At 38.3% G+C, this 136,567-nt stretch overlaps 5 protein-coding genes across 7 annotated transcripts; 2 read left to right on the plus strand and 3 right to left on the minus strand.

Moving 5' to 3' along the window:
- Positions 1 to 13,280: 13,280 nt before the first annotated feature.
- Positions 13,281 to 19,876, minus strand: drd1b (dopamine receptor D1b). 2 transcript variants are annotated; one of them, XM_079586927.1, is made up of 2 exons: positions 19,207 to 19,876; positions 13,281 to 19,092 (listed from the first exon to the last, which is right to left on the minus strand). In XM_079586927.1, exon 2 carries the CDS (start codon positions 18,886 to 18,888, stop codon positions 17,545 to 17,547), a length of 1,344 nt encoding a protein of 447 aa, XP_079443053.1. In that variant the 5' UTR covers positions 18,889 to 19,092; positions 19,207 to 19,876; the 3' UTR covers positions 13,281 to 17,544. The 2 variants fall into 2 exon arrangements, with proteins under 2 accessions (XP_079443053.1, XP_079443054.1); XM_079586928.1 differs by having other exon boundaries at positions 13,287 to 19,014; positions 19,207 to 19,257.
- Positions 19,877 to 49,601: 29,725 nt separating this feature from the next.
- LOC306984978 (uncharacterized protein) lies at positions 49,602 to 57,379 on the minus strand. Its single transcript, XM_079586795.1, has 5 exons — positions 56,775 to 57,379; positions 55,598 to 55,689; positions 54,304 to 54,351; positions 52,634 to 52,777; positions 49,602 to 50,580 (listed from the first exon to the last, which is right to left on the minus strand). Exons 1-5 carry the CDS (start codon positions 56,788 to 56,790, stop codon positions 50,440 to 50,442), a joined length of 441 nt encoding a protein of 146 aa, XP_079442921.1. The 5' UTR covers positions 56,791 to 57,379; the 3' UTR covers positions 49,602 to 50,439.
- rad50 (RAD50 homolog, double strand break repair protein) lies at positions 56,636 to 100,177 on the plus strand. Of its 2 annotated transcripts, none has more exons than XM_079586794.1 (26): positions 56,636 to 56,719; positions 57,820 to 57,974; positions 58,884 to 58,967; positions 59,144 to 59,295; positions 60,256 to 60,441; positions 62,564 to 62,768; positions 66,867 to 66,995; positions 70,169 to 70,334; positions 70,943 to 71,136; positions 72,477 to 72,683; positions 73,249 to 73,431; positions 76,129 to 76,286; positions 76,870 to 77,045; positions 78,173 to 78,410; positions 81,051 to 81,240; positions 82,414 to 82,540; positions 84,669 to 84,862; positions 88,169 to 88,279; positions 88,455 to 88,547; positions 88,652 to 88,765; positions 92,896 to 93,023; positions 93,286 to 93,510; positions 98,452 to 98,537; positions 99,118 to 99,260; positions 99,379 to 99,512; positions 99,631 to 100,177. In XM_079586794.1, exons 2-26 carry the CDS (start codon positions 57,846 to 57,848, stop codon positions 99,815 to 99,817), a joined length of 3,939 nt encoding a protein of 1,312 aa, XP_079442920.1. In that variant the 5' UTR covers positions 56,636 to 56,719; positions 57,820 to 57,845; the 3' UTR covers positions 99,818 to 100,177. The 2 variants fall into 2 exon arrangements, with proteins under 2 accessions (XP_079442920.1, XP_079442919.1); XM_079586793.1 differs by lacking the exon at positions 56,636 to 56,719 and adding an exon at positions 57,394 to 57,525.
- Positions 100,178 to 103,734: 3,557 nt separating this feature from the next.
- On the plus strand, positions 103,735 to 105,096 carry il13 (interleukin 13). The gene is made up of 4 exons (XM_079586798.1): positions 103,735 to 104,055; positions 104,158 to 104,208; positions 104,439 to 104,558; positions 104,648 to 105,096. The coding sequence occupies exons 1-4, from the start codon at positions 103,921 to 103,923 to the stop codon at positions 104,747 to 104,749; spliced, it is 408 nt and encodes a 135-aa protein (XP_079442924.1). The 5' UTR covers positions 103,735 to 103,920; the 3' UTR covers positions 104,750 to 105,096.
- A 10,204-nt stretch (positions 105,097 to 115,300) lies between these two features.
- pou4f3 (POU class 4 homeobox 3) lies at positions 115,301 to 117,730 on the minus strand. Its single transcript, XM_079586559.1, has 2 exons — positions 117,566 to 117,730; positions 115,301 to 117,294 (listed from the first exon to the last, which is right to left on the minus strand). The coding sequence occupies exons 1-2, from the start codon at positions 117,659 to 117,661 to the stop codon at positions 116,392 to 116,394; spliced, it is 999 nt and encodes a 332-aa protein (XP_079442685.1). The 5' UTR covers positions 117,662 to 117,730; the 3' UTR covers positions 115,301 to 116,391.
- Between the last annotated feature and the right edge of the window lie 18,837 nt (positions 117,731 to 136,567).

The following is a 136,567-nucleotide window of genomic DNA, read 5'->3' on the forward strand; positions in this document are numbered from 1 at the left end:
TGACTTTATATCATACAATTCTGACTTTATATCACACAATTCTGACTTTATATCACGCAATTCTGACTTTATATCACACAATTCTGACTTTATAACACGCAATTGCGATTTTATATCACGCAATTCTGACTTTATATCACGCAATTCTAACTTTATATCACGCAATTGCAACTTTATAACACGCAATTGTAACTTTATAACACGCAATTCTGATTATATCACGCAATTGCGACTTTATATCACGCAATTCTGACTTTATATCACACAATTCTGACTTTATATCACACAATTCTGACTTTATATCACGCAATTCTGACTTTATATCACACAATTCTGACTTTATAACACGCAATTGCGATTTTATATCACGCAATTCTGACTTTATATCACGTAATTCTAACTTTATATCACGCAATTACAACTTTATAACACGCAATTGTAACTTTATAACACGCAATTCTGATTATATCACGCAATTGCGACTTTATATCACGCAATTCTGACTTTATATCACGCAATTCTGACTTTATATCATGCAATTCTGACTTTATATCACGCAATTGCGACTTTATATCACGCAATTCTGACTTTATATCACACAATTCTGAATTTATATCACGCAATTCTGACTTTATATCACACAATTCTGACTTTATAACACGCAATTCTGACTTTATATCATGCAATTCTGACTTTATAACACAAAATTCTGACTTTATAACACGCAAATGCGATTTTATATCACGCAATTCTGACTTTATATCACACAATTCTGACTTTATATCACGCAATTCTGACTTTATATCACACAATTCTGACTTTATATCACGCAATTCTGACTTTATATCACACAATTCTGACTTTATAACACGCAATTGCGATTTTATATCACGCAATTCTGACTTTATATCACGCAATTCTAACTTTATATCACGCAATTGCAACTTTATAACACGCAATTGTAACTTTATAACACGCAATTCTGATTATATCACGCAATTGCGACTTTATAACACGCAATTCTGACTTTATATCATGCAATTCTGACTTTATATCACGCAATTGCGACTTTATATCACGCAATTCTGACTTTATATCACGCAATTCTGACTTTATATCACACAATTCTGACTTTATAACACGCAATTGCGATTTTATATCACGCAATTCTGACTTTATATCACGCAATTCTAACTTTATATCACGCAATTGCAACTTTATAACACGCAATTGTAACTTTATAACACGCAATTCTGATTATATCACGCAATTGCGACTTTATAACACGCAATTCTGACTTTATATCATGCAATTCTGACTTTATATCACGCAATTGCGACTTTATATCACGCAATTCTGACTTTATATCATGCAATTCTGACTTTATATCACGCAATTCTGACTTTATATCACACAATTCTGACTTTATATCACACAATTCTGACTTTATAACACGCAATTGCGATTTTATATCACGCAATTCTGACTTTATATCACACAATTCTAACTTTATATCACGCAATTCTGACTTTATATCACACAATTCTGACTTTATATCACGCAATTGCATTTTTATATCACGCAATTCTGACTTTATATCACACAATTCTGACTTTATATCACGCAATTCTGACTTTATATCACACAATTCTGACTTTATAACACGCAATTCTGACTTTATATCACGCAATTCTGACTTTATATCACGCAATTGCGATTTTATATCACGCAATTGCGATTTTATATCACGCAATTCTGACTTTATATCACACAATTCTGACTTCATATCACGCAATTCTGACTTTATATCACACAATTCTGACTTTATATCACACAATTCTGACTTTATATCACATAATTCTGATTTTTTATCACGCAATTCTGACTTTATATCACACAATTCTGACTTTATAACACGCAATTGCGATTTTATATCACGCAATTCTGACTTTATATCACGCAATTCTAACTTTATATCACGCAATTGCAACTTTATAACACGCAATTGTAACTTTATAACACGCAATTCTGATTATATCACGCAATTGCGACTTTATATCACGCAATTCTGACTTTATATCACACAATTCTGACTTTATATCACACAATTCTGACTTTATATCACGCAATTCTGACTTTATATCACACAATTCTGACTTTATAACACGCAATTGCGATTTTATATCACGCAATTCTGACTTTATATCACGCAATTGCAACTTTATAACACGCAATTGTAACTTTATAACACGCAATTCTGATTATATCACGCAATTGCGACTTTATATCACGCAATTCTGACTTTATATCACGCAATTCTGACTTTATATCATGCAATTCTGACTTTATATCACGCAATTCTGACTTTATATCACACAATTCTGACTTTATATCACACAATTCTGACTTTATATCACGCAATTCTAACTTTATATCACGCAATTGTAACTTTATAACACGCAATTGTAACTTTATAACACGCAATTCTGATTATATCACGCAATTGCGACTTTATATCACGCAATTCTGACTTTATATCACGCAATTCTGACTTTATATCATGCAATTCTGACTTTATATCACGCAATTGCGACTTTATATCACGCAATTCTGACTTTATATCATGCAATTCTGACTTTATATCATGCAATTCTGACTTTATATCACACAATTCTGACTTTTTATCACAAAATTCTGACTTTATATCACACAATTCTGACTTTATATCATGCAATTCTGACTTTATATCATGCAATTCTGACTTTATATCACGCAATTCTGACTTTATATCACGCAATTGCGACTTTATATCACGCAATTCTGACTTTATATCACGCAATTCTGACTTTATATCATGCAATTCTGACTTTATATCACGCAATCACACAATTCTGACTTTTTATCACACAATTCTGACTTTATATCACGCAATTCTGACTTTATATCATGCAATTCTGACTTTATATCATGCAATTCTGACTTTATATCATGCAATTCTGACTTTATATCACACAATTCTGACTTTATATCACACAATTCTGACTTTATATCACGCAATTCTGACTTTATATCATGCAATTCTGACTTTATAACACGCAATTCTGACTTTATATCACGCAATTCTGACTTTATATCACGCAATTGCGATTTTATATCAAGCAATTCTGACTTTATATCACACAATTCTGACTTTATATCACGCAATTCTGACTTTATATCACACAATTCTGACTTTATAACACGCAATTCTGACTTTATATCACGCAATTCTGACTTTATATCACGCAATTGCGATTTTATATCACGCAATTGCGATTTTATATCACGCAATTCTGACTTTATATCACACAATTCTGACTTTATATCACGCAATTCTGACTTTATATCACACAATTCTGACTTTATATCACACAATTCTGACTTTATATCACACAATTCTGACTTTATATCACGCAATTCTGACTTTATATCACACAATTCTGACTTTATAACACGCAATTGCGATTTTATATCACGCAATTCTGACTTTATATCACGCAATTCTAACTTTATATCACGCAATTGCAACTTTATAACACGCAATTGTAACTTTATAACACGCAATTCTGATTATATCACGCAATTGCGACTTTATATCACGCAATTCTGACTTTATATCACACAATTCTGACTTTATATCACACAATTCTGACTTTATATCACGCAATTCTGACTTTATATCACACAATTCTGACTTTATAACACGCAATTGCGATTTTATATCACGCAATTCTGACTTTATATCACGCAATTGCAACTTTATAACACGCAATTGTAACTTTATAACACGCAATTCTGATTATATCACGCAATTGCGACTTTATATCACGCAATTCTGACTTTATATCACGCAATTCTGACTTTATATCATGCAATTCTGACTTTATATCACACAATTCTGACTTTATATCACGCAATTCTAACTTTATATCACGCAATTGTAACTTTATAACACGCAATTGTAACTTTATAACACGCAATTCTGATTATATCACGCAATTGCGACTTTATATCACACAATTCTGACTTTATATCACGCAATTCTGACTTTATATCATGCAATTCTGACTTTATATCACGCAATTGCGACTTTATATCACGCAATTCTGACTTTATATCATGCAATTCTGACTTTATATCACGCAATTCTGACTTTATATCACACAATTCTGACTTTTTATCACACAATTCTGACTTTATATCATGCAATTCTGACTTTATATCATGCAATTCTGACTTTATATCATGCAATTCTGACTTTATATCACACAATTCTGACTTTTTATCACACAATTCTGACTTTATATCACACAATTCTGACTTTATATCATGCAATTCTGACTTTATATCATGCAATTCTGACTTTATATCACGCAATTCTGACTTTATATCACGCAATTGCGACTTTATATCACGCAATTCTGACTTTATATCACGCAATTCTGACTTTATATCACACAATTGACTTTATATCACACAATTCTGACTTTATATCATGCAATTCTGACTTTATATCACGCAATTCTGACTTTATATCATGCAATTCTGACTTTATATCATGCAATTCTGACTTTATATCACACAATTCTGACTTTATATCACACAATTCTGACTTTATATCATGCAATTCTGACTTTATATCATGCAATTCTGACTTTATATCACGCAATTCTGACTTTATATCACGCAATTGCGACTTTATATCACGCAATTCTGACTTTATATCACGCAATTCTGACTTTATATCACACAATTGACTTTATATCACACAATTCTGACTTAATATCATGCAATTCTGACTTTATATCACGCAATTCTGACTTTATATCATGCAATTCTGACTTTATATCATGCAATTCTGACTTTATATCATGCAATTCTGACTTTATATCATGCAATTCTGACTTTATATCATGCAATTCTGACTTTATATCATGCAATTCTGACTTTATATCATGCAATTCTGACTTTATATCACACAATTCTGACTTTATATCACGCAATTCTGACTTTATATCATGCAATTCTGACTTTATATCACGCAATTCTGACTTTATATCATGCAATTCTGACTTTATATCACACAATTCTGACTTTATATCACACAATTCTGACTTTATATCACGCAATTCTGACTTTATATCACGCAATTCTAACTTTATATCACGCAATTGCAACTTTATAACACGCAATTGTAACTTTATAACACGCAATTCTGATTATATCACGCAATTGCGACTTTATATCACGCAATTCTGACTTTATATCACACAATTCTGACTTTATATCACACAATTCTGACTTTATATCACGCAATTCTGACTTTATATCACACAATTCTGACTTTATAACACGCAATTGCGATTTTATATCACGCAATTCTGACTTTATATCACGCAATTGCAACTTTATAACACGCAATTGTAACTTTATAACACGCAATTCTGATTATATCACGCAATTGCGACTTTATATCACGCAATTCTGACTTTATATCACGCAATTCTGACTTTATATCATGCAATTCTGACTTTATATCACACAATTCTGACTTTATATCACGCAATTCTAACTTTATATCACGCAATTGTAACTTTATAACACGCAATTGTAACTTTATAACACGCAATTCTGATTATATCACGCAATTGCGACTTTATATCACGCAATTCTGACTTTATATCACGCAATTCTGACTTTATATCATGCAATTCTGACTTTATATCACGCAATTGCGACTTTATATCACGCAATTCTGACTTTATATCATGCAATTCTGACTTTATATCACGCAATTCTGACTTTATATCACACAATTCTGACTTTTTATCACACAATTCTGACTTTATATCATGCAATTCTGACTTTATATCATGCAATTCTGACTTTATATCATGCAATTCTGACTTTATATCACACAATTCTGACTTTTTATCACACAATTCTGACTTTATATCACACAATTCTGACTTTATATCATGCAATTCTGACTTTATATCATGCAATTCTGACTTTATATCACGCAATTCTGACTTTATATCACGCAATTGCGACTTTATATCACGCAATTCTGACTTTATATCACGCAATTCTGACTTTATATCACACAATTGACTTTATATCACACAATTCTGACTTTATATCATGCAATTCTGACTTTATATCACGCAATTCTGACTTTATATCATGCAATTCTGACTTTATATCATGCAATTCTGACTTTATATCACACAATTCTGACTTTATATCACACAATTCTGACTTTATATCATGCAATTCTGACTTTATATCATGCAATTCTGACTTTATATCACGCAATTCTGACTTTATATCACGCAATTGCGACTTTATATCACGCAATTCTGACTTTATATCACGCAATTCTGACTTTATATCACACAATTGACTTTATATCACACAATTCTGACTTTATATCATGCAATTCTGACTTTATATCACGCAATTCTGACTTTATATCATGCAATTCTGACTTTATATCATGCAATTCTGACTTTATATCATGCAATTCTGACTTTATATCATGCAATTCTGACTTTATATCATGCAATTCTGACTTTATATCACACAATTCTGACTTTATATCACGCAATTCTGACTTTATATCATGCAATTCTGACTTTATATCATGCAATTCTGACTTTATATCACGCAATTCTGACTTTATATCACGCAATTCTGACTTTATATCACACAATTCTGACTTTATATCACGCAATTCTGACTTTATATCACGCAATTCTGACTTTATATCATGCAATTCTGACTTTATATCACACAATTCTGACGTGACAGAAGTGGCGGGAAACAGAACAAAGGAAAACAGGGACCAATCAAAATACAAACTGAAAGTATAGACAAGAACAGAAACGTAACACACACTAGTATAGGTATATCGTGGCCATTAGGGTCACGCTATGTCGGAATGCTTCATATCCATCAATAGTACAATCGCAAAAACGTAGAGAAAAAAACAGGTTCGCGAAAATGCACAACTGTTTTACCACAACTCACGACATATTAACAACACCTCAGCAATCACACAGCAACACCTAGGTAACCACCCATAACCTCTTTATCATGCAGAGAGCTTTGCATGGGCAAGCTGCAAGCAATTTATTCAGAAAATGTAAACACCTTGTTGAGTTTTGCATAACAATGAACATTCTTAAAAGAATGAAGTAAACTGAACTGAAACTGAACCAACATTATTCTGATCACATGCTAGCAACAAGTTTTCACGACAACGTTCCCTCAGGGAAAACTGCTCAGGTCTGATAGGATGACAGCAAAGTCGACACAGAGAAAACAAAGACAGAGACAAGCCATCAGCTTTTCACCTCTCCTGACCCCTCATGCACAACATTATTATATATTCAAATTAACATAAATTCTACAATTGGAAATGCATTTAGAATTTATCCTACATAACATTTTTGCACACATTATTACATATTTAAATGTAATACATATGCAAATAAATGTGGTCACATGACAGAATTAGCATACAGTGTCCATGTTTGTGGCATTGCTCCTGTTAAAGCACCATTTCTCTAATATTCAAAGGTGCATTAAACCTTTGGCTATATATGTTTGGCTATATTAAATTGTTTTAATAATATTGGTAAGAATAAGACACGTTACAGTACCTCTAAAACATCATTCATCATTATTTTTGTAACTTTGTCTAATGTTTTCTTGATTACCCATCTTGATTTGATGTTTATTTTATTTTATAACAAGTTAAAATGTATTCATTTTGTTCTGAAGATGAAAAGTCCAATTGCATTATGCACGCAAAAAATGTTTTAAACTAAGTATTCATGCTGCCTTAAATTTTTTAGTTTAGTCAACTTTAAATGTGTTGTATTATGCGACAATTTAGATATTTGAGTTATCTTAAGTCAAATCTGGGAAAGTTATTCTGACACTAATTTTAAGTTGTGATAGCTAATTGCAACTATATATATATATATTGCTTGATGATCACGTATGATCAAAATAGAGTATTGATCTAAATAGTCTTTATAACGAAGTATAAAAAACATGACACTTGTTAATAAAAATAATTGTATATTTTGTTTCAACATGGATGAAAATCTCTGCAGCTCATCAAAAATAAAAAATAGGGCGTCTGTCAAACGAAGGAAGGCTGTTGTGGGTTTGTTTCCGATATTGACAAAAAGAAATTGTTACTTTTGTATCTGAGTAAATAAAATTTATGTCATAAAATCATGATTTCATGATCTGAAGCTGCCTGGCTACTTGACAAATAAAAATCACAAACATGACACTTAATAAAATAATTTATTATGTAATATACATTTTTCTCAAACAAATTAGGAAAATAAAGTGGGTTGAATCCAAATAGCTCTAAATGAATTTTTGAATTGTTAAAATGGTTTCAATTGTCTCATTACACTGAGAAAGATATGATATATTTTGCGATATACACAAAATGATGTATGGAAACTACTTTTTTAGCGATACAACAAAACTTGCTGTTTTTTTTATGCATATTCACTTTGTTGATAATAAAACTGTGCAAAAAGTGGATGAAACTTGGCTATTAAATCATTAATTCATTCCAACTTTTTTAAATAATAATTCATTCAGATTAATTACACATTTCAGATAGACTGCAGCAAAATAACATTTTGTCAGAACCTCTAGTAAATTACATGTCATTTTGTTCAGTTCAGAATCGAGGGAAACTTGTGATTCTCAATTTAAACAGAATCATGCAGCTCTACTATCCATACATCCATCCATCCATAGTTAGTATTTTTATATACTTTTTACCTACCATTTTTTCTATTAAAACTAACATTTATTTAGTTCGTTAAAATTAGTTAGTTGGTGATCTGCCCGAGCCAAAAACAATTAAATACTGTATGTATTGTTTAAAAATTATTATATCAATATTGTAGTGCAATTTACACCACAATAATTATGTTCATGATTTCCCACTGGTATTTTCAAAAGTTATTGCACTTATTTACGAAGGATACAGTGTCAGAAAAACGCATGCTTGATAGGAAAGGAAAGGAAAATCAAAGTAAATATCACTTGTGAATAAAATATTTCCATGCAGAAAAAAGGTCTGTATATAAAATACATAAAATGCTATGACTGATGCTAGACGAAGGACTGATAATTAGTCAAATTTCCACTTCCTAAAGTGATGTGAACGTGTGATTTGAATGCCTCCAGTGTGCCAGTGTTGCTAATAGATGTTTGCTATATTCCCGTTGTGCTGTCACCGAACCTAAGAACTGCATGGCCACAGGCTGCGCACTAACAATCAATCCAGCACTGTAATGTCATAATGCCTCGAGCTCTGAAAAAAGCAGGACAGGCACGCTAAGCTTTTACCGTCAGCTATTGGAGAGCAATATTTCCAAGCACCCACAACACGGTAGTCACAACATTTTAGCTAAAAAAGCAACAGCACAGGAAGTGTCCCAACTGTAAACAAATGAATATTTGAGTCAGCTTCAAATTGCCCCATTAATATTTCATCTGCCACAGCAGCAGAGACAACTATAATGTACTCTGTTTGCACTGAACGTGAAGCTTTGTTTACCTACTGTCTCTGATGCTAACGCTAGCCGCAGCAAGGAAAGGTGCCTCGTTCTTAGAGAGACCGTGAAGAGTCGCTTTCAGAGCGTTGCTTAGTCAAAGTCACATCACGCTGTTATCTATCTCAATGCCTTTCAGCAAGGGCAGCACAGCTTCATATCTGGCAAGAGCGGTGCTGTTCGAGTTTGCGTGCGCTGCTGACTCATATTGGAAATAATGGGAATGCTACAGCTGTCACATGCGTCCCGGGAAAATGAAATCGTGTTATTCCGCACCCGGTGAACAGCCAGGATTGAACTAACATCATCCACCTACCAATGCAAGCAAAGGGGATCTGGTGTCTTTGCATGCATACGTGATATTTTTAGCGAACACTATGCAAGCGGCGGTTTTAAAACAGTGTTCAGTGGTAAAATCGGGCCCGAGCGCCAGTTACATAAGAACATTACAACGGCTCATAGACATCCCTTTTCCACCACAATGAGCATTGCTCCAGGCCAGTCATTAACCTTGACTATGTGTTTTTCCAAACGGGGACCTTGTGAACTCTGGTGCATGTTGGTGGGTTTGTGTGTTGTGTCCGCTCAGAAATAAAGACTGGGTCACATATCTACAGTTGAGACCCCTCAGGGGTCTGTGCTGGGCCTGTGGCTATTATTACTCATCACATTCTCATACTGGCAGCGATGGAGAGCAAGGCATTTGACTATTCATGATACTGTATTTTACACTTGAATGGCCAGCACTGCAACGCCTTATGGAGGAAAACAAGAGCCAAACTAAAAACGCCTTAAAGGCAACCTCCGTGTGCACTGGCTTTGACTCATTCAGCTGTTGTGAGAAATGCATTGTTCTCTGTGTCAAATAAGCATTCAAAAAACATCATAACCTGTTAAGATTGCAATACAATGAAATGAGTATCAAAAAATTCACTCATTTATGATTTATTTGACCTGAATATTTTGTAAAATGTGCTTATATGCTGTTAATCCATCTAGTATCCAAAATCTACATGTTAAAATACAGAATATTCTTTGGTTACTGGTTGCTTTTACAGAACTAGTTACATTTTTTTAGCAATTAACTACAGCTACAAATATAAGGCAACTGCACAGACTTCATGGTGAACAGGAGCATGAAATGGCTGTGATGTAACATCATTGTGCTGTAGAATCTCAACGATTATCTGTGTCTGCACTCACCATCCCTTGTTCACACAAATAACTGTAGCACAGCTCACAGTGTTATTTTTATGCAGTTAATTTAAGTTTGTTTATCAGAAATGTATATTTTATGATTGTCACCCAGTATGCGGTATCTTGATCTCGATCTAAAATCCGCATATCAGAATGATTTCTGAAGGATCATGTGACACTGAAGACTGGAGTAATGATGCAAAAAAATTCAGCTTCGCATCACAGGAATAAATTATATTTTAAAGTATATTAAAATAGAAACCATTATTTTAAATTGTAATAATATTTCACAATATTACAAGTTTACTGTATATATATATATGCTCATCAAGCCTCCATATATTTGATCAAAAATACAGAAAAAACTGTAATATTGTGAAATATTATTACAATTTAAAATAATGATTTTCATTATTAATAAATAAAATAATAATTTTCTATTTTCACACACTTTAAAATATAATTTATTCCTGTGATGCGGGAAGTTTTCAGCATCATTACATTATATGTAATATATATATATATATATTAGTTAAACATCTTCCCGGAGCACTAACAAACAAATAAAACTAAATAAATAAATAAATACTTGCACGTACATTGCTGCTCTATTGTTCTACTAAATATGGTGTGGAAGAACTGCTTGTACTGTTTTGTCCCTATTGGATTAATTAGTTCTTGTAATCTTCTCATTTGTAAGGCCAAAAGCTTCTGCTAATTCAATAAATGAAAATAAATAAATGTGCAAATAAATAAACCCAAAGTGTTCCCCCAGCACTAAAAAAGCTGCTATAGTAACAGACAGATTGATTGACCTGACTAAACACACATGTACATTCTGTATTCATAACTTCACAAATCGTAAACAACATCTAAAAGGGATATGAAAGTAGCAGACATGTTATGAATTAGCTTTTTTTTAGGAACATTTTCAGCTGAATGGATACCGGAGAGAATGCATTCGACTCAAACATTAATAAAGGCATTCACTCAGAAACGGAAATTCTTCCATCAATTATTTCACATTTTTGTTTGGGAAACAAAAAATAAGACATTTATCAGAATGTGCTGCTGCTCTTAAAGTAAATGGTATTTCTGTTAAGCTATAGAAGAGAGGTTTAAAAGTACCATTAAAGGATAAGAATGACTTCAGAAGACTTGGATTATAATATTCAAATTATATGGAATCTTTTTTAACACCTTTTATCGTTTTTGGTGCTTGAACATATTAATCAGTCAATTTGTTTGCATGAAAAAGAGCCACTATAAATAAACTTCTAAGTGTGGAGGAAAAAATATCTAAGGATGAATACATTAATTTTCTTTTCTTTTTTTTCTTTCTTTTTTTCCTTTCTTTCTTTCTTTTTTTTTTTTTTTTTTTTGCTGAACCATCCCAAGATAACATTATTGTTATTATCTCGTTTCTAAAATGGTCCTATCTAGAGAGGACCAGTTTTCCCTAAGGAGGTCAGGTAAATTTGTGTTTGTTTTTTTTCCCAGACTCACTTTTATGATTTTAATCTCCTCTGAATTGAACACATCTGTGTTTTTCTCACACATTCTCAATATAAATTATGTAGCAAATTACCAACTGTTCTTTGGATAACTCGCGGCTCCCTCTGAGAAATCTAATCCCATCCGGATATAGGAATGTTTGTGATTGTGTTATAATAGTTGTTCATATCTTCTCCCCATTTATTTTGACCTTCAACAAATATCGGAACTAAAGCTGAATTACTGCATTCAGCATTTTCATTACGAGCTGAAACCTTTTCGCCCAACTTTCAAGGTAAAATAACACTTTACGAGGTTCAAATTCTGCTGGCATCCTGATTTAAAATGTGTATTAAATCAATAATAAGAGTCTGACCACAGACTGCTCAAAAAGGGCACGTCCAGACAGAGAGCGTTAAAGGGGTAGTTCAACCAAAAATATAAACTACGTCATTCAGGTTTGGGTGATTAAATAATGTTTTTTAATAATTTTGGGGTGAACTATGTCATTGATTCATAACCAGGGGAGTTGGAGCTAGTTCTTGCCTTTGAGTTACTGATACTAATATTCTGGTCTCCCCTATGACCATCCTGTTTTGCCCTCGGATAAAAACCCTTAACTCCAGTTCACTCCAGAGACCCGGTGACATGTCACATTACTCCTCATACCTGTCATCGCGCAAGCCTTCGGGCCACAGAATGACAATAAAGGTTAAAAAAAAAAGTGTGATCAATCAAAGGAGCTGAAGTTTCCTTCTCAATAAAAAATGTTATGTAAATTACCCGATTGAGGACACACTTCTAGCTGACAAAAGTGCGTCATTGATGGTGTAATCAATAAGGATTGATTTTCTGCAAAGAGCTGACCTTTAAATAAAGAATTGGCAGTGACATACCTCATAAAATATTCCGTGACACCTCGTATAGTGAAAATACACAGCAAACAAGATTACAAAAACAACATACACTTTTATTTAGCAAATAGAAAGGGACCGTTTTATACAAACTGTAAACTAGGTACTGTAATAAATTTGTTGGGTATACCTTGAAGAACTGCAGCACACATATGAACCTGTACAGAGACGGTCAGCGATTTTGCCAAGTAGGACATGTTCCCCCGATCGACATCCTTGATGGTCCTGGAACAACATTCATGTCAGCCTATCAAATGTTGAGGTTGGGTTTGAGGTTAGGCATAGGCTTAAGGGAATATACTGGGTTCAGTGCAAGCTCAGTCGTGATGTTGATTACAACAAAAATTACTTTCCGACCCTTATTTTCTTTAGGAAAAGCACAACTCTAGCGTCACAATGGAAATGAATTGGGGCCAATCCGTAAATAATGAAATACTCTGTTTAAAAAATATAGCCACAATATGCATGTTAGCATGATTTTAGTGTGAAAACCCTTTTCTGTGTAAATAAAATTATATCCTGTCTTACGGTGTCATTGCCACAAAAAAAATGATTTAAAGGAATTTACGATCTTAAATAGTGCATTAGTTTTAACAGAAGAATGCTTTTATAAAACTATCGGCTTCACATTTCTGCTCTCAATCCTTCAAAAATTGTCCAAATACACTTCAATTTAATGTGCCTTACTGTAACATAATTTTTTTTTTTTTTTAAAGAAAAACAAGAGTTAAGGTCCTTGCACACAGTCTAAAATACTCAGAAATTTTCCCACGTTAAAAAATAAATACAACCTCACGTTGTGTCAATCATGTTTACACACTGCCTCCGAAACTTTTGTTCGTCATAAAAAAAATTCGGTTTGAGTTAACTTTTCTGAATTTTTCGAATCCGTAGCCAGCATTATGAGAGGTGTTTTGACAATTCAGAGCCATCGTACAAGCGGACCCCAAATCCAGATCTGTTCAGGATCAACTGGTTCACAGAAATTGGTGGTCTTCTTTTTAATATGTGGCTCCAGTATCGCTAGCAAAGCATCAGTCTGAGCCACTGACATCCTAAAGTAAACTTTGAATCGCTCAGGATAATCCCGCTGCTCCTTGATCTACGTAATCTCAGGATTGGATGGACCCAATATTTCCTCTTTCTTTTTCTCTTTTGGAGATTTTTATAATAAAATCATCCTCACTGCCTTAAGACTCTATTTTGTATTATTTTGCGATTTTTTTTGCGATTAATACGCATCAGACTCAATGTGCAAGGTTTCAGTGCGTGACAAATTTTTAGGATGACGAATACGAAAAAAAAACGTATACGAACATTTCGGACTCAAGGCAAGGACCTTTAAACTTATTTCTTGGGAAATATGGTTTCTGTTGATTGAACTTGTGCTGAACCCGGAATATTCCTTCAAGGCTGAGGTTGGGGCTTCAAAAACATTACCAACCAATCCGGTTTCAGCGGTAGATCATGTCAATGTCAGGACAATGTTGTTCCAGAACAAACAAAACAAGTTAATCCAGGATCACATCCTACTTGATGGGATCACGGAAACCGGTACAGTGCTTTAACTGCATGACAAACCCACATGAAAACATCATGTACATTTGTTCCCTCTACTCACAATTAAGGACTTAAAGATAAAAAAAGCACTTGTGTTCACATCTCTATTTTAACATCTTACAACACAGTTTTTTCTCCCGTTTATGTTACAATGCGTATACTCGTTGACCATCTGAGGTTAAGGTGTCAAATAGTCCTTTTTGTATCACCTTGGAATGAATGTCCATAAACTGTGGTACAATGCAGCTGATAAAGTAATGTTTCAAGGGGGTTGTGCTGCCACCGTCACACAGTATTGTAAGTTCTTGCCATTGTCATTGCAGTTGTCATTTTCAGCCTTCTCCAAAAGAAACAGAAAATGACAGCTCTCAACCTAAAATCACTGGTGTGTGTAAGTATACAGAGCAACACCTGCAAAATCAAAAGATAAACCTGCAATCTTTGGTAAGAAAGAAAATGAGCAACTTGGCCCACTGTTGTGTTATTCACTTCTAATTAAAAGACTACCCGTGGTTCCCCAGCAATCCTGGGAATACCTTAGCGTTTGCAATAAAAGAAGCACCTGGGACTTCTCAGAATGTCACTAAGGTTCATTTTAAATGCTAATCGCTTCGTTGGAGAAAATAAGTCCAATGTTGCTTAACTGAATGCTGCCGAAACCAACCATCCTAAATATTCCAACATTAGCATTTGAGTTTGACACGTGAAGGTCATTAAGACAAACTTCCTGGAACTAAATAAAACATATAGCTGAATATTTCCATAGCAGCATTATGAAGAACGGGTCTTTGACAGGCGGGTGAGTAAACAGAGTCTTTTGGAAAATTCCCTGGAGCAAATGTCCAATTTTAGACAAATATGTGTACTGAAGTCTCTGTTTATCTAGTCTTTCTCTCAAATTTGTCCAAGTTGCACGTACATATTCACTTACTATGTTACCGAACGGTTGAAGTTGATTCTGTCAGGCTTTCAGACAGAAGGAGAATATTAGAGTAAGAGAGAAGGACACTGGCAAAGTCTGCTGATCATGATGTCCTCAGCATTTTGGCACAGAGTATTATTGAAGGCAAAATATTAGAGATTTCCTCTCAGTTACATGAGAGTCAGTGTGAACTAAATGGGTTTCTATGATCAGCTAAAAATGGGCAAACTGATCTGAAAGCTACCGTCATTGATTTAGAGTAAATATGTTGGTCTGGTTTGTATCTTGCTTGCATTTTTCCCCCCCTAATGCACTCAGAGAACAAGCTCATGCGCGTCAGTTCTTTCAAATCCTGAAGTTCATGGGAAGCGCTCGATGGATGGTAGGCCCTGGAATTAACTTAGATCAAGGGCAGTTACGTAACCAAACAAAACAGCTCAACAAATTATTAAAAGTGGGACAGCAGTTTATACGCCACAAATTCTGTTTGGGCAAGTGAGCTAAAGTGTTCCAAGGCAAATTGAGAGACAATGTACCTATGGATGTGACGTATGTTGGTAATCATACACCCTCCAATCTGACAGCTGACATAAGAGTCAGGGGCTGGATTCTGCACAATAAACTATATGCATGATGCAAGATGGTTTTCATCCTGGATATGCTTGGAAGCACTAGAAAGACCTACAGAGTGCTTCCTATGGTGTTTCCGGCAAGGTCACAACATCTTTCTGGGTGGCTGGGCAGATGTGTTGCATAAGATGCAGTAATTACATTTTTCCATTGTGCATTAGTGGTATTCCACACTGTCCTAGAGCAAAGTTCATCCACATCGAGTTGGCAAAAGAAACGGTTTAAAGGCAGCCGTGGTGCCTGCAACTACTTTTGTACGTTTAAAGTGGATGGATTTAAAGAGGAAAAGCAGAACTAGGATCCACATGAGACTTCTTCTAACATTTAAATACACCCTGTGATGGATACAAATATATATGTGAGCATAATGACGATTGAAATGTAGGTAACGGCCGGTGAGATTACTGCTGGGATCATATTTTCCCTGTGCTGTCCTGCACTGTGACATGTGTAGGGCTAACGGTGAGGAAGGGGGTTGGGTGAGTTCTTTGACATCTAAGCATTCAAAATTACATCCAAATTTCATGGCCACTTCCACAGCTGATAAATCACACAGCAGAAAAATCCACTGCCCCCTGACTTCTTTGACATCACACCAACGCACACACAGAAGACAAGGTAAGAATGGCTACTGCTCTCAAGTCACATTATGGGGTGGTTTGCACATACAATTTCACAACTAGCAGCGTATGGAGACGTTGACTCAGCCAACTCTGATAAATGGTGAAAAATATAAACAACACTATGTACATTTTATTGTCGACAGTAGACGCAACCAAGTTTCACTACTTGTGAGCCATTTACGTAAACTCACCTACAAGATATTTTACTAGTGACCTAACTCTTGTCCTTATACTAACAACAGTAGTTTAACCACAACCACATGGGCATGCACATGTATACACATTTCAAATTCATAACATGTATACATATGCATACACGGTTTATTCACATTACTTTCCATTGATGTCTTGCGACAACTGACCTGTTAAAGTCAATAATAAATGCTGAGAATATTTTGCAGATAGTTATCCAGCATAAAGTGCCTTCAATTGGAACATTCGTTTGTTTTCCGCAAGTTTCATTTAGTCCAAGAATTGTTATTAAGGTCCTCAGTGAAGCTTTTTTTTTGGATTCAGTACCGTATAGAAACAAGGATTTTTTGTTGGGGTCAAATCTCACCCAATACTCAGCAGGGAACGGATTTGTGCTGCCCGTTTTGTGTTATGGGGTTGATCTTTTCTAGCGAGATTTCCGCATCGCTATCCAAGTTATCCGACATGGAAGGTGACAGTTTCTCAAAGGTCTTTATCCCAGAGTCGTCCTCCTTCTTCTGGGTCTCCTCCTCCTGGCAGAGGATACTGTGAGGGATCACATAGTTGCTGTTATTGCCCTCTTTGGGGATGTGGCCCTTAGGCTGATACTGAGAAGTAGACGGAGGGCCACCGTTGTTGTTGATACTCACAATCTCTATAGAGTTGCTGCCCGGGCAGAGCCGATGACAGCCCAGCAGGATGGAGAACGCCTTGCGGAAGTCAGCATTGAAGGCATAGATTATGGGGTTGAGTGAGGAATTGGCCCAACCGAACCAGACGAAGACATCGAAGGTGGTGGAGCTGATGCACAAGAAGTCGCTCTCGCTCTCGTTCGGGTTGCAGAAAGGAACCATGCAGTTCAAGACGAAGAAGGGCAGCCAGCAGAACACGAAAACGCCCATGATGACCGAGAGGGTCTTGAGAACTTTGGTTTCACGCTTGAAGGACATCTTGAAGGAACTTTCGGACTCCATACTGCCATTGTTACCCATGCTACTGTGGCGGTTCTTGGCGCTTTCGGCCGCTCTTTCTAGCGCAGAGATCCGGCGTATCTGCTTCTGAGCGATGCGGTAGATGCGGGTGTAAGTGACCAGCATAATGGCCACAGGTATGTAAAAACTGATCAGGGAAGAGGAGATGGCATATGTCCGATTAAGGCTGGAGTCGCAGTTGTCTGGGGGAAGCTCGCCGTAGGTGCCGTTCAGATCCGTGTAACTGGTTGTCTGGGCTTTGTGCCAGTTTAGCTGCACAGGGATGAAGGAGATGAGGATGGACAACGTCCACGCCACGCTTATCATGATGAACGCCACCTTGGGCGTCATCTTGCGCTCGTAGCGGAACGGGCTAGAAATGGCCCAGTAGCGGTCCACGCTGATGACGCACAGATTCAAGATGGAGGCGGTGGAGCACATGATGTCAAAGGCCACCCAGACATCGCAGAAGGCGCCGAATGGCCAAAAACCTACAATCTCGGTGGCCGCTTTCCATGGCATTACCAAAATGGCCACCAGCAAGTCAGAAATAGCCAGCGATATAACAAAGAAGTTGGTGACTTTTGAGCGCAGGTGGCGAAACTTTGTGACGGCAGCGCAGACCAATGTGTTGCCCAGTAAGGTGGTCAGGATGAGGAGCGAGAGAAAACAACCGGTCAGAACTCGCTTCGACGAACCACGCTGCGACACACTGCTGTCCAGAATCGTGGAGTAGTTCACATCCATGGCTTTTTCACCGAGTTGAATGAGCAGTCACCCCATAATTCCAGACCAAACCAAGAGTGCTTACACAGGAATCGGAGCAACTAGTTGATCTGCTTTGTCCGTCGCTATGCTGACTGTAGCAGTCATCTTGCAAAACAAATATCATAATTTCAATGTTAAAATCTCTTGAGGAGCTCAAAAACGGATCCATGATCTCCCACAGACCTTCCCAATGAACATAATATGACCAAAAGAAGAAAAAAGACATACATTTAGTCTAGTAATTACTTAATCATGCTTATATAAATATTAGCATCAAATTAATTTCTGCTTTCATACCTTGTCAGTTTGTTCATGGTCCCACAGCATACTCTCCAAAACAGGTTAAGCAAACATAGGCAGGCGTGATGATTAGCCTTATATATGAGCTTATCGATAGTATTGATCAGATTGCTGCTGCGTTGGTCTGATTTGTCCCCGCTAATGACAGCGCGTCCGTGTCATGTTGTTCCCAAAGCAGACTCTGTTACAGAGAGGGAACGGGTGACAGTTCGTTTAAGAAACAACAAGAGATGCGCATTTCACATCGTTTCTGTCGAATAAAATTTCTCCGCTCCTTTTTTTTTCTTCAAGCTTTTTTGCCAACGGGCTTCACTTAACTGGCAACAAAGTCCTCTTTGCGGTGCGTTCCTGTATACATCCAGTATTGTGTTGCGTTCAGCGCATCTCAATTCGCGCGCACTTCTCACGTTTCAGGCGTCCGATTTGTCCCCGTTCCATCTTGTGCGTTAAGACAAACATATTCCTGCCTTTTAGGTATCCTTAAAAGTGGTTTTAAAGCGTTTGCATCCGTCCTATAAGGAAAGGCTGCTGTCGTCCCAAGCACATCATGTGGAATTACAGCTCATACTCACTCGTCTGGTCGCGCAGCATCACATGTGCATCAGCAGTGGCAGTGGAGCGTGCATATTCCTACAATGTCAACTTTACAATTCATTACTAAAAAACGACACTAAAGAGATTTTTTTTTTAAAACTATTGTTTTTAAAAGTATATGCACCGTTACAATTGCATGTCTGCCTGTCTCTGGAGATTGATGCAAACAGTCTTGAGCATCATCGGCTTTGTTTATGGCAGTGCAATAGTTTGCTCGAGTTTTTCAGAAGGCTTGCAGTCTGTGCTGGTCTCTCTCAGAGAAGCATGTCTGAGTTATGGCAAGTTATGTCAAGCCATTTTAACATGTATTTCTTCCAACTATAGCCTATGTCTTTTTTTTTTTTTTTTATAATAGTAGGCTAGGCAATCCAATTGAGACTATATTTTTAAATTACTTTGCACAGCACTTATTCCATAGTGACTAGTATAGTATATAAGTATAGTATATAATATTCATTCTTATTTATTTTGCAATTTGTCACCATCCCAATAAATGATAAGAAACTGTTCCACTGTTGCTAGTAACAAATTGCATTTATTTTTTGTCATATGGCTATCAGATATTAGATATTCACTCACTATTCCAATTGTTACAGGTACTTCAACCAGTTTTACTCATAACTACATTAAGTGGTAGTTTCACTTTCTTTAGTTAATTTTAACTAAACTATTCAACATTCTGACTATGTATGACTAGTAAAAAACACTAATGAGATCATAATACTATAGTTGTGATAGATATTTGTTTCATATATAGGTTCATTTATCCAGCAGTACCAAATGAATAAATACTAGTTGGACTATTTAATACATACGTAGCTGCAACTGAAATTGGAAGAAAGAAAAAGACATGCTGGTCACTTGTGGATTACTTACTATCAATTTAAAAATAAGGGCTAGTAACATAAAAATAGGTTGCATTTAGTCTGAAAGAATAAACATTAAAGAAGGCTTGCCATGTTGAAGTACCAACATCCAAAACCTTCACAAATCGATTATTGAAATATTCATTAACATTTCATTTTCTTAGCCACAAAATAAATACACATCCACCATGGTTCAATTTTATTGTCGCTTTACAGCCGAGTCATCAATAGATGTTATGCTCTTTCAGAACAAGCCCTTTAATTCTGATGAAATAAGCTTAAAAGTACAGCAGAACAGGTTCATTTATGAAAAGCAGGGCTTAAGCAAGCTTTTTGCATATGAAATGGCTCAATGAGGCCATCTGCTGGAACAGATTATTTAGAGATTATTATAACAGATTATTATTTATTAATAAATGTCAACCTGATGACTGCATAAATCCTGCAATCACCCTATATTTCTATGTGAAAATCTTTTCACATTGAGAAGTAAAATGGACACTGTAATATTGGTACGAGTCCAAAAAACATGATAGTAGGCTACTTTTGGTACATTTTGTCAATGAAAATAGATAACGGTCAAATAAACGTTTGAGTGCACTCAATTATACATGTTTAAATCGCTTATGTGTTTGATGGCCTCACATGTTCAATCCTAAAGCAAGTCAGATGTTCAGCTTCACCCAGCAGAACATTAGGTTAATGACAGGCAGCGTCCGCAAATACAGTGCCTGGGTTATTAACTCAAATCCCACGGCTTTACACAAACCCTCTCAATGGACTTGCTTGACTCGGAGTACATGGGGGTCAAGCTGTCCATTGGTTTCGAACGGAAGATTTGATAGCCATTCAGTTAGAAGGATTTCCAAGCTCATTTAGCCTTTGCACAAAAGTCAGCCAGAATCAAGTGACAGTTTCAGGCCACAGCACAAATGAGCCTTTTCTATCCTTGTCAGTGTTATCGGAGCGTTGATAGAGTTGTAATATACCTTCCAAAGGTGGAGTTCCTTGATTAGTTTAGGCTTGGCAAGGACAGCAAGGTCCAAACTTCAACTTTATCTAAAGCGTTTGCAAGTATAGAAAATCTCCTGAAACTTTTCGGCTGTGTCTGCTAAGGCCAACACAAGCTACCTTTGAAACATTATGATATGAAATTCAGCTGATAAGACTATATAGTTGGGGGAAAGATCTCCCTTTCTGCTTGATATCTCCACATGCTGTTCAGCTGAGTGTTTCAATTCAGTGAACTTACAAAGAGGTCCAGGAAGAGGACAGACAAACACAAAGCTATTGATGCATTCAGTCGATTCCTTGAGTATATCAGAGGCACCATTATTTTTGATGAGCAATCTTCACACAGAATGAGATTGCTAGACAGCTGGGATTGTTTCCTTGACTTAACCATGTCAAACAGAAACGGGTGTAGTTTACTTATTTTATATTTTTTCTTATGCCCTTTGAAATGGGGTCCATGAACACCTGGCGGTTTATGATGTTAGCATTATTGGTAAAAAAAAATATTTTACAGTGTCTTTGTTACACGTTACATGTACGCGCAACATGCAACTAAGAATGATTATTTAGTACTCAAATACTAGTACTTTGTTTAGTACTCAAACAAGACACCTAAAAAAAAGTATAACCACATAATTTATGTAATTAAAGCATGTTTTTGAATCTATGATAGGACAAAGTATTTGGTAAGACTTCACAATAAGGTTCCGTTTTAGTTAATTTACACTAATTTATAATGAATGCATTTATTAATTCATGTGAATTTCAGGTTTTACTAATACATTGTTAATATAAATGGATTTTTAATGTTGTTTAATGGATTTGAGCTATAGCATGAACTAACAATGATCTGTTGTTGTATATTTATTAACTAATGGTTAACAAAGATTAATAAATACAAAGAAAATTGCACAGCTTACTTTACATCCTGCCTTTAAGCTCATCTCAATTCGATTTATTCTGTAGCATGTAAAGCAAATATATAAGTAATTCCGAAGGTGGCAAAGAAAGTTAACTTACCTTTAGAAAGAAAAAAAGCTCCAAAAGGGCAAATAAGAACCATTTTTGGTTCCCTAAAGAACCTTTCTGTGAACAGTTCTTAAAAGAACCATTTTGTTTTTCTTGGTGTGAAGAACCTTTTAAAAATCTAAAGTAAATAATTGAGAGACTAGGTCAAAACTGGCATTGCATTATGTTTGTTTGTGTGTTTAAACAGATTCTTTGGCTATTTCCATGGCAACAACCATATTTGAGTTATACTAATTTCAAAGAGAAAATAAATATAATATATTTATTATAACAGTATAGAATGCGGTAACAATGTTTGTTCATGTTATTAATGGAAAATACTACCAGTATTACCAAAATTTAAAATGGATAGAAAAATTCCATAGACTTCTGAGCGCTATCTAGAGACCAGAGATGTTTTACTTTGGGCCGGTAGCAACCACCCCAAACTCTCTAGAAACTCCTCAAAACATTATAGCATTGTGGCAGTGGGCATTTCTTTCAACTGTAGAAGAAGAACCACTCACATATTCTTATTCTTTCTTCTTTACTGCTGTCTTAGTAGTCTATTAAATAAAAAAATAAACAGAACGCAAGATAAATGACAAGGGCAGATTAGAGGTCTATTCTCTGAAATAAGACTTTATTCACTCAATTATTCACTCAATTCACCAATGTAAAAATATGAAATATAATATATTTCAGTTCCATATGATTTAGTTTAGTTTTTGTTTTTGGAACATAAAAGTGACATTTCTGAAGAATATCATGGCCACTGTTTTCAATATAATGAAAGCTGAGGTGGTCAAGCTCTGATAACGTGCTATATTACAAGTTGCCCAGAGTCACACATTAAGAAGATGAGACCGAAATTTATTCATTGATAATCTCCTCCTCCACCACCTCTCAAATCACATGCATACACTTGAGAATGTGCATATTCAAATTTGGCAAGGCACAACATGAGAACCAATGACGTTTGCCATTATATACATCAAACCTGATATGGCATGGCAGAATATTTGGATTTATGTATATATATTTACATATACACAAAATGAAGGTTCTTGTGACAGGACCGGAGTAATGGATGATGACATTTCGGCTGAAATATTTTGAAATATTATTAAAATGTAAAATAACTTTTCTATTTCAATCTATTTTAAAATGTAATTTATTCATGTGATGGCAAAGCAGAATTTTCAGCAGCCATCACTCCAATCATTGGTGTTACATCTAGAAATCATGCGTAAAATCATGAAATCATCTCGATTTGCTGCTCAAGAAATGTTGAAAACAGTTGTCACAGCATTTATTTGAAATCGAAAAGTCATATATATCATAAACAATCTGGCACGTTGCATTTCTGCTATGGCAACGTCGCTGTCTACGTGCTCGCAACATTGTAACAACGTAGAATTGTAAGACGCGACAGGGCTGTAGCAACGTTGTTGCGCGACATTCAGCAACTGAGAGACGACGTTCTGACAATTTTTTTTATATGCTGCCAGATATGCCTACAGATATCCCCCATTTAGGATTTTGTTAGATAATTATATATTTTTTATCGTTTATTGTTTGTCATTATTATTTAATGGGGCTATCAGTAAATTAGCCTAATTATAATCAACACCTGCAAGTGTACACTTTGAAGAGTAAAAATGACAGAAGGTTTCGTTAATTCAACTTTATTCAAACTGCATATCAAATTGCACTTCCAAAAGTCATACATTTGTGGAAAAAAGAAGAAGAAATAAACGAATAGACAAATTTATTTTAAGTAGGCCTATAATAAATAAAACATAAAAGCAAAGGCAGATCAGAACATTTAATGAACAAAACCGGGTTCTGTATGGCAGACAGTAGTCGAAAGCCGGCCGATAACCGGGAAACATCCACAAATGCAGAGGAGCAAAGAAACGACTGAGACTAAATAGCAGACAAATCAAATGAAAAACAAAACAGTGCGAGCGAGGCTACATTCACATTAAAAATTAAAGTTGTAGGTTGTGTTTAATAGCTGAGGCTAAATTAAACGCAATACTCGCGTATCTGTTCGATGATGAATGAGAACACAATGAGTCCAACAGGTGGTTGGAATTTAAAAGGCTGATTTTCCCGCTTCAGGGCAGTGACGAGTGACGAGTACATATGTCATCCAGTGGTTGTCCAGACACCATAGGCACAACCTTAAGCAATGGCCCTGAACAGTGGTTTAATGTCAACATTGTGACAACGCTGTAACAACCTTCACCACACAACGTAGTTAAAGCAACCTTTTGGCCATGTTGTTAAAACGTTGTTAGAAGGTCGGGTACGTTGTGGCAACGTTCTGTGTTTGCTGGGAAGTCAAGTCAGTCACCTTCATTTATATAGCGCTGTTAACAATATAGATTGTTTCAAAGCATCTTTACAGTGATAATAGAAAATTAAAGTAATAGAGATTGTTATGGCTTTACAGCAGCTCTAGAATAAAGTTATTGTCCAGCTAAAGTTCGTTTTGATTGACTCCCTTCCGTTGCAAAGATCATTAGTTATTAACTTAGCTACATGACACCGTTCTAACAGAAAACCCTTAACGTGCTCCGGCCCGCTCATCCACACAAAACAGTGCCTAGCGGCTCGAGAACGCAAACCATGAAATAGATTCCAAGATACAAGCCTTGAATTAAAAAAAAAAAAAGGTTATCTCTGCGCAAACCCCAAAAACGCAAACCCGCGAAAACACTGACGAAGTACGCGTGTTCAGTCCACAGGTATGTGCCAAAGTAAACTCTGGTAAATAAAGAAGGTGTAACAGGGTGTGCGTAAAACAAACGCAGACATCAACATCAACCGACAAACACAGAGTGAAGGTGTGGAACTAAATAATGAACGGCTGTGGTTAAAATTTGTGTCCATGGATGAGTGGCGGCAAATTCAAACAAAGGATCACATGTGACTAATGAAAACAAACTAAAAGTCAATGAAAACGACACAAGGGACAAACACAACAGAATTGGCATAATATATCTGTCAGGTTTTTTTGTCTGTTGGCATTTGCTAGAATCCATGATATGATTTTTCTGAACAAGATGTCCAGGACCTCCAGCAAAAAAATAGGCCCAGAACTTTAAAGATCCAGCGGTATATTTAACTGTGGGTATGGGGTACTTTTTATCCCTGTTTGCACTAAACACATCTGATGAGTTTACTGCCAAAAAGCTTTTTTTTAGTTTCATCTGACCATAGAAGCCAGTCCCGTGTGAAGATTTAGTCGTGTCTAATAACTGAATTTGCTGGAGTTTGTTTGTGGAGGAGTGAGGAGGATTGTTCTTGAAACCTTCCCTAACAACATGTGGGGATGTAGGGGTTGTTGGATTTTTTTTTTTTTTTCATGCTTTCTGACCCCAAGACTCAACTAATCTCTGCAATTCTCCATCTGTGATCCTTTGGCCACTCAAACTCTCCTCCTCACCGTCCATTAGGACAATACAGACACACATGATTAAGGGAATTTGGCCTTTGTGTTTCCTCATATTTATGAAACAGGAAGTCATGGCTGAACAATTTCATGTTCCTGTTCACCCTGGTGTGCAAAAAAAAAAAAAAAATCTGAATGGGAATATACTTCAGAGATATTTTACTCATAAGAATTTCTAGGGGTGCCCTAGGAGTTTCCCTCCACCTTTAATTATTTTACTTCTTATGAAAGGTTTGATTTTTGCCAATTTTTTTGAATGAAAGATCAAAAGGATAACAATGCAAATTAATTTTTACTGCCATCTTTGATCATATTTACCAGTGGTGCCATTAATTCTGACCACAACTATATATATCGTCTGTCCAATGAAGATGGATGAAGATGGATCAAAGATGGATTACAGGAGATGAACAAATGAAATGATGTACGATGCACACAGACTATATATAAATTCTAATTCTAGTTAATTGAGAAATTAGATAAGCACTAGTGTAGCATTTTGTAATAACATTTGTTGTTCATTTTATTATTGGAAAACAGGGTTAAAATGTTTTTTTTTTTTGCATCTTAAATATATCTCAACAATGTTTAGATATTTGTATTGGGGAAAAAAGACAAAAATATTGAAAAAAAATTTTTTTATAAATATAATAATATTAAAATGCATATTTATGCAGTGTGGGGGGTATTGAGGTTTCCAGAGCTGACGCTTGCACAGCTGCAGGTTTATAGTCAATTGCTCTCATTGAGTTTAAGAGCAGTTACTGGCACACTGGGGCACAGATTTGTACCATTTTATTTCAACCTCTTCATTTGCACCCGTTGTACTGACAGACACTTACGTTTCCTCGAGGGAGAAATTGCTAATCATTTGGCTTGTCTAATGAAACTTTCAGCCGCCAAGAAGAGCAAAGATCTCATTTAAACAGGTTAGCATGTGCCACCCTGATGTTTCCTCTCGTCAAGATCTCTTCCAAGATGGCTAGAAGTCATGCAGGGGATTTTTGAGATACAAAGAGTCCAATTTCACATCACCACCCACTGCTAAGAGCAATGTCAAGCTTATGACTTGGAACATCAAGGACCACAAATCCTCTTTGACATGTCAGCACATATCTGACTCTGGGTCTCCGGCGGGTATTAGACGAGTGCCGAGATTCAACATCGAATTATAATCCTCCAATTGAGAGTTTCCGTGTTTCAACAGCCGAGCGGCTACGGTGGATTTCATGTAAAAATCTTTACGTCCATTATTAGTTATGATTGGTCTGTGACGCTTGGTTTGTATATGGTCTGTGGTATAGGCTATGGTCTTTTGAAGATTTTCCCTCAGGCTCAACAATAGACCTTTAATCGAAAAGGCAAGAAAATAGAAAACCCCACGAGGCACCAGATGCGCTTTTCTCTTGCGGTAATAATTCTCTTGAGTGTATCGTTTTAAAGAGGATAGATTCCCTGGAGAGGGCTATTCATGCTTCCCTCAGTGCCTGCTAACAGATTTTTGCTTTAACCTTGGGAAAGCACTGTGCTTTCCTGGCAACATGTTTTACAGATCATTTTGATCATCACCCAGCACTTTCATTAGAAAAAAACTACCTTGTTTTTTTCTGTATTTAAAAAAAGGCAAAATGATGCAGTATACGCAGGGGTGCACATACAGTAACTGGTGCGCATGCATGATAAAAGTAAACGATGCGCAGCAGAAAACGTGAGGGAAGCGCTTTAGAGTATCAACAGTTTTTCTATTTTTGGAGACAGGGACACGTTTACTTACTGGAGTAGGTTTTTTCTCCATATCTGGCAAGATAACAATCATGATGATAAGTGTGTTCATTAATTATTAGGGGTGCAACTGATCGCAGTTGATCCGTGATCCGTACGGACCAGGCCTCGCGGTGCGGCACGCATGTGATTCGCGGATTAACTGCAAAGTTTAACCATCATAGAGTGAAAGTTTATCATTTAGTCTTGCCATTTTACACATTTAAATGATTTTTAATGAGGAAGAGGGGGCTAAAATCGGGACTCGTGCACTGTTTGCACAGCTTCACACACCCCAATTGACCCTTCGCAGGGAGCTTGATTGACAGGTGATCTGACCAATCATACTTCGCCATCTGCCATTTTGTCCGACAAAGCAGTCAGGAAAGTTAGTAGATTAACATGGGAGGATTTGAACTTGAAAAACGGAGTGAACTGACGTCTTTCCGCGGTTAAAACAACATTCCTTCTGATGTTCATTCATGTTTATTTGATGCTATAAATGAACTAGAAGGAAGAGATGATCGGTTCACGAGCAGCTTTAACTGAGGCGACACAGCGATCTGTCAGACACATTAAAGAGCCACAAAACGCTATTTATTGTTTACATTTCTTTACAAAAATTACCAAATTTGAAAGTTGAGACTTTGTTTAATATCAAAAGTTATCCAAAAGTAACCTGGTCTGTCCTCTCTGTCAGTGTGTTGTCAGTGTCTCTCTGCTTCGCGGTGTGTTTTTCACTGCGTGAGAACATGGTGTGCGTGAAAGCGGCATAGCTTGTCGGACATAGCGACAGTAACTAAGGGGGGCGGGTCTTTCCGAACTGTCAATTGCGCACGCACACAGAGAGAGAGGCGCGCTTCAGACAGTGTCCGAACACCGAATTTATTCCTCTTTCGCGTTTACTTGCGCTTGAACGGACACATACACACAAAATTATGTCAACTATTCTCACGGTTATGTCATTAGTGAACATTTGAGAAAGAAACATGATGTGTGTCAGTATATTCGGTCCATGCATTCGACCTTAAAGTGACAGCAGCCTAATATTCCTGCTGTTGTCTATGTCATTAATGGTAAAGAAAAAACTTGTATGATAAGTATACCGCGTATAGTGTGAGTACCAAGCAGCATCTCCAGGTGCTCCCTTGAGAACCAGACGAAAAAGTTTTGTGCAGCCCCTGAGTATAAGCACAGTTCAGCTGCTTATTTATGAAAAATGGATTTGTTGGAAAGATAAACCTTCCAATATATTCAGTAACATATTTAAACAGTTTTTTTGTACTTAATAAAACATAATATTTCCATATGCTGCTTGCCAGCTACCAGTGGGTTGCAACACAAATATAAAACTTTGGTCCATCAATGTATTTATATTTTATACCCAACAATGTATAATTATGAAAGTGCATTTGAAGAATATGTATATACAGTATTTACATATGCTCACCAAAGACAGCATTTATTTGAATGGAAATACTGTAAAAACAGTAATATTGTGTAATAATATACAAATGTAATAAAATAAATAGCCTTTTTCTACTTGATATATTTTAAAATCTAATTTATTCTGAGGGCAAAGCTGAATTTTCAGCATCATTACTCCAGTCTTCAGTGTCACATGATTCTTTAGAAAAAAATGAATATGCTTATTTGCTGCTCAAGAGACTTTGCTTATTATCAAATGTTGAAAAGGTGCAGCTTAATATTTTAGTTGAGACCATGATTTATTGTTTTCAGGATTATTTGAGGAATAGAAATTTAAAAAGAACAGCATTTATTTTTATCAGGTTGCCACATATGGGAGGAAATAGATGAGACTGGTATGTGAGTGACGACATTCCTATTCACACATGCTATTAAACTAGAAATCACTCCATTTCTATTCCTTTGCTTTGTCTGAATATGATGCCCAAGTCAAATAATATAGTTGTGATGTGCTATTATGTATGTTATCTAAAAAAGATAGGTTTCTCAAGAGGGCCGCTCAGTGTCGCCTCAATACCTGGAAAGTGATGCTTCAGTTAACCTTGAGAAGCTCTTGTTAAGCACTTCTATCGATTATATTTTTGACATCATTTCGATCCTGGATCCTGGATGGATTTCAAGAGCACAGTGTCAGGAATAGTCTGCATCCTGTGTGTTCAGTGTGCCTCACACACCAGTAAATGGATCGGACAGGTGTGTTGATTGACTATTCACACACACAAAATGAAGTCATACGAAGTCCTTCTTCATCTTGCCTCTCCTGGATATTTGAAAATGATGGTCAAATCAGGTCATACATCAGCAATGTGTGTCTTTCTAAAGAATAGTGGGTTAATACGTCTCATTATCTTGGCAAAGTATGTTTCTTTGTTAAATTTTTTGTTATAGCAGTTCCATTTTTATATATTTAAAAAATATTCCAGTGACGACAAAGCTGAATTTTCAGCATCATTACTCCAGTCTTCAGTGTCACATCCCAGACAGCAACATAGGCCTCAATTACACCGCAGGTCTTGATGCCCAATTCTGATTTGTTGCCTATATTCAATTTTTTTGACTGTCCGTTTACACGTTATTTCAATTGTGACCCATATCCGATTCATGGGTCAATTGTGACCCATATCCGATTCATCCAAATATGCTTGATGCTAGCTTAGCGATATATGCGAAGGTTGCCAAACATCACCATGATTTTGAGGTGGGGGAGGACGAAAAAGGCCATCCTTGCAGAGATCTCAGGACTGGTGGGATTGGGAACATACTGTACAACACGATCGCATGAAAGTGCTATAGCACAAATGTTATTTCTCGTGCCATTTATACACCAAAAATAGTTTCTGCATGCATATGATATGCACTGTAATTACCCCTTGGGTAGGATTAGGGCTGTGGAATGCGTGCGTATTATACGCCATAAAGTGCGTATCATCATATGCACGCAAAAACAATTTTTGGCGTAAATGGCATGAGAAAAAAAAATTGTGCTAAAAATATATCCGAATGCATGCTTTTTTTTCTGTTTACACGGTCATAGAACACATCCGATCTGTGACACATATGAGCAAAAAATCGGAATTGGGTCACATTTCACTGACAGTGTAAACGAGGCCAGAGTGTCGGCCCAGATCCGGCCCACATTATATGTTGCTTTCTGGGATGATCCTTCAGAAATCATTCTAATATGCCGATTTGGTGCTCAATTATTAAGAATGGTTCTTTTAGCATTAGGTAAGTGCCTATTACTAACACAATCCAATCTGAGGTTAATTAACACATAGTTCGACCGGACATAACTGTTTTATATAAATATAGGTTATGTGTGTTTGTGCACGTGATATCAGGAAGCAACGTAATACGCACATGACGACAGGAGGTGACGGCGGTGTGTAAATCGAGTTACTCCTCCCACTTCTGCTAGTTTTACTGAGATATCGAATCCCGTGCGAATTGCCCATTAATATTACAGACGTCCTGTGGTAAAATTACATTACTCCATCTACCCTTGTAAAGTTAATCCCGTCTGAATAGGGCTTTAGACGAGTAAATGGAGTCTTTTATGGATCCTGGAGAAGCAACTGCTTGAGCACTCTTTAAATGCTCTAGGTATTTAATTAATATTTAATTAGACCTGAAGCTCCCCTGCGGTTTCCCTAGGGGTTGAGTTTGATGGTGAGAGTCTTTGGCAATAATATTATGGCGTTCTCATATGTGACCCTGGATCACAAAACCAGTCACATGTCGCACGGGTGTATTTGTGGCAAATAGCCAACAATACATTGTATGGGGAAAAATTATCCATTTTTCTTTTATGCCAAAAATCATTAGGATATTAAGTAAACATCAAGTTCCATGAAGATATTTAGTAAATTTATTACCGTAAATATGTAAAACATTTATTTTTGTGAGTGAATGCAGCACAATCGTGACCATAAATGGACAACTTTAAAGATGATTTCTAAATGTTTTGATTTTTTTGCACCCTCAGATTCCAGATTTTCAAATAGTTGTATCTCAGCCGAATATTGTCCTATAGGCTACTAATAAACCATACATCAATAGAAAGCTTATTTATTCAGCTTTTTTCAAAAAATGTACCTGTGTGATTGGTTTTGTGGTCCAGGGTCGCATATTTGCTTCCCTTCTGAAGAAGATAAGGGTTGCATTCTCCCCCTGGAAGTAGTGGTAATATCGAAGGTCATAGTTTATATTGCCCCTTTGGGAGGCTACTCCCTGAGGCCGGTGGCGAGGTGCTGACATATTTTCTAAGAGCTCTGCTCTTGGGGCCTTATAAGACTGACGGCTGTCCCGCAAGTAAGGGAGTAATGTTTTATTAAAGGCCTTCCCTTACTATAAAGCATAGGAGCTTGGGTGTCTTCTCCTACTATTGGAAAACTTTGGCTTAGGGAGTGGCGCCACTATAAAATATACAAGTCATTTTGGTGTGCCCTTGGGGTTGATACACTCTGATTCGTAATCCATGGAGTCAATTTATGATATGCCCATTATATTTATGCATATTCACAGCTTAGATTCCTTAGGCAGGCATTCCCTTAGCATTGCGTAGTGGGTCTTGTTGCAATGCCTAGGGCTTGACAGCACATCTCCTTCAGGCAAAAGTGTTGATGACGTGTATTTCGGCCACCCTTTACTGATGGGCGCATCAGTTGTGACGTCATGGACTGCAGTCCGCCACTGGTTTATTTGAATGTGTTTACATGTGCTACATATGTCGTCCCCATTGTGTCAACTCCATGACACAGCGTCTCGTTTCCCTTATCAGAGAGCCGGGATTACATACGTTATAAACGTAACCTAGACATTTTCACTGCTTTAAAGAAAATTTTCTCTTTTGAAATATATATATTTTTAACATTATAAAATGCCTTTACTTTCATATATACTTTCATTTTATACACTCACCGGCCACTTTATAAGGTAGGCCTACACCTGTTCAAATGGTTGTTAATTTAAATATCTAATTAGCCAATCACATGGCAGAAACTCAATGCATTTAGGAATGAAAGCAGATGGTCAAGACAATCTGCTGAAGTTCAAACTGAACATCAGAATGGGGAAGAAAGGAGATTTGAGTGACTTTGTACATGGCATGGTTGTTAATACCAGACGGGCTGGTCTGAGTTTCTCAGAAACTGCTTATCTACTGACATTTTCACACACAACCATCCGAAAAGAGAAAATATCCGTGTGCGAAATACCTTGTTGATGTCAGAGGTCAGAGGAGAATGGCGAGGCTGGTTCGAGCTGATAGAAAGGCAAAAGTAGCTTAAATAACTGCTTGTTACAACCAAGGTCTGCAGAAGAGCATCTCTGAACACACAACACATCCTACCTTGAAGCAGAAGGGCAACAACAGCAGAAGACACACCGGTGACACTCCTGTCAGATGAGAACAGAAAAATTGGACAATAGAAAATTGGAAAAACGTTGCCTGGCCTGATGAGTCTTGATTTCTGCTGTGATATTCAGATGGTAAGGACAGAATTTGGCATAAACAACATAAAAGCGTGGATCCATCCTGCCTTGTATCAACGGTTCAGCCTGCTGGTGGTGTAATGGTGTGTGCGATATTTTCTTGGCACACTTTGTGCCAATTGAGCATAATTTAAACGCCACAGACGACCTGAGTATTCTTGCTGACCATGTCCATCCCTTTATGACCACAGTGTATCATCTTCTGAAAGCTACTTCCAGCAGGATAACGTGGCATGTCACAAAGCTCAAATCATCTCAAACTGGTTCATATACTCAAGTCACAGTCACCAGATCTAAATCCAATAGAGCACATTTGAGATGTGAAGGAACGGGAGATTCGCATCATGGATGAGCAGCCGACAAATCTGCAGCAACTGTGTGATGCGATCATGTCAATATGGACCAACATCTCTGAGGAATGTTCCCAGCACCTTGTTGAATCTCTGCCATGAAGAATTAAGGCAGTTCTGAAGGCAAGAGGGGGTCAAACCCTGTACTAGCAAGGTGAACCTTATAAAGTGGCTGGCAAGAGTGTATATACTGTGTGTGTATTATACTGTACATATAAACACACACAAACGTTATACAGAAACTATGAGACTGAACAAAATTTAACCAATATAAATTTTATACGATAAAAAGGCCAACAAATTCCATAGCTCTTTTCAATAAGTCCAGTAACCAACCTAGAAACTGCAGAACACCCAAACATCCACCTAGCAACCACACACAATACCTAAGCTGCTTATTAATATGTGAATCAAGTGGCATACCAACATGTAGAAATTAGGGCTGTGAATCGATTAAAAAAAAAACTAATTAATTGCACAATTTGCTGTGATTAATTGCAATTTATTGCATTTCCCCCAAGCTTGTAATCATCAATATTTAAACGTAGAATAACCTAATTGAATTAAACAACACAGGAAAAAAAGGAACAGAAAATAGCCCTATATTCAAATAATATTAAACATCAATATATCAATATATTATTCTTTATTCAGTTCTGTGCAACATACTCCGTTTTTTTATTGTTTTTTTTTACTAATTATCAAAATAAAGAATAGTCCTACAAAGCTAATATTACGCATGTAATTAGAGCAGGTCATTTTACCATTGTTGCACAGCATGGCTATACCAGCTCAGTAGGGCTCTTGCAAACAGAAGTCTACTACTGAGAAATTTCATGTTATTCGAGCGGACTTTGCTTTTCCAGTGCGTGATCGGTACATGATTGAACGACAGAGCAGAATGCGCGGCGCAAACACGGAGCGGAACATTGAGCAGAGAGCGCAGCGCACTCACACACATGCACACACGGCTGATCGCCGAACATGGAGGGGCGGGGGGCATATTTTCACTCTTTTTTCTATTTCGGCCAAAAAACGAAAATGCCATTTTCGGCAAATAATTTTCGGCGGCCGAAAATTCGGTGCATCCAGCTTCTATGGTATTTGAATTCAGATTTGCTAATTGTACACAGCATCTTTGTTTTGTCAAACGCACCATCAGGCAACTTTTTAAAGCAGAGCTATGCATTTTATGGAATTTCTTCGCTATATTCTCACTTTTTGCTCTCATGTTTCTCAATAGAGCTCCCCCTACAGGTTCGGAATAGATTTTTGACAACACTGTCGTAAAAACTTGTTGTATACGACTCAGATACCAGAGGCTAGTAGATCAACGACATCAAAGCAGACGGGACGTCTTCTTTAACGTCTTCTTCATTCGGGTTCAAACAGCGTGAGGGAGCGCAATAATGACAGAATTTTAGCAGATTTCTTTTTGCCGTAAAGCAATTCGTTACATCGCGAGACTTGATATCGCGCGATACTTTCTGGCACTGTGGCCGGCGGCCCAAAGTTGCAAGTGTGGTTTTTCCGCTCACAGGCAATAGGGGTAAGCGAGACGACCACCATTCAACCCGAAAAAAAGTCATATAACCATTCCAATGACTCCAAAGCTGTTCAGTTAAGGTAAATTAAGCTAAGAAAAACCTGCAAAGTTCCCCTTTAAATGCAGACATTCCTCCTAAAACTCTAAAACCCGCAATAGGAACTAGTCATTAAAAAGTGCTGCTTTAATTGCGTTTTTTTTATTTAATTTATGCATTAAAGATCTCAAATTAATCACAAAGATTAACGTGTTAATTCCCCCAGCCCTAGTAGAAATACATTTATATCATAGAGCGGAGCCCTAAAGAACCTCATGAATATGTGTCAATGTGAAGCATCACACTATAAACCACCCACTACACAGTACCCAGTACCACTCACATTTTCCGGTTATAATAATTAATTTTATTTTTTGGCTTTAGTGACCTCAAGTCAATATGATGGACAATGATGATATTCATATTCTGGGTCATCATGAACCAGAATATGAAAATCATCACTGTCTATCATATTGACTTAAGGTCACTTAAGCCGAAAAATAAAATTATATTGATATGTGGCTAACACATGCATGGCACACAAATGAGCATGATCTAACAAAAAGAAGATTAGATACGGTATTTGCACTGAAAAGCAACTTCAAATGACTTTCCCTGTCTAGTAAGACAGGCCTTGCTCTCTAATCAGTCTGGGAACCATGAGGAGGCAAAAGCAGACATTTGCCGAAGTAATGAGTGTCCCTAATGACACTGAGTTCATTTAATTTGTCCTCAGGATGGCAATGATTGGACTCCATTATGACCTTGGTGCCGTAATTAAACTGCAGCCTGGTGATATTCTACACACTGGCATGTAGTTGTCAGTAGTGATTATCAGCAATGAGAGAAAGGGAGTGACAAGCTACAACTTTTCTGGCAACCAAAGAAAAGCCTTTTCAAAGGCAGCTACTTTTTCTGAGAATGATGTGTCATTAAAAAAGCAAAGCGATGCAGACAGGTCCATTAGCAGGCCAAAGGCGCACGGGGTGGGAGAGCAAATTAATCAAACTACTTTCTACAATTTAAATGTGTGCTAAATTGGATAGGCGAAAGGGCCCGCATTTCAAACAGCAACCGGGCCGCCGTTTGACTCAAGTCTTTGGGGCGAACAAGTGACCTTGGCGTTTAATCATCAGCCGTTTCAACTTTGATGTTTGGACTGACATTTCCGGCAATCCAATTTACACCCGTTCACACTTTTAACAGCCGGTCAATTGGTCCAACGCAGTCCTACATATTTTATTTGGAAATATATTGATTTTTTTTTTTTTTTCACCACTTGGCCACCTAATACCAATACTGCTCAGCCACCAACTGAATTAATCTTGTTCAGGGATTGAGCATTATGTTTAATCTCTCGCTTCACCGAGCATTTTCAGATGATAATTGGCTGGGGGGGTTTTCTTGAGAAGATGTAACATTTCAGGGGAAATTGGGAATGATGAAAATTGAAAGCAAACACTTTGATGATTTACATAAATCATCATGAAAATGGAGTAAATCAACTGCATTTTTTTTTTTTTTTGAAAAGCCTTTTATTTCTTTTCAACAGATTGTCTATAGGAAATGCAATATGTCTATCCGTACCCTTAGGCTGTGTCTGCAAAATAGAGGTTGCTCTATGTTCTCTATGCATTTGAACATGGTTAAAAATAGCCCTGGATCATGTGACAACAAATATCATGTGACGGCAAAGAGCATTTGGCAGGAATTCAAGCGTAGAGTGCACATTGAATATGGGGTCATATAAGCAATATAACTGTAATGAGATTTCTACTTTCACAACTGACCTTTTATATTCACCCTTTCCTTCTTGCTGATTACAAATAATTTTTGAATGATTTTTTGGCAGTTTCTCTGGATTTTGTTGGGCTTGCTTTCCAATATATCTGTAACCTGAATGGGGGGAAAATAGATGGCAATCATTCTGATAACAAGTGAAAGAGTCAACTTTCTAGCTGCAGCTTGGTCTTGCATAAATAACTTTACATTTTCAATTCTCTTTGGGCCAGCATGAACATGTGGCCTGCCTCTTTGAAGTAATCTTTAATATTATATTAATCGAATATTAATTTAAAGAAAAGGTCCTTCTAATTTATTTTTCTATTAGAAGTACAAAGGTAAACATACATTTTATATAGGTCTACATGCTGAGATGTAGTTTCATATTGGAGATATTAAGGAATCTGTATTATTTTCAATATCTATGCAACGGCAGCTATAGCATGTTGTTGTTTACCTCAGACAACAGTTTCGACTAGTTGCGCATTTTCTTTAGGACAACTGTAACAATTAAAACATTTTAAAAGTCACCATCGTTCTGATGTTTTAACACCTTCAAACTTAAAGCTTTCAGAGCTTCAAGCTTGTCAATTCTACATCATAGTTATATAGAACAAAGATTATTGGAGTACGTTTCACAAGAAAATGCTATTTCAGGCTTTTCCCATGAGCCTGGTTTGGGTACGCTTGCCAGGAAGATGTTAGGTGGTTGCTAACTGGAAGAACACCATTTATAATGGTCAAAAGATTTTATTCTTGATTCGAAATATATTATTAGAATATAAACTTGTCTTAAAGAAAATGCACAACCCAAGTCAAAGAGCCCAGGATGCTCCTTCAATGTAAATTGCAAAAAACTTTTTTAGTTTTTTGGCCATTTATTGTTCAAAATTGGGCCACAACAACCCGCTAATTTCTGTCTGTATTGCACAAACGGTGCTGAATGAGTTACGCGATTAAGTTTAATACGTTCGCGCTACTATCTTATGAGTCTTCAAATGTTTAATCTATTTTGAAACAAGTTCTCAAATACTTTAGTGGTGCAAAAAGGAAGAGATAAAAGGCCAAATAAACACGTCTCTTTGATCGCAAGACCTCAGCTTTAAATAACTAACAGTCTTTGGTCATTCAGTCAAAGTCTTGAAGGAGTTTTACCATCAATTTATATGAGATTCTAGTCAGACGAAAAATAATAACTTGGGGGGACTGGCAGAAGTCTCACCCGGGTCACTGACATCTCCTCTCATCTCCTGAACTCACTGAAGTTCTGGTCTTTGATCCCTAGCTAGTATGTAGCGCCTCACGCAGAACGCTCACGGCCACCCATGTGAGATATATGATATTCTGCTTTATGCAAAATGGAGTAATGGAATGAAACTACTGCAATGTTAAAGCCCCTTTAAGGCAAGTCAGTCTGCTTGGTGGCCATTTTCATATTATAAAGCCCCTTGGCTTTTTGACTATTTGACTACCCATGACTATTTCCAGCCTTGTAAGTACTGATTGAAAGAGGAAAGATCAAACTCTACAAAACTGTTGGTCAAGTTTACATTCTAATAATGTATTTCAAATCAAGAATAAAATCTCTTCACCATTATAAATAGTGTTCTTTGAGTCCAATCATGAAAATAAATTGTAAAACTAGAGTAAAATCATCCATTAGTTCTTTAACTGTAAATTGGGATTGCTGGTATTAATGCTGGTATTAATGGTATTAAAATGCTGTTCTTTTGAACTTTCTATTCAAATTCTGGAAAAGTATAACCGTTTGAACAAAAATTCAACCATCAACATTGATCATAATGAGCTTTGTTTCTTGAGCACCAGAGCACCAGATCGTCTGATGCATATGGCACACTCAACCGGAGACACTTCAGGATTTTCAAAGTCGTCATCTGGTTGGTTCAATAATACAGGATGTCCGGGAGACGTGTGTGTCGTGTTCTTTAATGGCCCGTCTGGAAACAAATGCTGTGACACCAAACCCCCTTGTGGAAGAAAAACGCTGTCTTGTTTACAACTGTGACAATGAGCGCTTACAGCATGAATGATTTCTGAAGGATCATGTGACACTGAGGCTGCGTGTCCACCAAAGCGTTTTTTAGCCTGCTGAAAACCAAGCTATGTGCGCTTGAGAGCGTTTTGGCAGCGCAGTTTTTTTTAAATTGAGACGCTTTGTTGCTACGATACAGAATATCCGTTGGTCGGTGTGGTATTAGTCCCGCCCCTCTTCCATTGTGATTGGTCGGTTGGGTAAAAAGTGACAGTGATAAGCGCTGCGTTTTACCCAAAGTTGAATATTCTTCAACTCTCACGACCTGTAAAAAACGGCGAACGCTCAGCGTTTCAGCGTGAAAAAGACGCTCAGCGCCTCGTTACGCTCATGATGTTTAAAATACGCGGCGCTCCCATTGAAAACAATTGAAAAAACACGCCAGCCGTGTGAAAAAACCCTTTGGTGGACACACGGCCTGAAGACTGGAGTAATAATTCTGAAAATGTAGCTTTGCATAGGAATAAACTTAATTTTAAAATATAAATGAAAGCTTTAGCGTAAGTTCTGCCAGGAAAACTCAATTGTTGCGTCACTTATTATATTCTCATCTATCCAATCACGTTTTAATACTAGAAGTATAAAAGACCCGTACTTACACTTGTCTGAGTTCGCAGATGCTGATGCTTCACTCACCTCCATCCACCCCACCACCACCAAGATGATTTCTTCCCTCCACCAACAAGATGGGTTCCTCCGTCTATCCTCCCTATCACCATAGGATTTCCCCTTCAACCTCCCCACCACCACCAGGATGGTCCCTTCCAATACCGCACAAGGGGGGTCGGCTATGTCCCCGCCATCTTCAGGCGGGAAATGCTGAATCCGTACCCTCGGATTACGAGTTACGGGCGGGCCCTACGCCAAAGAACTTTATTGCATATGTGCTTGCTGGGCTGTTAATAAATTGTCGAGTATCTATTCTCCCGAGTCTTTCTGGTAGAACTAAAGAGAAAGTTATTATAAATTGTAATAATATTCCACAGTATTACTGTTTTTATATTTACCTGCTTGTTCAAAAAAATGCAGTCTTGATGAGCATCTGAGGCTTCTTTCAAAAACATTAAAAACATCCCAACACCAGCCTTTTAAATGGTAGTGCTCTTCCTAAGAAATCTAGTTTAAAACCAGTTTCAGGCACTCCAAAATCAATAATCTTAATAATGCCTATTTCTCCGTAGAATAAGTTTAGAATAACTTTCAACCAGTCTATCAGACACTGTTTTTAATCTCCCAATCAACTGGCTTTAAATCGCATGCCCTGATGCCTTCTTTTCTCGATATAGACAGTTTTTTTTTTAGATTTCACACTCAGCCAATGTCTCCAAACGCGGAGTCAAAGCAGCGAAATATGGTATCTGTCTTGGCTGAAGCTTGTTAAATCAGTGTTAGTGAGCTGCCTCCTCTCTCGCTGTCTCTATTTTGTGTAACAGAGCTGTGTAGTGTCTGCTAGAAACCATCCGAGTCCCAACGGATCCAGCTGATTTGCTTCCCAACCCACCTCGAAATAACTTCCTGCCCACGTACCACACTTCACCTGCCTGCGCTTTTGTTTCTGGATCCTGATAAGGAACTTTATATGTGTAGGCTTCAGGTACTGTATACCTTTACATGTTTTATACATTGCATACTTGTGACATATATTCAGTTATTTTAGTCTTAGTTTCATTTTCATTGACCTTCAGTTTGTCTCTATCCATTTTTTGCACGCCAGTCTTTAGTTGTCATAGTAACTAATTTGATTTGTCCTCCTGTTCTGGTGTGTGCACCTCATTATCATTTGTATATAAGTTCATGTATGTTCCCCTTTAGTTGATCCGGTCTCATTAATGCTAGCATTGTGTTTCTTTGCCTGCCTTGATTTGAGTTTACTCATGTGGATAATTAAAGACTTTCTTAATCTGATCTTCATCATTATCGTGTGTTCTCTGCAACCGTGCATGACAGATGACCGGACCAACTATGAATTTTGCAGCACAGTTTGCTGCTTTGGCCCACAGTGGCCATAACTGAATGAATTACACACACTAGTTCAGCCGATGCTGAAATCTTTATATTGGATCAGGACTAACTATTACCACTCAGTAGACCTCCCAAACATCAAAGGACTAAGCTGGAGGAAGGCCATCATCAAGTGTCTGGAGAGTGTCAACCCCCTATCCAAACCTCAGCCACAGCCAGGCCCAGAGCCCAGCCCGTCACCAGCCCGATCGACGGATACTACGCCAGAGCCCCCCGCAGACTGGAAGCTAATGCCTACCGCAACGTGTGAGTCTGTGCCCGAGGAAGGGAGGACAGTGCCCACCGCTTTGTTTAGTTGGGTTTTGTGCTGCTCTATAATCTCTTTCTCAGTCTTAAATCAATCCTGACACCCAGTCATCATCGTCATCGTCCCCAATCAGTCCCTCAGTAGGTGCTTCTCAATACTCAAATTGATGCTTCCTCGTTTTCTCGCTCCTCCGTCCTCCAGCCTGTGACCCGAAAAACCGATCGAATTCAGCCATCTTGAAGGACATCTCAATTCTCTAATTGCACCGCGAGGAGGTGAGGAACGAGGAGTGAGGAAGCTTCCAGAGGAGTCATAAGCGAGGATGCACAGGTGTATACCATGCGGAAGTCTTTCTTGTCGAGAAACCTGACACACGTATAAATTCTCCTCCCACTTCACACGTCACATTTCTTATTTGTGCATCCTCGTTTCCTTTCCTCGTTTCTCAGCTCCACCCCCTGCAGGATGCGAGGGAAGACTGCAAGGAAAGAAAATGAGGACGGAGGAATCGTTTATTTGTAAATTGGAATATTCTTGATCACTTGAGCGTCATCAGCTGCGCTCAAAGGATCTGCCCTTATGTTGTTAAAGTTTGGTTATTTAAGAAATTAATAAATAATAAAGATAAAGCAAGATTCCCTGTTTATATATGTTGATATATACGGTTTATTTAAACTGTTAAGGGTAAAGCATAAATTTCAAATTTTGTGACAGATGTGAAGGGGGAGGAGAATGTATACATGCTTCAGGTTTCTCGACAAGAAAGACTTCTTCATAGGAGACCTCAGTGGATCCTCACTCATCGCTCTTCTGGAAGCTTCCTTAGTCCTCGTTCCTCGTGGTTCAATAGAGGATTGAGATGTCCGGGTCACAGGCTGGAGGACAGAGGACCGAGAAAGCATCTATTGATCCAGACGAGAAAAGGAATAACGCTGGTGTCTACCTCTCTTCACAGCGACATCACATACGGCGCTTGGCCAGGAGGATCCTTCAATCTGCACAGCAGAGTAAGTAGTTCAACAACAGGTATATATTCTTGGAAGGAGTGATGGGGCTTACGGCTGGAAGATGCTTCGGTCCAGACGAGGAAAGGAATAACTCTGGTGTCCACCTCTCTTCACAGCGACGTCACATACGGCGCTTGGCCAGGAGGATCTTTCAATCTGCACAGCAGAGTAAGTAGTTCAACAACAGGTATATGTTCTTGGAAGGAGTGATGGGGCTTACGGCTGGAAGATGCTTCGGTCCAGACGAGGAAAGGAATAACTCTGGTGTCCACCTCTCTTCACAGAGGCATCATAGACGGCGCTTGACCAGGAGGATCCTTCAATCTGCACAGCAGAGTAAGTAGTTCAACAACAGGTATATGGTCTTAGAACGAGTGAGGGGCTTACGGCTGGAAGATGCTTCGGTCCAGACGAGGAAAGGAATAACTCTGGTGTCCACCTCTCTTCACAGCAGCATCACATACAGCGCTTGGCCAGGAGGATCCTTCAATCTGCACAGCAGAGTAAGTAGTTCAACAACAGGTATATGGTCTTAGAACGAGTGAGGGGCTTACGGCTGGAAGATGCTTCGGTCCAGACGAGGAAAGGAATAACTCTGGTGTCCACCTCTCTTCACAGCAGCATCACATACAGCGCTTGGCCAGGAGGATCCTTCAATCTGCACAGCAGAGTAAGTAGTTTAACAACAGGTATATGGTCTTAGAACGAGTGAGGGGCTTACGGCTGGGAGATGCTTCGGTCCAGACAAGGAAAGGAATAACTCTGGTGTCCACCTCTCTCTCACGGCGACATCACATACAGCGTTTGACCAGGAGGATCCTTCAATCTACACAGCAGAGTAAGTTAATACATATACACACGATCTTCCAGCAGGTAGGGAGGATCTTCACACCGGACGCCTGGATTGCTTTGTTACGGTGACAGTGGTGGGCTTTCGAGATGGTGAGCGTACGGCATTAACTCTGCATATATTCCCCACACCCTGAAACTTCACTTCAAGCAATGTCTTGTGCAAACACACCACTTCAGGCACTGCATATCCACTCTTAGTGACCAAATAGAGCCAGCACTCACCCAACGATTGCTCCTTCCACTGTCAGGCTGGAGTCCCACCCAGTAGCGAGGAAGTGCGAATGCCTCCTTACTGACCCGGGGACCAAGCGTTTCCTTGCCCACACTCGAAGGAGAAACGAGAGTTCAACGGATCCCTTAATCCACACACTCTCCGGTGATACAACCCCCGTGATCAATCCACTTCACAACGTTATATCAATCTCAGTGCAGGTACATGCATTCAATCAAATTCCCGATCATATTACTTAGCTTCCCTCAGATGATAATGGCGTGACTTGGTCTGCACTTGGTCCTCGTAACTCACTCTCTTTCCGTCCTCAGTATCTCCACTCGATCGCTGTTATATCGGCCGCACAGCCGAACGGCCAAGCCCCACAACAATCCTCAGATGCCTTAGCACGCCAGCCCAACCGTCAAAGAGATCCACTTCTCTCAGGGGAACACATCCGAAGAAAAGGACAACCAGGAATAACGACCGGAAGAACGAACAACCCGTGGGAATCACCAACTTCCTGGTCTCTGCACTTCCTTTTTATACGGTTACTCCGCCTCTATAATCCTCGCGCAGATCCCAACATCTAACCCTCCGCACCAGATGTCAATCCGTCATTAGCGTTGTTATGGTGACATTATGCGCAACCCGGAAGTGGACCGGTGTTACAATAACACCGTCCCGGGGGGAACACAATTCCAGCGGGACTCAGTTCCGCTTGTACTTCGTCACCCCGTGACATACGAGTTTTGAGAAACGTAAACTACATTGTTTAAAGTGTTTAATAAGTTACTGTTATTACGGAGATGTAAAAAAGTTTGCTTCAAGTTACGTCTGTGTGTCGCATCACGTGTGCTAGTTGCGCATTTCATGCTAGTGATGGAGACAATGCGGTCTCAGACAGATGGCGCAATATTAGAGTGAATCCACAAATAATATGTATTTTGGTTAAATAAGTCAATGATTACAAGTTGTAAGTGCCAAATGACTGTGAAGACGAGGATGAGTGTGTTTGTACAAAAAAATGTATTAGAATAATTTTTGCAAACATGAACACATTTTTAGGGTTTATTCACGTGGAAAATGTCATATAGGTATGTTATAAGTGAATATTTTATAGTATGGTTTATAATATGGTTAATTTGTGGACACAGTAGTAAATGAAAATACTGTATGTAATTCTGTTATATATTGTGATTATTCTTGAAGTGATGCGCTGTCATTGATTGACATAAAAGTACTTGAACTGTTTTAAATGGTTATAATAAAACAATACAGACTCTGATGATTGAAGCAGCAGCAGCAGCTCAGTGTCTTGTATTAATATATATATATACATACAGTGGGGAGAACAAGTATTTGATACACTGCTGATTTTGCAGGTTTTCCCACTTACAAAGCATGTAGAAGTCTGTAACTTTTATCATAGGTACTCTTTAACTGTGAGTGATGGAATCTAAAACAAAAATCCAGAAAATCACATTGTATGACTTTTAAGAAATTAATTTGCATTTTATTGCATGCCATAAGTATTTGATACATCAGAAAAGCAGAAGTTAATATTTGGTACAGAAACCTTTGTTTGCAATTACAGAGATCATATGTTTCCTGTAGTTCTTGACCAGGTTTGCACACACTGCCGCAGGGATTTTGGCCCACTCCTCCATACAGACCTTCTCCAGATCCTTGAGGTTTCGGGGCTGTCACTGGGCAATACGGAATTTCAGCTCTCTCCAAAATATTTTCTATTGGGTTCAGGTCTGGAGACTGGCTAGGCCACTCCAGGACCTTGAGATGCTTCTTACGGAGCCACTCCTTAGTTGCCCTGGCTGTGTGTTTCGGGTCGTTGTCATGCTGGAAGACCCAGCCACGACCCATCTTCAATGCTCTTACTGAGGAAAGGAGGTTGTTGGCCAAGATCTCGCGATACATGGCCCCATCCATCCTCCCCTCAATACGGTGCAGTCGTCCTGTCCCCTTTGCAGAAAAGCATCCCCAAAGAATGATGTTTCCACCTCCATGCTTCACGGTTGGGATGGTGTTCTTGGGGATGTACTCATCCTTCTTCTTCCTCCAAACACAGAGAGTGGAGTTTAGACCAAAAAGCTCTATTTTTGTCTCATCAGACCACATGACCTTCTCCCAATTCTCCTCTGGATCATCCAGATGGTCATTGGCAAACTTCAGATGGACCTGGACATGCGCTGGCAGGACTTTAATCCATGACGGCGTAGTGTGTTACTAATGGTTTTCTTTGAGACTGTGGTCCTAGCTCTCTTCAGGTCTTAGACCAGGTCCTGCCGTGTAGTTCTGGGCTGATCCCTCACCTTCCTCATGATCATTGATGCCCCACAAGGGGTAGATCTTGCATGGTGCCCCAGACCGAGGGAGATTGACCGTCACCTTGAACTTCTTCCATTTTCTAATAATTGCGCCAACAGTTGTTGCCTTCTCACCAAGCTGCTTGCCTAATGTCCTGTAGCCCATCCCAGTCTTGTGCAGGTCTACAATTTTATCCCTGATGTCCTTACACAGCTCTTTGGTCTTGGCCTTTGTGGAGAGGTTGGAGTCTGTTTGATTGAGTGTGTGGACAGGTGTCTTTAATACAGGTAACGAGTTCAAACAGGTGCAGTTAATACAGGTAATGAGTGGAGAACAGGAGGGATTCTTTGGCCCTGTCCACACGGAGACGCGTTTAGCTGTATACATACAAATTTTGTGTCATATTGGCGTTTCATCCAGACGGATCCGTCGTTTTGAGAGACTGAAACGGCTATTTTTTTAAACCGGGTCCCAGAGTGGATGAATCTGAAAACGGCACGCTTGCGTTTTCGTGTGTACAGCCAATCCGTATATTTTGTGAAACGATGATGTCATCACCCCACGTGCCGACTAGTCAGACACTGCTTAGTCACGTAACAGCAACAACACCTGCCGACTACATGCTTGTATAATAATATAATATAATGCTGCAGAAGCTACTGAGCCTCTTTTATTCCATTATTTACAGTATTATTTACTTTAATGTATTTTTATTTTATTTATTTATATTTTTCTTATGCTATGGTGCTGGTCTGATTAAGACATTTCGTATTTTGTAGGGATGGGCATTTCAAGTAAAAATAATATTCGACGATCACTGGGAATTATTTGATTATTAGGCTATTCAAAAAACGCACCCCTGCCCCACATGCTCACCGGCAAAACAGTTCGCTTAAATTCCACTCCGACATTAAATTTCTCAGTAAGCCTTGTAGCCATTAAAGAAAATGTATTTAGTTTCATATTTATGTTTAAATAATATGTTATTTTTTTATTTCATCTATGTTGATTTATGAAAGTGAACAGCATGAGTAATCATAAGATGCGCAATATATCGGGAGACATAATTTTGACCACATTACGTTTTGTTTTGTATAAAGCCTTTCTTTAATGTGAATTTTTAATGTAAATTGTATCTTAATTTTAATCAATGTTTCATCAACCAATTGCCTGGATTTAATAAAAAAGAAGCAAATATAGCAGACAATATAATCAGGACATGGACGCGCCGGCGCAATATAACTTGCATTGTTCGTGAACTGGAACTTGTCTCATAAATGAACCAAAACTCAGAAATATATTTATAGAATGCTTGAAATGTCTACTTTTAAACAATTAAAATGTCTCCTTGCTATATTTGACACATTAATTACTTTTGCCGGTTCTTTGTGGCAAGCTTTAGGAGTCCGCCAACTAATAGAATATCGTGACTCATCCCCATTTTGTACCAGGCCATTTATGGTTGTTCATATTGTTTAATAAAGTTATTGGTAAAAAAGAAAAGAAGAAGCTACCGTGCCTAATATTATCAAAGTCTTCTTCTCCATTTTTATTGTATCTCTATGGCAGAATTACAGCGGCACATACTGGTCTGGGATGTATACTACATCGTTTTGAGTCGGTTTCAGTGGTTTCGTGTGTACGCAGATATTTCTTGAGACGACGCCGTGTTTACGAAATTCTTTTTTAGAACGAGGCAAAAAAAAACATCGGATAGGGAAAGCTCTGGCTTCGTGTGGATGTGGCCTTTTAGTTTGCTTCTATCCAGTTTCCTTTTGCTTTTGTTCTAGTGCCCACCAGTCATGCAGGTAAACATTTTCTTTAAAAATATTTTTTTGTATTTATTTTGAGGTTTTATTTTTAAATTATTAATTAGAATTTTATATTTGTATGATTTAAATAATTAATAGCTTTCATTAAACTCACAAACTCCCTGCAGTTCCTTCACGAACCCCATAATGTAATACTTAATGCACTTTGTGTTGTTGATAACAAATAATGGAATTAATTTTCTTTCTTTTTGTATTTGTATATTAATATGGTAAAAGATTATCCTTTTCAAATCAATGTGATAAACAAGTTAGGTAAAAAATAATATAAAAGTAATCGGATTAGATTACCTTAAATGATTATTGTAATGGATTACGTTACTAACTACTATTTTTGTCATGTAGTTTGAAATCAGTAACTTAATTTGTATGTAATCTATCCAGCACTGTATATGCTTTCAAGTACAGCTTTAGGGGCTGTTTTCATGGGAATCTCATTAAAGGGGTGGTTTACTGCTTTTGTTCTTTGCATGATTGTATTTATGGGGTGCAATATAACATGTCTTCGTTTTTTTTTTTTTTTTTAAGACTTATTTTTCATCAATTTGACCTTTATTGTAAGCCGCTTTCTCCTCTGTCATTTGAACGACCGGTTGACTTCCTGATTCTATGAAACCACTCCCTCAGAAACAGGCATGGGCTCAGATTGGTTAGTTGGGCTGGTGTGTTGTAATTGGCTAAACTGCGCAGTGCACGTTCTCCGGAAACTTCACGCCCATCACCTTTACGGGTGAAAGTTGCATGTGCTCTGGTCAAATGTAAATAATGGTTTCAATACTGCCGTACAGTTTGAGCCAGAAAGCGGCAATGAAGAGAGTCAAGCAGAACCTCCCCAAACACGGCTCTATACAAAACGTTTCTGAATGGTATATTTTTTTTTATTATTATTATTCTATTCTACTATTATTATATAATCATTTCGATGCGCTGTTACTTGAAAATGCCACTGCTGACACTTGTTAGCTTTTGAGATACGTTTTTCTCCTGATTAAACATTTAATATAACAGAATAAATGACTGAGTAATACCGCAGCTGAAGTTTGCTGTTGCGATTACATATATTTTTTTTTTTTACTTTATACACGTTTGTCTTATACACAAAATAGCATCGAACTAACTGGCTACTATAAACAGCTTTGGCATTGGTTCACGTTCTTGATCAAATCGAAAAATTACTTCATAAAGTATACATGGAAAATACATTTACAAAATTAGTACATAATTACAAATTGCAGGTTCAAAATGTTTGTACGCGTTTGTCATAGACACACGAAATAGCATAATTAAGTGGCTATAACGCGAGCGCTGGGATTTGTTTACGTCCCTGATAAAACTAAAACATTATGTCTGAAATTATACATGTAAACATTTAAAATGATTAAGTCTTACTTACAGGTTGTGGCCCAACAACGGCTGCCTCTGCGTTTAAAATTGGAACTGCTTCATGTTTTAGAAACAGTTTCTTGTTTAATCCGGTATTGAATTCGTGGAGATTCTGGAAGCTGTCTTCCGTAAAATGCGCAGCACAGAGAGCTACGATTGTAATTTTCAGGAACATAATAAAACAGAAATTTTAGCCATTGTTGACGAACTACAGCGTCCGTAGGAAGCCCGAACACCGAAGACATGACAGCTGGGTGAGAATAACACACTTTCGACGGCATGGCTACAGCTCTCCACTATAACTCTTCCTCTTCCACGAAGCTGCAGAAATATGGCCACGCCCCATTTTTTGCATATTCCGGAGGGAGGGTTGATGTAAATGTATGGGTTAGCTACGTATAAAACCCGGGAAGTATCTCGTTGTAGTCCCATTCGAGTCGTTTTTGTAGGCATTAAACTTCCTGATTTTTAAAAGACGATATCTCTGCTTACGTTGAACTTTCAGCGCAGCAACTTTGCAGATACTGTTCATGCACCAACAGCAACATTACACACTATTTAAAATGAAAAAAGTGAAATCGCAATCAACCACCCCTTTAATAACTACATTCCATAATCATGACAGACTCTATTATTTCCAATACAAAATTAATATATTTTTTTTTGTGTTGATATACCATGACCGACAAGTCTCACAAAAGCAAGATGGCCAAAGAGGCTTTTTGTTTTCACCAGCTTGTTTTAGCAAACAGAGCCAGACAGGAAATAGAAACTAATCAATGTTAATGTCTGCTGCTTTTAAGATATAATCTTGTAACTTACTCATTACTACATAATCGAATCACATCCAACCGCATTTCACTGACTCACACAACTATTTGTTCCCCCACATCTGTTAAAATGAAGTGGCAGCCCATGGAAGTTTGAAGGACACTGCCTTCTTCTGCCAACTTGACTACACTCTTAAAAATAAAGGTTTTTTATTGGCATTGACGGTTCCATAAAGATTCTTAATAGTGTAAAAAGGTTCTTCAGCATATTAAAATATTTTTTTAAAAAAAGGGGGAAAAGGATTACGTTAAGAACTGATCACTGAAAGTTATCGCTAAAAGGTATTTTTATTGGCATCGCAGCGAAACCTTTCTTTTTAAGAGTGTAAATAAATATATTGCACCAAAAGCACATCAAAGAGAAAGCTTCCCAAGTTATGGTCACACATTATTATTTATTGCAGCATTATTAAAGAAATCACGTAGTAGCATGTGGTCGAAAGCACTTATCAATATTAGATTTCAACTTTGAGGTTGTCCTGCTAAGCCATTTACTGTATAAAAGCAATAGATGGACAATTAAACAGCTATTTAATGCAATGATCGAAATTGAAGGCAAAGCGAATGAATCAAAAGTCACTGCTGGTTATGCATTTGGACATCCAGTCCTGGAAAAATGTGAAACATCGACGGATGAACGTCAACTCTTGATTAGTCCTCAAATTAATCTTGCGAACCATGACTTTGTCTCTTAGACAGTGTTCTCCGATCTTGCAAAACAACACAAAGGGAAGAAAAATACACATACCTGAATACATCATTGGGCCAACTTTCAAGGCAAATACAAAGGCTATATATTTGAATGAGAGAGAGAGAGAGAGAGAGAGAGAGAGAGAGAGAGAGAGAGAGAGAGAGAGAGAGAGAGAGAGAGAGAGAGAGAGAGAGAGAGAGAGAGAGAGAGAGAGAGAGAGAGATGGGCCGATAGACCAACGCTACTTTTGCGTCATCGAAGGGTAACGCCCCTTTTTGGGGGAAGACAAACGGATTCCCCTGAGAACAGAACTCGCTCTAATAAGTTTCTTGACAGCAAAAATGGTACAAATATACACACTCTTTGCCGGCCGAGGACCGTGAGTGGTATTTAAAGAAGCTACTGGATATGGGGATACAGAGGTGTCCCTTTGAAATGGTCGAAAACTGGATTAATGACCCCACGCAGTGGCCAAATATGAACTATTCAGAGTTTCAGACATCTAGCACTGTCTCGTGGAATCACCAAATAACGTTAGCCTATTTTTTTTGTCATTAACACACTCACAGTATGACAAACTAGACGATGTCTAGAGGAGTCGGTGGTTTACTTGGATCATATTTCACTTGATTTAAGCTATTGACATTTAAGCTATTCACAAAACTATGTCAATAGCTTAAAATAAATCAAGTGAAATATGATCCAAGTAAGTTAAACCACCGACTCCTTTTGACATGGCCTCATCGTCTAGTTTGTCATACTGTGAGTGTGTTAATGACAAAAAATAGGCTACTTACTCTTCAAATACCGCTCACGGTCCTCGGCCGGCAAAGAGAGTGTGTATGTTTGTGCCATTTTTGCTTTTTAAGAAACTTTGCAGATCTAGAGCGAGTTCTGTTCTCAGGGGAATCTGTTTGTTTTCCCCCAAAAAGGGGCGTTACCCTTCGATGACGCAAAAGTAGCGTTGGTCTATAGACGATGGCTGACAGACATCACTATGTTGATCCCCATGTTTCCATGGTGACGCATCATGCTTGGCACGTGATTAGCCACAGCCAAAAAAGCGCTGTATGACAGATGTAGTGCTTTAATTTCCAAATATTGACAAACTTGCTTACCATGTCATCAACTATCTTATATTCCCATTCTCAAATACTTGTGAGTGAGTTTGTTTTGTCGTTTAAAAACCTTTATAAATTATCTTGATCTGTAACGTGAGATGGGCGCCGCCATGTTTGTTTGGGCCGCAGTTCAGAGAGTCCTGTCTGTTGGATTTATTACAGAACGTGAATTCATCAGTTTCTCCCGAATTACATGAAAGTAAGAGTGTAAGTAACTTTAAAGTTTACTCTATTCTTCACTGGGAGAAGAATAGAGTAAACTTTAAAGTTACTTACACACTGTGATGTGAAAAAAACAAGTCTGCAAATATATTTGAATGGATTGTTATCGCTGCTTCCATAAACACCATTGTGTATTTTACAAACTATAAATGCATTGGTTTGCTATTAATTATATGTACTTATACCATGGTCTGGGTGAATACTCGATTCTGATTGGCTGCAGGGTGTCCGTTAAAAAGTGATAGAGGACACCTCTATCACTCCGCTGCGCGTCGGCCGGTTCACACCTCGCCGTCGTCCACTAAAACCTGACAATGGACACCTCGTCGGGCATTAACTCTTACTTAAATGTCTGAAACCTAAAATTAACATTATGTGAATATAGTTGTGATATATGACAAGCGCTAAGTGCGTCCGTCAAAGTGCGTCCGCGTGCCAAAATCGAAATTACTGATGAGATGTAGAGGAAAATATCTAGTGGAAATGAGAATGTTATGTTAACCCCCCCACCCCTTCACTATGTCATCGTCCATCGTGATGTTTCACTGTAGACATCGTCTGATGCCAAATTGGTAGACATCACCCAACCCTGAGAGAGAGAGAGAGAGAGAGAGAGAGAGAGAGAGAGAGAGAGAGAGAGAGAGAGAGAGAGAGAGAGAGAGAGAGAGAGAGAGAGAGAGAGAGAGAGAGAGAGAGACACACACACACACACACACACATCTCGCTTACCGAATTCTGAAGGAGAAATCTGATGTTGTGCTGTAAGAGTCTGAGAGCAGTGCGAGATTCGACAGCGCCGTCTTGATCAGTGATTTCTGCTGACACTAATGTCTTCAGAAGCTCTTGAGCAATGAACTCTTTACAGCTGCACATCTGAAAGAAAGCAGGCCAAGTCTTGTTCATACACAGTATATGATATGTGGCCCTGGATCACAAAACCAGTCACATGTTGCACGGGTGTATTTGTGGCAATAGCCAATACATTGGGTCAAAATTATAGATTTTTCTTTTATGCCAAAAATCATTAGGATATTAAGTAAAGATCATGATCCATGAAGATATTTTGTAAATTTCCTACCGTAAATATATAAAACATGTATTTTTGTGAGTGAATGCAGCACAATCGTGAACATAAATGCACAACTTTAAAAACGATTTTCTCAATGTTAAGATTTTTTTGCACCCTCAGATTCCAGATTTTCAATAGTTGTATCTCGGCCAAATATTGTCCTATCATAACAAACCACACATCAATAGGAAGCTTATTTATTCAGCCTCCATTTGATGTATAAATCTCAATTTCCAAAAATTAACCATGTGACTGGTTTGGTGGTCCAGGTTCACATATCATCCTCTATAGACGAATCCGACGAGCGTTCTGTGTAGGCTGCCATCTTGTGGCGTCGCCATTACTGAGCTGTTACCGGTATGTAAACAAACCTCCGTGATAACGCACCCTCGATGACAGCTACAGCCAGGCAGAATGACTTGTTGGGTTGATGATGTTAGACAGTGGCCTCCAGTCACAGATGAAGGTACAAACGATCTTACAGATTATTTATGAAAATAGCTTGGCAATAACTATGCTAGCTAGGCTAACGTTAGCTAACGAGGAAACTATAAAAAGATCTGTCCATTTGGCAACAATAAATAAATGAATGACATCAAATAAACGAATTCATGTTTTTCATTTGTGTCCATTATTTATCTCATTTTCACATTGCAAAAGGCAAGGGTAAGATACAGCTAGAAAGTATACATAATATCGACCAATTAGTGTTTTTAAACCATGGAAAGAGGTCAATATAACAGCAGAACAGTGTCACATAACGTTACATTTAGCTCAGGAAAGCCATTAATGACCATAGCATGTTAATTGAATAGAAAAAATAGCTAGAGAGGAGATTTTGCTGAGCACTATATTACATATTTATTATATTTTTTACTTTTGTCATTAAATAATTGTTATTATTATAACAAAAACTGCATTATATTTAATTTAATTTGTTATTTTAAACCTTTAATAATACCAGCAGATTGGGCCGTCTATGTTTACAGCATTACAGAAATCTGTGTAAACCGTATGGCACCGGACAGGGGCAGTCGACCCGGGGTATTTTATGTAACTCACAAGGTTTACTCTTCCAAACTGAAATTGTACTGCCACCACTGAAACAATTGATAACGGAACATGTTTTCCCACTCGACATTATAAAAGTTACACGTTAGTGACAGTCGTAAATCGCGGGCTGTTTATTCCAGTGGACGCAAGTTGCAACTAAACCAATAGGAGGCAATGGCGCAACGCTACCCAGCAACAGCTCAGTTATGGCGCCCGCTTTACTTCCGGTAGTGTCGCCGGATTCGTCTATAGGCCTGTTAAGCTACTTAAAACTCACCACTCCACTTTCAATATGCACATCCGGCATGTATACTGCATTCGTATCCTTAAAAAGATGCAGAAAATTACAGTGTGAGTCTTTAAAAAACGGTTTGTTTATAGTGTAAATGCAGACATTTTAAGTGACAATTGACAAACTTTTTTAAGGGTGCGTCTCATTCATTTTCCTAGTTCAGTAGTGAGGGAACTGATCAGGGAGTCGGCCATTTTAAGAGCCATATACACATAGCCGGGTATTTAGAGAAACGAACATCGTGCACACAACCCGCATAAATACGCCGTCGAGCGCCATCATAACTATGCCAAACCTATGGGCGGCAGTGTAGGGAGAAGGATAAAGCCATGCAAGCCAATCAGAATCCTCAGAATCGACCAGAGAGAACCTAAAACCCCGTTTCTCCCAGTTGACACGACAACATATAACCGGCGTTTTCAGAAATCTCCACTTTGGCCGGAGTTTTTAGAAATAATCGTTTTCTGGGATAAAAACGGCGTTTTCGTGTAAATGACAGGCCAAAACGCAGAGAAATATCTGCGTTTTCCCATCGTGTAAACGGGGCCTCAATCTTTCCAGTGCACTGAAGCGTTTACTCCCTATGAAGTCCCACAATGCAGACCTGTAGCCTATGAGTTTCTTTCTTTTGTTGAACACAAAAAGAAGATATTTTGTAGAATGTTAGTAACAAGACAGTTGATGGACCCCATTGACTTAAGAAAAAAATAATATGTAAGTCAATGGCTATCATCAACTGTCTGGTCACTAACATTATTCAAAATATCTTCTTTTGTGCTCAACAGAAAAAAGAAACTCATACAGGTTTGGAACAACATGACAAAATTTTCATTTTTGGGTTAACTATCCCTGATGGAAGTTCGGAAGCACGAAACATAAATCATGTGAGATGGGACCCACACATAATGACGCGCGGTATATGTTTTTTAAATACAAACCATTATTAAATCATATTTCAGCATAAACATTCATCGCTAGACAGGTAATAAACATAACATGTATCATTTATTTACGGCTGAAATGTTTCACGTACATTACAAGAAAAGTATGTATCATAATGTAGGCCTACTGTAAATAACATAATAAAGATCTCAGTGCTGATGTTGTTCATAAACACCAGTAGTGCTGTTGTATAGTGAGGACGTTGTCATACTGTCCTCACCAGTGTCTGAATTAATGCACACGGTATACTGGTTCACGGCCTAGAAAACTAGGCGGCTGGTTGAGACGCACCCTGAGTAAGATTGTCATGTTTATGTTCACTGAGCATGTTACTTACAAATGTGAAGAGATGTGCATAATCCATGAGGTCTCTGAGGTGGTAAAGTGCCTCACGTATCGTGTCATCCCCCTGAGCCATGTGCTGCAATGCTACAAAGGAAAACAGCACAGTTGGAACAGTTTTTGGGACCTGGGAATATATATTATATTATATGTGTACTGTATGTCAATTAGTGAATTAGCATGCTAATTCATTCTAGAAACATGCTAGCAATAATAATAAAAAACATCCATTTTTTTCTGAGAGACTGTATTGCCTTCAAAACCTTCAAAATAATTCAAACTACTTGCAATTGAACATTTTGAAACGGCTTCAAACGGAAAACCTTCAAACTTCAAGATTTTAAAACATCTTCACACTTTCTGGTCAGGCTTTCTGAAACCAATCAAAATTGGTCTTGACAAAATGGATGCCAATTCACTAATCAGCATATTAGAATGATTGGAAAGCTGCTTTGAAAGCTGAAGGAAAGCTGCTTTGAAACTCTCTGTATTGTTAAAAGTGCTATATAAATGAAGGTGACTTGACTTGACCATGTGACACTGAAGACTGGAGTAGTGATGCTGAAAATTCAGCTTTGACAACACAGGAATAAGTTACATTTTAAAATAGAAAATAGTTATTCTAAATTATAATGATACTTCACAAGGTATTTTTTTTTTAATAATCTTAATTTTCATTTAAATAATCTTAATTCTTCCAAACTGTAGATTCTTGGTTTTATTATATCCTCACCCTCGTGACTCTACTCACTTTCTTCAAGCTGGAAATTAATCTCATTTGAAGAAAACGTATGTATATAAAAAAATAAAATAAAAATCCTTATCAAATCGCAGTGAAACACCGCCACCAAGTGGACGGATGTGGTGATGACAACGACAATAAACTTTATATGGGAAAACCATAGACAGTATATAAACGGGGAAAACGTGCCTGACGAATGAATGTGAATATAAATAAAATATGCGGGAAAATTCGCAGTGTTTTTAAATTATATATTTTTATAAAAATCAATTTAGATTAATGAGCTAAATTACAGTATTTTGTCGTTTTGGGAAGCCAACGAAATATAAAATGTGACTCCACACACATCAGAGTACTTTTCACCTCTTTCACACGGTCAGTTAATCAATACTATCTAAATCTATAAATGAATCTACTTTGGAGTACTTACAGACAAGAAACAGCATGAGAGGGAAGATTTGAGCGATTGTGGGTGGAGGTTTGCAGGTCTCTGAACACCTTTGAAATCATTGAATACGCGAACACGATTCGACCATTTCGTGCTTAACGCTCTTCTTCATCCACATCTACAAACCAAACTTTGGTAATGTTCATGTTGATACTGTTAAACTAACCCACAGTTTCCTCATGAAAGTTGCATCTCGTGACAAAAGCATATGTTTTGAGAATGTGCTGCTAATAAACCATGAGTTCTGAAAGCAATTACAACTCATGATAGGCTAACTAATAATCTTACATTGGCTGTGTTCAAAATAGCACTACTTCAACAAATCCTGCTTTAATGTAGGCTATAATATAACAACAACTACAAAGTTCAATATTTTAAGTCAGCTGTGGGAATTGTCCTTACAAATCAAAACAGTGCGTGGAATTGTAATATGTTCGGGAAAATAAGAGAATATAATTTATTTATTTTCCCCTCAATATTATTTTATTATATATACAAAATACAATTGCTTGTAATTTATGTATTCGTTATTAAATTAGAAGAATCGCTGGTAAGATATTTTTTATTATAATAAAATTGCATTGTGGGATATGTAGTTTTTAGATGATTCTCATGACGCTGAGTTGAATGCGGAAGTACGTCACTGCCCCGACGCGGGAAACACGCGACTGACTGAGACTGACTGCCTGCAGTCAAAACAAACTAGTGGAGTTTACTGCGTTATTTATTCTGAGTGAGTTATTTTAATAAAATGTAATGCTATTTTAGAGCCGTGTTACAGTAGTTATTGCATTTTTGATAGCCCAGCTGCACTCTACTACGACTAACGTTATGTTTTAAAACCATGCCTCTTGTCCAAGTAATTATTTGTAACGTTACGTTACTATCTAACGTTAGTCAACTTCACAGGCTTGCTTTCCTTAATATTGAAAGAAATTGACAACATCACCTTTAAGTTCTGGTTATTAAAATGCGAATGTTTTATTGTGTGCACTGATAATTAATTGGACTTTTATATCATTTCAAGGGTGAAAGTCTAAGCACTGGTCCAAAATGTCAAAGATTGAAAAGATGAGTATTCTGGGAGTGAGGAGTTTTGGAGTTGAGGATAAAGACAAACAAGTGATCTCCTTCTTCAGCCCTCTCACGGTGCTTGTGGGACCTAATGGAGCTGGGAAAACGGTGTGTATATTGCTGTCAGTCAGTATGTGTGTAAATGCTGGTTATGAGAAGAGTAGAAGAGATTTAAACATGGCTGCACACTAACATTTGACAGAGGTGGGGAGTTTTAAAGGGATAGTTCACCCAAAAATTATCTCATCATTTACTCACCCTCAAGCCATCCCAGATGTATATGACTTTCTTCATTCAGCCAAATACAATCAGAGAGTATATTAAAACATGTCCTGGCTCTTCCTATCTTTATAATGGGAGTTAATCGTACCGTGTTTTTGAAGCCTATAAAAGTGCATCCATCCATCCATCATAAAAGTAATCCATTTGACTCCAGGGGGGTTCATAAAGGCCTTCTGAATTATACATTTTATCCTTTGTGTTCGGCTGTAACAGTATTAAAAAATGACAACATATACTGTGCATTTGTGGTCTGCTCTTGCAAATATATTTATGATATGACCAATGAATAATTCACTGGAATCCACAAAGAATCCCTGTTTTTTTTTTCTCCCCAAATCCTCACGTCTGTTTCCAGGTTTGTTTTCACACGGATGCTTTAAAATGTAATCGTCTCCTCTTTTTACTTCTAATCACTTCGGATTTTTATCACTCAATGTTCCAGTTAATGAACATTTCAATATTTAACACATCCATAATATTGCTGTGGAAACGTAGTCATTTGTTAAAGCTTTTACACTTAACTGTCCTTTCAATGTTCGATGGTTGAAGGGTGAGTAGAATAATGTAATCTTATTGTACATTTTTAAAAATGCTTTTTTTTTATTGCATTCATAGAGTGAACTTTTCGCTGATTGTTTTTCAGTTTAACAGAAGTTACTCCCAAAATTCACACTTAGCCTCATGGGGCGCATGAAAAAAGGTGGATATGAACTATTTCTTTTTATGAATTTCCAGACCATCATTGAGTGTCTCAAATACATCACTTCAGGAGACTTTCCACCAGGAAGTAAAGGAAACACGTTTGTCCACGATCCCAAAGTAGGTCCTTGACAGGAGTGATTCAAGTTAATAATATAAGCTGTAATATAAATGTTCTGATTTACAGGGTTTTTTTTACTCGTCTTATTCAACTTTTGCAAACACTGTTTCGTATTGTCCACGCAAGAGCTGGGCACTTATGATTAAGTGTTATAGATGATGTTGGTCTGTTGTAGGATGCTCATGAAACGGATGTACGGGCTCAGATCAGACTCCAGTTTAGAGATGTGAATGGCGATGCTGTGGCAGTCCAGAGGTCTATGCAAAGCACACAGAAGGGCAAGAAAACTGAGTTCAAAACCCTTGAGGGTGTCATTACCAGAATGAAGTAAGTTTTGTTTTTTCAAGTCTAGTCACCATTATTTATATAGCACTTTTTTACAATACAGATTATTGAAAATAATCCGACAAAGTTTGTTTCTGCTGTACAGCAGCTCTACAAGAAAATAGTGTCATTGTCAAGTTTAAGTAAGTTCAGTGTTGATTAATTTCTGTTATTAAAATCATTAGTTATTAATTTAGTTAATTGTGACCCTTATATTACAGCTTATATAGTTTGTGACCCTGGACCACAAAACTAGTCACATGGGTCAATTTTTTAAAATTGAGATTTATACATCATAATACAGCTGAATAAATAAGCTCTCTATTGATGTATGGTTTGTTATGATAGGACAATAATTGGTCGAGATACAACTATTGGAAATCCTGAATCTGAGGGTGCAAAAAAAATCTAAACATTGAGAAAATCTCCTTTAAAGTTGTACATTTATGTTCACGATTGTGCTGCATTCACTCACAAAAATACATGTTTTATATATTTACGGTATGAATTTTACAAAATTAAGAAAATAATAAAAACAGCGTCATTTAGAATATAAATGCTTTGTAACATTATAAATGTTTTTACTGTCACTTTTTGATCAGTTTAATATGAAAAACTTTGAATGGTATGTCTATTTATTTATATGTGATTTAAAATGTTTAATTAATATACATTTTATTATAAATTAATTATATTTGTAACTTCTTGCTATCATAAAATGTTTTTTTATCTTGTGCATATTTTTATGAAACAACACATTTTTTCCTTTGTAGAACTTTACAATCTTTTTTATTGTATTGATTTATGTGAGGAGGTTGTAGACTGATGTTTTAAATCTCTTGTGTTGGAATTCATGAGGTTTGCCATTTCTTGCTCCCACTTGGCCCATGAAAAGTGTTCATTATCGTCCCTGTTTGAAGGACTTGTTTGATGTTAATACATCTTGACCTCTCTTGATGTCAGGCACGGAGAGAAAGTGAGCCTGAGCTCGAAATGTGCTGAACTAGACCGTGAGATGATCTCATCCCTGGGCGTCTCCAAAGCTGTTATCAGCCATGTCATCTTCTGCCACCAAGAGGAGTCCAACTGGCCTCTCAGTGAAGGGAAAGCCCTCAAGCAGAAGTTTGATGAGATTTTCTCAGCCACAAGGTATTTTTATCTGGACAACGACTTTCTCACTGACTTTCTCATTCATTAAAATGGTCACATTGTACTTTTTATTATTTTTCTGGTTTTCCTGAGGTCCACATATGACTCTTTTGGTACAATTTGCATCATGTTTTAGTTTTTCATTTTGCATCCTCTCTCTGAACCTTAGAATTACACAGTCCCCTTCACAAATGCTTAATGGGCAACAGCTCTGAATGCCTTTTAATTTGTGTCTAGTCATTTTTGTAGCAATAATGCTTTTGGAGTGTGAAGGATGTTTTCAGTCAGTTTATGAGTTCACCAAGCCATTTTATCTCAAAAGATCTAGGAAAATATATTCTTGCTGCATAGATATCTCGTCCCCATGACAGCATTCAAATTAAGTTTTAATCATTAAAGGGTTAGTTCACCCAAAAATGAAAATAATGTCATTAATGACTCACCCTCATGTCGTTCTAAGCCCGTAAGACCTCCGTTCATCTTCGGAACACAGTTTAAGATATTTTAGATTTAGTCCGAGAGCTTTCTGTCCGTCCATTGAAACTGTATATACAGTATACTGTCCATGTCCATAAAGGTAATAAAAACATCATCAAAGTAGTCCATGTGACATCAGTGGGTTAGTTAGAAGTTTTTGAAGCATCGAAAATACTTTTTGGTCCAAAAATAACACAAAATAAGACTTTATTCAGCATTGTATTCTCTCCCGGGTCTGTTGTGAATCTGCGTCCGTTCAGGACTCCGCAGTGACGCTGCTGACGTAAGACGCTGATGACGTGTTATCTGGTGCGCCCGAGCTTCGTTTACAGTCTGAGGGAGACGCACGCTATATTCAAGCTATTCTACATTGTTTGCGTGGATATCATTTTTTTAATGGTGCGTAAATGTGCATGTCGCGGATGAGACACTTTTACAGTGTGCGTTTCCCTCAGTCTATAAATGAAGCTCGGGCGCACCAGATAACACGTCATCAGCGTCTTACGCCATCAGCGTAACTGTGAAGGATTGACAACAGACCCGGGAGAGAATACAATGCTGAATAAAGTCTTATTTTGTGTTATTTTTGGACCAAAAAGTATTTTCGATGCTTCAAAAACTTCTAACTAACCCACTGATGTCACATGGACTACTTTGATGATGTTTATATTACCTTTATGGACATGGACAGTATACTGTATATACAGTTTCAATGGACGGACAGAAAGCTCTCGGACTAAATCTAAAATATCTTAAACTGTGTTCCGAAGATGAACGGAGGTCTTACGGGCTTAGAACGACATGAGGGTGAGTCATTAATGACATTATTTTCATTTTTGGGTGAACTAACCCTTTAATATATGTTAAAAAAAAATATATATATATATATTTATATGAGCATTAAATGATATAAGCCTACAAGAAAACACCATCCCCTTCCAAAGTCTTTTTAAAACTTTGATATTTGTATGTAATTATTTATTTCCCCCTTCGTTTGATGCATCTTTTTACCCTATAAATGACTGTTGTGTATTATCTACACTACGCCTGCACAATATATCGAAATATAACTTGTGTAGCTTTAATAAGAATCAGTTTTACATTTGATTATTCAGTTTCTGTTGTTAAATAAACCTGCCTTCATGAAACCCTAAACCCCGTGGTTTACACTGATGTTAAAATAACACTTACTTCTTATGTGTCAGTAAAACACTGCTGTTCAATTTCAGAAGTTCTAGGGATTTTTTCTTGTCACAAAACTAATTTGAAACGCGTATGTAGGTTATATAATTTTAAATATATTTTAAAGATAATTTAACTTTATTTTACACACTTTAAGCATTATCGTATCGAATATCGCATTATTTAATGAGTTATCGCATATCGCATTTTTCTTCAATATTGTGCAGCCCTAATCTACACAATATATGTTTTGTAAATGCTCAACGATCATGCCAGAAAAGCTTTGACTCCGTGGCTCTAAATCTATGGGCCTACGCCAGTAGATGGCGATGAATGAGTGTCTATTTAAACTATTTAAACAGTCTGTTTGTTGCACATTGGCTTGTGCTGTGGTGTCATTTACTCATATTGAGCTGGCATTGCAAATGATTGGCTGAAAATAACCAAAACCTTTTGCTTAAAGGTACATTAAGGTATTGGACACCCTGAAGGTGTTGAGGCAGAAGCAGACCCAGACTGTTAATTCCTGCAGGATGGAGCTCAAGTACCTAAAACAGAACAAAGATAAAGCCCTGGAGATTAGAGAGCTGCTGTCCACTAAAGAGGCTCAGCTTTCTTCCTCCAAAGAGAGTGTCCAACGCATCGAGAATCAGATTGACCCCCTGGAGGTGAGACAACAAGTGTGACGTCAATTTGTTGGCTGATCCGAAAGTTGTATTTAATACAGGCAGTTGTTCGGGTGGGCCGGTAGACACGATTAACCGGTTAAAAATGTTGGACTATCATGCTCACGTTGTGACGGTATTTGGCCTTAAATTATTGGGTTCGGGCGCCAGGGGTAAAAAACACCACAATTATTGAATTAATCCCTCATTAGAAGCAATTATAAACTCATAAACCAACAGACAAGGAACCACAAGAAAGTTGATTCAAAAAGTTCTCTATTCAAATTAAATTCCAGTCATATTACATAATTCAGAACATAAATACATTTAATTAAGAAAAAAAAAAGTAATAGAGCAGGAAAAGAAAGAAAGAAAAATTAATTCCAGACCCAGAAACATTTACCTTTTAATTACCTCACAAAAATAAATGAATGACCGGCAAATCAAATAAATAATGCAGATAATTAAATACAATGCGCAAATCTTATGCAAGAAAAAAAAAAGAATCAAAATACAATAAGGCAGCCGCATAAGAGGAAAACAAGCATACAAAAAAAAGTGAAAAAAATCATCTGGATCAAAAGTTCAAAAAAAGAGAAACAAAACGGTTGCTTATGTCAGTCATTAAACTAACTACTGGGCCTGAAAGTTCATTACATCACACACAATACTTACAAAATAGTTCGGCAACTCGAGCGCCAAAATAATCCCCAAAAGAAAACCCTTCCTACACCAAAACCTCCTCAAAACATACTACCTATAATGTCCTGAATAAGCGTCTAAACCACAACATAACCGGATTGGAAAAAAACTCTCTCTCAACCGCTCCATTTGGGCTACACGCAAACCACCAAATCGCTCTCAACAACTCCTCAATGCTTTACGAAATCCAATGAGGGAACCATATTCCTCAAAATGTGAATTGTAAGCATTAAAAACAGGAACCGACCGCAGCATTAACACCTCAGTGCAACGCGGGCTACAACAACAATACTCACAAGCCATCCGCTAGCGTGACCATGACCGCGAATAACCCGCGCCTGACAACAAAGGCTAGAGAGCGCGAGCGAGAGAGAGAGAGAGGGAGATGCAGTCACACTTCCTTAAATGCTTCCCACCTGGTTCCCCTTCGAATATACGCTCAGCGCCATCCCCAGTACGGAATAGGAAAAACACAAATCATTGACGACTGTCACAACGTGACGTTGCTGTGCGGCATGGTCACAAAAACGTGTCATTTGCATGCGTTTTCAAGCATTGCGGTTTAATATATCGCCTGAGAGACGATTTCTGAGCGCTCTCTGAGAGACATACATGAAGCCGCTGCTCCTACTTTACTATTACTAATATGAGTTATTTTTGCCGCTTTGTTGGCCTTGAACTGTTAAATATACAAACTTGTATGTCAAAATGCCTGTCTTAAACACAGTCATTTATGTCTTAAGTGAAAGTAAACAGCTGAGAAAGAAAACAGTATATGGGTCTGGGTATTCGGTCTTAAAGGAACACTTCACCCATTTGCATTAGACTTTGTATCTTTAGAAACCCAGTCACATTTTCGAATGCTCATGGTTTATTCACTTTTTTTCCCCTGAGATGGGAGAAATAAGGATTTAAGTGTTCCACTTCCTGCTTTTTATGACGCAAAAATCGTCATTTTGCGTCATAAAAAGCAGGAAGTCCAATTTCTTTGAATACGGGTAAGACTACAAACACTATCTCATCATTTATCCAGTAGAAGGCGCTGTTTCGCATGTTTTCAACCCGCCCATAGAGGGATCTCACTCACAGAATGTACATATAGTGTCAGCCATATTTTATTGGAAGCTAATCTAACAGTTTCTTATTCTGTGGAGAAAGCTGAGTAGTAGCGGTGACCATCCTCTTTTTCCTGGACATGTCCGGGCGTCGAGATCGTCCAAAATGTCCGGGATTCGGCTTTTGCTTTCTGCAGTCGCCATTCATTGTTTACATGCACAACTGTTGTTTCAATCTAACTGAATTCATTCCGATTGGTGAATCTGAAAGTAGTGTTTACATGAACGCTAAACAAGTGATCAGTTGATGTGCGTTTTAACATTGCTAAGAAAATACCGGGCAGACTCACGGAGACTCACTAGTAGCATAGCCTTGTTTACTGCGATCTCTTACCGGTAGGCGTGGCCTCCTAGGGCAGCGAAGCAAGTGCATTCTGGGAGTTGTTGTCTTTCATCCCCATAAGCCAAATATACATTTTCTGGCTTTTCTCAGTCTAGAAGGCTCCAAATTCAAAAATAATTTCACATTTCTTCTACATAAATGACCCATTTTAAATACACATTCATCTTTCCAGAGGTGAAGTATCCCTTTAAGGGGGTCGCACACCAGATGAGAAGCGCAGCGCCGCGTCTATGACAACTCGAGGTATCGCACACTGGACGCGCACTTTCTCAGTTTATGGCCAGCAATATTGTTATGTTTAAGGACATTATGGAATTAAGATAATGTCTGTACTATGTTATGGTTGTACTGTACAATTAAATGAATTGAGAATATCACCTGAAAATCCGATAACATCAGCAATTTTCATTCAAGCAGCTGATTTCTGTGAATGAATGTAAAACTAAATGTATATTGCAGCACAGAGTGAAGTCAGTATATACATTAATGAAGATTTGAGACAAATAAATGTTAATTCAATATAAAACTATGTAAATGGCTCTCTGTGGCGCGGCAGGATTTTGAACTCGGTCCTGAGCCGTTGCTGGGCGCCGCGGACAGACGCCGAATGGCGCCGCCGGTGTGTGTACACTCATTGAGAATAATGTGTTTGAATTCGGTGTGGGACCCCCTTAGAGTGCCTTATATTATTCCTGCTGTCTGTCATTCATATTAATCAAACAACAAAAGAGACAAAATCTCTCTGACTAAATCACTTTTGTATATTTAATAAGAAGACATTTACGTTTAACTTCCCCATTGAAGACTATAGTGTTTTTTAAACATTTGATTACTTTATACAGTTTATGTATCATTTCTTAATTATTTGTTCTACTGTAGTTTTGTTTTTTGGTCATATTGCTTGAAAATTGGTTTCTTATTCTTATTTTATCGCTGACTCACTGATGTCTTCAGTGAGCTTTTTTTTTTTTTTAAGGCTAGTATTAGTTTTTTGTGATATTGACATTGGTGACAATAATTATGATATTTCTATGATATCAATTTTTTTTTATATCATAACCTAATTTAAAGTAGACATAAAATCAATATTTACTTTGTTAGCGCATATTACTAGTCTTGTGGTGAACAATTAATCCGTGCAAGTTAATGCACTGAAAAAAAATTAGTTTGCCATGGTAATCTTTAATCAAAATCTGAAAAGTTTCTTCCGGTCTGGAATGGCGTTCCTTTTCTGATGACGTCAGTTTGACGGCTTGGGTTGAAAACGCTTCACCATTCCCCTAAAACCGCTAGTCTGCTATGAGCAGAGATGGAGAGGAGGAGCGCTGAAGTAAAACCCTGCCCTCTGTTCAATATTCCCTTTCACTTGGAAATACGTCACAACACTGGAAAAAAAAAGTTTGCAACTTCCGGTTTACGTGGACTTTAAAGCTAAATGATATATATATCGTTATCGTGAAATAAAATTACTTATATCGTGATATACAATTTTATTCATATCGTCTGACCCTATGATTGTAGTGCAGATTAGTGTCCATTACTGCATATATCACAGTATTGTTGTCTTTGGCAGCAAATGCATCCCAAAATATATGTTTTATAAGCATGTATTTACATAAGCATGTAGTAATGTATATTTTTAAATAATCCAGTCATTTAAATTCTTTATTAATAAAAAGTTCATCAAGATTCTTTTTTTTTCTTTTTATTCGATACTTATGTACTTATCCTTATTATTTTGATACCAAACTAAAAGATAAAATTGATCCTAAATTGTTGATAAGTCTGACATCAGTGCAAAAACAGAAGCATCACATTATGAATCAGTTGAGTTAAAAACAAAAGAAGTACTTGTGACTGTACATCAGTTGAATTTTAGCCCATACACTCATGCAGTCTTGTGATGTATATTCACTAAACACACTTTCCCCATATTTTCAGAACCGACTGGATGACATAGACAGCAGCCTCAGCAAAATAATGAAGTTGGATAATGACATCAAAGCTCTGGACAGCAGGAAGAAACAGATGGAGGATGATAACCGGGAACTGGAGGAAAAGATGGAGCAGGTAACCCAAGGTTTTTTTTTTTTTTTAAACATCAGTCATCAGTTATGAAGCTTTCACTGCTTCTCAGTATTAGTTATAATAGCCAGATAATGATCATGCGAAAGCAGAGGAAGTGTTTTGCATAGAAAACATGTACATCCTGTTCAGTAATGGATGGTTTTGGTATATTTCCTGCTGCTTTATCTGATGTTGGAACGAGGGGTTTGCTTTTGCTTGCTTATCTTTGTCATTTGTTTTATATTGTTTGAAAATTAAAGAGGTCCATCCACTATGTTTTCTTACTATTAGCCAATAGAACCTAAGTAAACCCTAAATAAACTCTTTATGTGTTAGTTGAAGTTCTCAACAGTGCTCCCATTGAAGTAACATTAGTGTTGTTGATGCTTTGGTCCAGTGGTAGTCAATTCAAGTCACCTTTATTTATATAGAGCTTTTTACAATACAGATTGTTTCAAAGCAGCTTTACAGAGATAACAGGAAAATAATGCAACAAAGTTTGTTTCCAGAAGAAAATAACATCACTGTCCAGCTTAAGTAAGCTCAGTGATGTTTCATTTTTGGTGTAAAAAAACGTGATTAATTTATATATATATATATATATATCCATCCATCTTCTTCCGCTTATCCGGGGCCGGGTCGCGGGGGCAGCAATCTAAGCAGAGATGCCCAGACTTCCCTCTCCCTAGCCACTTCCTCCAGCTCTTCCGGGGGGACACCGAGGCGTTCCCAGGCCAGCCGGGAAACATAGTCTCTCCAGCGTGTCCTAGGTGTTCCCCGGGGTCTCCTCCTGGTGGGACGCGCCCAGAACACCTTCCCGGGAAGGCGTCCAGGAGGCATCCGGAACAGATGCCCGAGCCACCTCAGCTGACCCCTCTTGATGTGGAGGAGCAGCGGCTCTACTCTGAGCTCCTCCCGAGTGACCGAGCTTCTCACCCTATCTCTAAGGGATCACCCAGCCACCCTGTGGAGAAAGCTCATTTCGGCCGCCTGTATCCGGGATCTTGTCCTTTCGGTCATGGCCCAAAGCTCATGACCATAGGTGAGAGTAGGAACGTAGATTGACCGGTAAATCGAGAGCTTCGCCTTGCGGCTCAGCTCCTTCTTCACCACGACAGACCGGTACATCGACCGCATTACTGCAGAAGCTGCACCGATCCGTCTGTCAATCTCCCGTTCCATCCTTCCCTCACTCGTGAACAAAACCACAAGATACTTAAACTCCTCCACATGAGGCAGGAACTCTCCACCAACCTGAAGTAGGCAAGCCACCTTTTTCCGACTGAGGACCATGGCCTCGGATTTGGAGGTGCTGATTCTCATCCCAGCCGCTTCACACTCGGCTGCAAACCGTCCTAGTGCATGCTGAAGTTCCTGGTCTGAAGGGGCCAACACGACAACATCATCTGCAAAGAGCAGAGACGAAATTGTGTTGTTCCCAAACCCGACACCCTCTGGCCCCAGGCTGCGCCTAGAAATTCTGTCCATAAAAATTATGAACAGAACCGGCGACAAAAGGCAGCCCTGCCGGAGTCCAACATGCCCCGGGAAGAAGTCTGACTTACTGCCGGCAATGCGAACCAAGCTCCTGCTTCGGTCGTACAGGGACCGAACAGCCCTTAGCAAAGGACCTCGGACCCCATACTCCCGGAGCACCCTCCACAGGCCGCCACGAGGGACACAGTTGAATGCCTTCTTCAAATCCACAAAGCACGTGTGGATTGGTTGGGCAAACTCCCATGAACCCTCCAGCACCCTGTAGAGGGTATAGAGCTGGTCCAGTGTTCCACGGCCTGGACGAAAACTGCATTGTTCTTCCTGAATCCGAGGTTCTACTATCGGCCGTATTCTCCTCTCCAGTACCCTGGCATAGACTTTCCCAGGGAGGCTGAGAAGTGTGATCCCCCTGTAGTTGGAACACACCCTCCTAACCCTTCTTAAAAAGAGGGACCACCACCCCGGTCTGCCATCCCAGAGGCACTGTCCCCGACTGCCACGCGATGCTGCAGAGGCGTGTCAGCCAAGACAGCCCCACAACATCCAGAGACTTGAGGTACTCAGGGCGGATCTCATCCACCCCCGGTGCCTTGCCACCGAGGAGTTTCTTGACTACCTCGGTGACTTCAGCTTGGGTGATGGACGAGTCCACCTCTGGGCCCTTAGCCTCTGCTTCCTCAAAGGAAGACGTGATGGCGGGATTGAGGAAATTCTCAAAGTATTCCTTCCACCGTCCGATGACATCCCCAGTAGAGGTCAACAGCTGCCCACGTCCACTGTAGACAGCGGTGGTAGGGCACTGCTTCCCTCTCCTGAGGCGCCGGACGCTTTGCCAGAATCTCTTCAAGTCCAGCCGATAGTCCTTTTCCATGGCCTCACCGAACTCCTCCCAGGCCAGAGTTTTTGCCTCCACAACCACCCGGGCTGCAGTTCACTTGGCCTGCCGGTACCCGTCAGCTGACTCAGGAGTCCAACAAGCCAACCAGGCCCGATAGGATTCCTTCTTCAGCTTGACGGCATTCTTTACTTCCGGTGTCCACCACCGGGTTCGGGGATTGCCGCCTCGACAGGCACCGTAGACCTTACGGCCACAGCACCGAGAGGCTGCGCCGACAATGGAGGTGGAGAACATGGTCCACTCGGACTCAATATCTCCCGACTCCCTCGGGATCTGGTCGAAGCTCTGCCGGAGGTGGGAGTTGAAGATCTCTCTGACAGGACACTCGGTCAAACGTTCCCAGCAGACCCTTACAGTACGCTTGGGTCTGCCGAGTCTGTCCAGCTTCCTCTTCCGCCATCAGATCCAACTCACCATCAGGTGGTGATCAGTTGACAGCTCCGCCCCTCTCTTTACCCGAGTGTCCAAGACATACGACCGCAGGTCAGATGAAATGACCACAAAGTCTTTCATCGACCTACGGCCTAGGGTGTCCTGGTGCCACGTGTACTGATGGACACCCTTATGCTTGAACATGGTGTTCGTTATGGACAAACTGTAACTAGCCCAGAAGTCCAATAACCAATAACTCCAATAACAAAATGAATACCATGTTTTGTAAACATATCACCTAAAGGGAGCATGTACGAATAGAAAAACAAAGGGCCTAAGACAGAGCCTTGCACCACACCCTGTGTTCATTCCCTGGGGCGCCTTGACTCTGTGTTGTGCTGTGTTTCAGGTGTTTCAGGGCTCAGATGATCAGCTGCAGGACATGTATCAGAACCACCAGCAGACTGTCAAGGAGAAGGAAAGGAGACTTACTGAGTGCCAGCGCGAGTTTGAACGGACCGGACGAGAGTGCCAGAGGATGAACCGCATCAAATCTGACTTGCTAGTTGAGCAAGGTAGGCGTTTGCTCCTTTGCTATTAATTTATTGTTCTGTGGTGGAAATGTGTTCTCTATATATGATCAAATGGTTGTTTCGTTGATTGTAGAATTTACAACAGTCAATAGAAGAATAGTGACGTCCTTTTTTTAGTTTACATCGCAGCCTGATTTGCTACTATCTTGATATTGTAAGTCACAGGAAGGTGGCATTGGGTAGATTCACTAGGGTTAGCAAGCAGCTATTTTGATCTGTGCATTACTTCTATGATTAAGTGGGAAAAAAAATATATTTTAGCCCCATTAAATAACGCAAGCACTTGGTCTGTCAACCTGCAGGCCACATAAAAAAATACACGATCATGACCTTTTTAGAAGTGCTTATATAAATTTCATCATTTATCCTCTTTTTAAATTGAAATTACTATTACTGCAAAGTTACTTCACTTATGAAATTTAGATTTTATAGATTAGTTATTGCTGTCCTAAAGTACACTATACTTATAGACATGCACTAAAAACTAATACTTTCACATCGAGTGATTTTGCTCAAAATGCATTTTTAGCAGTAAAAATGTTTATTCTTTCTCAGAGCTGTTCATCGTCATTGTTTCTGTTAATTTTAAGGCCGTCTGCAGTTGGAGGCAGACAGACACACTCACAACATTAAAAGGAGGGACACCCAGGTGAAGAGTTTAGCGTCTTCCCTGGAGTTGGAGGGCTATGATCGGACACCTCTTAACGAAAGACAACTCCAGAGCTTCCACAGACAAGTCAAAGAGAGACTGGACCAGGACACTGAAGCCCTCAACCAAACTATGGTAGATAATTGAACTGCAGGATGTCATTTACCATCCAGTTCACGCTCTTTTGTTAGATTATATATATATATATATATATTAGGGCTGTCCGTTAAACGCGTTATTAACGGCGTTAACGCAAACCCATGTTAACGGCGTCAATTTTTTTAACGCAAGATTAACGCCTAGCAAACTTTGTAGTTTTTTTCACATGCTTTTGCAGCAACTAGTAACGTTATTAAAACTACAACGCCACACCGGATCTAGCTAGACCAGAAACAAAACAACAGCACGCCGCACACACTTGTTTGGGCTTGCGAGCCGCCAAAGAGTGGACGAGAAGCGCAGCGCCGAGCCGCGTCTAGGACAACTCATATCGCACATCGGACGCGCACTTTCTCAGTTTATGGCCAGCAATAAAAACGCAGAATGGCGCCGCCGGTGTGTGTACACTCATATAGAATAATGTGTTCGGATTTTAAATACGCGGCGCTGCGCTTCTCGTCCGGTGTGCGACCCCCTTTAACGTTACGTTTTGAGTGGATGAATGATGAGCGTGAGACGCCGAAATGGATGCCAATAAGATTCTGAATGGAAAGTTTACTTTTAAAAAGTTGCCAAATGGGTTAGTTGACAAGACCAAAGTGATCTGTGTGTTTTGTCGTTGTGAACTGAGCTATCATCGCAGCACGTCCAGTCTGAAATAGCCTACCACTTGATGGCCAAGCACACACACACACAGCTGATGCGATCTCAGCACACTCGTCACTATCAGTAACGTTACCTCGTCAGTATTTCTGTCACCCTTTTATTGATGGACAGTGTTACATTGTGTGAGAGATTATTTTCTCCAAGTGAGAATAGTGTGGAATTGAACAGATATGCCAATCTTGTTTTCAATAAAAAACATTTGCACAAAGCAAGCGATCCACTTTTCCATGTTGATAAGAGCATTAAAATGAGAAAAAAAAAATGGGACAAAAAGAAATCAAGAGACATTTAGAATAGATAAAAATGTGCGATTAATCGCGAGTTAACTATGACATTAATGCGAGTAATCGCGATTAAATATTTTAATCGTTTGACAGCCCTAATATATATATATATTTATATTGCATTACCAATTTTTATACTCTTTATGTAGGGGTCCAATATAGAGATATGTAATGTTTGGGTAACGGTAACCCTTTAATTATATATTTTTTGTATTATTTAATGCTTAACAGAAAATTATTGAATCAAATTCTTATTATATATACTGTATATATTTATAAATATCCTGAAACTTCATATATTTTCAAAAGTATTAGTATTGTAAGGTGTTGCCATTTTTTAATAACTTAATAACTCCTTGTTTTCAGCGAGATATGCAGGAGAAAGAGGCACAGAAGCAGCAAAGCATCGATGATCTCCGTGATAAGAAGACCGGTCTAGAGAGAACCGTTGAGCTGAAGAGAGACATACAGGCCAAGAAACAACAGGAACTGAAGAACATCAAGTCTGATCTCCAAAAACTGGAGGGCTCCTCTAGCAGACTGCAGGAGCTGGACACTGAGCTTCAGAAAGCGGTTAGATCCGCACTACACCACTAAACTTGCTTTGAGCATTAGGCCCAAAGTATACTTAGTTTTTTATGCGTATGCTAGCATATGCGTACAGTCGAACGCGTAGCCTTTCAAAATATTGAACTCTTTTGGCGTTAGAAAACAACTGTCAGGATTTACTAAAGACAAGCAGTGAAAAAATAGCGATGAAAAGACACAAAGTAAGTTTTGTGGCTGACCTTATATACATATGTAGGACTTTCCCTTTCAGACGTAAAATTTATAGGACTGTATTTAAATAAATTATACAATGTAATCTACTAAGATTTGCGGTTGTCAATTTACTGATATTTGTGACATTATTTAACGGACACAAAAAGCATGTCTTGTCCATTTTGTGCCAAATCCCATCTGCGCTTTTATGGGATTACAGTCTCACACTAATGTGCCCTGTTTAGTAAATCTGGCCTAAAATCTGAAAATAAATTGTAGAAAGAAAACTATACTGCAACTAACAAAACTACCATCATTGACACCCTGCATTGCTTTTGTATGTGTTTTTCTTAATGTACAGTATGTGTGTTTATAGGAGCGTGAGCTTGATAATGCCACACAGGCCTGTACTGTGGACAGTCTGAAGACCGAAGTAATTGAACTACAGAGGGAGAAAACTGAACTGGATCAGGCCCAGCGCAGACTGGACCAGGAGATGGAACTGCTCAACACACACACCAGGGCACATGCAGAGATGGACATGCTCAACAAGACCAAGGTGAACACACACATCATTCTCGCCCGCAGCCATATCACCCTGTAGCCCAAGACTGGTTTCCCACTGAAGCTGAGCAGGGTTGAGTCTGTCAGTACCTGGATGGGAGACCATCAAAACTAGGTTGAGGCCAGTAGGGGGAGCTGCTCACCCTGTGGTCTGTGTGGGTCCTCCTGACGTCCCAGCATAGTGATGGGCACACTATACTGTCAAAAAAGCACGTCCTTCAGATGAGACGTTAAACCGAGGTCCTGACTCTCTTCAGTTGTGGTTGAGGAGAGACCGTATGTACAGTATTGTACAGTAGTACATTAGAAAAGCACTTTATAAATGCTTCATTCATCCATTCACCTTTATGCCTAATTCTGAAAAAAATGCAGCAAACATAAACAAAACAAATGCCTTCGGACAATAAAGGGGTGCAGAGATGACGTCAGAATTCGCTGCTGGTTGCTTCAATATGATTTCCTATGAGGTTTTGTAATGAGGTTTGTAATGAGGATTTACCTGTGGTAAACATAACTTGATGATACTAAACTACACATCTGAACAACACAGAAACATCCAGGATTCAGCAAATAATCTCGAGATACCTTAATATATCCTACAAAATGTGTCAAGTTCTAGATGTGTATTAGATGTGTATGTGTATTGCCAGCACATTGCTTGCTGTAAATAACTAACACTAGATGTCAGCACAGTCTTTCTACGATTTCCTGACCACCTAATATCCTCCAGTCTTTTATAAACACTTCAGTTTGTCATTGTTACATCACAAAAAAAATACTATTTATAACAATAGGTACATTGTGTTAAATTTCAGTTTCAACAAAAAAAAGTTTAACTGGTCCCATTTAAAATGAAAACTAATGCTAGGTTTATTTTAAAATGTTTGATGAAACAATTTATAACATTCCATGCAGCCAAAAGCAAGAAATTATTGCAAATTTGAAAATGAAATGGTCAATCAAACACATAATCCATTACAAACATTGGTCATCCATTTCTTGCGATGATGATTTTTCAGATTAATTTCTTTAATTTAATAGATTGCTTTTAAATAATTATTTCTTTAGGTCATGTGCATTCTATAAAATAGTTCCTTCAGAAATTATGTGTTCACACTACTTTTAAAAAGCAAGAGTGTTTACAATTTCCAGTCCTATTTTTGTTCATATCTTTTGAAACTTTCTAAAAAAAAAAAGGATTTTTTTATATATATATATATATATATACGGTGTATATATGTATATATATATATATATATATATATACTGTATATATTTAATCACTATATATATATATATATATATATATATATATATATATATATATATATATTAGGGCTGTGCGTTAAACGCGTTATTAACGGCGTTAACGCAAACCCATGTTAACGGCGTCAATTTTTTTATCGCGAGATTAACGCCTAGCAAACTTTGTTGTTTTTGTCACATGCTTTTGCAGCAACTAGTAACGTTATTAAAACTACAACGCCACACCGGATCTAGCTAGACCAGAAACAAAACAAAACAACAGCACGCCGCACACACTTGTTTGGGCTTGCGAGCCGCCAAAGAGTGGACGAGAAGCGCTGCGCCGAGCCGCGTCTAGGACAACTGAGCGCGTCTAGCACATCGGACGCGCACTTTCTCCGTTTATGGCCAGCAATAAAAACGCAGAATGGCGCCGCCGGTGTGTGTGCACTCATAGAGAATCATGTGTTCGGATTTTAAATACGCGCCGCTGCGCTTCTCGTCCGGTGTGCGACTGCGACCCTCTTTAACGTTACGTTTTGAGTGGATGAATGATGAGCGCGAGACGCCGAAATGGAGGCCAATACGATTCTGAATGGAAAGTTTACTTTTAAAAAGTTGCCAAATGAGTTAGTTGACAAGACCAAAGTGATCTGTGTGTTTTGTCGTTGTGAACTGAGCTATCATCGCAGCACGTCCAGTCTGAAATACCACTTGATGGCCAAGCACACACACACACCGCTGATGCGATCTCAGCACACTCGTCACTATCAGTAACGTTACCTCGTCAGTATTTCTGTCACCCTTTCATTGATGTACAGTGTTACATTGTGTGAGAGATTATTTTCTCCAAGTGAGAATAGTGTGGAATTGAACAGATATGCCAATCTTGTTTTCAATAAAAAACATTTGCACAAAGCAAGCCGATCCACTTTTCCATGTTGATAAGAGCATTAAAATGAGAAAAAATAATGGGACAAAAAGAAATCAAGAGACATTTAGAATAGATAAAAATGTGCGATTAATCGCGAGTTAACTATGACATTAATGCGATTAATCGCGATTAAATATTTTAATCGTTTGACAGCCCTAATATATATATATAAACTGAGTGTGGCATAATAGCAAAGACAATATATGCTACCATTTTTAGAAGGATGAAGTTTGCAGATTTTTATATACAGTATATGGATTAACCAAATTATTCCCATTATTATACATTTATCAAAATGTGCTGAATCGGAGCAAACTGTAAGATATTAACTTGATGTCACTTAGGACAAAAGACATTCTTTCTAGGCAGTATACAGAATATACTGCACAGTAATGTCTGGATAGTGTGCTCTATATACTCAAATATATCAGTTTTATGATCAGTGCTTATGCCAGACAGTGGCTTGTTTATCAAACTAGAAAATAAATAGTTCATCTCTGCTTCGGATTCCAGATGGATAAAGAGGAGCAAGTGAGGAAGATCAAGTCGAGACACAATGAAGAGCTGGTGTCTCTGCTGGGACACTTCCCAAGCAAGAGAGAGCTGGAAGACTGGATCTACTCCAAAACCAGAGAGATCAACTCCACCAGAGAACGGCTCAGCAGGATGAAGTCTGTCACACTTTGATTTGTTTTTCTGCAAATGTTTATTACAATAAGCTAGAGAATGCCATAAATGATGATATTCAGTGTGAGGGCCTTTAATGTCTTATCCAGTCTTAATCAGAATTGAAATGTCTACGTGATAAGCGACATACACACATGCATTGACACTGATGTTACAGAAAATACTGGCCTTTGTACAACCACCCACATACTTAAATCTTATACATATTTGGTTTCGACTCTGGGTTCCTGAGGATCAGGTCATCTTCAGGTCAGTAGAACATGCAGTGTAGTTTTCAAATGGTGACGTTTAGCTTACACACGCGTCTAATATACGGCTGTCTATAGCAAATATGGCAGATATGACTTAGTAGTGTACATAAACTGTTCGTAAGTTCACACATCAATAAAATACATGTTTATGTGTAAATAATATAAGAGAATGTACAATTTTCCAAATGCTGTATTTGCACAATAAAATGTCATTATTCTCCAACTTCCTCCCAATAAATGTTAATACATACTTTGCAGCCTTCAGATAAATGAACTAGCATTACTATACAAGACTTTTCATTTTTATTTTTCGTAGTAAGGAGCTTGCATCTGGAGAACAGAAGAAGACTCACTTCATGGCAGAAATCAAACGTAAGGAAGAGCAACTGGTCAACTATGAAGAGAGACTTTTCAACGTGTGCGGCAGTCAGGACTTCCAGTCGGACCTGAGCAAACTGGAGGATGAGCTGGAGAAGTCCTCTAAACAGAGAGGTATGGTCACACTGATTCAGATCCACACTAAATATACATTCTGTGCTCAATTTGTAGGTAAATCTTCAGAATAATGCAAAAAAATCATATACATTTGGTAGAAAATGCTAATATAATGGACAAATCATACATGAACCCGTTAGGGTCGAGGGACGCGTTTAATGTATGATGGCCTTTGAATACTGCTGAAGTCTTTGAAGCTTTTCAGATGCAGATTCTGTGTGGGCCTGTTTGACGGTAAATTACTGTTTATTGGCAAACAGGATATAGACTTTCTTTATGCCAAGTATAGCAATGACTGTTGATATGAAGTATCAAGCTGGGACCCACAAAGCTGAGTTTATGTAGTCCACAGCACTTACACAACCCAGTATGTGTGCGAATTCAGAACATCCCTAGTTTCCTCAGTCGTCCGTGTTTTGATTGTGATTATCGGAAGTGTTGGGGAAAGCTACTTTGAAAAGTAATGTTACACGTTACTTTTGCGTTACTTTTTTTGCACCTGGGCTGGGCTTGTTTTTTTTTTTTATAACAAAAAAAGTTATATTTTTGGGGCAAATGTGAAGACCCTTTCACACCAAAAGTAAAATAATAAGCCTCAGGCTGATGGAAATGCAGATTCACTCCTGTACAGTGGAGGGGAGGGATGGAGAAAAAAATTTAACGCTTTATCAATAAAAACTAAAAAATCTATAGTCATTTTTGCTTATGGTTTAACTGAATCATCAAAGGTCAGAAGCAAGTACATTGGTCAATAAAGTGAGATTAAATGCATAAAAAAATGTTTTATATGCATAGTATTCTGATTCTGCATTTCATTGCAATATTGAATCTTTTTTTGTGCATGTGAGATGAGTAAATGCACATATTTAGTCTAGAACTACAATAAGTATCATGTTCACACACAACGCCTCTCACTTTCTCATGATTGGTTTCTCATGAGGACAGGAGAGCTGTCAGTCAATAAATGGGAAAACAAAGTAACTTGCGTTACTTGTTTAAAAAAGTAACTTAGATATTTTGTTGGAAATTTTAAAAGTGATGTTACTTTAGTAGTTACTTGAAAAAGTAATCTGATTACGTAACCCGACACTGATTCTCGGTGTCTTTTTGTCTTCTCTTGGCAGCCATGCTGGCGGGCGCCACCGCCGTGTACAGTCAGTTCATCAGTCAGCTGACGGAGGAGGGCGAGCCCTGCTGTCCCGTGTGTCAGCGCGTGTTCCCCTCAGAGGCCGAGCTCCAGGACGTCATTAATGACATGCAGTCCAAGCTGCGGCTCGTCCCAGACAAACTGAAGAACACCGAGCAGGACCTGAAGAGAAAAGAGCGCAGGCGTGATGAAATGATGGCATTGAAGCCCGTCAGGCAATAACAGTTTACTGTCCATTCAGTCATCCCGCTATTTATCTATCTGTCCATTACTCAATCTGTTTATCACTTTAACTATCCATCCTTTACTTAATTTTTATACATCCATCTTTTACTTCACCTATCCATCCATCTGTCCGCCTGTTTACCCCTTCATTCCTCCCATCCATCCATCCATCCATCCTTCTTCCTGTTTACCCCTTCATTCCTCCCATCCATCCATCCATCCATCCTTCTTCCTGTTTACCCCTTCATTCCTCCCATCCATCCATCCATCCATCATCCATCCATCCTTCTTCCTGTTTACCCCTTCATTCCTCCATCCATCCATCCTTCTTCCTGTTTACCCCTTCATTCCCCATCTATCCATCCATCCATCCTTCTTCCTGTTTACCCCTTCATTCCCCATCTCTCCATCCATCCATCCTTCTTCCTGTTTACCCCTTCATTCCCCATCTATCCATCCATCTGTCCGCCTGTTTACCCCTTCATTCCCCAACTATCCATCCTTCTTCCTGTTTACCCCTTCATTCCCCATCTATCCATCCATCTGTCCGCCTGTTTACCCCTTCATTCCCCATCTATCCATCCATCTGTCCGCCTGTTTACCCCTTCATTCCTCATCTATCATCCATCCGTCCTTCTTCCTGTTTACCCCTTCATTCCCCATCCATCTATCCATCCATCCTTCTTCCTGTTTACCCCTTCATTCCCCATCCATCTATCCATCCATCCTTCCTCCTGTTTACCCCTTCATTCCTCATCCATCCATCCATCCTCCTGTTTACCCCTTCATTCCCCATCCATCCATCCTTCCTCCTGCTTACCCCTTAATTACCCATCTATCCATCCATCTGTCCGCCTGTTAAACCCTTCATTCCCCATCTATCCATCCATCCATCCTTCTTCCTGGTTACCCCTTCATTCCTCCATCCATCCATCCTCCTGTTTACCCCTTCATTCCCCTTCTATCCATCCATCTGTCCGCCTGTTTACCCCTTCATTCCCCATCTATCTATCCATCCATCCTCCTGTTTACCCCTTCATTCTCCATCTATCCATCCATCTGTCCGCCTGTTAAACCCTTCATTCCCCATCTATCCATCCATCCATCCTTGTTCCTGTTTACCCCTTCATTCCCCATCTATCCATCCATCTGTCCGCCTGTTAAACCCTTCATTCCCCATCTATCCATCCATCCATCCTTCTTCCTGTTTACCCCTTCATTCCCCATCTATCCATCCATCTGTCCGCCTGGTTACCCCTTTATTCCTCCATCCATCCTCCTGTTTACCCCTTCATTCCCCATCTATCCATCCATCTGTCTGCCTGTTTACCCCTTAATCCCCCTTCTATCCATCCATCCATCCTCCTGTTTACCCCTTCATTCCCCATCTATCCATCCTTCTTCCTGTTTACCCCTTCATTCTTCATCCATCCATCCTTCCTCCTGTTTACCCCTTCATTCCCCATCTATCCATCCTTCTTCCTGTTTACCCCTTCATTCTTCATCCATCCATCCTTCCTCCTGTTTACCCCTTCATTCCCCATCTATCCATCCATCCATCCATCCTCCTGTTTACCCCTTCATTCCCCATCTATCCATCCATCCATCCATCCTCCTGTTTACTCCTTCATTCCCCATCTATCATCCATCCTTCTTCCAGTTTACCCCTTCATTCCCCATCTATCCATCATCCATCCTCCTGTTTACCCCTTCATTCCCCATCTATCCATCCATCCATCCATCCATCCTCCTGTTTACCCCTTCATTCCCCATCTATCCATCCATCCATCCTCCTGTTTACCCCTTCATTCCCCATCTATACATCCATCCTTCCTCCTGTTTACCCCTTCATTCCCCATCTATCCATCCATCCATCCTCCTGTTTACCCCTCCATTCCCCATCTATCATCCATCATTCCTCCTGTTTACCCCTTCATTCCCCATCTATCCATCCTCCTGTTTACCCCTTCATTCCCCATCTATCATCCATCATTCCTCCTGTTTACCCCTTCATTCCCCATCTATCCATCCTCCTGTTTACCCCTTCATTCCCCATCTATCATCCATCATTCCTCCAGTTTACCCCTTCATTCCCCATCTATCCATCATCCATCCTCCTGTTTACCCCTTCATTCCCCATCTATCCATCCATCCTTCCTCCTGTTTACCCCTTCATTCCCCATCTATCCATCCATCCTTCCTCCTGTTTACCCCTTCATTCCCCATCTATCCATCATCCATCCTCCTGTTTACCCCTTCATCCCTTCATTCCTCCATCCATCCTCCTGTTTATCTCTTCATTCCTCCATCCATCTGTCCGCCTATTTACCCCTTCATTCCCCACCCTTCGATCGATCCATCCGTCCATCCATCCACCTGTTTACCCCTTCATTCCCTCATCCTTCCATCCATCCATCCTTCCTCCTGTTTATCCCTTCATTCCCCATCTATCCATCCATCTATCCTCCTGTGTACCCCTTCATTCCTCCATCCATCTGTCCGCCTATTTACCCCTTCATTCCCTCATCCTTCCACCAATCCATCCTTCCCCCGGTTTATCCCTTCATTCCCCATCTATTTATCCATCCACCCCTTATATTGATATTGATGAATCATTTTTGTACTGACAGGCAGTCCATAGTGGAGCTCCAGGAGAAAGATCTGCCAGAGCTCAGAAATAAACTCCAGCGTGTGAACCGAGACATTGAGAAGCTGAAAGGAGACACTGAGGAGCAGGAGACGCTGCTGTGCACACTGATGTCTGAGGAAGACACCGCCAAGGCCTGTCTGCAGGACGTCTCCCTCATGGATCGCTTTCAGGTCTAAGCTCTTCTCCAGCCAGCCCAAACACACAAAATAAAATCCAGTAACATGCAGCACGTCAGAACAACACAACATATACAAAAGACTTATTTATTTATCACATAGAACAGTCAGAACACTGCAGTTTTGTGATTCTTATTAAATATACACAATACTGCTAGTTTATTATTTAATGAATCTGAAGTTTTCTAAAGTCATATAGTAGCTTTATGAAGAATAGAGCAAAAGTTGTTATCCGGTTGTAAAGGTGCACAATTCAGGATTTTCGGTTACTTAAACTCGGCCTAAGAGGAGCAAACCCGGGAACATGAGCCATGAGCAATTTTGCAACAAAAAAATAATAATAATATTTTCTTGTATTTATCATGCATAAATAGCATTGTGTATACAAAAGAACAGTTACGTTAATAGTTAGATGACTGCTTGTAATTTGCGAGCGAGTTTAGTCATCATCAGTCTAGCTCACTAATAAACAATTACGTGTCATCATAAAAGCATAACATAAGTATAATGCCTAGTATTCTGACGGATTACAGATAGCTGTTAACAAGGCGTCCTCACCTGTGCCACGCATCATTGTTGACTGGGGCTACACATTATATATACACATCATTATCAGCACATACCACAGGAGTTCAAGAAGAAAATATGAAAATATAGGCAGTAGTGTATCTCTAGACACAAACACTGCTGCACACTTCTAGTGGACCATAAATCGTGATTGAGAGGCATTATTTTTGTATTAGTCTATACTTCTTTTTTTTTTTGGAAAATCCTGAATAAGTGCACCTTTAAGTGTGATGTCATACATTGCAGTTTCTAGGTCCAAATGCTCCTTTGGATCCCAAAAGCAAACAAACTGCTACACTCATGGTGTGCTGTACTACTCCTGAAAAAATCACGATCTTAACCTTTATCTCCATAGAAATCTTTTTTCTATGAATGATAGAGGACAGAGTCCAGAGACTATAGTGTTCTCCTTGGTTTTTTAAAAAGCTTAGCTTAAAGGTGTGCTATAAATAGTTGTCATAAATGGCTTTATATATATATTATTCTCACTTGAAATAGAGTAGAAACTTGGAGCCGGAAACAGTAATGGATGTGTCACAACTTAACAAGCAGTATTTTTATTGAACTGTGCGTAATCAGAATGTTTCCTGTCATATGTAGCTTGACCTGAAGGATGTGGAGAGAAAGATCGCTCAGCATGCAGCCAAGCTTCAGGGAGTTGACCTCAGCCGAACCATGACGCAGGTCAGCCAGGAGAAACAAGAGACCCAACACCGCCTGGACACCAGTACGTTCAGCTCTTTATGTAGAATACAAAGCACTTTTGGTGAATCTCATGTGAATGTACACTCCTGTTCAAAAGTTTGGGGTCTGTAAGAGTTTTTGAAAGAAGTCTCTTGTGCTCACCAAGGCTGCATTTATTTGATCAAAAATACAGAAAAACATGTGAAAAATTATTACAATTTAAAATGTTTCTGTTTTAATATATACATCTATAATAGTGTAATTTACTCCAGTGATGCAAAGCTGAATTTTCAGCATCACATGATCCTTCAGAAATCATTCTGATATGCTGATTTGGTTCTGCTTAAAACACTTGTGCTGCTTAATATTTTTGTGGAAACCATGATACTTTTTTCAAGAGTCTTTATGGATATAAAGTTCAAAAGAACAGCATTTCAAACCGCATTTGAAATCTTTTGTAACATAATAAATATCTTTACTGTCAATTTTAACCTGTTTAAATAGTCTTTTGCTGAATTAAAGTATTAATTTCTCGTTTTTTTTTTTTTTATCTTACTGACCCCAATCTTTTGAATGGTCATGTACATCAATTTAAACATTTGTCATTTGTTCTTTGATATTCTTATATTATATTTATATAAATGTATAAGGGAAATTGTATATCCTGGGTACTATATAAACAGATAGACAGAACGACCAACCCGGATGGATGGATGGATGGATGGATGGATGGATGGATGGATGGATGGATGGATGGATGGATGGATGGATGGATACTAATAGTAAAAAATAAAAGGTCTTTTTTTAAATATACTTTTAATCACTTTCACTACTTAGGGTGGGTTGCACCAATAAGGATTACACTTAGAGGTGGACAAAGTACACAACTTCCTTACTTGAATAAAAGTAAAGATACTACTGGTCAAATATTACTCTGTTACAAGTAAAAGTTGTAAAGACCGATTTTCCCTTAAGTAAAACTACAGAAGTACTCGTTTTTAAAAGTACTTGGGATAGTTCACCCAAAAATGAAAATTCTGTCACCATTTACTCACCCTCAAGTTGTTTCAAACCTGTATGAGTTTCTTTCTTCTGTTGAACACAAAAGTAAATGATGAAAGAATTTTCATTTTTGGGTGAACTATCCCTTAAATTATAAAAGTAAATGTCAATGCATTGTTTTATTATTGTTGCATTGTTACATGTAATACTTGCCTTATGCCTCTGAATCTATGCCTGCCTACCCTCATATCAATATCAAATTTTTTTTCTAGAACACAGTTCCAGTAGTGGGATTGAATAAGTCACTCAATAACGTCCAAAATGGTTTCGGACACCCAAATGGCTGTTCCCAGTTTTTTGTCTTTTAGTATGAATATGTTAGCCTTACTGTTATCTATAAGCTAGTGTGCTCCAAAACAGTAACAAAATTTGCATTTAGAAGACCAAAGCCAACGTTGAAAATGAAAATCAGGTTAATGTCAGAATCCCATGTCAGATTGAAGTTGTATTGTGGTTGAAAATTGTGTTGACGTCAGAAACCAACAACAACTTTTCAACTACACTGCCGGGAAGAAATAAGACGAGGAAGATGCAAGACAAGATGAATGTAGAGCTGTTGGTCTCGTTGGTGTCGGAACATAAAGAACTATATGACAAATGTGCCAGCGACTACGCGGGGTATTTCTGTTTTACATTAAGCGCCATCTAATGTCAGGGAATGAATTTGCATGTTCACTCGGCTCATCGTCAGCGAAAATGGCTTGGGTGTGAACACAAAAAACGCGTTGAAAAACGCTGACGAATAATGCGCGCCAATATTCGTCCCGGTGTGTACGGCCCTTTAATCTCTGCTTTAATGTTTTAAGTAGTTATTTGCTGTTGATGTCATGATAAATAATCTAATGATACAGTAGGTCCTCAATTTATTTTGATGTCTGCTTGCATTGTTATGATGTAATAATATAATATAATATAAACTGCATGCATTGTTAATATAAAAGTATTAGTAAAATGCTATTGAAATTAATTTTAAATGTAGCATGTCACACCACAGCAAATGTCAACAAAATATTTTGTCAAATACCCAAATACTGGTAAAATAAGTTCTAACACCTAGTGTATATGACCCTGTTTATCCCTGTGTCTCATGTGGTGCTCCTCGTGTTCAGCCTGCAGTAAGATCGAGCTGAAAAGGAAGCTGATCCAGGACCAGCAGGAGCAGATCCAGACCTTGAAGAGCAGCGTCAACGAGATCCGTGGAGAAAAGCTCCTGATCTCCAGCAACATGCAGAAGCGCCAACAGTTGGAGGAGCAGTGTGTGGAGTTCTCCACTGAAATCCAGACGCTCCAGCGAGACATTCGAGTGAGGAGCGCCTCTCCACTACAATGTGCCTTTCATTCATAATGAGAAAAGTTCCCTTTCATAGGTTCACTCGACACAGCGTCATTAGCTGACATTATCAAAACCCTCCAAGTATGACGATTGTCTGAAACCTGTATAGAATCGCACCAATTCATTGGCTGATTGTGCTTGCACCGGTCACTAAGGCATGTGTCACCATTTGCTTTAAAAGGATGTGATCATGGCATCACTCCTCAGATTTCTCTTCTTCAGAAATCTGAGCCATATTCCCTCAGTTTCACAGACAAGGCTGAAGTGTAGTCCCAGACTAAAATACATGTTTGAGCGGTTTTAACTGAAATCAACTTGCACTGACATATCTTAAAATAGATCAGTGCCATTGGTTTGTCTCAAGATGCACACAAGTAATGTTTTTTCCTAAGGCATGTTTATAAAAGCTACCTAAATGTCCTAAATTAACTAAGGCCTAATCCTGGCTTAATCTAAGCCCTGTCTATGAAACCGTGTGTTTCTTCCGATTTGAATGGATTCATCGTCTTTTGTGTCCATCAAGTAGATTATTATCCTCTGGGTGAACACAATGGCATTTCGTAAGTATGTGGCTGTGTCCTTTTTTTATTACGAGCGAGGACTCGCATGATAAGTGCCTTTAATGACTTGTCAGCACTGCAAGGATTTAAAAATTAAAGTGCTTTGTTTTTTCTGAGGAAAGAATGATTGGACACCCCCCCCCCCCCCCCCCCCCACCCCTAACTAGTTCTGCTATTGCTGAAGTGCCGCATGAATTAAAGCTTAGGGATCCGATTGTTGAGTTAGGGGAGAGTGGAGGCTATTAATTTCTATGTCATACTTTCTCTTTCGCTCTCTTTCTCTCTCTCGATTGCATGCTGAAAGCCTTTCCGGTTGAGTTTGCACATGATGATTTGTGTGCAGATCTGGAGGCTTGTGGTGCTATCTATTTCGATTTGGAGAATCATTATGATGTTTTGTCCACAGCCCAGTTCGTTGGCAGTCCAAGAAGTGTGTTCTTCTTTATCCTTTAAATGGACAAATTTGTTGGATGTTGTTTCTCCCACTGTGGATAAGCTTGGAGGAGACAACACAGGCTCAAGATACAGGAGCGATTCAAGGCCACCTAAAGCATATCTGCCCCGCAGGCCTTTGCCTTTCTTCTAGGATCTCCATCAGGGTATATCAATCACAAACTCGGATGCTTCTTAGTTCACCACTATCTCTAAAACTGTCTCTGAGATGTAGGTGGTTGAAGGTGCACTTGTTCCTCAGATTCAAACCGAAGATTAGTTTGTTACGATCTATCTGAAGGATGAGTATTTTTGTATTCAATTTGTCCAGAGGCACAGGAATTTCCTCAGGTTGGATTTGACCAGTTTTTTTTTTTTTTTCTCAATTGGCCCTGGCTCTCCTTATATATACATGAAATGTATGAAACATGCTGGTTCTAAACTACTTTGATCATTTAAATTTGGTTCTGATTTGCGGGAGCTTGAGTTGAGACGACAACCTTCAGAAAGGATAGGATGCCCTCTACGAGACACATATGTGCCTACAAGTGTTGTCTTATTGCATTGTGGTGCAGAGATTAACAGTTGGATCTGATTCACTGCCTGTGGGTTGACTCTGGTTTTCTGCTTTATCAAGGTGTGAGGCAGCCAAGACTTTTCTGCTCTGTACATGTTCCCTCATTGGATTTATCTTTTTGAAAGGGTTAATGGATTCTCCATTTGAGCCAATGGAAATCAGCTTTAGAGAAGAGTCTGACACTTAAGTCAGTGTTGTTATTGGCTCTGTCCTCTCTTAGGAGAATCTGAGATATACAGGCCTGGCAAAGGTCTTGTTATGACCTAGGTTAGGATATATACCCAATGTTGTATCAACTTAATTTTGTTCCTAGGTTGTAATGTTAACCATTCCACCCTTTGAGTCTTGGGATAATGTAAAAATGTGCATAGGCGTTTCCCAGTTAAGAGTATTTAAAGTTGATTTTGTTGCTATGTGGAAAACAAATCCAACAGTTACAGAATGCACCGGTGCGTTTGTCGACCCCAGAGAGTTAAAGGTTTATGTTGACCATACAAGCCAGTGGTGTAAGTCTGAGCAGCGGATGTTGCATTGGGTAAGAAATGCTATTTGTAAAGCTTATGAGGTGTGTGGGTTATCTTCCCTATTATCTGGACACTTTTATCAGATTTTATAATCTTGATATTGACCTGACCCCAGGTTCCCAGTTTTGTTTTGTTTTTTCTTGCTTTTTGCTTGTCAATGTTTTATGTTTAGCAGCAGTTACCTTGTAGTGTAGTGCTGTGGTATACTCAGGGTGCGATTTGTGAAAAAAACAGAGGGTGGGATGTTTTGAAACATTTTTATGCATAAAAATAAATCATGCAACATGAACTTTATCACTGCATTTGCAGGAAATGTAAAATATTTTTTCTTATTAACTCATGAAGCAGCCTAACGCACTATTTTTACTCTAATAGCTTATCTTTCCCCACAATTTTTCCACAGAACTGTGATCATGAAATAACGTTAACTTTACATTGTGATGCTGAGCTAGAGTGAAATGATAGAAAAGACAGATGCATTATCTGTGTTAGGAATTGGCCTCATTCGCGTGAACTGGACGCGCGAATGAGGCTATAAGCCCCGCGCCGCACTAAACGCCTCATTCGCGCCGCAGGACCTCTAGACGTGCGTAAACGCGTCTTTACATTGACTTAACATTGAAATCACTCGAGCCAGACGCTCAAGAGTGAGTGAGTAATCTTTTTTTTTAAATAAAATTGACTTTAATCAAACCACGGATCCGTGATAAGTCTCGCCACTATGTAGTAGCACTATGATCACTTTGAGGGGGAGATAAATTTATCCCCACCGGGGATACAAATAATTAAGCAGAGGCAGAGATACATTGACCAGAAAGGGAGAAATCCCACGCATCCCCCCCGGCAAATCGCTCCCTGGGTATACTGTTCCCAAAGCTTCAGCTCCTGACTCAACGTTAAATGAACCCATGAAAGGAAACATCTAGGTTACTTATGTATTCATTCAGTAAGAATGCATCAAATGATAAAAAATGACAGTAATATGCATATTAGTATAATAGTTTAATGGCTGCGGAAAAACCAGCTTTGCCATCACAGGAGTAACTTACATTTTAAAAATGTATTAAAATAAAAAACAGTTATTTGAAATTGTAATATTTCACAACAGTTTTTACTGTGTTTTTGATCAAATAAATGCAGCTGTGGGGTGGGCATAAGATAATTCATGATTTGTGTTTATTAGGATGCAAAGGAGCAGATGTCTCCTCTTGCTGCAACTCTGGAGAAGCTCCAGCTGGATAAACAGGACATTGCAAAGCGCAGGATGCAGAAACAGGAAGAAGGGCAAGAAAAGGTGTTGGTTAATTTGTTTTTGCATTTGTGTTTTAGGTGTTATGTGACTTATTTATGTTTACTGTGAAATTATTCACCACAATGTATTACATAAAAGGTTGTGGATTTTTACTTTAATGCAAGACAAAGTCATTGCTTATCATCAGAGTTGACTAAAGCTTTATACTTTCTTTTAGATAAATTCAATCAAGGAAAACGTTAAAAACGTGACCCTCCTTGAAAGAGAGATCACCAGGTACATTGAAGAGGGCAAAGACAGCTACAAAGAGGTACGACAAAATAATGTGCTTTTAATAATCTCTTAGCTTTCGTTTCCTAATAAATGCAAGTATTTTTTCCCATTTATTTTCTTTTTTTACTTTTTCTTATTTAGCTAAAAGAAACTGAGCTACAAGAGGTGGACAAACAACTACACGAGGCTGAAAAACAGCGAGAGAAGACCAATAAAGACATGGGCAACATCCGACAAGATATTGACACTCAGAAGGTCAAGCAAAGCTTCATGTGTTTTTGCTTTTGTTGTTGCATAGGCCTATATATACACAGTTGTAATCTAAATTATTCAACCCCCGTTGCAAATCAGATTTATTGGCAAAATGTACAGACTTCCAGCTGTTTGCAATGAACAAATCAAACAAAGGTAATTTAAATAGCTCAACACAACAAATGTTTCTAGTAGTTTCCCCAAATTCAATTGAAAATGCAACTTTTAATGACTTCTGCAGTCTCACAATTATTCAAACCCTTAATGGCAAGCATCTTTATTACTTAGTAGAACATCCTTATGCTGTTTTGACCTGCTGCAAACGAGATGTTTAACCAGAGCATCATTTTTCTTAACTTATTTCTATGGATGTTAAAAAAGAAAAACAGCAGGTTGTGATGTCTTTCATATATGCCATGCACATATTGTCACTTAAGAATCTGCTCAATAAAAATATACTGTATTTTCCGGACTATAAATCGCTCTGGAGTTTAGAAATTTAATTCACAAAATCCAAGACCGAGGACAGACATTTAATCTGGAAAGGCAAGTTATTCAGCTCCACAATACCACACAGAACAACAGGCTGAATAGGTGTCCGGTATGGTAACATAACACATTAACAGTTATTCAGCTACACAATAGCATAAAGAACATATACTTGGGAGGCTGAATAGGCTAAATTAATATAAGCCAGCGAGTCTAACAAGTTACCGGTAAGCAAGTTCACCAAGCTCCCGCGATCTCATTCCACAACACTGAATTCTTCCTCCATGTCACTTCTGAACAACTCCGCCAACTAGAGCGCCCTCTCGCGGCTGTAGACGGTAATGTTTTCTCTTGGTTCATCTCAGTCAGAATGAATTAATTTTGATATATAAGTCGCACCTGACTATAAGTCGCAGGATCAGCCAAACTATGAAAAAAAAGTTTGACTTCTAGTCCGGAAAATACGGTACATAAAATGTAAAAAATAAAATGTGACGCTCATCAAACCTAGCCAGTTCAGATATTTCATGTGTTCTAGCTCAAGCACTCCTGGTGCAACTAATGAAGCCCTTGATTAGTTGCATCAGGTGTGCTTGAGACAACACCTGTTTTGCAGATTTGTGTTGTTGTGAGGGATTCTATTCAGGGGGTTGAATAATTTTGAGACTGCAGAAGTCATTAAAAGTTGCATTCATGTAATCTCAGATGGACTTGATGATGGTGAGATCAGATCTTTTGACCCATATAACCTTGTAAACAGTGCTTTAAGATTTTCAAGCAGTGAGTGATTTTCTCTTTTTCTTTTGTTCTTTGATTGTCCTTAAAGGGATAGTTCACTTTAAAATTAAAATTCTGTCATCATTTACTCACCCTCAAGTTGTTTCAAACCTGTATTAATTTATTTCTTCTGCTGAACACAAAGGAAGATATTTTGAAGAATGTCGGTAACCAAACAGTAGACAGTACCCATTGACTTCCATAGTATTTTCAGGGTTCCCGCGGGGTCTTAAAAAGTCTAAAATTCTGAACTTTAAATTTAAGGCCTTAAACCGTCTTAAAAATGGCCAGATTTTCAGCCGAGGTCTTAAATTTAATTTAGTCAGGTCTTAAAAAAGTTTTACCCTCGTTCATTTCCTGAAATGCTGGCCACAGAAAGTTATTACAAAGTAGCAAAAAAGTATGGAGTCGTAGCCTTCAAAGCGGAGCTGTAGCAGGGGTCTCTGACACGGCGCTCGCGAGCTGCCAGCAGCTCGTGCCCTGATTGGCGGTAGCTCGCCAAGAGGCTGTTCACATATTGCGTCTTTTGCGCGCTCAAGTTCGTTATTTCAAATTTAGGCGCGCGCCAAGCGCACTCATATTAGAAGCAATGCGCCATTTTTTCCAGGCGGAGTGAGATAAAAAAAAAAAAGCTCAAGTTTTCAGAATTCTGCAAGCGCACCGCAGGTCATGTGACAAGAACTAACCAATCCGCTTCACCCTTTCCGTAACAACATTGAAAGCTCAGTCAACATGAAGGATGGGGGTGCACCGTGCACCCAAACACTACAGGTGTTTTTCTCTTCTCCGTAAATAAATAATGGCTACAGCAAGCGTTTATCAGTGGTGGAAATCCATTAGCTAGCTACTAAAACTTCGTCGTTGTGGAGAGCGCAGTGCATGGTTGCATAGCAACGACAGACGCAACGGGAAAATCGGACCAAATCTTACTATTAATAATAAAAGATAAGCTAATGTGCATTGTAAATGTCAGTCATTTATCTTTTTTTGACATTAATTCTATAAAAGATTATTTAAAGGCTGAAATACGTGAGGTTTATCTTTTTATAAAACCTTTTTTGTCAAAACGTTATTTGAACTTGTACATTAGTAGATAACATGTTGCAACACACTCTTAAAATCTAGCCATCATTTTTTACATTATTATTTTAATGTTTATGTAAACAAAAAGTGCATATTGATGCTAATTGTATTTGTTATTTGCTGGTTAATGCGTCATGTAGGTCTTAAATTTAAATCTTTATGGTCTTAAAATGTCTTAAAAAGGTCTTAAATTTGACTTACTGAAACCTGCACGAACCCTGTATTTTTTTTTCCTACTATGGAAGTCAATGGGTACAGTCTACTGTTTAGTTACTGACATTCTTCAAAATATCTTCCTTTGTGTTCTGCAGAAGAAAAAAAATTAATACAGGTTTGAAACAACTTGAGGGTGAGTAAATGATGACAGAATTTTAATTTTAAAGTGAACTATCCCTTTAATGACAGACTGCAGAAGGTTTATTAGGCTGCTGTCACTTTAAGACCTGCCACACATGACGTGGATCTGATACACATTTTATCACTCTTATCGCAACTCTTTACATTAATTTGGATGTTTTTCAATGCATTTAGTTGAGTGGTAATTTAAAATCGCTAAATTATCGCTGATTAACCAGCTGAGCACACCTGTCTGAATGCATGTTGTCGCAATGTGCTTACATTTCTGTTTTTTTCCTAACAAGGAAGTAGAGCTCGACCGATATATCGGCAGGCCGATATTATCGGCCGATATTAGGCATTTTCCAAACTATCGGTATCGGCATTTATAATGGCCAATAAATGAATATTTCAAAAAAAAAAAAAAAAAAAAAAATCGGACGAAACAGCCTTCAGGGATATTACAGGCACACACGCGCGCGGTCTCTTGCTCTCTCTCCCTTTCTGCTCTGCCGTGCACGCGCTACACGGTTTGGAAGCACAGTCTCGCGGGCGCGCTCGCTCTAGATTCCGGAGATTTTAACTAATTCGCGGGCATCAGTGAGCCGCTATCAATATGCGGGAGAGTCCCGGAACTTCCGGGAGGCTATTTTTTTGGTGCTCCCTCAGCTCTTGATGCCTTACGGACAGCGCGTGATGCGCGTGGTGGGAGCTGCGGCACTGGTTAAGTGAGTTCATGGGGAGTTGGGCACGAAACATATACATTCATTGCTTGAATAACAATTAAAATAACATCCCCATCAGTTGTCATTCAGCCGCAGCATTAACGAGTCACATAATGGATTTAGATCGCTAAATAGTAGGTTTTAGAAGGCAGGCAGCAACTGATGATTGAAAATGGTTTGATGTAGCTTGATGGAAAGAATTTAAAAAGTGCAGGTAAAGGGATAAGCAAGCTGACATTGTAGTATACCGGAATATAAGACAAGGTTTTTTGTCCTAAAATAGGTTGAAAAATGTTTGTTTTTTAGGTTGATAAAAACCTTTATCTTGTTTAATGATTATATAAAAGTCATGATGATGATAGTAATAATGTCATTTTTATTTATTTTTTTGTAATTATTACTCTCAATAGTAATAATAATAATAATGCTGGTGGTAGTAATAGTTGTGGCTGTAGCAGCAATCATTTTATTTGTATGTTTATTACTAGAAATAACTAATGTTAGGGAAATCTGTTGATGTTTTGTTGCGCATTTCTGAATTATTATTATTTTTTTAAATATCGGCCGATATATCGGAATATCGGATTTTAAAACCAACAAATATTTGTATCGGTATCGGCCTTCAAAATCCTTTATCGGTCGGGCTCTACAAGGAAGCATGTTTTTCTGTTTCCATTTTTTATAAGGATATATGATTGTGTGATGATTTTTTTTTTTTTACAGGTTCAAGAACGCTGGCTACAGGATAACTTGACCTTACGGAAGCGTGTGGAGGAGCTGAAAGAGGTGTCTAGAAAACGTGAGGCTTTGCTTAAGGAGATGGGAAACATGCAAGTCGTGCAGTTGCGCAAGTATGAGATCACTTATACCTCTTATATGCAGCTACCAAGTGCCAGTTAGGAAGTCCTGACGATGTTTGACACTTTCTGAAGCTCATAAGACTTTATATGCCGAGTATGTTCTTTGGTTACCATAACTCTAAATGAATCTCACTAACTCACTAATAGATTTTGCTACTTGCTACTTTAATGTCAACTAGTTTGTTTAAATGTTTACAAAGGGTGAGTTCAAATGAGTGTGTGTATTTTAAAGAGTGTATCTTCTGTTGTCAAGTGAGCGGCGAGAAGTGGAGAGAAAGTTGGAGGACCTGAAGAAGAACCGCAGTGTGGCTGTCGGTCGACAGAAAGGCTACGAGGACGAGATCCTCCGTTTTCGTAAAGAGCTCAATGAGGATCATTACAGCCGGGCTGAGGATCTCTACAGAGACAAAATGATTGTCATGAGAACAACAGAGTTGGCCAATAAGGACCTGGACATCTATTATAAAGCCCTAGACCAGTAAGTAGGTTTTGTTATCAGGGGTTTTCTGAAGGGTAATTTCAGGTGGCGGTTTGTCAGAGTGTGTAGGTTTGGTTTTGATGTGGTTCGGCAGACAGCAAGAAGCAACAATCAGCAACAGGCCATGTGTGCGATTACCTAGACTGAAGGAAGTCTGACTCAACTTTTAGCAGTAGAATCATCACTAACTGGTGGGTTTAATATCACAGGGACTCCCCAAAAAGATGCTAAAATGCTTACCATGTTATAACCATAGCAATGGTTATCTTCCTTGTTAAGGTGTTGATTTATAGGTAAAATTATTTTGTAGTGTATACAAAATTTGGTCCAAAACACTATATTACACACCTTTTTGTATATTTCTTCAGAAACTACTAAGAAATCGTTCTGCAGATGAGATTATACAAAGCGTTTTACGTAAGAGAAACATAGAAGAAGAAAAAATCATACAAGAGCAAACAATAATCACTGCAATACCCAGTAAAGTTAGAGGAAGCTACAACATAGGTACAAATGCAGAAAAGTCATAATTTTTTTTTTATTGTTATTGTATTGTTCTCATGACATGAGAAATCAAATTTTGACACATAACAGGTCTTTTTACCATTAAAATACCCTAGAAGTTTGTCCATTGTCAAAACATTGTCCTCATTAAACCAAAAAGCATTTAACCGAGCTACAAAAGCAGTTGTTAGGACATTACGTGGTCTGTGATGTCACATGGGCAAATACACTCGCATATGATATTTTTCTACACAATTGTGGGACCTAGTACTAACACTAAACTCAGGTCCTTGTGCAGCTATACTGCTTCAGATCATATTTTAATGTTGATTCTCTCCTGCATGAACACTCAGTTTACTAGATCTTTGTACAATTTACATTAATTTGCTTCGTCCAAATATGAGCTCATTTTCATCGGTCTCTGTTCTGCACAAATGTACAATTTCAGCAACAATGATAAAGCATTTGAGCATTATTATTAAAAATGGTGGTCAAAATGATGTTGCTGGTTTCTGTTGAGGAATATACAGAGGAAGTCACAAATCATTGTCGTTGGTTTAGATCGGTATCGTCCTGTGTCTTCACAGAAGTTACATCAGCAGGCCTGTGGTTGTCTGAATTGTTCTGCCGTCATCAGCCTATCTACAGTGCAGAGGCGTTATCCTGACTTTTCAGACATTAATCTTCAATGTCTTATGCTTATTCTTTAAGATATTAAGTTTAAATTGTCAATGACTTTACTTTTATAATAGATCACAGTTGTCAGTATAGTCATTTCACTCCAAATATTGAATAATCAGTACATGACACAGTAGCCATAGTGGTCTCTTTGTCACTCATTGCTGCTCCATTGTGAATAAATTAATTAATCAACAGCATTTATTGCATAATCTCTATTGTAGACTGTATTCAGTTTGCACCAGAAATAGCAGGTTTAAGGCCACATTGTGCAACTCTCTTAAAACCACGACAGATTCTTTCAAAGTTTGTGTTTGTCACATTGCTTCTAGCAAACGCCGGATATGGCTTATCAGTAAATAAATAAAAAATGTGGGGGGGGTTAGTCAGCACTAGTCTGTATGGAAGATTAAGCAGACACTTAATATGTATTGATCTGCAAGTAAGACAACTTTTATTTTATTACCTAAACTTGTAATGCATTGATACTACTGATAATTGCTGATTAATCAATAACAAAATATACCATATAGTAATGTGTCATGATATTGGAATTCGATACAATACCTTGAAAAATATTCAATACCATTTTTGATACCACAGGGAAAACTGCCATATACAAGCATACAGATACTTTGTTCTCATAATTTTTTGATAATTGGGGTAGTTTTGGGTAGTCGCTTACACACACAGCACAGGGAGGCTTTATTTGAATTGTTGAACTGCATTTACAAAAAAAAGACAAACAGTCAGTAATAAAATAAGAACAAATAAACAAAATGCAAATGATAGCACAAATAAATACAATATAATGCATAGACAAATTAAATAAACATGGATTTAAATTTTTCAGGTGGATCAGGTATGTAGTTTTCAGGTATGAAATGCAAAAGTAATCGTAAAATAACACTGGATAGTTTCCATTGTAAAAATTAAATACAGATTGTTGCTTACAATCAAAGTCACAAAAGTTATTCAGTTAAGAGCAGTGAGTGATTTTCTCTTTGTCTTCTGTTCTGTGATTAACATGACAGCTGCAGGTTTATTAGGCTGCTGTCACTTTAAGAGCTTATGCACTGATCCAATGTTACACAACATGCGTTTTCTCTCACCTATTTGGCTTCCTAGACTGACTGTATTTACCTGAATAGCAAGAACTAAGACATTTTCACATAGTTTTATATGTATTTTGCCGTTTAAGCAAAAAAATCCATGAAAAATAAGTAAATTTGGTACTCTTGTTTGTAAATTTGGTAAATTTGGTACCACTAAATTTGGTATATAGATCAGTGGTGCAATGCGCAATACAAGCACAATTCAGCTGAAGCAAATGTTTTTATGAAATCTAGTTGAATAAAAAGTACACTATTATGCTTTGAAATGTAGTGAAGTAAAAGTTTCCCAAAATAAAAATACTCTGATAAAGTACAGATACTTGAAAAATTTACTTGGGTACAGTAACAAAGTAAAAATACTTAGTTACTGTCCACCACTGGGATAAAATTATTTGAGTCACTAATTAATAACCTGAAGTTAGTTAAAATTCTAAGCCTATGAAAATATTTAATTAATAATTAATTTTATTAGTTCAAATACTATCAAAAATGTATTTAAGCACAAGTATGTTGTACATCATCACATAAGGATTTAGGAGAGAGGGAAACTTATTTGATGAAGGGCCTGGACCCCGCAGGCCTCCTAGTGGCACTGACCCTGGCATTCACACAGAAAACAGTCTTTCCTTCTGAAATATATAGTTGGGGTTTACATTTTGAGTATTCCAGCCATCCAAAATATCTTATAGATATCTGCTGAAAATTGTAGAACCAGATTATTTCATTTGAAAGCCCATGTTGGTCGACCACCACTGGTACCAAAAACCAAACCTGTGTAAGAAAAAATGATGTGGACGTCGAAGATCTCAAAAATGAAGTTTATTACAGCAAAGTAGTGGCAAGGTACACAAAAGCACCTTGGGTTCACCAGCGTCAGAATGAACCCAGAACATACAAATCTCAAACCTTTTATCCTAATACAGTTTACAACTCTTAATGTAAATTAAGTTGCTCTTTTTGTGACAGCTGTGGTCTGTATGTTAATCAAGTTGAGACACCCCCTTGTCTGAGAAGATTCTCTGTGTCCCATTCCCATTCTACAATTGATTACCATTTGTTCAGGATATGATCAACCCAAATGGTCAACTCTTAATGTAAATTAAATCAGAACAGCAAAAAGTTTAGGTAATACAATCTATCTGAAGTGATCACATCTTTGATCTTCTGTTAGAACGGTCAAATGTTTTACGGTGACAAGCTATTTGAAGTCCCTGGAATCAAAATGGTGGTTGGTTGCCCTCTGTGATACTATTTATTTACATATTACTGAGATTGGATGTAATTGTCTCTATATGATAATTAAGCTCTTTTAAGTGAAGGAACATTCTGATATAAATGTATATATTGGAGTGGAAGTTGGATCGGGGCAGACTATAATTTCTTACACCTGGTACCAAAAACCAAACCTAACTGTTTAAGTCTCTATAACTGCCAAGTACTGTCACTTCAGGAGATTGATTGGAAACTTGCCAAGGCTGAGAATTGGGTTCATGCATGTGACGTCACTTATATTCTCTATAGCTGATCAAATGGAGGCTTTACACAGACAGCTGTCCTTAGCATTCTGCTTTCTAGGCCGTTGATTGGATGTAGGATGGTAAAGCAGTTTTCTTCTAATGTAATATATTGAGCCACATATCAAACCAGCTGATCCGTTCTTCTCACCATGATACCATCATTGCTGACTGTGCAGAGGAATAGAGGAAGTGTGGCAATCTGATATCACACACCATTTGAGATGCAAGATTTCGGCTTATATAAATTCTAATAAATGGATGAGAAAAACCCTAATGGTCAAAATTACAGTATTTTCTCACATTTTCTGAAATCCAGGGTGGTGTCTTCAAAAATCTGGTGAGAAATATAATAATAAATGCATCTCTACCACAGCGAAGCAATGATTGAAGAGGTTTCGTTTTGTGGCGAGCCAGTTTAGCTGCTGGTATTGGTGAGCTACTTCACTGTGAAATGTCACATAATGCTTTGGAATAAAGGAGAATATTACATTACTGCCCGGCCAGAAAAAAAGTTGATGTTTGGATTTTAATTGGAAAATAAAGAGCATATGACTTGATCATTAATCATTATTGCAGTGATCATTATGTTTCTAGCATATATCTAGTTATATGTTTGGGAACAGTTCTTCTAACCCTAATCGATGGATTGTGTAGCTTTTCATTTCAAATTCACGATCATGCATACTCTGAGTATAGGGAGCGGCAGCACATTTTACAAGATATTTGTCAATGACACTCAGGATTTGTTGTGCATCAAATCCTCCGCCATCGTCCTGTCAATCATCTCTCCTTACTCTCGTCATGTGATCAGTGAAATTGACTCCTGCCACTCTGCAGCTTGTGCTGTATGGAGCAGAGAAGACGCTTTCCATTTATAATTGTAGCATCTGTTGTCCAATTGAAATAAATGGTTTTTATTTAAATAAAAAAAGCAAAACTACAGTGGAAGTTTCACACGTTGTAACACCGGTAACAAGGCAAGCATGCACAATTAAATAACCAATATCGTCGTCAGATACCAATTTTATTTTATTTTTATCTCTAATATTAGATGGTAATTGATTCGATACAGATATCGTGCATCCCTAGTATATATGAATATTCATTAAGCTGTTTTTTTATTACAGAACAATAATGAAGTTTCACAGCATGAAGATGGAGGAGATTAATAAAATCATCAGAGATTTATGGCGGAGCACATACAGGGGACAAGGTCTGCCTTTACACACACATGTTTGTCTGCAATTATGGCTTTGTTTTCATGAATCTTGATAAGGCGTCAAATCTTTGTTTGATTGTTTTGAGACTTACTATATACAGTCAACCCTAAATGTATTTAGACACCTTCAACATTTCTCACATTATTTCGGTTTATTCGCTATAGTTTAGAAAATGGTAATAAACTATGACTAGAACTCAGAGTTATCAAATCAGCTGATATTTCACTGGTTTTGGCCATCCTTCTGTTAGACTGTCTCACAGATGAATTAGATTGAATTTTAACTACACAATTAGATCATTCCAATTTAGGTCAACCAATTAAGCCATGCTTAATTTTGTTCAGTCTGTGGTATAAAAAGGCAATTAAAGAAAAAACTCTTAACCAAAATATGGTCATGTCAAAGTGTCTGAAGAGTTTTTGGGTATAATATGTCAGTTTACTTTATTTTGCTATCCTCACTTACATAAATTAACTATAGTGTCCTGCACCCACTAGTAAAAAAATTATATCTGAATATTTTTTGTTTGTTGTGACCTTTTGCCATAAGTGAGTACGTCCTGATCTCCCACAGACATTGAGTACGTCGAGATTCGCTCTGATGTGGATGATAACGCCTCTGCTGGCGTGAAAAGAAGGACTTACAACTATAGAGTGGTAATGGTCAAAGGAGACACGGCTTTGGACATGCGGGGACGTTGCAGTGCTGGACAAAAGGTCAAAAAGCAGCTTTGTGTATCTTGTGTTTCTCTATCACTCCAGTGAAAAAAAATGCAATCTCTCTTAGAATCACCCACGGTTCCCATTTAAATGTTTACTGCATGTTTGTCTGTAGGTTCTCGCCTCCCTCATAATACGGTTGGCTCTGGCGGAGACGTTCTGTCTGAACTGTGGGATTCTGGCGCTGGATGAGCCCACCACCAATTTAGACAGAGAGAATATAGAGTCCTTGGCACACGCACTGGTGGAGTGAGTTTTTATTAAAAAAAGGAAACACAATTTATTTACACCAAGAGCAACATGACCAAACAACACTTTTATTTGCCACTTTCACCAACTAAAAGATGTGCCATTGGTTTCTTTGCAGGATAATCAAGAGTCGTTCTCGCCAGCGCAACTTCCAGCTGCTTGTTATCACTCACGACGAGGATTTTGTCGAGCTCCTGGGACGATCCAACTATGTGGAGCATTTCTACAGGATCAGGAAGAACCAGGACCAGTGCTCAGAAATCACAAAGTGCAGTATCAACACACTCAACTCCTACCTGCACTGATGCCTCCGATCAGATGAGAGAGGAAAGACTGCTAGTCTATATTCAGAGGTGACACAGAATCAAAGTTCAATTTATTAGACGGTTGATTAGCATGATCTAAACATAAGGCATATCAGTCTCCATGTACCAAATCTGGGCCAAATCTAAGCACCTAGCAGTAAATTGTACATTAACCATACTTGCATTAATTGTCGAGTTAAATTGAATGCAACAATTTACATAAGAATGGTTTTGCGTAAAATTTACACAAAAATGTGTTCTGTTTCATGAAAGGCACAATGTGATTGAACTTTACTAACATTAGTTTGTACATTTATTTGCCTTCTTCTGAAATATAAAAAAAATATTTTCTTGTTCTAATTTCTGAATCATGATCTAATTATTTGTGACCTCACGTCATGATCTGTAATAGTGGCATCAAACATATTTGGATTAGGGCTGTCGATTGATAAAAAAAAAAAGTAGTAAAGAGTAATTGCGCCTAACATTTAAAATTTGTAATTATCAATATATGTTAAATATTTTATATTTTCAATGTATGTTTAATGGAATCTTTTTACTAATTAAGATCCGTATCACTGATACCAATACTGGCATTTATATGCTGTACACCCAAAGTGCTTTACAATCATATCAGGAGTCTCTCCTCAACCACCACCAGTGTGAGCATCCACTGGGATGATGCGAAGGCAGCAGTGCGCTCACCGCACACCAGCCAATTCAGTGGATGAGGATTATTAGGAGGCCATGATTGATAAAGGCCAATGGAGGGAATGTGGCCAGGACACCGGGGTTACACCCCTACTCTATACGAGAAGTGCCATGGGATTTTTAATGACCACAGAGAGACAGGACTTTGGTTTAACGTCTCATCTAAAGGAAGGACGTGCTTTTTTGACAGTTTAGTGTCCCCAGCATTATACTGGGACGTTAGGACCCACACAGACCACAGGGTGAGCAGCTCCCCCTACTGGCCTCAACCTAGTTTTCCCAGGTCTCCCATCCAGGTACTGACAGACTCAACTCTGTGGGAATCCAGTCCTGGGCTACAGGTTATATGGCTGCCGACAATTATGATGCCTCTACTAATTGGATTTATTTTTCTTCAATTTCTGGGCATAAAATTGCAAATTAACTGAATGTTTTTATTTATCATTTAATGACAATTACAGAACATAAAACTGAACTTAAAACAATATTCACATAAACTATTATAAATGATACATATATGCATTTAGTTGTGCCTAATATATAGTATTTTTGGTTCTGTTTGTGTCTCTATCAGCTCTCTCTGAATTGGTGTTGTCAGAACTTCCACCCCCCAAGCTTTAAAGTTTATTTTGCTCTTTTATTTTCATGATAAATAAAGAATTAAAATTACTAGTTAAAACATTTGGTATCAATATTATGGTAACTCTTTACAATAAGGTTCCATTTGTTCACAATTGTTATCTACATTAGTTAACACAAAATATTTTTATTTAAAAATAAAAGTTGTATCTGTCAATTTTAACTAACGGACCTGAGCTAACACAAATTACCAATGAACAGTTATTTTAACAAAATGTTTATGACTAAAGTTAACAAAGGTTAATACATATTTTAACAAGTGTATTGCTCAATGTTAGTTAATGCATTAACCAATGTGAACTAATGAAATTGTGAAGAATTAGCCAATATATTATGCGAGAATCGATCATATACTGTAACACTAGCCAAAGGATGCATACATTAGCATAGCTACTTTAATAATAAAAAAAAGATGCAATTGTGTTAGTTATTTTTTGTCAGCAAGCGGCAGCAGATCAAGCATAAATCATCACATCCATATATATATGTAGATTGGCATCTGAGCCATTTATTTAGTGCCTGCTTAAAACCTCCTAAACTTCTGACCATCTTTAGATTACCTGTTCCACAAACTTGTTGCTACAAACAAAAATGACTTTTTCCCTAAATTACTCTTAACTCTAGGAGGTACAAAATCAGTGGAGCTGCTCCTGGTGGAGTATCTATGAACATCTCTCACTCTATTCAAATAATTTTGGGGACAGTCCTGTACCATGCACTGGTGAATCTGAGAGACTCGATGTTGCATGCTTAGTTAGTATAATAATCTAAGGTTTAGTTAAAGTAATATGTTTGTTACATTAATAAGATAGAACGAATGCTTGTTACTTTAAGGGTTGGGAATGGAAGTGACGTGAAGGCTTGAATGTTTGTTTGCACACAGTTCGGTGATGTGAACGAGAAAACAGAAACAATAAAGAAGATGTGAAGTAAGCTCAAGTACGAGTCGTATTTACAGACATAACACTCGATCTTCTACTTTTTAACCACCCAATAGTCTCAAAATGAGACTTAACAAGATGAGATATCATGGGGAGGTTCAAAATAAGCCGTCTGAAGCCATTGTTTCAGGTGGTTTAGGACACCATTGTACCAAGAGGCTGAATTCGAGCACTTGCCAGAATCATCACTTTCTTATCCAGAAGCCTTGAGATCCTGGCCAAGAAACGTATTCTTTGATTTACCTTGGCAAGTACCTTTTGTGCTTGACCCACTCCAGACAAGTGGCAGTCCAGCACACAACCAAGGTAACTTACTGAGTCCTTTACATTCATCTCATTATCTCCAACTAAAACCTTAAATCCAGGGGATCTTTTCAGTTTTGTTTTTGACCCAAACAGTATGGCTTCCGTTTCCCCCAATGAAGCGATAGCCTATTGTCTGACATCCACCTGCTGACATCCGATAGTTATACACCGAGGGTTCTTTCGTTCTCATCTTTATGAGAAACCAATAACGCAGAATCATCTGCATATAAAAAAAAGTTCACATGAACATACAGACTTAAGGTCATTTATATATAGAAAGATCAATAATGAAAAAGAATGGACCCAAGACACTCCCCTGAGGGACCCCACATTCTATACATTGTGGTTGAGACATTGTTCCTCCAATATCCACACCTGCTTCCTATTCCTCAGATAAGAACTCACTCATCTAAGTCATTAAAACCAATGGCTTTTAATTTGCGTACCAAAATACCATGGTCAACGGTATCAAAGGCCTTCTGTATACATATACATGACCATACCACAAACATTTTTTTTTTTTTTTTATGAAAGATCAAAAGGATAAACAGTGCAGATTTATTTTTACTGCCCTTTTCAAACATATTTACCAAGGGTCACAATAATTTTGACTAAATAATAATAAATTAAAAAAATCCCAGCCCTAATTTGAATGCTTGAAAAAAATCTTTATCAAAATATTTTTAAGTATTTTAAAACTTATTTTAAAGCAATAAAGCACAAGCAGCCAAATCTATTGTATTAGATTTTAAATGATAAAACAATACATATACTGTGAAGAATTAATGAACTGTTTTATATATAGGTAGGACATGAGGGGAAATTACTTCATACATCACTAAAAAGTTATTAGTTTAAGCTAATTAACTTAATAGTTTTGAGAAAATGTGTTTTCAGGTGTTATTTGGTTTGATTATACATTTTAAATGCAACATGAAATTTTTTTATTTTTTTTTCATGTTATATAATATTTAAAAATTGTCTTTTAACATTTGAGTTCTGCCAACCAACATGTTAAATTGTTCGATTTTAACAGTTTTTATTCACCGGACCTTTGATGCTGTTATCTGTATGACTAATTGCAAGTATGAACACATGCAGATTTGCAGCAAAAGCTATCAGTATTGATCAATTGATTTTGTAATAATGAAACTTATTTGCACAAGCAAACATAATGAAGATGTGGCCCTCAGAACCCCATCTAGAGGCTTGTTACTCAAAATCATCATGATCTTTCTTAGCAGTTTGTCAGTCACAGTTCCAGGAAATCAGGACAATATGACAAACTTTATCAACCACATCTCAATCAAGATATTCAGTGAGCGCGCCATAATCAGCCAATAAACGTCGCTTCGCTTACGATGCAAAAAAAAGAGAAAAAAAGCTAGATAGCCAAGTCTTGCCTTTGTGAGAGTGTATATATACTCAGCGTACAGCAGAGAGGGCATCAAGTACCTCAGGCATTCAAGCAACCAAAGTCTTGAGAAAACCAAGCTGACAGACAAAATGATGAAGACTATTCTACTGCTCGCTTTCGCTCTATTCGTTTCCGGTGCTCCTGTGAACGAAGGAAAGACTTTATTGGGAGAGCTTCTTCGTCAGCTGGACGGCGCAATGAAAAATCTCCCAGTGGAGCCCGAGGTAAGACTTAACTTTAGTATAGTAACTATTGTAAGTCAAAACTGTATACGTTTAGATACTGAGCAGAGCATGATTAATATTAATTTTACCTGTTATTTCTAGGGGAAAGAAATCTTCCTGGAAGATCTGAAAATGGATGTCTCGTGCTCTGGGGTGAGGAACATTTGCATTAACTCAGAACAGTAACATTAAGAACTATCCAGCATGTTTCTTCCATGGTCAGAGCCTAATAAGCTTTTTGGGGTTAATCGTTTTTGTGGACTTTTGCTTATGTGGGAACATTTATGAGTAGTTTAAAATATTTTTGCAGCTTTTATAATGCTAACATTTGAATTGGAAGGTTTTGAGCCCTGGTCTTACCTGTGATCTCAATATCATTGCAGCTTGCGTTCTGCCAGGCTGAGCAAGAACTGAAGAAGGTTTCTGGGCTTTCTAAATATAACCATTTCCGTACTGATGGGACACTAATGAGGGATTTACATATGTATAACGTGCACAATAAGGTAAGTTGAACTCTGAAACTTGATGTCTTTTCCGTTCAATACCTCCATCCTACCAGAGTTGAATAACCGTGATATTTGCTGTCTTTCAGACCATCTGCAAACCTGTTGCTAAAGGCCCAGTTCAAATCGGCCTGCATGACTTCTTGAAAAGCCTCAAGAAATGTGTCCAGCATGCATTCAGCAAAAAATAATTTATAAAAGATCGTATTTATTTTTTTATCTTTATTAACATATTATTTTGTTTACATTGACTGTAGCTGTAGTCTATACAATTTTGTACCTGAAGAAAATTTGCAAAAATGTATTTATCATTCTTAAATATGTTCTGATGTATTTTGTAAAGTGCAGATTGTGTGCAGTATTTCTTTCAGTGGTTTAAAAATTTAGATATGTTTTACTTGCACTGAAACATCAATTTATAGAGCATTACTGAGTTTTTTTTATTGTATCTTAATGTTTAGATTGTTGTCTGGGCTGAGTCTTGACTGTAATAGATAAGGTGACCTTACAATATAATAAATACTAAAATACAATTTGATTTATGTATTACGCATCTTTATTTTATTGTATTAACTTGTGAACAAGATAATGAACTTTTATAATGCTTCTATATAGGATTTGGGGGTTTTAAAGAACCTGTTATGTTTGAAGCACTGTGAACTGCTCTTAAGGAGAAATGACTTAAACCATCGCATAATACTTTCATGTTATTTCAATCTTTTGTAGTGATTAAGTATTGTACGAGCTTTCAGCAAATTTAATTCAAATTAAAAAAGGATCTAAATATGAAGTGCCTAAAATAACCCTTTTAAGGTTTTATGCAGAACCTTTTCTTCTAAGAGTGTGCAAAATTATTAAAATGAATCATTGTGTTACATATATAATCTGCTAAAGACTAAAGATGCCTTTTTTGGGTAGTTAACACTGATTAATAATCATGCATGAAGCTATTAATCATTCATTTATTCATTCAATACATAATTTATGCTTGTTAAATATTTCATGATATGTTCACTGTTAATAAGGGATTAGTGTGTGTTTTCTTGAGGGTGTTGTCTGGGATCCAGAGGGCATATATCATGTGATCACAGAAGCTTTGATACACTGATCAAATTCTAGAATTTGATGTAATTTTTTCACCCTTTCATCTACAGTTTACATACTGATATTGTATAGAAAACAATCAGACCTGATATCCCTTTAGTGTTGCTTTATGCAGCTAAATTCACAGTTCATTTAGCGTAAACATTGTATCAATATGTGTGTTCCCTGGGAATCAAACTATACTTTACAAGGCAAAAATTAGCCTTGGCTCCTTCAGAACACTTTAGCAACCCTGGAAACCAACACAACGGCTTTACATTGTGGCACCAACTTGCTCCATTCAAGTGCAAATTGTCATTGTGTTGCCGTCCAATGGCACATACGCCCCCTTGCTTTCACATGTGCTTATAGCAGTGAAATGTAGACCAGTGTCCCATAGTGGGAGCTCAAGAGAACATGTGGAGTGATATATAACCACACTGCATGGGTGCATGTATTATTCAAAGGCAATTCAAGAGCCAAGTGTGCACACGTCCCACAATCCAGCACGCTTAAAGGGGCGCGAATGATCAGATACCTGTGCCTATCAGCCGCAGGGTCAACTCTATTACAGTGCTGGTGTCACGTAGCCTGGACTCGCTCTGGGTTCAAATAAAACGAGTGTCTTTGCACATTATATGCTAATGCCATTCCTCCAGGTATATGCTAATGCGACTCCTCACCGCAGCCGTACATTAAGTGATTCAGGATTGCACAATAAATAAATTAAAGCAATAAATGTTACAATTGTAACCAAAAAGGATTTTCTTTTTGTCCTTTTCATGTCATTCTCAGCTTACGCAAGGACTCTTTTCAAACATTTTGTAGATTGCTTCAGAATTTGCTGTTCTGTTTTTCATGTAATTATAAAAACATTTTAGGATTGAAGGTTTAAAATCTCCGTTTGACTTGCGTTATACATTTAGCGTTTAAAAAGATACATACCGGTACAGATGATTATATTCAGAGTAGTTACTTTTATAAGTTGTGTGTTACAATAATGCATTACTCCCTAAAAAATAATTACATAACTTAGTTACTTTTTATGGAAAGTAATGCATTACATTACTTTTTCTCACCTGGGCTGGGCTTTCTTGTTTGTTTTTTAATAACACACCAAAAAATGTGTTAAATTAATAAGTCTCAGGCAGAAGGATATGCAAATTCACGTCTGTGAATTTCACACTTCAGCAATAAAATCAAAAAGAAACACAAATGTGATGTTTATCTAAAGTCATTTTTGCTTATTAGTTGAATTCGATCATCGAAGGTCAGTAGCAAAGACATTGATTAATAAAGTGAGATTAAATACATAAAGTATATGTGTTATTTAACATTTAATGATTACAGGTTTGCTGGGTTTTTTTAACTATGTTTGTTGTAAATTTGAAAAAGTAATACGTTACTTTACTGGTTACTTGAAAAAAAGTAATCGGATATTGTAACTTTGTCAAGCGTTACTACCCCCAGCACCGATTATAGTTATCAAATTAAAATTTGTTCTTACATGCATTTAGTTGAATTTTGATCTGACAAAGCATTTCCCATAGCTGTGCCTAGTTTTATAATAATTATAATTTCTACTTTGAAATTAATATCAGATAATCACTAGAATGTAATCACACAAATACTATTTGATTTTCTCTATTTTATCAAAATGATGACATTATCACTCATAATGCCTATTACTTTATCACTCAATGTCCTTATATTATTTTAAACAAAAAATTGGTAACACTTTATTTTACAGTGTCCGATAAATGTGTTACATTGTACTTACCATAGTAATAACAGTAAGTAATGCATAATTAAATGCAACTAACCCTCAATCAAACCCTAATCCTACCCTAACCCATAGTACATCTTGTTAATTAATATTTCTCAGTATTTAAATATATAATTACACTGTAATGTTGTGGTGGATTTTTAATAGATAAGATAAACTTTCTTTTAAACTGACCATGATTCTAACATCTAAACTTTACTTCCATTTTCAGGCCTAACATGCTAACACTCTGAAACACAATGTACTAAACGTTCTGTTCGTTCTAATTGTGTCAATGGAAAGTTCTGAAGTGACCATGACAATATCAAAACTATACTGTCTGTAGTATGTCATGATATATTGAGCAATCAACTGAACTCTTAAAACTTTCCACTTCTTTTTGATGATTCGAGATCATTTTGCTTATGTCAGCAACAGAGGGAAAAAAGGTGGGGACTTGCTTGTCCAATTGAACCAATCATATTGTAGGGGACATGTTAGTCACGATGATTTTATTTGTTGTCTCTATAAAAACAGTTGTTTCCGTGTTCTCTGGTAGGATTCTCAATGGAATTTGTCTGAGATCTCCTGGCCGGGATTGAGGACATTTGCTGAAGTCTGTCTGTCATTATTGCTGCAGCAAGTTAGTTAGAGTTAGGGAACTCAGCTGAAGTCGACTGTAGACGCACTGGAGTATAGACTATATGTTGACGGAAGATGTTAGGGGACGTCGATTGGAGACGAGACCCAGATATGTAGTTAGGTTTAGGGAAAAAATCTACCACACTGTAAAACCTTAAAATGAAGTACCAAAAACTTTTAGTTGGTTCCACAAACTTTTTGTCAACACAACTTTTTCTGAAAACAAACAAAATCTTCAAAATAATGACAGAATTATAGCCTTCATGCTGAAGACCTATAGGCTCTGGTGTGTTAAATAGTTTGAAAAAGAATTACACTCAACTGAAGTAGATCTTATAAGTACCCTGCGTAATAACACCTTAAAACAAATGGCTGCTGTTTTTACTTTAAACTGTAAGATGATTTGTGTCTGTCTAAAACTGCGCTGTAGTCTCAGTCCGTTCATTTAAAGGTGCAGTATGTAAGAATGACAACTAGTGGTCGAAATAGATACTGCAGTCGAATTAAAAATATCGGAGATCGTTGTTTCTCCCTCCACTTGCTCCTCAGACTCGGGTTGCCAGTTTGAGCACACGCAACAGGAACGAGCGCAATGGATAATGAAAATTGGCAACGTATCAGTATCACAGACCAAAACAAAAACAAACATTCCAGCCTGGAAACGCACATTTCAAAGTAAAATAACTGTCTGTGGAAGTGTTTTTCAGAGAAACAAGTTTGTGAACTTAGCATTTCCTAAATATCTGCAAACATATTATGGTATTTTTATGCTTTAGTAGAGTGAAAAGGTTACATACAGCACCTTTAAAGTCAACATGAAATCAAAATGGGCAATTCTTATATTTTTTTAATGGAATGCAGCATTTATCATAAATTATTTATCCATGAATATCTTCTTTTTTTTATGCGCCCCTAGTAATCTTTAATCAAAATAACTTTCCTCCCTCTTGCAACAACATCTCTTATCTGATGATGTGTGTATTGGCGTGAGGGCGGGGCAACCTGTCACTCACATCATGAGATCCACCAATATCAAACTCACACACTGCATTTTTTCTTATTCAAGCCATCTCACTCAGATATATTGTTCCTGTCATATCAGGAAAATTGTATTTTCGAGTTGAAAGCACAATTACGCCGCCACAAAGTTGTAAATATCAGTGGGAAACTTGTGATTTTCTTTGAGCCATGACCTTGGGAGTGGAGTGGGAGTCAGTGATACCACAATACTTAAGTTATATGTATTTAGCATAAATGCCTGCACAAAATACAATACCATTGCAATATAACAATTAACCATATAAAGTTTACAGTGGCTCCATAAATTAATTAAAAACATTAAAAAGCAAAACTACCTGGTGCACATTCTTTGTTCTTTTTTTAAGTGATTTTAAGAACCTTGCTGTATTTTTGGGACATAACATTCAGAGAATACCAGTCAAAGCAGCAATCGTTCTCCCCTCCCCCCATAAGGTTCATGGCCTGCCCATCTCGGGAACTTGAGTATCAAAAATATCCCCGAGTGGTAAATACGACTTGAGAGGGAGTCCATGTCCAATTTTTGACTAACTCTTATTTCCAATAGCATGTGAAGGAAGCATTGAATAAGCAGCCTGGTCTCATTGTTAAAACATAGTTATTAATAAGTAATTTTCAAAGATAGAAAATGTACTTATTTGTACGTTTGGATAGACGCTGACACGTATAATAAGTATCGTATCTGCAACATTTAAACATAACATTAAGCATTAATAAATGCGAAAACGTGAAGACAATTGAATGCAAGAGTCAAAACATTAATGCCACGATTTTAATATGCATAAATAGGAATACATACAAATTTGTACGTCGGTAGAGTTGTTCATACGTAAATAAATTACGGTTTTGTGCTGTCAATACGTAAATGTTTTAGTGCTGTAAATACGTAAAAACGAACTATGAAGAGACACCGGTAAGTGGGCAATTACGGTTTCTGCAACTATGGGCACTTAAGTCCCAGTAGTGACATTTTTTATTTAAGTTCAAATTTGTCATTTGATGCTTCATAAATATAAACGTGTCAATGCACACCTTGACATACAAAATAATTAATAAATAATATGATTTAATGTAAAATGATGATGCATTTATAGGTCCAAACACCATTTTTGCTCATGTCCCACACCCGTGGTTTCAATGTTGAGGTCCTTAAAATTAGTTCATTCTTTTACAATGACATTATTTAAAATTAATTAGTTTTATATACATATGACTTTACACCATCTTAAAGTTATTTTTTTGTTTACTGATTGTTTATATGATTTTTTTCATCTCAATAAACCGTCCCACACTTTTGAGTCCTTACCGCAACACTGAGTTAATTGAGATCTTAAGTATTTATTGTGCATCCTTACCATTCAGCTTAGTAATTGTGTATTTTGAATTACATTTTAATAATGTATTTATATTACTGTTGAATACATATATATTTGTTGCTAAAAGTCAAAACGGATGTATCAGACATTGCCCAGCTGTCAGTTATCTGCAATATTAGCAAAAATGGTATTTCCGCAGCACGTCTTTACCGCAGCATTTTTAGGTGTTGCGGTAAAGACTTTGTTGCGGTATAAATACAAACTCTTGGTTTATACTGTATATTACATTGATCAGCCACAACATTTAAACCACTGATAGGAGTGAAATTGAATTTCATGAGTTGGAAGCAGAGAAAAGAGTAATTGAAAAGCTCTGAGTGACTTTGACAAAGGCCAAATGGTGATGGCAAAACAACTGCATCTCCAAAACAGCAGGTCTTGTGGGGTGTTTACGGTCTGTGGTGGTTAGTACCAAAAGAGGTGAAAGGAAGGACAACCTGTGAACAGGGTCATGGCAAAGACTCACACATGCACATGGGGTGCAAAGGCTCGCCTGCCTGATCCGATCACACAAAAGAGCTAATGGAGCTCAAAAAATTGCTGAAAAACGTAATGCTGCCCATGATAGAAAGGTGTCAGAACACACAGTGCATAGCAATTTGCTGGTTTCCAAAGTGCCTATGATGACCCCTGTCCATGCTGGTTTGGCAGCATGAGGAGAAACTAAATGGTATTATAAGGTGGTTTTAAAGGGGTGGTTGATTATGATTTCACTTTTTTAACTTCAGTTAGTGTGTAATGTTGCTGTTTGAGCATAAACAACATCTGCAAAGTTACTAAGCTCAAAGTTCAAAGCAAAGGGAGATATTTGCTTTTAAAGAAATTGCTTGTTGACTACAACAAACGGCTGGTATGAACTACACTGGGGTTAGTGACATCACCAACCCTAGAATTTACATAAACCCCGCCCCTGAACACAATTTATAGATGATCATGACAGAATATGCTAATCAATGAATAGAAGATAACAAATTCATCAACTAACCATTCAGAAATGTCCTGTTCCTTCTACACGGTGCCACTTCTAATTGAGTCTCTCCATCATTGTCTGAATCCGGTTTGAACATAAAAGGCTAAAAGTTTTAGAAATTTTCAGTGCATGTGTGTGTGAGGTAAAAGGACACAAGCTGTTGAAGCTCCGCCCCCTGTTCCATGAGCAGCTGCTCATTTGCATTTAAAGGAACAGACACAAAACTGTGCGTTTTTTGCTCACCCTCAAAAACTGACCATTTTAACATGCTATATAAAAATATCTGTTGGGTATTTTGAGCTAAAACTTCACACACACACACTCTGGGGATATTAGAGATTTATTTTACATCCTGTGAAAAGGGGATTATACCACCCCTTTAATGCTGTGGCTGATCAGTGTGTATTGCAAATATTAAATCTATTGTAAACTAAATATAAACACATGTCATTTTGATACCAGATTAACCTACAATAAGATGATAGAAGGGGGGTAATGAGAAAAGACCCAAAAAGATATGAAGAGTTATCTAAAAAGCATTACAACAACAACAAAAAGACAGTGGAGGATAAACTAAATAAACCAGAGGACAAAACAAAATACTGAAGGCCTCAAATTAAGTTTGTTGTTACAATAGAAATTCATACATGTATTAGTATTTGAAACAAGAAAATAATTTTGTCCCAGCCTTTTCTGCAATACCTGTTACTGTTTTTCTCTACAGTATTGTTAAGGTTACATTATTAACGTGCCATTATAATTGTGTCCTTACTGATACAAACTGTCATTACCGCAGCAATAATTTATTAATTATCAGATTTTTGTTTGCAACAATTATTTTAACGCTTCAGTAGAGATGATTTACACATTAAAATGATAATATGTGTCATAAAAAGCGAAATGTTTTATCTTTGGCATGTATGAAAGCAATTGATATCTAAGGTTAACATCAAGATTTTCCATGGAATAAAGAAAATCATAAAACACCCTAATTTTAAATACATTTTTAATATTAGTTTTTACAAAAATGGACAAATCTTGAAAGTAACTAACTATGTAAATGTATTAAAAAAATATATAGAAATTATAAAAGAAACGTTTAAATTTAACGTTATTGTAATGTTGCTGAAAGCCAATAAAAAAATAAAGTCAAAAGTGCCAGTAGTTCCAGAAACACCAAAATTCCCCAAAACGTAAAATAGTTACGAATCGCCTAGATGAGTATGAGTTTGACATTGAAGTATGAGCTACAAAGAGAATCTAACACGACGTTGAAGACGCGCCCAAATTTCACCTCTGAAGGACGGCCTCAAGTTTCCCGGTAACAGTATCCCCTTGGATAACCCCGTGAGTTATCGCTTGGAGACACCGCGGGCAAATGCCTAAGGTGGCTTGGCGTGTGATGATGATAGGAACGGACTAATAAAGCACACCGGGTTCGCGGTCTTCCTCCGCATTGGCTGCATCTCATATGTTGCTGCTGGCGCTGTATGAATAATTAAAGCGCCGGTGTCTTAACTCTGCCGTTCTCGTACGCGGACTCGGAGTGTCGGCCCGAGAACAACCGCTTGTCCCGCAGAGGGAGAGGGGGTTCGCCACATCTTCCAGGAGACCTCCACCCTCATTCTGTCAGATCTTCTTTGCTCTGAAATAAAAACATGAATTCACTTTCTCTCTCTGTCTCTCTCAGACACGCATGTCTAGCAACCCCACGTTCTCAAGGCGGCTAGGCTATCATAAAAATAAAGGTATTCTTTAAATAGCCACTTTAGAGTTGATTGCTTTGAACATTAAGGTTCCTGCACGCGCTTCTTTAGATCTAGAAACGAAATAGTTTTTTTATGTGTGTGTGGAATTTATAAAACGACCTGAAAAGCGTTGTTGCTGTATTTATTTTCATACTTTACGTAGGCCTATTGTCAGTCAGATAATTTCCATAATTAGACAATCTTTTTTTTTCTTTTTTTTTTTTACAGAATTTCCCAAAACAAATGTATGAAATAAGAAATTTAATTTAATTAACTCACTATTATAGGCTACTTCCCCTGCGATTTCCTTGAATTTTCGAGTTACTAAAAAAAACGTTATTCCAATCCATTTAGAGTTCTTGATTAGGCTATTTCTATTCAGGATTTCCCTATAGGCTACGAAACAAATAAAAAGAGCTGTGTTCAGTTGATTATAAGAGTAGGCTATGACTATGAGTGTTTCATGGGTTTCAAATTACATCCCTTTAGAATTTTTTGAGTGGGGAAAAAGGTGATGAAAACCCAAATAGCCTGAAATGAAGCAACAGTTCTTCGAACATTTCTCTGAAACATGCCATAGGTTGTTCTCATGACACATGAGTTCCTGGCCTCTGCCTTTCAGTAGACGATCAATAATTCAGTCCCCACCACTGGCCACATGCCCTGCTCTCTGCTCAACTTAGATTGGTTTACACCGTTGTTTGAGGGTTATGATATAAAAAAAAAAAGTATTACCGATCTTAATTATTCATGATCCGCCTTCTCCAATGAATTTAACCCTCCTTCATAATCCCATTAGTTTAACTACTTAAATTTGGACTGATGATCGTTCTTGGCAATTAGGAAAGTTTATCATTTGGGCTAGGGGTGAAACTGCAGTGCTATTAGAGTTACGTAGCCTATTTTAAACTTTAGAACTTAATGTTATACTTAAGAAGTAGCCTATGCTAAAACGAATTTGTGCAACATAAAATTGTCATGCAATTGCCTTATTACAAATAAAAGAAAAAGAATAGCCCGCACTGACAAATAGGCTGAGGCTACATTTGAGCATTAGTTCTTTTTTACTGTATAGCCGATGCATTTTCAAAAAAAAAAATTAAAAGAAGAGGAAAATAAAACACAATACACAACTATTTTACATTTTGTGTAATGTAAAAAAAAAAAATTAACTGAAGTAGCCTACTTGTGAACTGTTCGGCTCTAAAATTTAAAATGAACTAACTCTAACTCTTAATTTAGTCAAACAAAATCGGAAACGTAAGCCCAGGCCTAGCCTATATATCACATTTATCAACCTTTTTACTTTATTTAAACATACCAACACTTAAATAATAACTGTCTAACTTTCTTAAGATGATAAGCTATCTATATTTGTTGTTGTTATTATTATAATTTTGTATTCAGTAATGCATGTAAATCTACAGCGTCGTCTTTAACATAACTTCACAATTACTTCTTGAAACATGACAGTGAACTAACGATCGTCGTCTTACCTGAACAGCGTCTCTTCTCCTTCCCTTGAGCCTGTAAGAAGCGTTTCCTGACTAACAACTCTCCCTTCAGCTCTCTGCCTGTTTTATACCAATATACAATTAATATTGCATCGCCATTACTTAATAATTTCAAATCCCTCTCTGCACAAAAGCCGTGACAGACATTTATTATTCAGCGGTGTCTCATTCTTAAAGTTGGAAAACCAGAGATAGAAAAGAGGGGGAAATAAAGTTGGCTTCAATTCTTCTCTTTGTTCTCTCTATGTAAATATTCTTTAAATTATATGGTGATTGGTCTATATTATTTCATTAATGTTTAATCACAATTGAACTGAAGCTTATTAATAAAACAACGCAAGTCTTAAAAATTAATGATATTACAAGGATTTTGACGCTTCGTTGTAGGCCAATATTGTTTATGTAAGATGAAAATGGTGCATATATTTATATATAGGCTATATATAAAAATTACAGTAGGCCTATTATTATTATTATTATTATTTTATCCTGACGTGATACGAAACCAGACACGTTGTCCTGTTTTGTTTTTGTCTTTTGTGTTTTTATATATATATAGCCTATGTGTAATTAAAATAATGATAAAAAAAAGTCCACAGAGGTTTTGCAAAAAAATCAACAATTTATTAAATAACATTCAAAGTCACACATTTTGCAAAGTGGAGTTTAAAGTGAGAGTGATTGCAGTGGCTACATAATGCAAATCAAATAGCAGCATTCTTTACACCATCAGTTTTTGCATATTAGGATCACTTCGACTGATGATCGAAAAATATTAATATAAAATATATATTTAGTGACGTTTTGTGAGAACGTGATTTCCACCATGTATGCAGTCACATCATGACAAGACATTCAAACGAATATTACAAACGCTATACACACATTTCAATGGACATTTCATGTGATAGCCTACTATCGTAACTTGTGCGCAAATTGTATAGTAATATAAATAAGTCTTTAAATACCAAAAAACACACGTACACACTTCAAAATATAATTTTACGTGTGATAATACTGAAACAAAGTTGTTTAGTAGCCGTTCAGTTAGTCTCCTATAAATGTATTCAGAGTTTGATTATTTCAAATTAAAGCTTTTAAGGATCAAACAGTATTGTTTTATAATGTAGTGGTAAATTAATATTTATTTTGTTTTACTAAAATAAAAAAATAAAAATTACATTACGATGCCCATGTTACACAGTGCATGGTGCACAATCAGCTTCATAAAATAATTACACATTAAGTGCTCCATGTTTTTCGTTAGTTTTGCTTGCTCGTATAGCTAAATACAAAGTAACATGAACTCTGTAATGTAAACTGTGATCACAGATTAATCAATATCATTTCAAGTTTGTTTAAAAGGTCAAAGTGTGCGAATTATTCGATGGCCTTCGTGGATTGAGACATTTCTGCCTCTAACTTTCGGGTTGAGGTTTCTCGATCTCGCACAAACCAAAATGACTAACTTTTTAGGTTAAACTGAAACGTAAAAATACAGATCCTTTACACAGAAACCTCGTGTTTTGACTTGAGGGGTAGACACGCTTTTATTGGAGACCCCGTGGAATAATTCGCACACTGGTTACATCAATTGTGGAGGCAATTATGAAATGTCTTTATAGGCTTATAATGCTTAAAAGAAGAAATTTAGATCCCTGTGGTGTTCCTAAAATGTCTCCTTTGCTCTAACAGCTTTAGTGCACTGCTGAATATTTCATCCGTTTCTGTTTTTGCCGTTGATTGCAGAACCAAACCCGAACCACGTTCTTCTTTAGATCCAACTTCTCCGCGATTGCCGCGATTTTCTCCGACGACGGTCGCGGTTGGATGGCGAAATACGCCTCGAGCGATCGCTTCTCCGGAGCCGCGATGGACGTTCGCTTTCGTTTCCTCTCGTTCCCGTTAAAAGGGTCCGGTTTCCCGTTTTTCTCCCGGTAAGCCGCTTCAGCCTCCTCCAGCCAGGCTTGGAGAACGGGTTTGAGGGCGATCATGTTGTTGTGGGAAAGCGTTAGGGACTCGAACCTGCAGATGGTGCTCTGACTCAGCGAGCCGACCCCCGGTATCTTGAGGTTAGCGAGGGCAGAGCCCACATCAGCCTGGGTCACTCCGAGCTTTATCCTCCGCTGCTTGAACCTCTCCGCGAACGCCTCCAGCTCTCTGGGATCGGACTCCACGTCGTTGACGCACGCCATCCCGTTGTGGACCGACAGGGCGTGCGGGTGGCCCATGGCCATGGCTTGGTGTAAGTGACCCATTTGCAGGTGGTGCTGGTGGGCTTGAGTGCTCATCTCCGGCGGCGCACCCATGCCGCTGACCGATAAACTCGAGGAAATGTGGTCGAGCAGATCCCCCTCAAGGGTCTGGTGGCTGAGGTGGTGGTGGTGGTGGTGGTGCGAGGGCAGGTTGGATGACGGGTGGGATATGGGCACTGTGGACGAAGAAGAGGTGCAGGGCACGCTGCTCATGGTATGGTAGGTGACGTCCGTCTTGAAAGGGTGACTCTTGCCGTGACTGTGAGACACCAGGTCAGCCGCTGCCAGAGCTTCAGCGCGGGCCAGCAGACTCTCATCAAAGCCGCTGAATATATTGCCCTGGAGCTGCAGGGAAGAGCGCGCACATGGAAGTCAGTGGGGAATTGTGTCAACTCTGGATTAAAGAACATTCCCAAGCACCCTCCTCAAAAGCACAGGTCATAAAAATTAATATGAAAGCAGCAGCTTTGCTTGGATAGGCATGTGGGTGAGGGAGAGAGGGAGTCAGAGGGAAAGAAAGGAGAGGCTGGGGAGGGAGGGATGGAAGCTGGAGCAACTCAAAACACCTCAAAGTGACAGAATGGAGACAATACGAGGAGTTTAGCGCGAGACGTACCTGCGGGGCAGGTAGACACACCCGCCGCATGCCCTCGGAGCTCGGGTGCAGCGCAGGGTGCATGGAGAAGTGCTGCTTGCCGTTCATGGCCATCATCTTCGGTGCGCACCTTGCAGGTGAGTGGACCTGACATGGAGGCGACGCGGCGCTCTGGCTCGACGCTCCTCGTGTGTGCGGTTTCCATTGGCAGCGCCTCCCGGGCTCTACACACACACACACACACACTCCTCACACCGCCCTCCCGCCTCCACCTGTTCCTCTATTCAACTTACAAGATGCGAGACGGGAAAGCTTAAGCTTCTGTAGGATAGGCTACTTACCACATGAAAAATGTTAGCCAGTATTTCAATAATTTTACTCATCAGCGAATAGAAAAAAAAAAGATATATCTTTAATTTATTTTCAATTATTTTATTTTTCCTATTTATTTGAAATGAAATAATATATTGTAATTTCATGTCAATTTACTTGGTTTAAAATGTAAACGGAATTGATAAATAAAATGTTATTGTTAATCGTTTTATTATTCATTGCGAAAACAGTTTTTAAAGTGTTAAAAAAAATCAATAACAATGTTATATGCATTATATATGTTATAATACTTTTATTATTTTTTTGTGTGTGATTTTAAAAATGGAAAACCAGATGTAGACAGTTTGTTCTTAAACTTCACAATAAATAATAGTATCTCCTGAACTTGTAATTTCAGAGTAGGCTACATCAAATGTAATGGATAATCATAGAACATTTTTGTCTATTTCAATGCGCAGGAAGACCAATCATTTACAGCTTACATTATTTCCATAATCATTAGAAATAGGCCTATGCTGTGTAGTTATTTAGTGTATTAGTAAAATACTAAATGAATATAGTGCTATATGCATTACGAGCCAGGGTTGAAAACTTTTTGAATTTGAAGATCAATGTATATTGTATATTCTATTTCATTTGGACGTCTTCATCCTGTTCAAAAGTTTTCAACCCCCGGCTCTTAATGCATTGTGTTTCCTTCTGGAGCATCAGTAATGTTTGAAACTTTTTTATTAGTTGTGTTTGAGTCCCTCAGTTGTCCTCAGTGTGAAAAGATCTCAATAGTCACTGCTGGACAGGGTTCAAATATGCAAACGCTGCTGGAAAACTGAAGAATTTGCTGGACCTGAAGGGTTTTTCTGAAGAACATTGGGCAGTTTAACTGCTCAGGACAAACAAGGGACTCAAGAACAACCATCATAAAACAAAAACAAAAAATAGCCGTAACGTCACACAGTATAAAGAATCAAGGGTATGTAAACTTTTGAATGGGGTCATTTTATAAATTCAGCATTTTTTTTTGTCTTGTGGACTATATGTAAACATCTTAAAATGTCTTATTCAGATCAGTACTAAACAAAAAATATGCATTTCGTATGATCCCTTATTGTGTTCAAATAATGCGCATGATGTATATTCCCCTATAAAAATGTATATTTTTAAAGAAAATCTCCATATGATCACATCAACTTGAGGAAAGTTGATGCTCGCAGTCGATGGCAGGAACTTTCACCTTGGCTGACCCCTAATCTTCATCAGCTGTGGCGTCTGAGAGCCGCTGTCACCTGCCCGTCAACTAAACAATAAGAGTTCAACACTTTAATGCTCTATTCAATATATAGATCCATATATAGCTGTTGATACCAATGATTTTCAAACTCAGTATTAGAAGAAAATGTAAGACAAAAAAAAATTGGACAAGCAAAAAAAAAAAAAATCGTATGAAGTCCTTTTATATGAGCACCACTGAATTCCCCAGTTCAAATTGGTTTGGTGAATAAGTGAATGGCATTGCAGTTGGCCACTGGAAGTACACACCTGTTCTTCTGTGTCTGGGTGACGTGGCGGAGAGAAGCCAGTGCAGTGACACAGATGCAGCATCCGATCTCATCCAGCTCTCCTGTTCCCCCAGACGCTCAATTATTCATCCGCTATGTGGCGGGCATCCATTACCTCGCTGGCATTTTCTCATTCATTACGCAGATTAACAATGCATACTTTTTTTTTCTTTAAAGTCTTGGCAAAATTGTAAACAGTCTTGTTGTGCCAACTGTGTCATGATATTCCCTAATCTTGCTTATGATACCTTTTATGATAAAGTCATGTCCCTATCCTTGCAAGATAAAGTTTCAAGTCATGAATATTTTACAAGCATAACCTAAAAATGCCCCATTCATAGCCCATCGGTTCATCTTGATTTACATGAACAGTTACTTTTTCCAGTGTTTGTGTAATCTTGAATTGAGCGTCAAAATAAATTGAATTTATTGTTTAATCTGTCATGTGGTTCTTTTTTATTTGTGGTCAAAAGCTTCTTTGATACTCTAAATATCCAAAACTATATACATACAGGTTTAACCCTGTTGCTTTTTCGGGGATCTTGAGATTTGCCTTTCTGTTGGTTTGGTGGAAGTAATGTCCACAATTAAGTGTTTTATTATTTGTCAAGACAAATAGTAGGCTACGTATGTTGTAAAATATTACAAGACATAAATGTAGGCCTGATGGATCAATGGGGTTTACCTTTCTGGATGTAATAAAATAGGCGACATTAAAAGGCAGTAAATGTTAACATTTACTGGGGGAACTAAGTAGTTTAGCATAATCTTTATCTTTAAAAATGATTTCTTACAGTATTAAGAATTATTTATCTAAAAAGTAATGGCCTATAGTTTCAACACAGTAAAAAGTTACAAACTGTAATGTTTAAAAATACGAATAATATTTAAAGCTACAATATGGGATATATATACAAATATATCTTATCACAGCATATATATATATATACATACATATACAGGTGAAACTCGAAAAATTATAATATTGTGCAAAAGCTCATTTATTTCAGTAATTCAACTTAAAAGGTGAAATTAATATATTATATATACTCATTACATGCAAAGTGAGATATTTCAAGCCTTTATTTGTTATAATTTTAATGATTATGGCTTACAGCTTATGAAAATTCAAAATTCAAAATTAGAATATTGTGAAAAGGTTTTCATTGCAGTAAGCCATAATCATCACAATTATAACAAATAAAGGCTTGAAATATCTCACTTTGCATGTAATGAGTCTATATAATATATTAGTTTCACCTTTTAAGTTGAATTTCTGAAAAATGAACTTTTGCACCATATTCTAATTTTTCGAGTTTCACCTGTACGTGTATATATATATATATATATATATATATATATATATATATATATATATATATATATATATATATATATATATATATATATATATATATATATATATATATAAACAGTGATTTCCCTGAGGTTGCAATGTTGACAAAACTCTCTCTTAAATGTGAAATGATGTGTGCCAATCCAGCGGTCAAATGCTGTGTGTGTCTCAGTTATCAGTGATCGGCTCAGGACTAGTGTCTGTGTGTGTGCAATTCCACAAATCTGGAAGACCTTCTGAACATATATAAGCAGTAGACTTTAATAGAAATGAAAATTTAAAAGATAAAAAAGAATCAATGAATTATGAATAATTTACCATGGTGAGAATAACATGTAATCATGTAACAAGAAAGTAACTGTAGTCTGATTACAAGTATTTTAACACATATAATATAATATAATTACAAGTACTTAATTTTTGGAATCTGATTATATAATCCAGATTACATGTAATCAGCACTGTTGGTTCCATTTAAATGCACATTGTAAAAAATACTTGTAAAAAAGTAATTATTGCGATGATTACAAGGAAATGTTTATATTTAATTGCTTAATATTTTGTTAACTACAATAAGGTTTCATTATTTCATGTAAGTTAATGCATTAGCTAACATAATAAAAACGGTTAGTTCCAGACCTTGATCCTGATTGGTCAATAGCTGTGTTTTATTTATGATAAAGCATGGCTATGACCACTTCACCCAACGGTTAGCAACCATCCTACACCAACATAAACAATCAATATACTTCCATGTATTATGTATTTCAGCAAAATTAACTGGTTATTATTTACATTACGAATTATGAGCGGCCCTTGCTGGCGTTATGTTGCATCATTCACCTTTCATTTTGAAGCAACGCCCTTCCCGCTGTCAAAGAGTCTTCTCATATCCCCCTGAGACCCAGCAATGGAGTTTTTTCCTCTGTACGTTATATTTAAGCAAATTTCTTTGAGACCATATAAGACACCGTTTTAAGTCTGGATGTCTTGTAAAGAGCACATTCAGGGATTTTCAGTGATACCAAATGTTTGGAGGCCATTTTCAGTGATACCAAATGTTTGGTTTGTTCACCATGGCAATTTCCTCTCCTTGGTCTTTAAATATGACTGGCATTGACTGAATAGCTAAATTTAGCACTCTTATGGGAATATGGTTATATATTGTCATTTTAAATCTGACTTATTTTCAATTTGTTGTCGTAAATTAACATCTCAAGACAACTTTAGTTCAAATCAGAATATGACTTTCTGTAATGAGACTTGCATCCGTTTCATTCATGTCCACTGTGAAGGACAGCAGGACTTACTGCATGTTAATCAGCCATTTTAGGAGACCAAATAAGTGAATAGGGAAGAAATTATAATCAATTATGAAAATGTAGGCAAGTTAATACTCTTATTTTTATAGCTACTTATTTTTTCATTACATGTTGCCCAAAGAACACATTAATATGCAAATTAGAGACAATGAATAGATACAGTTTATATAATGGGGGAAACACATTTTTGGCCATGTTTACACATATATTATGTTGTAAAGTAAAATAGTATATCAAATCATTCTCTAATATCTTCATAGTTTAGAATCTTTGTAGAAGTCTTTGTGCATACTGTAGTTTGGTTCAGGTGGAAGTTTCCAGGAGCTGTCAAAGTCCTGAAAATATTGTGTTGGTAATAGAGTATTGTTTTCATTTTCTCATTACAGTGAGTCCTGGTGTCCTCTTCATAGGACATATCATAAAATCAATATTTGTTTCAATTTGTTTCCCCCTATCCATTTGTTTCTTATTCTCCAATTTAATGATGTAAAATATAAAATAAAATAAAAACTAGATTTCCCACCTTCAGGGAACTAGAGTTACATCAGTAACCGAGACGTTCCCATTCAGTCAGTCACGTTCGACGCTTCGTCGATATTGACGTATTGGGCTCCCTATGGAAGGCGCCATGGCTCTGAACCCTCACACAGTTGTAACCTTCCCAGCACCCCATGTTAGCCCAAGTAGAGTAGTCCTTCGTACCAATGGGATGGAAGGGACAGGGCTTACTCTGAAAACTGTCATCAGTTTCTCTTATCGTGATATTTCACAGGAAAGAGTGCTTTGGTTCTCAATTCCCATATTTTACAGCCTTGGCCAGTGTTGTTAATGCTGGGGAAGCGTGCCTAGTCCAATTGAGAGGGACACTATGGAGGCCAGACCCTGCTGAAGGCAGACTCTAGGCACGATTCACTGACCAAAAACAACTGCAGGCCCCCCACCCTCTTGAAGGAAGCAAGTGCAGTCATGAGCACTGTCTTTAGAGACAGGATCTTAAGCTCAACTGACTCCAGCGGCTCAAAGGGAGCTCTCTGTAGACCAGAGAGGACTGTAGAGAGGTCCCAGGAGGGGATGAGGCGGCATTACTGTGGCTGCGGATGCCATATGCCCCAGGAGCCTCTGAAATTGTTTCAGAGGAACTGCTGTCTTCTGCCTGAGCGTATTCAGGCAGTTTGTTGGTGAGACATGGCATCATATTGACCGAGTCCAAATCCATACAGAGAAAAGAGATGCTCTGCACTGGGGAAAGCTTTCAAATTTCTCAGTTGACCCGAAGCCACAGATGGCTGAGGTGCCTGAGCAACACATCACTGTGTTCGCATAACTGATCCCCAGAGTGACCTAGAATGAGCCAGTGGTCAAGATAGTTGCGAATGCCCACCTCCCTGAGCGGGGTAAGGGCAGCCTCTGCGACTTTGGTAAAGACGCAGGGAGACAGTAACAGCCCAAAGGAGAGGACCTTGTACTAAAATGCTCGACCCTTGACAGCAAAGCGTAGTCTGTGTCGAGGTAAAATAGAGACATGAAAGTCTGCGTCTTTCAGGTCGATCACTGCAAACCAATCCTGGGGCCGAATGCACGTGAGGATGAGATCCAAGATTGTCCGTAACCCACCGCCTTTCTTGGGTACGATGAGTATGTGCTGTAAAACCCTGACATCATCTCGGCTGGAGGGACAAGCTCTTTTGCGTCCTTCACCACCACTGCAATCTCCGCACACAGCACAGGGGCGTCTTTGTTTGCCACTGAGGTAAATAGGACGCCGCTGAACCTGGGGGTACGCTTAGCAAATCGCGTAGCCTAGTCTGACGGTCCAAATGAGCTAGCGGGTCGGGCTGGGAAGCACTAGCCAGGCTCCCATGCTCCACGAGAGTGGCACCAGAAGGACAACAGACAGACCAGTGAGGGGGCAGCGAGGAGCAACGGGGCCTAAACTGGGAAGCATAGTATACCGAAGTAGAGACAGTGAGTGTGGTATGATTCTTACATGGAATCTTCTTACAAGGGGTGGCTGGGAGTGAGGAAGAGGGGCATTCCCAGAGCAGTGTGGTTCAGAGGCTGAGGAAACTGCTCTTTTTTGAAAAAGGGAACAGAAATAAAATGAAACTGAAGATTCCCCAAACGTCCCTCCTCCGGGGGAAGGAGTGGTGTGTTCACCATCTCCTTGTTCAGAGCAGCTCACTCTACCTCTGGGCCATCAGTCTCAGGGCCATCGCTGAGTGATCGCTGTTCAAAACCGCTTGGCTCCGAAGCCAAGTATGAATGAATGAGTGCGAGCCGGCATTATATACCCGTATGTCTGGGTAGGAGTGGCTCAGCATGCAAATCTCACAGGCCAATATCCATTGGCTCGTATAGTTACCACTTGAAGGTGATCGGGCTCCCAGGCGAGACTCCAATACGTCAGTATCGACATAACGACAAACGTGACTGACTAAATGGGAACAATTTTTTAGGGCATTAAATTGCATTTAATGAATTTACCTAAAAAAAGTAACATTAATATATACATTTTTTGGTTTTAATACTTGTATTGTGTGGCAATCGTTTTATAAAAGCAATAAAGTACTCGATGCATGCTGTAGGCCTATTTTGAATAAGACTTATTCACAATAGTGCACGGCCTCTCGTACCTTATTGCTTACTTAACTAAGAATGAACAAAACAATTTTTAGGCCTACCTATTTATAAAATTTTGTTCAAAATAGTTAAATACTAGGCTACTATTCATTGTCAGTTCAGGTTTGCTCTAATCCATGAAATAATATTAAAATATACAACTTATAATAGTGCATTAGAACATTAAATGAACAATAAAGTAGCCTATGTCATGTACTGGCTTGACTTGATAATCCAAATGAAAGAGGCTTGATGCAGATGAACAACGAAATAACATTTAATAAACACTAGGAACCAAACAGAGATATACAAGCACGAAACGTTACCGCAAGACAAAGAACAGACGAAGACTGAGGGTTTAAAATATAAATAAACAAAATGGCAAGGGACTAAATGAAGGACAGGTGTAGGTGATTCGTTGACATGGTAACAAACAAAGGTAACTATGGAAACAAATAAGATGACAATTGAAACAGGAACTAAAATCACAAGACCTGAAACCCAAAACATCAAGACAAATAAACATAAAAAAGTGCTTACACACAGAGACACCGGGAATCGTGACAATTAGTTAAATGGTTTAGAAGTATTTTTCATTCGTATGTTTCATAACTATTGTAGTTAACCAATGTTAATAAATGGAACCCTATTGTAAAATGTTTCAGTTATATGTAATTGATGATTACACCATTTCACATTTAAAGCAATTACATAAGCCTTTTTAATAAACATAAGTAGTCAAAATTAAAACTTTCCGTTTTATCATCTCAGCCATCCATATTTGACATTAACCCTATAACATTTCCTCATGGATCCTAATGTTTTTAGTTGAGTTATTATTTGTGAATGCCTTACAGTGCAAACTAAAAAGAAATTGTTTTTAAAAGCAGAAACAAAAGCCTCTGAATTAAAAGGAATATCCAAGTCATGATAATGAGGCAGCCTACCGCAGATAAACCAAACAGACACATGTTAAACGAACCAAACAGACGAGAACCAAACGGTGACATGTGTCACTGGGCCTTGACAGCCAAACCACCTGACTGATGCTTCTGTATCATCAGGTCTCACATTGCATCCATGGAAAGATCAACCTCACCGTGACTTCACAAGTCTCTCACTCTGATAGCTGTGCATCTACATCATCCTAAAGCCTCTCATTGTCATCTAAAAACAAAACAAAAAAACCCAGATTCATTATTTAACTGCTGCGATGGTATTTGCGGGCCTGTCATCAGCCGGCAACAACATGGCAGTGATTTCAGGTGGCATGTTTTATTGATATGGTTTTGGTGAGATGTGACGGGAGTTTGCTCTTCTGCAGGCATTATAGCTCTGATCTGCGGAATGACCTCGCCGTTGTCGTCGGTGTGTTTGCTCCATCCATTTCCATTCGTATCCAGGCTCCAAGCGAGCTCTGAGTGCTTGTCGCTCCAGCAGCAAGGGATGAGAAAATGACGAGCGAGTAAAGCTGGTGGTTGACGTGCCGTCCCAGGGGGCAATCAACACTGCTTGCATTAAATCAAATAGACTCTGAGTGTTTTTCACTTGGCTTCCCAAAGTAAGGGATGGCTGTGCATTATTCATGAGCATTTGAATATGTCAAAGCCACTAAAGCCAAATTAACTTTTACACTGTGTCGAAAGTTAGGGTAAGATGGGCGGGATATGCCAGGCGGCGGCTGAATATAAACATCTTTCAACAAATATTTAGAATGCTGAATTGTTGAATGTGGAGAATGTCCCTTTAATAACATCATTCTTATTAATTTGGGGCTCCAACATGTTTAACAGCCCTATAATTTTATTTCAGTGTTAAGCAAAGTTAAGCAAACGTTCCTGTAACATGTCCTATTTGGCTATAATGAACAAATGTTACATGCAGAGAACTCAATACATTAGATTGTTCAGCATAATTTATTAAAATGTGTCCAATATGTGGAAAATGTAAAGAGTAGGTTATTGAAATATTGGCACTCTTGGTAAATATGCACAACACTAACTGTATAAATTTGTTTGTACAATTTCTTCTCTTAGTCTTCCATTTAAAATATTCACAAAAATCTAACCTTTAATTAAAGTCAAAGAGTTGAGAAAAAAAAATGGATTCCACCATTAGCACCCCTTTATTTAATACCGGTAGGCTACATGGCAATCTCTCTTTGCCAGGATAACAGCTCTGGATCCTCTCACATAATGCATAATTAGGTTGATGAGCATATGGCAAGAGATCCAAACCATTCCTCAATCCAGAATCTCTCCAGATTCTTCGGATTCAGAGATTATTTCTTGTGGGCTCTCTTCTTCAGCTCATCTCACAGGTTTTTTTATGGGGTTTGGGTCATGGGACTGTTATGTCAATGGAAATTTAAATTCTGTGTTCAGTAAACTCGTTTTTTATTTTGAGATGTGCTTTAGGTTATTGTCGTGCTGAAAGATTACACCACGGCCCAGTTTAAGCTTCCTGACAGGGTCAATCAAGTGTTCAAACTATCCTACTTAGTGTGTGTGGGGCAAATATAGACACACATCCACTTCCAGGTAGATTGTCACCATATCCAGTTGATTTCAATTTCTTAATCATTGCCCACAAAATGAGTATTCCAACAATTAAACTGTTATCTTATAGCCATTTCATGATTTGTGCAGCTCAATATAATAATAATAATAATAAACTTCATTTTCTATAGCGCCTATAAAGGTAGCATCTCAAAGCGCTTCACAAGAATAGAAACATGATAAAACATACAATTATACAAACAATGCATTAATGACAGAAAAAAACAAAAAAAAAACAAATAAAAACATATTATGAAATGTTCGATTAATAATAATAATGGTACTATAAGGTTATCCGGACCACACGATGGCTTACTCCTAACCCCGCCCCTAAACCTACCCGTCACTGGGGTTAAGACCAATCATACGATGGCCTACCCCTAACCCCGCCCCTAAACCTACCCGTCACTGGGGTTAAGACCAATCATACGATGGCCTACCCCTAACCCCGCCCCTAAACCTACTCGTCACTGGGGTTAAGACCAATCATACGATGGCCTACCCCTAACCCCGCCCCTAAACCTACCCGTCACTGGGGTTAAGACCAATCATACGATGGCCTACCCCTAACCCCGCCCCTAAACCTACCCGTCACTGGGGTTAAGACCAATCATACGATGGCCTACCCCTAACCCCGCCCCTAAACCTACCCGTCACTGGGGTTAAGACCAATCATACGATGGCCTACCCCTAACCCCGCCCCTAAACCTACCCATCACTGGGGTTAAGACCAATCATACGATGGCCTCCCCCTAACCCCGCCCCTAAACCTACCCGTCACTGGGGTTAAGACCAATCATACGATGGCCTACCCCTAACCCCGCAACTAAACCTACCCGTCACTGGGGTTAAGACCAATCATACGATGGCCTACCCCTAACCCCGCCCCTAAACCTACCCGTCACTGGGGTTAAGACCAATCATACGATGGCCTCCCCCTAACCCCGCCCCTAAACCTACCCGTCACTGGGGTTAAGACCAGTCAGGGATGACTATAAGGATTATACGGGACTAAAAGACACACGTGTGGTCCGGATAACCGTATAGTTCCTTAATAATAATAATATGGCAATTACGAACAATTATGTAAAAGCTACCCTGAACAAATTAGTTTTAAGGGATGATTCAGCTTGCCTAATCTCAACTGGCAGGGAATTCCAAAGTTTTGGAGAATTCGAAGAAAAAACCTTTTCACCCATGGATTTTAAATGAGTAAGCGGAACAATTAAAAGGACAGCTTCCGAGGAGCGGAGATCACGTGCTGGTGTGTAAGGGGTTAAAAGCTCAGAGAGATAATGAGGTGCCAGTCCATGCAAAACCTTATAGGTAAGCATAAGGACTTCATAAAATCAACACGGAATCTAACAGGGAGCCAGTGTAAAGATTCCAATACAGGAGTGATATGATCCCTTGTTCTGTTTCCAGACAGGATTCGAGCGGCAGAATTTTGAACCAACTGTAGTTTGTAAAGGGTAGCTTTTGAAACCCCGGCCAGCAAAGCATTGCAGTAATCAATGCGAGAAAATACAAAGATGTTAATGAACTTTTCAGCCACTGGGAGTGACAACATGGGACGCAATTTGGCTATATTTTTTTTTATGAAAAAATGATGCCTTGACAGTGCTCTGAACATGAGGAACAAATGTTAAATTAGTATCAAATATCAACCCCCAATTTTTTAATTTTGTTTGAAATTGAAGTGTAGAACCATCTACACTTAAAGTTGGAGACCCAGCCTTACGTAGCTGGTGTGGTGAACCAATGAGCATTACCTCTGTTTTGTCACTGTTTAGACATAGAACATTTATAGACATCCATTTTTTAATCTCAGAAATACATAGAGAAAGAAAGGACACTGCCACATTAAGATCAGGTTTTGAATGAACTGTATATAAACCTGGGTGTCATCTGCATAAAAATTAAAACTGAGACCAAGTGATCTTAAAAGTTGACCAAGAGGATAAACGTAGATGTTTAAAAAAGTATAGGGCCCAAAATTGAACCTTGAGGAACACCAGATTGCACTACACCAATATCAGACCTGCAACCACCCATAGTGCTTTCTATCAGAGAAATAGGACTTAAACCAGCTTAGTGCAGTATCAGAAACGCCAAAGACAGATTCTAACAGTGTAAGTAAAATATTATGATCAACAGTGTCGAAATCAGCACTAAGATCAAGAAGAATAAAAATAGAAAGACAGACAGAATCAGAAGCGAAGTCATTAGTGACCTTCAGTGCTGTTGAATCCCGATTGAAGGGGCTCATAAAGATTATTTGCAGCTAGACGGTAGTGTAATTGAGTAGCAGAATTCGCTCTAAAATTTTGGCGAGAAAAGGAAGATTGGAAATGGGACGAAAATGATTTAGGTTGTCAACGTTTGTGTCTTTTTTTTTGTTGTTGTTATGTACAGGGGTCACATGTAGTTTTAAATGTTGCCGGCACCACACCAGTGCACAGACAATAATTTATAATACTCAGTACAGCAGGACATAAAATAGCAAAACATGATTGGAACAGACAGGTTGGTACAGGATCAACAACTATGGAAGTGGCAGCTTTCATTTTTGAAACCTCATTACAAAGAGAATGAGAGTCCCATGTGGAAAAATTTGAGAGAAGGGTGTCGGAAAATTCAGAAGTGATTGAGGGAGGAAGAGATGAAGGAAGAGCAGAGATAATACATGTAGGAATGTTAGCAATCTTGGAGCTGAAAAAAAATCAAGAAACTCATTACAGAGGTGAGTTGAAGCTGGAACAGTTTAATAACTGTTACATTTGAGTAGTTTGTTAATAGAATTAAACAATTGTCTTGGGTTATTCTGATTGTTGTCAATTATCTGTCCAAAATAAGCACACCTGGCCAATGCAATTTGGGTTCAGGCCTGGTGAAAGACAGTCAAGCCAGACATACGCCACCTACGCTCCATTGTACGACACAACGCCTTCATAGCATACAGATTCTCATTATACCAGGGAGAAAAACGACCGAAGGAAACCAGTCGTGATTTCAAAGGTGCAAATAAGTCCAGGCCAGACGAGAGAAAAGAAATTAACATGAGACCTTTGTCTTCCAATGCATCAGATGGAGAAAAAACGCTCAAGGAAGAACCAATAAAATCAGAGAAATCAGAGGGTTCAATCGATCTCCATTTGCAATGGTTAAGAATGCGAGAAGAGGTAGTGTTCATGTCAGGCAGTTCCATATAAAAAAAAAATAGACAGATGATCAGACAGCCCTAAGTCAGAGGTGTACAACTGGGACACAAATGAGCCGTTTAAAATCACCAAGTCAAGAGTATGGCCTTTATTATGTGTAGGACAGTCCACGAGCTGGTTCAAATCGGAGCACTCCAATAAAGACAAAATATTGTTTGTTGTTGTTGAATCTTTCATGTCCATACGTTAAAGTCCCCCAAAATTAAAGTTCTCTCAAGTTTGAGGCATAGCAAGGACAACATATCTGCACATTCAGATAAAAACTCTCAGCTCAACAACCTTTTGTCACACATTACTGTAATCTCAGGTCTTTCCCATAGTGATGGATGACTATAGGAATTTGGCCTGTGTGACACTTCATATTTAATCATGACTTATCACTTTTTGGGAAAGTTCACCAAAAAAGAGAATATTCTGTCATTAATTACTGACCCTCATGTCGTTCCAGACTTTCGTTCATCTTCGGAACACAACTTAAGATATTTTTGATGAAATCTGAGAGCTTTCTGTCCCTCCATTGACAGCTACACAACTACCACTTAGAAGCTTCAAAAAGTTCATAAAGAGATTGTAAAACGAATCCATATGAATTGAGTGCTTTAATCCCAATTTTCTGAAGAAACTCGTTCACTTTATATGATAATCAGATTTAATATAGGCTTTTAATCAGATTAAAACATTGATCAGCGAACATAAACAGAAGCTTAACGAAACCTGCTTGACGTGCGAGAACAAACCTCTTGCTGAAGCTCAAACATGCTGCGTAACACGAGAATGACCCTCATTGGTTCATGCTAAAGCTCAAACGTGCTGCATAACATGAGAATGAACCTCAATGGTTCTTGCTGAAGCTCAAACGTGCTGCGTAACACGAGAATGAACCTCATTGGTTCTTGCTGAAGGTTAAACGTGCTGCGTAACACGTGAATGAACCTCATTGGTTCATGCTAAAGCTCAAACGTGCTGCGTAACACGAGAATGAACCTCATTGGTTCTTGCTGAAGGTTAAACGTGCTGCGTAACACGTGAATGAACCTCATTGGTTCTTGCTGAAGCTCAAACGTGCTGCGTAACACGAGAATGAACCTCATTGGTTCTTGCTGAAGCTCAAACGTGCTGCGTAACACGAGAATGACCCTCATTGGTTCATGCTAAAGCTCAAACGTGCTGCATAACATGAGAATGAACCTCATTGGTTCATGCTAAAGCTCAAACGTGCTGCATAACATGAGAATGAACCTCAATGGTTCTTGCTGAAGCTCAAACGTGCTGCGTAACACGAGAATGAACCTCATTGGTTCATGCTAAAGCTCAAACGTGCTGCATAACATGAGAATGAACCTCAATGGTTCTTGCTGAAGCTCAAACGTGCTGCGTAACACGAGAATGAACCTCATTGGTTCTTGCTGAAGGTTAAACGTGCTGCGTAACACGTGAATGAACCTCATTGGTTCATGCTAAAGCTCAAACGTGCTGCGTAACACGAGAATGAACCTAATTGGTTCTTGCTGAAGGTTAAACGTGCTGCGTAACACGTGAATGAACCTCATTGGTTCATGCTAAAGCTCAAACGTGCTGCGGAACACGTGAATGAACCTCATTGGTTCTTGCTGAAGGTTAAACGTGCTGCGTAACACGTGAATGAACCTCATTGGTTCTTGCTGAAGCTCAAACGTGCTGCGTAACACGTGAATGAACCTCATTGGTTCTTACTGAAGCTCCACGTGGGAGCCGGTGGGAGCTGAGCCCATAGAGAGAGGATGAGCTCCCATGAAAGCAGTCAAATCGTACACCTCGTCTCTAAAAATCAACAGCACCATTATGTTAAATTACAAATAAAGCACTTTTTCCTTCAATATATAGAGGCATATGTATGTTAATAAACAGCCTAAAAGAAACATGTTTTCCAGAAGAACGCATTTGGGCTACTGCTATAGGCACATATCGTGACTGCAGCATAGTTGAGTATGAACTTCACCACCGAGCCACTAGGGGGCACAGGAGCAGACTAGACTTTTGAACTTGCAAACGTTAACCTTTTTAGAAGAAGAACTGGTAAACATTTGTTTCATGGCTAAAATAAAATTAAATTGTGTAAAGTTTAAAACCAGCAACCATGCCACCAAAAATAAAAAATAGTGCTACCAACATCTGGTACAACTTTGGCAAAATTCGGGTTTATAAAAAAATATATAAAAAAACTTCATCAGAGGACAGTCTAAATCTGCCTGCTAGCATGGTGCATAGCACTGGGACTGAAGACTCTACCGCTGTTACCACCACTAGTTCTGCTGCCGCTGCTGCCGCTGCTGCTGGTGCTGAATGGGGGACAGAGATGATTGTTACCTCAGAAAAGGAAGATGAAAAAGCCGGGTCTGACACTACACTTGATGAAACCACAATTCATGGCCGCACTTACATGATTATTTTATTTGTGTGAGATGCGATGTTACTGGGAAGGGAGACCTGAACAATTCGTTTTTTGACATTGTTGAGTTGGACCAGGGTACAGATGCGGAATCTCTGTATAACGCACCGAATAACAGTCTTCAGGTGGATGGGATGGATGCGGTGTTTCTTTAGAAAAATTTAATAAGCATAGCCACAGACGGTGCTGCTGTCCTAACCGGGAAACAAACAGGATTTTCCTCGACTTCAGGCAGTTCATTGCCTTGCACATCATGTAGAATTAGCTGTGAATGATTCATTGAATGTGGTTGCAGGGTGCAATCATTTAATGTTTCCTCTCCAAGCTCTATGCGATTTACCATCAGTCCACAAAAAACGCAAGGGAGTTGGAGCAAGCAGCTTCAGAGCTAAACATGCAGATTCTTAAAGTCGGGAAAGTCTTTACAACAAGATGGGTGGCAAGAAGTTTCAACACTTTTAAAGCTGTGCTCAAGGATTTTCCTGTGTTGGCACATCACTTTCGATCAGCTAGTGAAGATGTGTCACGTTCTGGTGTGGAGAGGGCCAAATACACTGGTTTGCTAAAGCATCTGTCATCCACCGGGTTTTTCGATGATTTAGCTACAATGAAAGACGTGTTGCGTGAGCTGCAAGGTCTCTCCCTTAAATTGCAGAGACGGGACACTTCTCTGGTTGATGCAAGCCGTTTCATTCACCAAACAATTGAGGTCCTCTCTGCCATGAAAGACAGAGGGGGGGAAACTGAAATTAAAGTCAAAACGGCCATAACCAGGGGACAGCTCAAAGGGGTTGTTCTCACCGAAGCCCAAAATAAAAAAGACCCAGTTTTACCAGGCAATCGTTGACAATCTCACCAAGCGTCTCCCTGACAGTGACCTAGAGACTATGTTGAAGCCAATGGAAGCCAATGGATCAACACTTTTGGCCCAAAGAGAGAGCAGAACTAGTTCTCTTTGGAGAGAATGAGGTTGCGACATTTGCAAAACTTCTCAGAGAGTCCACTACTGAAGCAGTCAGTGAGTTCAGAGACTGGAAATTGGAAATTGGAAGGAGATCAGGGAAATACATTAAAAAGACTTATTGTGTCAAGCAACACTGGTCTCCCGACCTCTGCAGAGTGCGAGATAATTTTTTGCATGCAATGACACAAGACAGTCAGACCAGACCTGCGTGCCAGGAGCCTTTCTGCATTGTTGTTCGTGGACTTAAATGGGCCACCCCTCGACAGATTTTGATCCTGCTCCATTCGTCCAATCGTGGATAAAGACAGGACATCGGACGTCAGCATCAGGGGTCCCAGGACCACAGCCTGCTGAAATCAGACCACTTTGGTCCATTTTCTCTGCATAATGGTAGGCTAATTAATGGCTTTTACTGTTTAACTGGCCATTGCGTTCTCCCATTGTGTAAGATTTAGGCTATTATAATGGAAAATATCACAAACTGAATTGCACAGTTCAGCACCACAATTGAGAATGGTCTAGTTTTTTCATCCCATCTACAACAAAGTCCAAAAAATGTCATTGAATAAGACGTGTACATATTTCAATATTAGAAATGAGTAGCCTAATTGTGAATAAGTAAGACATCTCAGCTATCAAGTTAAATATCAATTTCATTTCATAGTTAAACCCCAATTCATTTCATATTTGTGTCATAGGTCGGGGTGGTCAACTGAGACCGCGCCCACCCCTGGGACCCAGTACCACCTCAAGGAGCTGACAGAGACCAGACAGACGAGGCAACAGACCGAATTAAGTGCAAAGTAATCTTTTATTTATTAAAAAGGAAAAGGTCTTGACTAAAAATTATCTTGGGTCTTCCAGGTCTCCTGACCAGCAGCGGAAAATGGGGGGGAAGAGGGACCCGCCCAGCAGGGTCGAGCTCCAACTCGCACCAGGGCTTTTCTCGGCCCAACAAGATAAGGGGGACAGGACAGCCCCTCGTTGGAGTAATTTCAAGTAATGGTAGATGGGGCTTACGACTGGATGGACCTACTTTGGCCAGACGAGGTAGGTGGGTCAGTACGGTCACTCCTCGGGTCAACTTCGTGTAGCAAGGGACAGAGACAGGTGAGATCCCTCGTTGGAATAATTCCAGGTGATAGGGAGCTGGGGCTTACGGCTGGTTGAACACACTTCGGCTAGGCGAGGTAAGCAGGTCGGTACGGTCACTCTTTGGGTCCACTTCGAGTAGCAAGGGACAGAGACAGGTGAGATCCCTCGTTGGAATGAATCCAGGCGATAGGAAGCTGGGGCTTACGGCTGGATGGACACCCTTCAGCCACGTCAGGTAAGTAGGTCGGTATAGTTCCCTTTTAGAATAACTCTCAAGTGACCAGAGACAAGAACTTGCAGCTGGGTGGGTACACTCAAGCCAGACGAGGTGAGTAGGCCGGTATGGTTCCTCTTCAGACGAACTTCAAGTGACAGGACAGGGGTGTACAGCTGGATAGACACACTCAAACCAGACGAGGTGAGTAGGCCGGTATGGTTCCTCTTCAGACGAACTTCAATTGACAGGACAGGGGCGTACAGCTGGATGGACACCCTCAAGCCAGACGAGGTGAGTAGGCCGGTATGGTTCCTCTTCGGAAGAACTTCAATAACAAGATAGGGGCGAGTGATCCCTTTTTATCAGCCAGATTCCTCATACGTGTCCCAATCATTGATCGCGGGGCTCTCGTGCACACCTGTTGTGTATTTCCTCATCAATGGCAGCTCTTCCGATGACTCGCAAGCGGCCAGAACCAGCCTGGTGTTACACCGGGGCCGTTCCAATGGGGAAACATTTGCCGCAAAATTTTAGTCCCGCTTGTTTCGGGTCACCCCGTGACATTTGAATATTAATTTAATTTATAGGCCTAAGGGGAAAAAGATTACTCTAGTCTAGGGGAAGATGTTCTAAAATTTGGTTTGTATGATCCTGCCCTGTTCTTGACAGTATGTGTGTGTTAAGTGGACTTGTCCTCCTTTCTGACTTTTCACATTATTTCCCCATGCATGGGCGTGTTTTTGGTCATGTTATACTTCAGTTGCTGCTTGCATCACAAATTAACCAGCTGGGCTTACACAGCTCCGCTGCGGCTCGGGTGGGAACACTCGCGAGTCACAAATGGGCTTAGCAAACTGTTTCGGGTCCCGAGTGGGTGATGCGTAAAATAATGCATGGCTACAGACAGCAGTTTGCAATGAAACCCCCACATTTCATCCGCCGTTCTCTCTTCACACACGGAAGAGAGCGCCTCACACATTCTGAAAGAGGAAATATCCTCCCTCCTAAACAAGGGAGTGATTCAGGTGGTGCCCCCCCAATCTAATGAATCAGGGATTTTATTTTATTCTATTTCCTGGTCCCAAAGAAGGACGGCTCTCTCGGCCCTATCTTGGACCTCCGTGTGTTGAACAAACATTTGAGGAAATACAATTTCAGAATGTTAACTCATGGCTCGCTCGCCCACGCCATAAAACAGAACGACTGGTTCACATCGATCGATCTGAAAGATGCTTTCTTCCATATAAGCATTTATCCGCCACACAGGAAGTTTCTTCGTTTCGCCTACCAGGGCACATGTTACGAATTAGGCTTCTTATTAGCTCTGTAATAGTGAAGCTCGCCTGCTCGGCA

The sequence above is a fragment of the Phoxinus phoxinus genome (assembly GCF_949152265.1).
Source record: "Phoxinus phoxinus genome assembly, chromosome: 17".
In the NCBI taxonomy this organism is placed as follows: domain Eukaryota; kingdom Metazoa; phylum Chordata; class Actinopteri; order Cypriniformes; family Leuciscidae; genus Phoxinus; species Phoxinus phoxinus.

Bases quoted from the DNA above. Each gene is read 5' to 3' on its own strand.
- drd1b (XM_079586927.1), bottom strand. From the start codon at position 18,888: ATGGATGTGAACTACTCCACGATTCTGGACAGCAGTGTGTCGCAGCGT.
- LOC306984978 (XM_079586795.1), bottom strand. The intron at 54,352-55,597 runs GTAAGTAACATG...CATCTTTTTAAG, and splicing joins ATGCACATCTCTTCACATTT to GATACGAATGCAGTATACAT. The intron at 50,581-52,633 runs GTAAGCGAGATG...TTGTTTTGCAAG, and splicing joins GATTTCTCCTTCAGAATTCG to ATCGGAGAACACTGTCTAAG.
- rad50 (XM_079586794.1), top strand. From the start codon at position 57,846: ATGTCAAAGATTGAAAAGATGAGTATTCTGGGAGTGAGGAGTTTTGGA. The intron at 73,432-76,128 runs GTGAACACACAC...TTCGGATTCCAG, and splicing joins ACATGCTCAACAAGACCAAG to ATGGATAAAGAGGAGCAAGT. The intron at 82,541-84,668 runs GTACGTTCAGCT...CCTCGTGTTCAG, and splicing joins CCAACACCGCCTGGACACCA to CCTGCAGTAAGATCGAGCTG.
- il13 (XM_079586798.1), top strand. From the start codon at position 103,921: ATGATGAAGACTATTCTACTGCTCGCTTTCGCTCTATTCGTTTCCGGT. The intron at 104,056-104,157 runs GTAAGACTTAAC...TGTTATTTCTAG, and splicing joins ATCTCCCAGTGGAGCCCGAG to GGGAAAGAAATCTTCCTGGA. The intron at 104,559-104,647 runs GTAAGTTGAACT...GCTGTCTTTCAG, and splicing joins TGTATAACGTGCACAATAAG to ACCATCTGCAAACCTGTTGC.
- pou4f3 (XM_079586559.1), bottom strand. From the start codon at position 117,661: ATGATGGCCATGAACGGCAAGCAGCACTTCTCCATGCACCCTGCGCTG. The intron at 117,295-117,565 runs GTACGTCTCGCG...TCTTCCCTGCAG, and splicing joins TGTGTCTACCTGCCCCGCAG to CTCCAGGGCAATATATTCAG.